Genomic DNA, 127,621 nt, shown 5'->3' with positions numbered 1-127,621 from the left:
AGTACAGTCATTGTCTGGGACACCCTCCTGGTACAGCAGGAGTGACAGTGACCCTGCTGTGCCAGTCCTGCCCACACAGCACCTGCAGCTACTGGGGTCACCATTCTGCCCAGCTCTTTCCTGGGAAGAAAACTTGATCCAGCCAAGGCAGTGCTGAAAGATGGTGACATGAGATTTCACCCATGTACTTCAGGCACTGCAGAATTCTGCCATGCTCCCAGAAATCACACTTGCTATCTCTGTAAAGCTCTGTTTAACCCTCAGAGACAACCCCAGACCCAAATTCTGAGTAATCTGTGCCATTCTTACAGACTTTTCATTGATTCCTTGCAGAAGCAAACTGGCATCCCTGCAGATTTCACCTCTAGAACTGATGCTTCTTTAAGAAGTTGCTGTCCCTGTCTCTGTACAATGCAGGAGGTGGCAGAGAGCTGAGGGCACCTGTCCACACTGGCCAGTGGCACAGCCTGGCTCCTCCTGGGCTGCACTGCCCTGTCCCAAGGCTCTGCAGGGGGGGTGATGCCAGCTGGCAGCTGGATCAAGGGTTTGAGTGGGACTTGCCTTCAGTGGTGAGATTTCTAGTCTGATTGGAGAACCCTACCAGTAAGCCAAGTTAGAACAACAGGAAGCTCATCCACCCTCCCTCCCCCACCTCCTTTTTTCTGTTCCTCTGCTGCAGAAACTGTCTGATGTTCAGATCAGAGGCTCTCCAGGGTTAAATGCGCCATTAGTCACTGGGAAAAAGGGAAAAAAAGACACTTTTAAAAGCAGATGGTAGATGATAGAGAACCTGCTTGAGAGTAACTATCTACAACAGCGTGTCTGCTTCATCAGATATTAGCATCAAAAGCTGTCTGATAATTTAGCAACAAACAGCAATATTGATTTTCTTCCAAAGTGCAGATGCAGAAAGACAAAGATGGAGAGGTGGCTTTTTCAGAGGATCCCCATTATGCCTGGCAAAGACAAGGCAGGAAAGGACCTGCAGCCCCCAGTGCCATCAGCAGGCAGGAGCAGCCTGCAGGTGAGAGCTTCTGGAGGGAACCAGGGACAGATCCACTGCAGCCCTGTCAGGAGCCTGTGCAGAATGGAGGGGCACCTCCCAGGGGTGAGGAACTGGGGCTCCCACCAGGGAAAATGGGAAATAGAGCAAAGTAGTGGAGCTGGGATGGAATGTGGAAGAGACATGGGAAGTAGCTTGCTCCCCTTGTTCTCAGAGGATATGTGAATTATTGCTGCAAAGTAATCTGAGCAGTAATAGTTACCAGTCCTTCTGTCTCTCCCTTGGATACAGCAGCCAACCTGACTTTCCAGGGTGCTGCCAAAATAGCCATTTTAACACCTTAGCATCTGGAAAAATTCCACTTTACTACTAAAATTTCTCCTTTATCCCTCGTCCCATTAATTTCTTTTTCACACATTGGTAGAAAAGCCTCCTTGTGGTCAGCAGTTGGCTCTTGGAACTATTTCTTGATGACAAGAATTGGGTTTATCCAGTTCTTTGGACAACAGCTCCTACTTCACTCCAACCAGTGGTCTCACATCAATTATGTACACTGCTCCTCATCTCTGTGTCTGAAATGTCAGTGAATCTGATAATTTTTGCTCACAGAGGTGGGGAACCAACAAGGATCTCTGGCACAGCCTGCAGTGATTGCATCTACCAAGGCATTAGCAAAACAGCAAGGAGACAGAAACGGGCACTGACACTTGCTGAAGTTCAGCCCCCTGCTCCAACAGCAGCAGCCAGAGAATTCCTAACAGAGAGCTTAGGCAGGCACCAGGGCACATCAGGACACTGCTCAGGAAGGGCTGCACAAGGCACTCTCCAACCATGGGAACATTTAGAAAGAGCAGGAAAGAATTAAACACAGTAAGAAATAAAGAATAACTCATAATTAAACTGATTTATTCCTGGCAGAAATGGACACAATTCCATTAACTTTCAGTTCCATCTAAATACACACCAGAAAGAAACTAAGCTGGATATCGACTCTGACCTAGTTGGAGTTCTTTATACTAACATTTCTGTATTGTTGAAATACTGTTTTAAGAGCCAATTTTGGGCTGTTGCCTCCATCTTTGCACCCTAGAGAAAGCCAGTGGGGTAAACTTCTATTAATGAATGTGAAAAATTGATGCCTGGTTTTAAGTGCACATTTATAAATATAACATCAATTCCAGTGGCTTACAGCAGCTCCTCTCCCAAAGAGCTCTGCCCTGTGGTGTCTCTGACCCAGCCTCCTGGAGCAGCCCAGCACCTTCCAAACCCGCTGGGAATATTCAGCTTTGTCACTGTAGCCTGTCTGCAGCATTTGCTTCCCCATATCCTGGTGCCGAGGTGATTTGCTCATTATCAGATTGCTGTTTATTAATCACAGCAGTAACAATGGGACAGAGGAGCTGGAATACAGCACAGCCAGTGCTTCATTTGTTCCAATTGATTTTCCTATCACATTTTATTACTACTATTTACTTTGTATGCCTCAGGAAGATTGAACTGCACTGTGCAGTAGGGGTAGGGATTTGAATTTCTCTTCTCTTTAGCTCTATTTCTGTGGTGATAGTCAGAACAGTGGGTTCTTCCAGCAACTAAGCCATGACCTTCTCTGCTATAAAACAGCATATGGAAATGCTGTGATAATGAGACTCCACCAGTGTGTGAAGTCCTGCAGGTGGAGTCCTAGGGAAATCCATGAGAGTCATGGATACTGAACACAAATTATCTCTCCAAGATGACACCTCACAAATGCTCAGCACTGGCCAGAAGCTGTGCTGGAGCTGAAGCAGCTGGAAGGTGCAGAACAGGCACCTGTGCTTAGGCTGGGATGAGCAGCTTGTACCAGAGGGAGCTTTTGTCCTGCAGTAAAATTAATGGAGCTGATGGTCATGATGGGTTTTTCCCATGCTCCTTCCTCTTTTCTCTGTCTTAGGTCACTGTTCACAAGCTGGATCTTGCAGAGTCCAGCCAGCACATCCAAGCCATGAGGGCTGAGCAGATGATTCCTGTCAGGAGGTGTGTGGTGCTTTATGGAAGCTGACGTGTGGGTCAGCAAGGACACCCAGGGTGGCACACGCTGTAAGATCACATTAATCCTCCCCTTGCCACTAACAGGGCTCACTGAGAACCAAAGGCAACTTTAAAACTGACTGAGAAACTATAAAAATCTGTGGCAAACCTCCTATTTTCAGCACAGCAGGGATTTCACTCTAGAGATTTATAAGTGTTTGAACTATATTTACTCTGAAATTGCCCCATTCAATGAGTACCACAGGAAACTCATGGTTGGCTGCAGCTGTGGGTGTCAGATGCAGTTGCGTGGGGAGGTGATGAGAATATATGTTTAACAAAGGCTTTGTTTTCTACACTAATTTTAGAATTAGCCTAGTTGAGGAGTGAGGAGGCAGCTCTCAGGTGGTAACACATGTCATTAATAAAGTTCAAAACACAAACCACAGACAGTCAGCTGAGCTAAAAGCTTCCATGGGCTCTTCACTGTTACTGGCAACGTGAGAGTCCTTCAGACAGGAATTTCTTTCTTATCACGAGTTTTATCTTGCTGCGAAGCTGTTTTGTAACTTAGATAGAGTGGGTGAGTGTGTGCATGTGCAAACACATGCCTGTGTCACCACCCAGCAGAATGAGTCTGTGCAGACATGTGCAACATCATCTTTGTGGGAACGTGCCACATGACATTGGGGAGAATTGCTCCTTTTGTTTTTTTCTTTATTTTTTCCCTTTCAGAACTGCTTCTTTTGTTCCACCAGCAGAAGCTTTGGGGTTTTAGAGCTGAGCTGTATGTCCTGGCCCCTCTCTGAAGTACATCCATGCACTCAGTGACTTAGACCTTCCTTGATGGCTCCCTGTCCTCCTGCTGTCAATGACCTTAAGCTGCACCAAATAATTATTTTCTCTCTGGTTTTGTTTTCAGCAGCAGGGGGGGTAATTGAATGATTGTAAAATAGTCCAGTGGGCCAATAGGGGTTAAGTGAAAATGAAAATAATGCCATTGATGGGAACATTTTTTGGTCACATTTAAGGTCACAGTGAGATAAAGGGTTAGGAAACATCAGCCTGAGAATTTAACATTACCAATGGCTTCTGCCAGCACATCCTGAGAGTGAGGGGAGGGGGTGAGGACAGAGGGAGGGGAATGTACAGACACTGGTGGTGGATTTAACCAGGACTGACTTCAGACACCTGCAGCAGACTCACTTGAGCAGTATTGATCAGAGTGGAAACATTAAACTCTTAATCTGGCACTGTTTCATTCGTGCTGCATTATTATTGTTATTAGAACCTGTGATTTACCGTGTCCAGCCTGGATCAAATTCAGCAGCTGTATTTCTCTAGATTATTTTGCACTCTTCCTTACTGAAGTGCAGTCTGGCAGCAGAAGTTTTACAGCTCTTTAAAGGAATAAGGTCTCCCTCCAGTGGTGGCAGGAAACAGCTTTGACTCCCTAAATCAATGAGGGCATGTGAGGCTGGGAAAATGAGTGTGCACCACAATACATTTCAATGGGAAAGAATTTTTTGAAGGATTTTTGAAGACCCTTCACTATTTGCCACCTCTTCTTATAACATTGCTCCCAGTAGAACCCCCATTGTCTTTGAAAATCCTCTCTTGTCTGGAAAATCTCCCTTTAATACTACTCCTTTTAACAAAATAGTTTACTATGTGAAAATAGCACTGAATTCCCACTCAATTTGCCTCTTTTACTGTTGTAGTAGTTAATAATTCCTATTGCTGACTGTCAAGTTGCACATGAAATACTGGGTTGGATCCCATCACCCCATGGCATGAGGTAATACAGTGCTTTAGACATTTTGCAGAAAAAAATCCCTTTGGATTAAGCTGTTTTCAGTTCAGAAGAGACATGTCCGAGCCCTGGTCACCTTGTAACAGAAAGCCATATGACACAAGTGCACTGGGGTGAAGAGATATTGATTTACCTTCTGGAAAATGAATGTAAAGTCAAAAGTCTGAGCATTTTTCAGCACCTCTCCATACTCTGCCTGATTGGTGTGACCCTGGCTGCAAGCCCCATGGCTCAGACCTTCCACTGCACATCCCACACCTTCCTTATCATCCTCCAATTGCAGATTCATATTCTGAGTTGCAAAACTTGTGTGATCTGTGTTGTAAGGCACAAATGCTCCCTTATTCATCCATTTTGTGTTCCTCACTCAAGTTCTCTGTTTTTCCTCTCTCTCTCCTCACATTTCCATATCTGAAGCAAACTTCATAAACCACTTTTCTTAACCTCCCTAGGCCTTACTGTAGCACCAGCAGGAAAGGTGCAATATTAAAAAAGGTATTAAAAAAGCAGAGTGATACCTCCAGAGTGATGGGAAGTACTGAGAAATTCTATTGAAACCAGTATTTAATGTTAATTATGTTTTCGCTTCCAGTGGTGAATAACTACTCAGTGCTGCAATTGGAAGACTTGCTCAGAAAGGGTTCCATGGGATTATTTGATTGGAATATGTCAGTGGTGCTTGTGGTTACCATTCTCCTGATTTCATGCCAACAGAATGGGCAGTGATGGCTTGAGAATCAGCTAAACAGTTCCCCTTCTTCTGAACATGGTAAATGATTTAGAGAAAACCCATCTGAGCATTTTCTTTCTGAACTCTTTCATCATCAGAACTGTTATATAGAATAGCTTTATTCAGTCTTTGCTGTATCCTTAAATATGAATTTATTTTTGAAGATAAAATTTTATCTTGTCTTTTCCAGGAGAATGCATTGTCCATCCATATATTTTGGGTTTCTGTTTGTACTTTTGCCCTGTCACCCCCTAATATTCAGTGTATGTTTTTTCCTTCTTCTAGCCAAGGGTATAAATTGAAATTCAATTTCATTAAAGTTGTAAGTAATCACTCCCTGGCTCTCATTAGTAATGATTCGGTGCAGGGGGATCCCGGCTGCTCCCACAACTGTAATTCAATTGGACTCATCAGCTCTTGTTCACAAATCGCTTGAGCTGCACTTTCTTCCCAAATTTATGGCATCAGCACTGTCCAGAGGTTGAATTACAGCTGCAGGTTTGATCAGGGACTGCATTATTCTGCATCTAATCCCTGCATTCTGACAGCAGTGGGGGGAGCACTGTTGTTTTACAGGAACTCTGCATTGTTCCTCTGCTTTATGTCAGGGGCTGAATTGCCTTTGGAATCAGGGAACTGTCAGCCCAAAGCTACAAGCAAACAACCAGCTCCAGATGACATGGTGTATAAATAACAAACATGGAGACACTCAAAAGCCAGCACTCCTTCTTCTGCACTCTCCTAAATTACCAGGATGGTGATTGACCACAGCCTGTGCTCCTGCATCAGCGGATGCAATCTGAATATATTGATGCTTTCTGAATATATCGTTGGAATGTGACTCCCAGCTTTTACCCAAAATGAGGAATGTTGATATTCACTGGTGGCACAAAGTCACTTGCACATTGATTAAATATTTCAGCCAGAAGCCATGTTCATGCATTCATTCCCATCCAAGCCTTTCCTCTTGAGCAGTGACCTGCAGCCCATGGCATTCCTGGCATGAAGGGCCCTGTGCCATTTTCCACACAGGTGAGTGGCACCCCTCAGCTGACAGCCAGGACTTGGCCTCCTGCAAGGCAGCATCCCCCCAAACCCCTGCTAGCCAGGTTTAATCCCAGAGGGATACAGAAGCCTTTACCCCTCCCTTTCTGTCCTTCAGCTGACAGAAAGGGACTGCAGCCTTAGTTTGGAGCTGATCCTCGTTAGGAGCACAGGAAATGCCCCAGGCACATCTAACCTTGGATCAGGCCAGGGGGAATGGTGCACTGCCTTTGGAAGCTTCTCCTGCTTTAGCATATCCATGTGCTCCAGCAGCCCAGAGCAGAGCCCCAGCCAGTGGGTATCAGCATCCACCACTCATTTAATTGACCTTTGCTGTTAAATCATTAATGGAAATCACTGAACATGAGGCAATAAGGTGGTTTCACCACTGTTCTGCTGCTTGTGGCTTCTGCTAATTTTCTGGTGTAGCTTTGCTTGCTCTAATAGCAGAATCTGTCATCTTCTAGTTTTGCACAAATCCTGGGAGGCAAATTAGAAGAGATGAGGAGCAAAATCCTGTTGACTTTAACGAGGTTGTGGTTTTTAGAAACTACATTAAGGAGAAAACGAAGGTTCTTTTATTTCTTTATGCAACCTTGCCTTTTTTATACACTTTGTGGTTGGAGAGATTCTAACATGAGACAGGCTATGGGAAATGTCTGCTTTCATATAACATCTCAGAGCAGCAGCATTTGGCTGCTGGACTGCAGCTTTCAGAGAGCTGTCGGCATCACCTGTTGTGTCAGTCCCCTGGGGCTGCAGATCCCCGGGCAGGATTCTCCCTCAGCCTCCCAGGTGGGTTCCAACATGTTTTCAGTGTATTTCAGTTCCTTCTTTTGAGCATTTTTTTATTCCTTTTCAAACTGAAATATATTTTTTTCCATTCCTAATTAACTCCCTGCCACCCTCCTTGTGGTAAAACCTGATTTATTTCTCCTTCTCTGCACTGAGAGGACAGGATACTTAATCTCCTCTGGGTGGACGCTGAAACACTGTCTGAATAAAATGCTGATCACTCATCTGGTTAGCTCCTGCCAGCTCTTCTCTGCATTTCTGCCACCTGGGTTTTGCATCATTTGCCATCGTTTCTTTAAGTGACAGAGCCTATTCCTTCTCCCTTTTTGGGAGAGCAATAATTCCTAAATTAGCTGGTTGTCACATTTAGGTGTGGTGTGAGTGTTTATCTTTCATATTAATTGTAAGATCATGAATATTCACAAGCTAAAAAGGATTGTTTGAATAAACATTTAGAAAGGGTATTAAACCAAAGTCTACAATTTACAGCATTTGCTGTTCTTTTGGGACAATTTTTGTGGATAGAGAGCAGCTTTTTATACCAATGTCCACTTGGTAGCTGCAGAGAAATAAAGGCGGCTTGGGATCCTTCATTCAGGGAGCAGTGAATAAATATGTCGTAGAAACAAACAAATATTAACATTTTGAAAGGCTTTGTGTTTGACACACATCTGCAAAGTAAAACATGAATTTCAGATAGATGTGCACGCACACATCCATGTTTGCAGGGGCAAACTCTTTCAGATGGCAAACACTCACTGTAAGTGCCAACATTTTTTGCACATCTTGGGAATATTTGTATAAAAACAGAAAGAGCAAAGATTGCCCATGTGCAACGTGAGCAGGGAATGCTGTGTGCTCAGTGAAAGGATCCAGCTGAGGGAGGTGAAGAATCAAAGCTTCCCTTCTCCCTGCTGAAGCTGAGAGGCCCATCCAGGGCCATGTCTAATGCCACCTTTCAGATGCACCATCCATCCCTTCTGCCTCACCTCAAACCAGCCCAGGCTGAGGAACATCCCCATGGATGCAGCCCAGGGCTGGGAGCCTGGCCAGCCACCCTGCCGGTGATCTCAGGCAAATACTGGGAACTCTGCTCCATTTATTCATCCTGAAGTGGAGGTGTTAAGAAATATGAGGCTGGTAAGTGGGTGACAGGCATCTGCAAGTGTCACCTCAGCAATTCAGGTTCACAGAGAGCTTTGGAGTAGGATTGCAAAAATTGCATCATTTGTAACCTTTTCAGCACCAGCTTTTTTAAACACAAACTGTAACCAACAGCTTTCCTTCGGACATGAAGAGAATAACTAAAGAGAACATCTGTTTTCCCTTTAGATGTGGAACTGCAATAGCAAGCCATGCATAAATTTTATTAAGTCTTGCTAATTTCTGACGAGTTTGGGGAGATACATGCTACCAGTGCAGATATTTGGCTCTGCATCACCAGATGAAAAGTCATTTTAAAAACAATGCAGAAAAAATGGACATAGCTTGGCAGCAAATATGTGAGGTTCTGCTCCCAGGGCTTTGGCTTTGTTTGTGCAATTTATAGATTTGTGCCCTTTTTTCCCCCTCTTAATGTCACTCATCTTGTTTTCTAATGACTTTTTATGACATAGATGACTAAACAAAATGCACCTACACTGACAAAGCTACTTGTTGCTGGAGCCTTTTGTACTCAAAATCAGAGTCCAAATGCTTTCAGGACTTAGGTCTGCTTTTAACTTGTTTCTGCAATGCCAAGTTTTTCTGGACCCCAAGAGCACTCGAGCCAGCACAAGCCTGTTCTGTCCCTTTTGCTGCAGGAATGTGTCCCCAGATTTTGAACTCAGAACTTCAGAAAGCCCCACTCAGGTCCCACAGCCCCAGGTTCTGTGCCCTCTGAGGAAGCATCTTGGAGCAGAACCTCAACTTCTGATCTTTCTTCACTCTCAGAACCAAGGTTTATCATCCTGAGGGGTAATCACAGTAACGTTACAGAAAGCCAGAAGGGTTTGGGTTGGAAGGGACCTAAAACACCATTTGGTTCCAACTCCCTGCCATGGCAGGAACACCTTTCCCTATCCCAGGTTGCTCCAAGCCCTGCCCAGCCTGGCCTGGAACACTTCCAGGGATGGGGCAGCCACAGCTTCTCTGGGAAACTGTGCCAGGGCCTCACAGGAAAGGATTTTTTCCAAATATCCAATCTTCACTAAGAACTTCAGGATGCTTGGCAGAACATGCCTGGAATTACACAGATCATGCCTCGTTGCATGAAATAAGTAGGAAAGTCACATGCTGGGTTCAAAATATGCTTGTCTTCTCTCAATAATTAATTGTTTGTGGATTAATATGAGGTTTTGTGTTTTGAAAGTAAACTAATCCACTCACTGGCTGGTGTTTAATGAAGGAGAACAGGCTGCTGTCAAGCAGTCTGAAAATAGTGAAAATTAACTCCATGAAGTGTCACGACTCACATATTTTATGTATATGAGTAATGTGTCTTCTGTGGGACAGAAGATGAAAATACCACATGGAAAAGAAAAATAGTGGCTACCAATTTAATAAGAGAAGCAGGAGTAATTGCTTTGACATAATTTGGAGTTTTGACTGCTTGGTGGCAGCTGGGCTGGGCCACTGCAAGAGAATCCACTGCAAGAGAACTCACAAACACTATGAACCAAAGGTTCTGCAGCCTCTGTATTCAGAGCTATCAAGGGGGAAAGAAAACACAATTAAAAATCAGAATACACAGAAATCATAGAGTTCCTCCCCAGGTTGGAAGGGATCTCAAGGATCATTCAGTCAAGCTTTTCTTGGCAAAAAGATTAGTCTGGACAAGATGTCCCAGTACTCTTTTAAGGTTCACCCAGCTGAACCATAAAAGTGTCCAATACTGTGGAATCCACCACTTCTCTGAGGAGATTATTCCAATGACAGATTGTTCTCACAGTGAAAAATTTTCCTCTCATGTCCAGTCAGAATCTCCCCATGAATAACTTGTACCCACTCCCCCTGTCCTTTCCATGTGACTCCTGGTAAAGAGGGAGACTCCATCTTCTTTGTAGCCACCCTTTAAATACTGGGATAGATAAGGTCTCCCTTCAACCTTTTCTCTAGGCTGAACAAACTGCATTCTCTCAGCCCTTCCAGTGGCATTAAAAGGGACAAGGCAAATACTGAGATACAAATTCCCTAATAAGTGGATTTTTTCTTGAGAGATGCCAAACTACTTCAGTTTTCTTTGGCTGCACAAGTGTTAAGACTGCAAGCACTTTAAAAAATTGGGATCTCTCAGAAAGAGAATAGAATAGGGATCATAAAGTCTTGCAGATAACAACCAGCCAAAGGTTCAATACCTACAGCAAAAAACTAATACTTTAGTACCAGAAGGTTCCTCTATACTTAATGATGTTGCTAGAAAATGGTTGATCTGTTTGAACTGCTCTTGCTCATTCCTGTGCAGGAGAATGTTATTCCCTTTGCCTCTCTGCACTTTTTCATTCTGCCATGGGGAGTGTGCAGAGAGAAGGCCATTGAAAAAGCCATATAAAACCTGGAGAATGCAATAAGCAGAACATGGCACTTTTAACACGACAAAACTACCAGCTTAGGTAAGGCTTGAAGTGCACATAAACTCCAGCACCTCCTCAGGCAAAAGAGAGTCACAGTCTCAACAGAGAAGCAGCAAAAGGAGTTTAGATCATAAATGCTCTTCAGAACTACAGGCTTTGCTGCCTGAATGCACAATGAGCAATTCAAGGGCCCAGATATCTTCAAATCACCCAGGCTAAGGCAGGAGTGCACCTGCCCTGTGGGAGCAACAGTTCAATACTCTGACTCAGTTTGCCCACCAGCACGGGGTGGGTGATTTATCACTTTGGGTGATTCCACCACTGCACACCTTTCCTTGCCATCCTGTTCAGATCTTCACTTTTGTGCCTAAACTCTGCAGTTTTGATTGCATTTACAGTAGCTCTGGCATTGCTGCAAGGTGCTGCTACTGCAGCAGGAGCAGATCCTCCTTGTGGATTATTTGGTTCTGTTTCACAGAGCAAAATGCTCTTCTGGTGTCTGGTGGCACTCAGGGGACAGCAGCCATGTCCCAGGTGTGGCAAACAGTCAGTTTTTAATGCAGGGTCCATCAGCTGCACCCTCAGCTCGAGTGGCAGCAGCTCCTTCCCCCTGGGCTCCTGCAGTCACTCCCATCTGCAGTCAGGTCTTCATGCACAAGCAGCCACTGCCTCCTCCAGCTGCCACACACTTTACCAGCTTTCATCTGCAGATGTTCTGCAGATAAACCCCAAAGTTTATTCCCCAGCCTTTCCCCCAAGAGCCCCCATGTTTCTGCTCATAATTCAGTTGCTTCATAGCCAAAGGGGGGAATGGAAATAATGCTTCCCTCATTGAATCTCCCTTTCTTTCTATCCTCCAGGTCTCTGTTCTCTTCCATCTTTTAGTCTTTTCCCTCTCTCCGTGGGAGATTAAAGAAGGAACAGAAGCAGCTGCAGAATCAGCAGAAAGAGAACAGGAGTGATAAGAAGAAACAGAGATGGGAAAGAGGAAAACAGAGTAGAAATATATATTTTTAAAAAAAGTAAAAAAAGGAAAACTGAGAAGGTAAAAAATAGAAAAATGAAGTAATTGATGTTGCTTTATTTTATTCTGTATCAATACAAATTGTTTAAATTTCAGCCTAAGCATAAAGGGAGACAAACTGGAAGCATGGAGCTGGACAGGTAATAAGGAAAATGGGAAAGGGAATTCTCTGAGGCTGAGAACAAACCTGACTCTCACCAGGGACACTCTCACCTCCTGCTTAGGCTCATGCCAAAGCCTCTGCAGGGCTGTCAATGGGGATTGTCACATGGCTGAGAGCCCTGGGCTGCTGCAGGAGCAAACAGAATTCAGCTTTGTGCTGCTCCAGGGATTCCATGGGGAACCGCCGGGCTGCGGGGGATGGAGGCAGGGCTGGACCTTCTCCTTTTGACAATTCGATGGGAGCTGTTGAAATCTGCTTTCATGGATGAATGCATGGAGAACTAAGGACGTCTGGCAACTGATTTATTTGATTAGTTTATTGTGTACTGCAATTTCCCTCTCCCAGATGAAGCAGGTCTGTCATTGGAGTGAGATTCACAGTTACTGAACTCTCTGCCAAAACCCCTCAGCACCTCAGATCTGAAGAGAACCTCAAGTAGGGCACAGACAAAGCCAGAGGGGCAGGAGAAACCGAGCTCATCAGAAAACGCCAATCTGGGCCCTGCACAGCTCCTGATTTCCAGGCAGCTTAACATCTGTGGATGCCAGCGGGAGCCCTGAGTGCTCAGCTGTTGCGAAAATCAGAGATCGGGGGTTCGGGTTGGCTTGTTTGTCTCCATCCCACCGCTGTGGCTGGGCTCTGGCGGGGCAATCATGACATCCAGTGGGCAACTCCTGAACTACAGCAGCTTTTTATGGGGAATGAGCCGCTCCTGAGGCTCAAACTGCAAAAGAAGGGTAAAATCAATGGAAGGGGAGCTGTTCAAGAAGCTTCTGTAGGGAACGGCTCAGGACTAAGAGGTTTGTGCTGGTCTCCTGAAATCTGCAGTGTCTAAATGTAGTTTGAAATGTCACTTCTTGCCCGGGAGAAAAACACTCGGACTTGGGGGAAGAGTTGACATCTGAGTGGGATTAATCCTCACCTCCATTAAATGTTTTCTGTAATTTTTTTACTTTAAATCTGTGACTCTGACCTTTTAAGATGTCTCAATGCCTATAAGGAGGCTGGAGAGGAACTTTTGACGGGGTGGTGACAGGACAAGGGGGAATGGCCTTAAGCTGAAGAGAGATTAATTTAATTTGGATATTAGGAAGAAATTGTTCCCTGTGACAGTGGGGAGGCCCTGGCACAGGTTTCCCAGAGAAGCTGTGGCTACTCCAGCCCTGGAAGTGTCCAAGGTCAGATTAGACAAGGCTTGGAGCAATCTGGGATAGTGGAAGGTGTCCCTGCCATGGCAGGGGGTGGAACAAGATGAGCTTTAAGGTCCTTTCCAACTCAAACCAGCCTGGGACTCAGCATCCTTAATATTGATGAAATCCCAGTCATTCTAGTAGTTTCCCTCATCTCTCTATTCTTGTGTCCCGTGTTTGGAATAGGCCTGGGGAGGATAAACAACTTAAACTGAATAGATGTTTATGCCATAAATACTTGTAAGCACAGACAGAAGTGATGCAGAAAGGACAAATAATCTCATAGAACTGAGAACATGTGCCTGTCTTTTATGATTTCATTCTGCAGCCAGAAGGTCTGAGATCCCAGCCACTGCTCGCTGATCCCACACCAGCTGCTTCCCAAAATGGTTTTTTCCCTCCAGTACCTAATCACGAGACCGAGGGGGATTTTCTTTCAAAGGTGTACTTTGATACTTTAATCCCCACCTCGGCAGCAGTGGGGCCTGGATCGGTGCAGTGTTTGTGAGGAGTTACCCCGATGGCAGCAGGGAATGGAGCACCCAGGGCAGGCCCAGGGCAGCAGGCTCAGCCTGGGCCAGATCCACCGGGATCAGCTCCTGGGGGCAGCCGGGGCTGGGGGGACAAATCCCTGTGCATTTAATCTGGCTGAGCAAGGATCTGCGGATACTGCAGTGCTATGGAGGTGTGTTCCCTGATGACGTCAGCGATGACACTTTTTTACGTCACTGCATGTTGTCTGGTGAGATCAAACCCCGCTGGGTTCTGACCCACACGTTACAAACAGCGCCTCGGTACCGCCGGCTCGGGACTCCAAGGGCCCGCCCAGGCCCCGCAGCAGCGGCTCCGCCTGACGTCATCCCGTACGCGGCGTGACGTCACTCCATATCCCGTGTTGTTGGCGTGACGTCACGCCACGGGCGGTGCGCCCACCACCCAGGCCTCGCCCTCGGCAGCGAGGCCACGCCCTCTCGCTGCTGATTGGTGCTCGCGTTCCTGTCCCCGCCTCCTCCCGGCACTGCCCGCCCTGAGTCGCGTCGCCCGTTTGGTCCCGCCCCGCATGCCGGTTCATCCAATTGGAGAACGGATGCGTTGAGCGACAGCGCTACCGCCCAATGAAGGCGGCGCGGGCTCCTCCCCGCGCGGGCGGCAGCGCTCAGGGCAAGGGGCCGGGGCCGCGTGTCCCCCGCCCGCCGCGGCACCGCCGCGACCCCGCGCCGAGGGCTCCGGGCGCCTCCCGCCGCCCCCGGCCCCGCGCAGCCCCCTCGGAGCGGCCGCGCCCCCTCCCCGGGCAGGGCCTGCGGGCCGCGCCCCGCCGTCCGCACCCCTCCCCCGGCCGAGCCGGAGCGAGGAATGGGCGGTCCCGGCCCGTAGCCCCCGGCTGCGGCTGCTCCTCCTCCCGGTCGCAGCGTCTCGGCGGCCTCCGCCCGATGCTGGCGGAGCTCGGGGTCTCGGCGGCGGCGTTGTGAGCGCTCCGGCCGGGCCGCCGCCGCCATGTCCGGCGTGGTGCGCACCCTGAGCCGCTGCCTGCTGCCGGCCGAGGCCGCGGGCCGCGCCGGGGAGCAGCCGCGGAGGGACGGCAAGGAGCGGAGCCGCGATGCCGAGCGGGAGGCGCGGCGGCGCAGCCGGGAGATCGACGCGATGCTGGCCCGGGAGCGGCGCGCCGTGCGCCGCCTCGTCAAGATCCTGCTGCTGGGCGCCGGCGAGAGCGGCAAGTCCACCTTCCTCAAGCAGATGCGGATCATCCACGGCCGCGAGTTCGACCAGAAGGCGCTGCTGGAGTTCCGGGCCACCATCTACGAGAACATCCTCAAGGTGAGGGGCGGCCGAGGGGAGGGGGCTGGAGGCCGTCACATCCCGCAGCGCCGTCGGGAAGGGATGTGAGGGCTCGGCCGGGCGGCGGCTGCGCCCCCCGCCTGCCCCGCCGCGGCTCCCGGTGCTCCGTGAGGGGCTCGGGGCAGGTGTTTGGGAGGGCGGGCACCTCTGGGCTGCGGGGGCCCGGGCAATGCGGGTTCCGGCGTTTCCCGGCTGAAAGCTTCCGTGAAAAAGGCTCCAAGGAAATTTCCCTGCAAAGGGGATTGAGAAAAGCTTTGTGGAAACGCAGAGGAAAGAGGATATAGGTGTGGCCTGCCTTCTGGAAAAAACATTATGAGAGCATCCTCGAAGTCGGAATTGGAGAAACTTCAAGGTTTGAAGAAATGAGGAGGGATTTCTCTGCTTTTGCGGAGTATCTATCCCTACTCTGTGCACCTGGAGGTGGGACAAGAAAGGACTCCTGGTACAGATGTTATGGCTGCCAGTGGTTGTTACTTACTTGGCGCATCTTTAGAAATGCGGAGCGTAGGCCCGCAGAGTTGGGCACTGTGGGGTGTTCCCAAACCTGGAGCTGAAATGGAAGTAACTCTGGTTTGGTGCCTTTGCAGGAAAGTTTTCTTTCAGTGTGTGTGCAGGTTTTATACTGCTGGCAGTGTTTTTCTCTGTTGACTGGAGACTGTAAAAGCTGCTGGTAGATCCTTTGGTGTACAGACCAATATTTCCCTAAGTAAGGAAAACCAACCTTGACAAATACTGCTCCTTTCAGGGATACAAGACTTGATGTCCTCTGCAGGTAGAAGTAATCACATTTTAGAAGATACATAAAAAGCTCACTCAGGAGTGTTTCTCTCTTCATCTTCATAATCTTTCCCTTAAAGAAATGCTGCTTTCCTGCCTATATTTTTCTGTAGGACCGTCACCATTCTTTTGTGGGCATGGATTTGTGAGGCTTTGTGAGATTTCATAGAAAGTTAAAGGAAAGGGAACTGTGCAAGTTAAAGATAACGAGTTACTTTTGAGTTTCCAGGTTCGTGTTTAAATAGAAGCTTTATGTGCACTTAATAAGTGCACGCATACAATGACTCTTGTTTTTAAGAATGCTGCTATTCCATAAAGGGCTTTCACTTCTGTTAATGAACAGGAAAATTGTTGTCTAATTTTCTTTTCCTCTTTTTTGTCCATTTTCAGGCTGGAGCCCATTAACTGCAAGAAAGTTGAAATTCAGAAGCTTCTCTCTGATTGTAGTTGTGTGAGCAAAGAGAGTGTTATGATTTTTTAAATCTGTATTTCTAGAAATAAGGAGTCTTATTCTAGGTCTTAATGCTTATTGTGGTCCTGTCAGTGATTTATTTTTTGCTGCTGCTAATTTCAAGTGGTAGGAGAAGCTTTTAGGGAAGCAGTTTGTGAAAATGGAAAAATCTGAGACTCGTTCCTCTTGAAGTTGTCTAAGCAGTAGCAGTTATGGTAAAATGATGTAATATTTTATGTATGCAGAAGGTGTAGAGCTTTCAGCAGTAGAACTTGGTGTGCTTTGGAAAGAAAAGTGTCTCCTCCTTGTAGTAGGGGAGGCAGAATCACACACTTGAAACACTCCTGGGTAGATTTGCAGAATTCAGAGTAGAATCCTGGTCCTCCAGATAGCAGTCAGGTGTTCTGATAGTTAACAGCGCTTCTTGGACTATGTCAGTTGAACCTTTTAAACTCTTCTAATCCTGAAAATAAAATTTGGAAGTAGCTTTAAAGTGGGTTAATGTGGTTCAGCAGATTGATTGCCCTTTTGGCCTTGCAGGTGGTGAATTGGGAGTGTTAAGGTTAGGTTGGAGTTCTCCTTTGGGTCCTTCTTGCTTCTCCAGATAACACAGGTGGCTCTTGTATACAATAATACAATTTATACTCCCCCATATGTTTTTGGGGAATGGCTTGGGAATAGTCACTCTGAAGGAGGAAGGAGGAAGAGCAAACATGAGCTAGAAGAGTTTTCTGGTGGGAAGGCAGTAGATGTTTTGTTTGCATTTTTGCTCATCTGAGAGAAACCTGATAACACCTTGATATTTTGCCATAATCATCAGGAAGAAATCAGGACAGAATAATGGCTTTCAAAACAGAGATTGTCTGTCAGTGCTTTTATTTTGGGATAATTGTGTAGTACTCTGTTGCATTAAACGTGGATAAACATCCAGTGTTTAAAGTAAGCTTATTTAGCTTCTTTGACAGTGTAAATTGTCAAGTGCACGCAATTGCTGCTCTTTCTGTACCAGTGTTTAGACTACAGGTCCTTTTCACTTTTTTCAGGAAGTTCAATGATCACTGGCAAAGACTTAATGAAGCCAAGATCCCCATGTGTTTAACTGGCAATAAAAGGTCTCAGATGAAATTTTAGTACTATATGTGGACAATGTGAAGTGGAAATGATCCTATCAAATAGCATTTAAATCTGTGTGACATTGTCAATACAGCTGCAGCAACCTTAGCCCTTTTTCCACACAGTGCTCAGCATGGTCAGACAATGGTCCCCCTAAGCTTCTGCAACACTGAGATCTGAGTTAGAAATGCAGTGTAAATCTCTGGGATTAAATGGTCAATTTTCATTTCCCAGCCATGACTAAACTCCTCTTAAGGAGGAGCATTCCTGCTCTTGTAACAGGGCTGGATATTTCTGAAATGCTTGTTGCAGTGGTGTTTAGGCAACTGTACAGCTTATGGAGAATGAAGAAACTGCTTCAGAGAACACAATGTGAAACCTCTCTGCAAATAACAGTGCTAAGTATGAATTGACATTAGTGTCAGCTTCCACTTTATTTTCAGTTTTCACCTTCTTGCCTTTCTGATATCTTCTTAATGCAGAGTTCTTTGCTTACCCTGTTCTCTCTGGTTCTCATCTCCCATTTTGGGGAAACCCTAGTCAGAAACAAAATGCTGAAGCAAAATAAACCTATGATACAGAATTTACTTTTCCATTTACTACAGGTGATGGTTCAGGCCTTGCTAGCTTTTTCTGGCATTTGTGGGATGGTATTCAAATACAGGAGTTTTGCTTTGGTTGAAGGTAAATAGTCATCGGTTAACTCAGGTTTTGCTTGTTAATCGAGGCTAAGTTTCAAAGTAACTTTTTGGAACTTTTTGATGATTGAAGTGAAAAGCAGTAGTGTTAATGTTCTGGTATGAGTACACAGGCTTCAGGACTTCAGCACACCCACCTGGAAAAGGAAAGTGCACAGGACAGGGCTGTCTGCCTGCCCAGGCCTGAATTTTAAGGTGACTCCTGGCTATGTTGGAAAACTGTCATGTACCTTAAGTTTTAAATCTAAGCAATGTTTGGTGGCATTACAGACTATTTTGATGCTTTTTGACTGTAGCTACAGGAATTTTCTGGTGCCTTCCATCCAAAACAGATGGGTTGGTGTTGCTACTTTATTTGCTTCCTTTGATAAAAGTTAAAGAGCTCAGACACTCAACGGGTCACAACTCTGATGTTCCTTGTCTAAATGTTTTTTTTGTTTCAAGTATGTGAATATCATGCTGCTTAAAAAAACCCGGTTTAGTTGCATAAGAAAATAATTACAGCAATCTACAAGCACCAGAGTGGTACTTGCACCAGCTTGTTTAGGAGATTTTGATCTGAAGAGAGAAAAAGTTCAGCTTTTAGAAGCCTGAAGTATAATCTGTTGAGCTCTTTTGGTAATGTTAGTTTTCCTGTTGAGAATGGAAATAGCAGCTCAAGGTTTCAGTAGATCCAGGAGTGTTTTCTTCTTGTTTGTGGCCTGAAGTGTAGTGATTGACTAAGGAATTAAAAGCCTGGAATTGCAGAGGGAAGGACTACACAGGAAATTACATGTGATCATTTGAGAGCTCTGAGTGGGGAAAAAACAAGGGAAGATTCTGAACATGTAAAATCTTTGAGGAACAATCCTTTGGGACTTTTGAGTGCAGCTGCAATACACGAGGGGATACCTGACAGCATTTCTCCTTGACAGCTCCATGACAGGAGTATGAGTGGCAGCTAAGTGAAATAAGTGGCTTGTGCTGAAGGCAGCTTTAAGAACTTCAGACTTCTGCAATTAATACTAAACCTGGGCTGTTGCTGGGACTCAGTGTACCTTGAATGTACCTAAATTGTGTTTATGGTGGCTCAAGTAAGGTTGTACCTCCTGTCACCAACAAACAAACCAAGAAAACTCTTTTGCAACTTTCAAGTTGCAGCCAGGTACAGATAGAAACTCTGGCACGTGGAAACAGATTATTCCTCAGTTTGTTTGGGAGCTGCACTTGCAAGTGCCCAAGTTACTCATTTATAATGTAAGCCTGTTTATTACAGTGGCCTACAAACTCAGGGGAAATACAGCAGGTTACTCTTTAAATTGCCTTGACTCCAGCTTCCCTGGGTTTGCATGCAAATGGGTTTGGAAGCCCATTAGGAGGTGATGATGGTCACACTCCAGCTGCTGCTGCAGAGCTGGGATCCAGCTGTTGGAGGAGTTGGTCTCAGGACTGTGTCAGTCTCCTTTCTGCTGGAACAGCTTCTTTTCATAGGAATGACAAGGAGAGCATAGGAGCTGTGGTAAAGTAGAATCTTTAAATTCAATATAGAAGTGCTAAAGTTCTGTACTAGAACAGTTTTAATTCTGATTATCTTTATTCTGAGCTTATTTTATTAAGAAAAATAATATTCACTAGTTTATATAGAAAAGACAAAAAACCCCGATGAATCTTGCTGATCTTGTTGTTCCAGGTTCATTTTATCAATGAATTTCTTACTAACTTCCAGTTGGTGTATTTCCTATGTCTTAAATATAAATTCCATCAACTCTGGTGCTCCCTTTGCATTTGGGGTGTCTCTTGGTTGGGTTGGGAGACAGCAATCTCTCTTTGTCATGGCAGATACTGGAAGAGGAGTAATGGTCAGTAGTAAATGATAAATATTCATAGCAGTTCCAAAATGGAGCTCACAATGCTCTGGTGATGTAGTCATTAGTATTGCAGAACATGACTTATCCCTGGAGACTGCAGGCACATACTTTGATGTCTTGCAGACAAAAGTTTAGTCACTGAAGTGACTAAATTTGGGAGCTTACTCCCAACTTATTCACTTGCTTAGTTTTATAATTAACTTGGAAACGGTATTGGCAACAAAAAATTAGCAAATTGTCCTGTATAAATGTTTACAGGAAAACTTTGGAGCAAGCTCTAGTTTATTTTGTCTGGAAAAATAAGTTCAATGCAAATTGCAACAAGGAAAAAGCTGCAAGGATTTGGAGGCTGCAGAGTTTCCAAATGAGTTTCCAGCCTTTGCCTGGGATTTTTCAGCCCAGTGAAGGTCAGGAGCTGGTCCAGCCTGGCACTGAATGTGCTGGGTACTGAACCCATGAGGGCAGCATGGCAGGGATACCCCTGGGATGTCTCCTGTACTGAAAGCATGAACTAACTGTGAGCTGGTATTGGTGGGATGCTCTCAGGGCAAGGAGGAAGCTACTGATACAAGTCTGAAAGCATTAACTGAGAACTTTTTGTGAGGTCCTGAACGTCATCTCTGAGGTCATCATCTCTTCCCTGTGCTGTTACAAGTAAAGTTTGCAGTGGGTATTTTCCTTCTGCTGCATTTATCGTCATTTCGCTGGGCTCACTCAAACACAAGGACTCTTTTCAGAGTTTCCAGACAAGCAGACATCACTGCTGCTCCCAATCCAGAGACTCAGTGGCTAATCCAAATGTTTTTTAATATTTGTGTTCCTGTGGACTAGGTAAATGACACTTCCCCTTTGTTACATTTTTCATTTGTATGCTGGCCTGGAAGGTCGGTCACCTCGGCTGTTTACCTTGCTCTCACCTGGGTGCTACTGGAATATGTGAGTGGTGAAGGACTGCAGAACTGGGGAGCCTTCTTGTTGTCTAACTGGGCCAACTGGTGCTGCTCCCACCCCTACCCTTGTGTGTGTCTCACCTCACAGCAAACTAATACAGCCAGTGGAAATCACTTTTTTGTGTGAGTAGCCAGGTTCTTGGTGATGTTTGCTCACTGGATTGTGGGCTCAGGCAAATGACAAACCTATCAAACAGAAAAGGGTGGAACTCCACTGCCAGGAAAGATGCTCCTTTTGATGGTACCTCATTTTTTGGCTGTTCTGTAATGTGAAACCTTTTCCTGAATGACATTGGGTTCTCTACTCCTGCTTGGCATAATGCTTCAAGGACAGAGATCAAAGAAAAACTCTGTTAATGCTTTTATGATAGTGTGCTGTAAAAATCTGATTGTCTTGCTGACACTCTGTTTGTAGTAGGTCACTTCTCTGCAGTGCTCAGACAGCAATTTACAAACAGTGCATATGATTATATTTGCTAACACTGACAACTTTATTTTTAAAAACTGTGCAGCTGGACCTGTGTTCCTCATCACCTTGTATTGTTCCTCTGGCTCCACAGAATATCTGTGGGCTGAGGTGGGAGCAATCCTGTTGGCAGCAGCTCTGATATAGATTGGTCTCTGTGAGATGAGATCCCCAGACTTCTGCCAGTTCCTTGTCAACAGCAGAGAGGAAAAACACTCGTAGGAAACAGGCTGGGCTCTGCCTGTGCCTGCAGTGTTCCTGCTGGTTTGCAGCCCTAGGAGAAGACAGCAGTGCCTGCTGGCTGTGACCTGGAGCCCCCAGGGAGGGCTCAGCACCTCTCTCAGGACAGTAAAGTCCATAACTGATATGTAGATGATGGAGATCTTGGGCATTGCTGTGAGGTTGAGCAGTGTATTAATGGTAAATAGTAAAAAGTAGCTGCTGTAGTATCTCATGTGTAACAGTTACTCTGTTGTCTGTGCTCTCTTACTCAGTAGTAATTCTCTAAAATTATTTGAGAAGATGCGCTGTAAGAAACTCTTCTATTTGTAACAAACTCTCTACTTGCAGGTTCTCTCTAGACCCTGAATCAGGATTTTGATCACTTGACTGCATGGAAGAATCTGGCCTTGCCTATGAGCAAGTGCTCCCCAACCTGTTGTGCCAATTTTATGTTTGGTGCTTTACTGAGGGGTGTTCACTTGGCCTCTGAGTTGGTCCATCTGGTGAAAGGTGTGAGGTTTTAGGGATAATGAATCCTTCAAGTACTGGAGCATATGAATAATTTAAAAAGTGAGTGTTGTGTTTTATGTAGCAGTGTAACTACAGATGTAAGATGTGCTTAAATCATGCTGCTCTTTAAATACTGCAAACATCTCTGGCTTCAAATTAGCTCATGATAACCTTTCTAATAATTCCCACAAATTCATTTAAATATTATTGAAAAATACAAGAAAACCTGGATTTTTTTTCAAAGCTAGAATGCTCTCAAAAATAAAGGAGAAAAACTTCATTTGAGCCAGTTCTAGTAATGAGCATTTGTGTAAATGCTCATAAAACCTTCCTGCTGGTGAGCAGCAAACGTGCTCCAGACAGCTGTGCTGTGTCAGGCTGAGGAGCTCAGCCTTTGTGTGTGACCTGGAAAAACAGCCCACAACCAAAATGGGGTACGAGCTCCAGGCAATGTGATCCTTTGGTTGCTCTCCCAGTTATTGGCAGCCTTTGGTTTAGGAAACTCCCTGAGCCAGGATTTGCATCTGGAATGTAATGGAATAGTCCTCTCTGGACTTTGCTTCCATCTATTCTTCTTCATGGCTCTTGGAGTCCATTTGTGCTTCTGGCCAACATCCTGTGCAAGTGCATTTGGCTGGCTGGGGGTGTCAGGTTTGGAGTTTGAGCTGTGTGATAACTCATATTTGTCTAGCAAGGGGAAGGAGAAAAATAGTCTTTGTCTATTCCCTTTCTGCAAGTGGTTTGTGATTTTTTTAGATTTCTTGTGTGTTATGCCTTAGCTGTCTTTTCAAATCTATGGATTGCTATAGTTAGCACTTCCTTCTGTATAAGATGTGCTGCTTCATGAGCTAGATCTCATCACACTCTTGTTACACCATTTTTTCTTCTACCCTGATTCCATTCAGGTCTTGTGCATGCCAGGGATTTATGCAGTGACTTGAATATATTAAAAATTATTAAGAAAGGAATGGAACAGAGAATTTCCTATTTTTTTCCTCCCTAGCTGGTGCTTCCATTATGCTGCTGGTTTTCTATCTTCTAATGCCTGACACTCTCCTTAGCTGTGACTTTTAATTCTTTCCATCTATGCTTATTCTGGGTGCTGCTTTAACTGCAGCACGAAAGCCTTAAATCACTTGAAGTGTTCAGAAGTTTGTTTCCCATCTAAACTTGTTGCTTCATTTTTTTCTGTAGCCCAAATTTGAAAACAGAATGGTAGTTGATGGTGTTCAGCCCTGTGAATGAAAGAGTGAATTGACATTTTCTATAGTCACAGAAAATCAGAAAAACTGTCAGGAAAGGGGTAGGAAAAGTCTTTCTTGTATTTCCAGTAAGTGGAAACCTTTCCATGGTGACTTGCTGTGCAGATTAATGAGGCAGGGATTATCAGATGCTCAGTGAGCTTGCAAAATACAGTGTTACCAGTAAGTCTGAGATGTGAGAAGAGGAATACACAGGATCTAAATTTAGTGATTGCTCTGTTTCTTCTCATCTTTCTGACATCTGTTTGTAGCATTTATGGAACTGTTTTGTGGAGATGGAGAAATGTTAAGTTTAGATTCACTTTACTGGGGATTTTGCTGAGTCACACATTTAACTGCTAAGAGTTGGGTGGAAAAAACATTGATTGTTTTGCTCATTATGTGAAGCTTTCATTCCTGATGTGTTTTAGAGACACATGTTGAAGCAGATGTGTTCTAAAAATTTGGAGAGATGCTGTGGGTGTGCATAGGACAGCATTCCTGCTAGTTTCTATCCTGTATTTTTATTTCCTTCATGCAGTGTGTGTCTGTTTGTCAGTGCTGATGTCCCACTACTGAATCACTTTGTCCCAGATCAGGCTCTGCATGTGACTTGGTGGCAACATCTGGAACAGTCAGAGCAATGCTGATGCCACGTGCTGCCCATGGGTGACCTTACACTTAATCCACTCCCACAGGCTCTGTGGGACCCAACTTTAGTTCCTTTTTTTCCTCAGGGAGGGTCAAACCTGCATTTCCAATGAGCAGCAGATAAGTGACTATTCCAGGACTGGAGCAGTCTGCACACTCTTGATTGAAACTGTTCTGTGGTTTTCTCTACACAAATAATGAAACTTTCTCTAACAACAAACAGCCTCTTGAGAACCTCTGTGTCTCCAGGAGGAGCAGGGGAAGTCAGAGCAGCAGTGTGGGGAAATGCACTTGGACTGAGGTCCCAGAGCTCTCTGATCCAGGCAGGAGTTGTGCAGGCCTGCTGGCACCCCTTTGAGATGCTGTGCAGTTGCTGTGAGCTGGAGAAGGGTTAAACCAGCCCCAGGAAGGTCAGAGCTGTGTGGGCTGGGAGCTCTGTGCAGGGGACAGGGCAGGGAGGGGACAGGGTGACCCACAGGGGATGGATGTAGCCCTTGGGGACGTGGTGATCACTGTCCCACGCTGTGCTGATTAACCATTTCATACACAACAGTTCTCACTGAGCACTGGCATCAGACAGCCAGGAATAACCCTGTCCTGCTGCTCTCAGTCACCACAATCCTCTGGAAGAATCTCCCAAGTCCTTAACTGGGCATGGTGGGGAGCTGACCCTGCCTTGCAGTTGCAGCCAAGTTGGGAGTGTGTGCAAGGGATGGTCTGCAAAAGTGTGTGAAGCTGTGAGATGTCCTGGAGGCATCTGCAATTCAGAGACAGAGCCTTATAAGTGAGTTTTTCATGCTTCTGTTTGCTATGCCCTCCAAATAACCATTGAAAGACTTTTGTTAATAAAGGGATCAACTCTGCAACTGGGAATGAGAGTTGGCTTTTAGTCTGTATGACAGTTACTAAATAGTTATGTCTGGAATTTAAAGCATCAGTTGGTAAATATGTTTGATTTTAGTCTTTTCATGGTATTGTGGAGATTCAGTCTCTACTTTATGAGAAGAAGTAACAATCAGTAGAGAATAATAAATATTTACATTTTTGGGAAGCTGCTCTTCAGGAGCACTGCTGGCTAGTGACAACCACGACACTTCACTTTTCCTTTCCTGTGACACTCCACTAAGTTGCTTCTCACTTCCCTCTCTAATCTTGGTTGCTGTTGGGAAGTTACTCTTGTTGTTGTTGTTGTTGTTGTGTGGTGCTGCTAAAGGACTGAAGAGCAGAAAAGTTCAAGTGTTAATAAAACATAGCATGCAGTCTTGATAGCTTAAAGTATGCAAAAAAAAGAGATCGGTGCAGTAATGTGGAGGCTCTTGTGAGTAGCTGTGGAAACAGAACTTCACTTTTGGAGATTTTTAAATTTTTTTTTTCATATCTCTAGAACCAAAGATCAAGAAAATAATCCAGTATAACCCAGAGATTTTACTTGTGAATTCAGTGGTCCTTGAGATGCTGAGTCACCATTAGCAGATCTGTCCATTACTGAAATGAGGCTCACTATTGAGAAATAGATATTGGCCATTGGAAGCTGTTTACTGCAGGTGAAGTTAGAGTCAAGACTGAAGTATCAAATTTCTTTAACCTCATGTGTTTGGCTTATTGCCATGAATATGAAATTAGGTTTCCGTAAAAACTGAAAAATGTGAAAAGAACCAGCTCAGTAATCTTGAATTGAATTTGAGAACTAGATTGCTTTGCTTGTAGATTTCTTTTCCAGTATTAGAGTAACAAAGCCTTCCTGTCACACACTTGCAAATGTGTGGCAAGTTCAAAAACTAAGCTGAGTCTCAGGGAAAACTGGATCTGCTTTCCTGAGCCTGGTACTTGGAATCTATGCAATGTCTTCAGTCCTGTGATGCTCTTCTGATCTCCCTAATGCTGGGATGTCCTTTTTGGTGTAAGAAACTCAAATGCAAGGGAAAAGATGGAAGAATATGGTTTCAGGCATGGTGTTACTTTTAAAACTACAGCTATAATGATCACACACCAGTTCCCAGACACTTTTCTTAATTCCCAGACACTTTTCATGCTCTCACTGATGTTTACTTTCATTATCTGTTGGTAGCACTGCTTGTTGCCATTAGCTGTTGCCACTAATACTTTTTCCACCTGGGGAAATATTTTGTGGCTAAATTGCTTACAGAAGCAGGCTCTATCTTACTTCTGTTGGAGATGTTGCAATAAACAATGGTTTTGCTTCTCTCTTTTTGAGTTCAGTCTCACCAGAACAGTGTCAAAAAAATAATCTTCAAGTACCTTCAAGTCCTTAATCTTTATTCACCGAGTCTTTTCTCTGAATGATTTTTTAGGGCTGCAGGGTTCTGGTTGATGCACGGGACAAGCTGGGGATCCCCTGGCAGTACACAGAGAATGAGAAGCATGGGATGTTCCTGATGGCCTTTGAGAACAAAGCTGGGATGCCCATCGAGCCTGCCACCTTCCAGCTCTACGTGCCTGCCCTGGCTGCTCTCTGGAGGGATTCAGGAATCAAGGAAGCCTTCAGCCGCCGCAGCGAGTACCAGCTGGTGAGTACACCCAGCTCCTGCCTGGGAGGAGACAAGTGCTGCACCATAAATCTCTCTTCAGCTCAAACACAGCTTGCTACGTGCAAGATGGAGCCACCCTGTTAGCTGTTTGTAGGAGTGCTGTAAATCTGAGCACTTCAGCAGCAGAAACAAGTGGTAATTGGAGCCAAACTTGAAAAACTACATGGCAGTAAGAGGGAGTGGAAAAGTGCACATGACTGGATAAACTGGAAGAGCAAGAGGAACCAAAAAAGGCAGGAATTGGTTGAACTAAAAATATTTTAGCAGCTCAGTAGGTCTGTTCATAGTAGGTCACTGATGAAGGCACACTTAATTTGTAACTTTCCAGTCCTGCCAGCTTGCACTATATTGATACTGGCAAACTTTTCCTGCATGCAGCTCTTTTGAAGTGAATGCTGCACCCATTCAGGCTGCTGCTCCCTGACTGTTTCTTTTCATCCTGATGTTTGCAAGTGAAACTTGGATAAGCAACTGAAAGATGACAGTGAGCATAAAAATGTGCTCTCTTCCCTGCTTTCTTGTTGTTAGCTCTTCATGCTCTTGTGCCAGAATAGCTGCACTTCTGGTATGGGATATGCTTCTGACAGCTGTTCATAATCCACTCCTTTTCCTTCATATGTACAAAATGGAGAGGATTTTTTTTTCCTACTCTTTTTCTTCCCTGTTCTGTGGAGCAAGGTACTGATTCAGACAGCCTGGTACCACAATTGTTATAATTGTTTAGTTAGAGGGATTAAAGGACAGAAACAGGGCTTTGTATGGTCTCCTTTAGACTCTTTTACAAAGGAAGTCAATACAGCTGAAGGAGAACTAGAGAAATTGGATTGTGAAATTCTGATTGTTCCCTCATGCTACTTCTCTGTGTGGTTCTCTGGTGTCTAGTGCTGTAGTTAAACTCGTGCTGCAGCCCTTAGCTACTCATCTGTCTCCACTAATAAGATGCCTGTTTGAGTCTTGGTGTTGCATATCTTTGAAATCTGTCTCTGAAGTATCATGAGACTGCCAAATAGGTAAAGAATAAATGAAATGAAGTAAAGCTGTCACAGGATGATGGGATAAACCTCACTTCCTTAGGCTAAAAATGAAACAATTTCCATGTTACAGCACTGGGGGTGGGGGGAAGGATGTGCAGGGGGAGAGAGGATGGATTAATTGTTCTATTATTCCTAGCATCTGTAGACACAGGCTTTGCTGTTCTAAGCACTGTAGAATAAAAAGATGGTTCGTGCCACAGGGAACTTGAATTTGCCATGAAACAACTGCTAAGAGAATCCAGTGTAGTAAGCAATAGTTGCATCAGCAGCCTGCTAAGATTGTTTGTTTTTTTCCCTGGGAAATTCTATGGTCAGGCATGTATTTTGTTTGTAGAGGGAGATTCAGATGGGGATCATGTGGGAGGTTCATTCCTGTGCTGGTTAGCAATAAAATAGTATCAAACTGGGGGGAAAAAAGTCCCATTTGTTGAATAAATTGTGTTCCAAAAGTAGCAGGCCTACCTCTGCATTCCCTGGCTTAGAGGATTAAACAGGAAATACCAAAAAAAAATAAAAAAGCCCCACAGAAACAAAGCAGAGAGGCATGCAAGGGATCATTTGAGAGGCTGTCATCTCCAACATCGTGCTGCAGTTCCAAGCTGCATCCTTTTGGATGCCCCTGGTGTCACCTGGGTGGTGTCACTGGGGCACCTGGAACTGCTGCAGGCACCAGGGATGATACCCTGTCAGTACTGCAGCCACCTGTGTCACACAAACTCTGTAACTCCATCCCAGTCCTGCACCTGTGGCACTGACAACATGAAAATCTGGGTGCTGTTATTTTATTGTGCAGGCTGCATCACCAGGGGATCAGAAAGTGCCTCACTTGTAACTAAAAAAAAGCACTTGGCTGCATAAAAGGTTTTAAAATGCTGCTTCTGGATTAAACAAATTAGTAACACCTCAATACTTTGAACAAGTTTCCATATCTTACTTCTAAGTTCAGCAGAAGTATAATTCCCTCAATATATGGGAATAAGCAGCTGTACAATTCCTTTAAAAATTTAAAACTACATAATGTTTTAAAGAAAAAGGTGGTTTTAGGTGATGCCTAATTTGTAATTGCATATGATATGTATAAACCCATACCTTCATTTAGTTTAAACCCTTGCTGAATATAGACTTGTGTAAATAAATAGAAGCCAGATATAGTGGACTCTGAGAAAATAAATCTTTTCTGAACTGATTTTAACTCAGGCTAAAGAAAACCTCTGCATCAGCACTCTCTTTCTTCCCTAGTATAAGCGAGCTATTAAATGGAATATGCTTGGTTTAAACTGAATTTATTATCTTTAAAATAGTTCTTAAATCATCACCAAAATTTTGCAGCTTTACATTACTGTGATCCTGCTGAATGTGCCTTGACACTGTTTGAAAAAACAACCCCACTCAGCACTGGCATTTTCTTCACCCTCCTCTTGCAGTCAACTGAACCAGCTTTTTTTATAAATCATTGTTGTTATTTTGGCTTCAAAGCTGTAGGATTATTGGTGTGCTGTGAATGCTCTGTTTCTCCAGGAAGCTGTGGGACTGTTAAAAAGCAAAATACAGCGGTTGGTTGGTTGGCTAGAGCTGAAAATTGCAGTGTGCAGGTGCCTTCCTATGGTCTGCAGTGCCCAGCTCGGTGACTGACTCAGCAGTAACAAACTTGTTGAAAGAAAACAGCTCTGACCATAACCCTGTGCAATCTAAAAGCTGCTTCTCTGGCACCACAACAGCTGCCTCTGGGCATTTGAGTGTTTTCTGCTTCATACTCAGTGCCTACAAGTGCTCGTTGTAAATCCCTGTCTGGGTCTTTGAGCCTTTCAGAAGTGAGTGGGTGGATTCTACAATAGCAGGCTGCTTTTTTTTTTTTTTTTTGCTTTTGTCTTCCCAGCCTTTCTTAAAGCAGACGAACCAATTTTGCTTTCTTTTTCCAAACATCAGCCTCTCTCTCTTCCCCTACCCCAGCCAGTCCCCACCAACCCAAGTTCCTCTGTTCCTTGTATGGGAGCCAAGTGGTTTGGGGACAAAAGCTCCATTGTGTGTTTGCTTCCATTGTCACGTCTGTCCTCGTTTTTTAACTACTGGAATAGGAATTCCTTTGTAATCAGAATGGGATTCTTCTCCCTTCTCCCCTGCCCTCATTATCCCCCCACCCATTTTCTGTCTGTGTTAGAAAGGAATATTTTGGTCATGGGGATGTTTGTTCCTTGGAGAGTGCCTGTGATAGTTTGGGCAAGGGGCTGCAAATCCCCCAGTCCCTGCAGGAGGAGACAAATCCCACAGGGAATGTTCCTGAGAGCAGGCAGTGGGGTTTCCTGCAGGATTCAGCCTAATGGCAGCTGCTTGGGTGTATTTGGGAGTTTGGGTGGTGTATCTGCAGGCTCTTTTTCACCCACTAGTGACATTTCCTTTTATGCTATAAACCATGGTGGCCAAGGCCAAGACAGGAATTGCTTTGGTCATGTGGTTTCTGTTTTGGTGTGTGGTTTGGGGTTTTTTTGGTTTTTTCCATCCTCTCAGGTCTTTACTGTGAGAATGTGAGAAGCCATTCACTTCTCTTTAATGTGCCCAGAACAAAAAGTCTGACACAAGGTTAGATACTCTTTTGGCTTCTTACAGCTTGACATGCTTGATGTCATTGTGGATATAGATGGGACAAATGGGACAAAAATTATATTTTTGTCACGAGCAGAACAGATGGATAGTGATGAGCAAATCTGCCAAGGCCATCATGTGTCTTTAGCAGTTCTTAGAGCAAAATTGACGTTGTTGTTATAAAAAATATGTTCATGATCCATCACCAGAATATCAATAAAGATTGTTATTGATGTATTAATGTTATTATTGATGTTCCCTGCAGTGTTAAAAGACTTTCTGGTGTTTTAATAGCTCTTTTTAAAAGAAAAAATAAATGTCAGCATTAATGGGAAGTTGTGGTTCCTGAGAGGGAAGTGAGGCTCTTGCAAATATAGACAAAAACCTTAGTGCTGTGTCCATGGCTATTTTTAGCTGTGTGCACAGGGAATTGTATGGAACACTTCCATTAATACTTCAAATACTGAGAGCCTCTGAAGCTTTGCTTGTGGGAAGACTCTGGAAAATGTTTTAAAAACCCTTTCTTTTCATTCACCATTCTCTGGGTGAGAGTGAGGGGGAATTGGGGGATATTTGCAATAGCACAGAGGGTCACCCCTCTGAGAATTAACTGTGGGGTTTGCTGTTTTTCTTTTGAGCAGCCCCTGGAATTGGATAAATTCTGCCTGCCAGGACAGGAGCAGAGGGAGCAGCCTGCTCCTTGGGGTGGGAGAGCTTTGTGCTGCCTTCTCCCCATGCAAGGAGCTGATGGCTTCAGAGCCTCACAGGCAGTCAGCTGTGTGCTCTGGCCAGCGTGCAGGGGAGGCACCAGTCATTCACACTGATTCTCAGTTCAGGGTAGACAAACTGTGGCTTCAGTGTCTTTATTTTTGTACAGAAATGCTCAGTGCAGCAGTGATGTAATCAGGAGCTGGGCTGTACATCAGCCCCTGAGGCACTGGGAGATTTTGTAGCAGCATTTGGCTGAAGCCAAGTGAATTGAGAGATGGGGCAGCAGAAAATTGACTTCATGTGAGAAGTAGGTGACTTTGAAATGACACATTCAATGAAATCTACAGCAGTGGGCTGTATTTTGTCAGAATTCTTCAGTGCACTTTAACAGAGATTTCCTGCATCCTGAAGCACAGTTTCCAACTGGTGATTTCTCTTTCAGATGCAATGGAAGAGCAGAGGCAGTCCCAGAAGCAGGTTTGGAGGCAATTTGCTCTCTCAGCACATAGGGCAGACCCTGAAATGCAGGGATGTTTGTGCCTGGCATTGCTGTAAATCACTTTGCACTTGAGGAAATTCCGAGTGTCAAATCAAGCCCAGCTTATACAATTGGCTGTAACACAAAAATGAGCTCTTCCCTTTGCAAACTACTGTTTGAATATGAGCTTACACAAGAGACTCTGAATGTTGCCCATTCTGCAAGGATGATTTTTTTTCCCCAGAGCTGTGAAATTCTCATATTTCATCAGTGAAATCCATTGAGGCTTGACCAGTGCTGGTGAGATGTACAAAGGCAATAACCACACTGTTCAAAGTGCCAGCCTGGGAAATCTTGTTACAATTTAATGCATGTAATTGGGACTAGGCAGCAACTCTGCCAAATTACTTTTGAGCCCTGCATGGGTATTTCCTAGCTTGCAGAACTCCTGTGAAACTAAATTATTTCTGGGAAGTTACGTGGTTTTTTTGTTTTCTTTTCTAGATCTGGATGGGACATACCACTCTAACCCACAAATTTTTTTACAAAACAAGGGATTGACAGTAAAGCTACAAAGCAGAAACTCATGTTTGCTGTTGCTGAGCCTTAATTTTTTGTATTTGCACACTGTTAGTGCTAGTGAAAGTCAAGTGCATCTGTATCTAACAATATTATATTCTTTCTTTCTTTTTGAAGCTGATTATGAAGCTGTGGATGGTGAATTGGCTTGTCTGAATCATAGTATGTGCAAGGAATGATAATGCTGTATTTTTTATATATAACACAATAATAGTTGATTATAATCTGGTTTTATGTTAGAGTTCTGTAAAAGTGGCCTTATCTGAAACAAGATGTCATATTAACCCAAAAGATCACTGCAGACTTTACCGAAAGATCACTGACTTGCTCTGGACTCAAATAGAAGGTAGAGTTATGAAGATATTTCTTATTTAAATATCTGAGCAAGATTTTGGGCCAGTGTCACAACAATTAAATGCCAGAGATCCAGATTTAAGTTCTAGTTCTGCTTCAAATCCCAAGACCTCCAAAGTTTCTGGTCAGGTTCTGGAGTCTGACTCATCTTTGTACAGCAGGGAAGTTAATTGCTTGTTTAAGTGTAATGCTGCAAAGCCTGGTGGCTGCTCTGCAGCAGGAAGGATTAGCAGCTGGAGTCCCTGGCTTCCATTCCTGTCTCTATGACCAAATTTAAATTTTTTTTCAGACCAAGATCTCAAGTAAGAACTCTCAAACAGAAGTGGTATTTTGTTAAAGGAGGTGAAAGTTAACAGGCTATAGTTTAGGGTTTTTTTAAAAATTGAGCGACAGCAAAGCAAAAAATGCAGAAGGAAACCTTCATGCAAAATTCTGTGAGTACTGGCTAAGGCTGTAGAGTTTGCCAATTTGCATCTGCAGAAGTTCAGTCCTCAGTCTTAAATTTGCAATATTCTAAAAATGAATGTTTAAATGAGATATGTTAATGGGCTTGCTGCCAGCAGAGAGCTCCTGGAGCAGTGCAGGCTTTGGCTGTGCCAGTTTGTCTTGACAGTCAGGGAGGGATTCAGGCAGAGCTGGAGATGTTGGCTGTCACCCACAGCAAGGAATGCTCCACTTGGTGCTCTCAGCTTTGCTTGAAGTGCCATTGAACAAGAGGTGAGAAGAACTTCCATTTAAAGTAGGCTGGATTCACAACCATTTAGAGAATCACTGCAAATCGTTTTGAATTCTTGAAAATCTGCTCTTGCAAAGTCTTTCCTCAGTGACAAGAGCTGCTCTCTGAGGCAAAAGCAACATAAGAAAGCTGTGATGGGTAAAAGAGTTATTAGCCATTCTTAAATACTTTCTGCTATTGGAGAGAAATAAGAACTAGAAAGATGATGAATTATGACTTTTTAAAAACCGTGCAAGTGGAAAGGTCTTGGAGAACAGCAGTTTGTGACTGTACCTACCTGAAACCTCAACCAAGCACTGAGTGCTAAATGAAAGAAGAAGAAAATAGAAGATTCTTGCCATAAATTTCTCCTGACCTTAGGTTATGACAAAGTGCAACAGCTGGGTGAAATGTGGCCTGCATGGAATTGGGAGGATAAGTTGGAAAGTAATGAGCAGATCATACATAATAAATAAGTGGATAACAAGAAATTGATATGCCTACCATATGGGAGCTGAGATGGATCTGAATAAAAAGAGCTGTGCTACTGGCTGTCCTGCTCTTCTGTGTAGTGAATTCCCAGCACTCAACAAATTTTTAATTTTTACATTATTTAAAGATCAAAAACTTTGGGCAAAATCACCTCCAAAGTCTGTAAGATGTGCAGTTAATGCACTTCATTAATGCTCTGCTCTCTGTGGGTACCAAAAGGCTGAAATTCAGACTGAGTGTGAACCGACCTTTAATTTACAGATTCTTGAAGGCAGATTAAAATGGTACTATGTAAGGCTTCCTGTAGCAGCTTTTTCTGCTGCTGGCTCTTGGAAGCCAATACATACTGACTGTTTTTGGTGATTAAGATAAGTAAGAGAAATAATTTCATATTTACAGCTGCCATGGCGAAAATTCATTGCAAACATTTGCCTCTTGCCTAATGATTGCCATCTTTTTGGTTGAAAGATTTCTTTTTTCTTATATATATTTTACAAAGTACAGACTTTTTTTTTTGTCTATACGTCTTAGTAATTGAGCCCCTTAGAGAACTGTCTGGGTGTCCCAAAAGGTTTTTTACTCATCCTTACCTTTCTGTGTGCATATGGAAGTGGTTATTGTTTGCTGCCTCACCTTCAACAACAGCACTGAAACCCTAAATCTAATATTAACACTGAATCTAATGTTCTTAAGCTGGAAAAGCCCTTTTGGCTCTCAGCTCTGGAGAATAAATGCCACCTTGGTTCTGGAAAGAAGCTTTGATTTTATTATGCATAAAATAATTAGAAAAAATACTCTGTATGTTTGTCTTTGCAGAATTGTTGTTCTAAGCCCTAATTAGTGCTACTCTAAATCTTGCAGGACTGTATTGAATATGAGGATTTGTTCAGAGCAAGTACAGCTGTAATTAATCTTTGCATTCCCATCAAGAAATGCTGGCACATGCTGTGAGAAACAAGGAAGGAAACTTTCAGTTCAGGCTGTCTGAGCCAGTACCCAAGTGCAGCTACAAACCACTGGAGTAATCTCTTTATCCCTTTCTAGTGTGCAGGAAAGGTCTGGGCAGAGACAAATCCAGCCCAGTGAGCTTTGATTATGCTGTTTAATTTCATACTCAGAAAGTTACTAATGCACCTCAATCATTCAGGAGACTTTAAAATTGGCAACTATTACCAGCTTAGAGATTCCCAGTGATGAAAATGTATTCCAGAAATCTGAGAGGTTGGGCATATTTAAAAGTGCACCCTTTGAATGACACAGAGAATCTAATGAAGAATTCCTTCTGAAATTTGATGGAAGCTGGAGGGAACTCATATTCAGTAATGAGCATCTGCATAGGTTAAAGTTATGGTAGCACAAGGAAAACTTTTATTTGAGTTGCTACAAAAATACTTCATTATGCAGAGACATATATGTTAATGTTTTTATGCCCAAAAAGAAAGAATCCTGTTTCTAGTGGAAAGGCTCCACTTGTCAGACTGGTTTCATCCATTCAGTCTCAAAGATACAATTGAAAAGGAGACATTTATATTTTTGTTCCCATGATATGTAAGTTCCAAGTTCTTGGTGTATGAAAGCTACATGCACTGCCTGAAGATCAGCAAGGACTGGCTTAGCTGTGTGAAGGAAAAGAGAGATCTCCTGCTACTTTGTGTGCTGCATTAGCAGTTTTCTGACCCTGTGGTTGGTTTCAGGAAATAGAGGGGCAAAACAGGCACTGCCCAAGAAGAGGTGCCTGGTTTTGTTAAGCCTGTCTCCCTGACATGGCTCTCTCTGCTCAGAGCAGCAGTGCTGACAGTGCACTTCAGAAAGTTCCAGTTTTACAAGTCAGCCTTTTGTACCTCATTTATATATTCTTTGTAGTGATTTAGCTTGCTTTTGGTACCCATTCAGCTTTTTATTGGTACCAAACCTTGCACTTTTCACCTAGAACTGGGACAGCGAGCAAGGCTGTTTTCAGTGCCTTTAAAAATGTTCTAAAAGGTTCCCTTGAGAAAAAACAGTAAGAGGTTCAGGCTTGGATTTTTCAAAGGGGCCACTGAATTTAATAGGATAATGGGTAATGAATGCTTTCAGGCTTTCCTGAATATCCTAGTTTATTGTAAGCTATGTAGGATCAAGAACAAGTAACATGAGCAGATGAACAAATAAGCAAATCATTAAAAACTAGGTCTGTTTTTATGAGAGAGTCTTATTGGCAAATCTTCTGTATTTTTATACTTAGCAGATATTTGAATTTGTTCTTTACTTATCACAATGATAGTGAATTATGTTTAATGAGCCCATGTTCTTGAAAAGGTGGGACCTGACAGAAAGCTGAGGAGGAAAATGCAGGTGGGATGGTGAGGCAGCATGCTCAGGTCCCATGTTGTACCCTTGCCACCTACCCAAACCCTGACCTTTCTGCAATGACTTCTCAAACAGATTGTAATGTCTTTAACCTGCTCTTCTTCTGTTTTTCCCCCTGCTCCTGCTGTCTCCCAGACAAGCCTGGTTTGCTTTAAAACATGGAGAGTTTCACTGAAAGCACACCACTCTTGACTCCAGCTTACCTTGGGCTGTAGCTCTGGGCAGTGATGCCAGTGAGCAATGGGAAATGGTAATTTGAGGGGTTCTGCTTTGCACTGAGCTCTTGGTTATCTGGGTGGGATTTTTGGAAGCTGCTCTTGGAGAAGAGACAGATGCAGCCTGGGGGTGACACACTGGGGAAGGAACAAGCCATGGGCATCACAAGTGGGCACAAATTGCCTTAACCTGGTGCTTGCCAAGGTGTGATGACAGAGTCTTTATCTCACTGATCCTTCTCCCAAGCAATGGTTCCTTTCCTGAGGAACTAAGATTACTGTACCTCAAAGAGTTGTTTTGTCAGTGTTTGTGTTCTGGGTTACTGGAGGATCTGAAGTGGTCACAGACTGTTCAAATCCAGGCTCTGTTTCACAGCAGCTCTTGAGTGTGGAGGAGGAAGAGGAGGTGAGCAGAGGAAGGGAAGAAACAATGTTTAACTCTTGACTTCTGGGTTTGTGTGCAGTGGTAGCTGTGCAGCAGGGGAGGGTTTCATAGATGACTTAAGATGCATCTGAATGTGCTGCTGTTCCAGGAAATATCTCAGTGCTCCAAAGTGCTACAAACCAAGCAGCTGATAAGCAAACACTGGTGGAGGGAGCAGAGCTGTTGAGTGCCTTCCCAAAGGAGAAGGGTGAGGTTAGCTCAGTGTTTCACTTCTCCTTTCTCAGCTGCACTGCTGGAAAAGCTTCTGTCACAAAGGCAGCCTGGTCCTCACCTTCTCTAGTTTGCAGCTACCCCTAAAGCAGCTCTGAGGAGCAAACCTGTTTCTCTCAATTATTGACTCAGGATTTGGGGGAGGGCAGGAAAAATTCTTGGAAACATCATGCAAGATTTTCTGTTTGAGAAAGTGGAAAACATGTTGCTCTGAGAAGTAATTTATTGACACCTTTCAAATGTCTCCTCTGTATACAACACAGATTCCTGCAGTCAGACTGAGGCAGACTTGTGCTTCACTTGGCTTTGCTCCTGAACAAACTGTTGCTGTTTGTCCTTAGAAGGTCTGCTCTCCACCCCACCCCCAAAGCTCTTAATTTGACTTGCTTTCCTTGATACTCCCTTAATTCCACTTTGGAAAACTCAGTAGAATCTCAAACTGAAAAAGCACTGCTTTATTGATGGAATTCTTTCCCATTTAATTCCACCTCTGGATTTAAGGCTTTGATCCATGTGGTTTCAGTCTGGTCAGAGTACAGCAGTGAATCAATCATGGTGTTGGACGTGGGCAGGAGACAAAAGAACACCTACTGTATTCTCCTTTTCTGTCCTTTCTTGCAGCCCAGCACATGCATTCCTGCTTGCAGGGAGTTCAGCTGCCCATCCACGTGGCTGGACTGCTGCCCTCTCTTCAGTTCAGTAGGATGTGACCAAGGCTTTAATTAGGATTTTTTTAATAGGCTAGTCTGCTCAACAGCTTGGAAAAGTTTGTTAAACTCACTTCATTTTCCACTTCATTTTCTTCTATGTGTTGCTGAGGCCTTAAGGATAGAAGCTGCCACCTATTTCTAATCACAGATTTCATCTTTAGATTTGTTTTCAGATCTGAAAGAGAACAAATTCTGAAGTTGAAAGTAGTCCAGGTTGCATGAAATCTTCATACTGAAGTATCAATAGGGTGGAGGTTTAAGTGCAGATTTGAAGAATTCCTCCTCTCATGCCAAAACAGATGTCACAAAGGGAGAGACTATTTAGAATAGCTGATATGTTTTGATGTGAATAGATAAAAAACCTTGCAAGGTAATGCAGGATGAGAATCCCCATTGATTGGAAAAGCACTGGGGGGCAGACAGGGTAACAACAGGCAGAAACTGCACCTCAGGGCTGGTCAATTCTGAGTCTCTTAGAATTCACAAATACCAAACTTTTATTGAAAAAGGACGTTTTTGTTTCTGGGGCAAATGATTTTTGAGAGTCAGCTGTGAAGCTGCCTTGGGGAGTCCCTCAGACCTGCAAGCCTTGTGCTGTCTGTGGCTGAGCCTGCCAAGCACTGAGGTAATGGGCATGGGGCACAACGTCAGAGTAATGTAAGCAAGGTGGAACTTAATTGCTGTCTGCACTCTATTCTCTACACACTTGATTTTCTAGAAATCAAACTGTTAAATAGCACACCTGAGTGCAGCTGAGACTTAGGTTGCATTTTAGCTGAGTTTTGCCTAAAACCTTTCTTTCAGATTCTGAGCAGCTTTCTGAGTTTTGCAAGGCCATCATTTTATTCTGCCCATCTAAAAACATCTCAGTTGTATACATACAGAAAATGAGAATCTTACTTAGAACAAAATTTTAAAGAAATATGAAGGATGAATGACACTTTGCAATCCTTATAGTCACCATTTAACAACAGACAAATATCAGTATGACAAGTCTGAGCTGATATTCCCCAGAAAGTGGAGCATTAGGGCACTGCAGCAAATCTTTGCTGTGTAAGTAGAGCAGGAAGCATCGTTCTGCAAGATACTCAAGGTTATGCCTCTTGTAAGTGCATCCAAGTTGCTGAGCTTTCCAGCTGGCCACCTGCCATGGAAAAGTCCAAGCTTAACATTCTCTCATGGCTGGTGTTAGCTGCTTTTTCAGCCCACAAGATCTAAGATATTTATTTCCCATCCCTTGATCTGATAAGATTTGAAAGGGAAACTCACTGGTAAACTTGTGATTTAGTCTTGATCAGATAGTCAGTACTGCTGACTAGATTAATTCAGGAGGTACTTTTTTTTTTTTTGTCACTGTCTGTTCTAGTTCTGCAGATGTCTCCTGTAAACAAAGCAAGTTTCTGGTTTGCATTCTGACCTGATGGGAGTAAGGAATAACTGGACTATGCATCATTCCAGGGGATGCAGAAACATCCAGCTGCTTCTAAATTCTGCCATAGTGGTTGAAGATGCCCATTTTTCATGGCAGCTGCCCACAGAGAATAAATGGGATAATTTACTGGTGATAGGCCAGAATCTTGGCTCCATTCCTCCTTGTGCAGTCAGGACTTTGTTCTAGCAGTGCAGGGGTGCTGGCTCAGTGCTGTTGGGGTGCTGATGTGGCTGTGCCTGGGATGAGGAGCTGAGCCTGGCGTGTGCTCACTCAGCTCCACGAGAACCTCCGGAGAGGAGATGAAAGAGCCCTGGCAGCACTTGCAGACAATGAATTCCCTTGGACAGTTGGCAGGGAAACAGGAAGGAATCCTTCCATGGGATGCTTAGGAGTAGGTCTGGCAGCCACCCGTGCCAGCCCTGAGCCGGGCTCGCTGCTGATCTTGGATGCAGTTGTTGGACTATTTTAGTTGTTTAAACATAGCTGTGATTCTTCCACATGAATTTGGTCTATATCCCCTTGCATCCACTCCTCAACTCTTGCTAGCTGCTGGTCAGTGAAGGGTAGGACATGCTGAATCCCTGTTAATCCTTAACCCCGATTACGGATTTTTCTAGATTTATTTTTTTGAAAGCTAATATTTAACATATTTATGTTACACTTTTTGTGTTGTTTGTGGCCAGTACTGTTTTCTCTGCTGTTTGCACCTGTTTTTTTTCCAGCCACTGCAAATCTGTGAAGCAGAAACAGCAGTGATTAAGACAGTAAGTATGAGTAAAATCAAAATTACAGGGTTTTTTTGTTAATGTTTCTTGAAGCTTTTAGTGTAGGATGGAGCCTGCCTTAGTCTATTAACAGAAAATTCCTTTCTTCCTGGAGGCACTGCTGCTGGTGTGCATATTTGAGACAAATGAACAGAATTGTTAAACTAGTCCAAAAGTAATTTATCTCATCTACATCCTGTTGATGTAGAAATACTTAGAATTTCAGGAAAAAATGTAACTCTAGTTTTCCCTTGCAGCACTTGGGAGAAAGAATTGCTGTATTAGATTGCTGGAAAAAGCTAACACATGTTAAGAGTTGCCCTCAGCAAAGAACCCTGCTCCTGTGTGAGTGTTTCTTTGCTGCAAGGCTGGAATTGCAGTCACAGGATTCCACAAATCTTAGTACTGATGTGGAAGCTCTGATTAACCTATGGTTTTTCTGGAGAATTAAATAAATATTTATCACCTATTATTTTCCATATGCTTAAAAGCACAGCTAGGCCATGTGTCATGGAGGATGAGTTGATATAAACCCACCCTGTCATGTACAAACACATTTTTCCATTGCCTGTTTGGACTGAGATGACAAATAATGAATTTTTTAAATATTTTCAGATCTTAACATCTGATACCTACAGTATGTGAACAGGCAGGAGAAAGGAGAGGTAATTTTTAGAAGTTTGGAACCATATGGTATTTTTTTGTAGTTGGCATGTTTGTAGGGTCCAGATAGCAGCAAGTTGGATAAGCACTGGAGTTGCTGGATGGGAGCCAGGAGCTCAGTCTGTTGTTAAAGAGGAAGTTAAATAACACTGGAGAGATTTGATAGCTGGAATTCTGTACAGCTTAAATAAGAAGTGGTTGGTCTCTGTACTGGAGCTGGTGATTTAATGAAACATTAATGTTTGTCTTGTGTCAATAAATTTCGATGTCCAGACAGGATGTAGAATATCTGTAGAGCAGAATTGCAGTGTCCAATGGGCATCAGCATTACAGGGCAATTTAGTTTACTTCAGCATCCTCTGGGGGAATTCTTAACAAGCACAGACTTGCTCACCTCCTTGGAAAATAATACTGAATTCATCAGCTGTCAGAGAGGAGAGAACACATTTCTGGCTGCAGTAAATCCATGCCCTGTTAGCAGTGGGGCTGAATAGAAGTGCAGATTTAGCAGGAATCTCTTGAAGGAGCCTGCAGCCTTGGGGAAGGGGAGTTGTTTATTTGTAGCTGTCCCTCAGGAGGGTTTCAGCCCTTGGGCAGAAGCAGGGTGCAGAGCCTGAGCCCTTCACTTCCCAAGGATTTGTGAGTTGTGGTGGCAGGGTGTCATCCTGCTGCTTGTGTCCAGTTTGATGGTGAGGTTTTGGTTCTAATTTAAGTTCCCAAAACCTTGGCTAATCTAACTCCTGAACATTTTAAAGTGCTGGGCTCCTGGTTATTTTATAACCTGGCTTCTCCCTTGGGCCTCTTGCTTTTCTAAAACATCTGAAGTGGTGACATTCAGACCCCTTACAGTCAAGAGGTGATGGACATCCCAGGAAACCTGGAAAAGGGGAGATCTCAGTGTTTGCAAACAAAGATTTTGCTTTTTGTCTCTGTGTCTCAAGCAGCCCTCATGGAATAGTTCCTTAGATAAAGGCCAGCTTTGGATGAAATTGTGTCATTGCTTTCAGTCCATCCCATTTATGTATCCAAGATCTCAGAGCTGGGAGATTCCCAAACATCTTCCTAGGGTCTCCTGGATTCCCTCTGTGTTTCTCAGCCCTGCTGCTGAATGTTTTCAGCTCCTGAGCAGAGGGTGGATGCCCAACACTGCTGTTTTTATCTGGATATTTTATCTGGATGTGGTGTCCTCTCACCTTGCAGACTCTGCTGCAGTTTGTGGCTGTTATTTGCAGTATCTGTTTCTCTGTAGTGTGGGAATTCTGTTAGATCTGTATTTTGTGTTCTGTTTGATCTGTGTTAGATGCTTCCTTGAAGTACAACATTTCCTTCCTCTGTGGTTTAATCCATCATCTGAAACAAGCTAAGACTGACAGGTCTACCTTAAGTTGTGCACTCTAAATTTAGCAGCCAGAGACAGAATGATCAGGAAGGGCTAAATTAATATTATGTCAAAAAGGCCTTGGGACAAGGAAAGGAAAAAAGCCAATTTGGAACAGAGGGTCCCCTTTCAAGTCTTGTAGTTCAGAGCAGAATATAGAGGAACTGCTTTTCAGCAGGAAAAGTTTGAAATGAGCCAGTATTTTGGGGAACTGGACAATGGGATGTGTCACTGTCCTTTATGGTCTGACCAAGGCTCACTCTAAATAACTGGGGGTTACAGTGGCAGGTTGATAAATTCTGGCCTTGCAGAACATGTCTGATTTTCTGGGGGTATTTTAAAGATTGCTGTGCATTATTTTCATGCAGCAAATACTGCTTGGGATCCCAGACCAAACTGAGGCTATCAATGGCAAAGGAAGTGATGCCAGATTAGTTATAATATTTCTGTGTGCAGATTTCCAATGTGCTCTGAATGTAGCCTGAAGGGACAGGGATGTTGAGTTCAATCATTATTTTCATGGTGACTTATTTGGAGCTCATGTTAAGATGGCATTCACATTGCCCAAAGTATGTAGATTAAAAATTCTTTTTTTTTCATGGCTTTCGCCCCTTGAGAATGCTGTGGTCAAAATAATCTAGCATATAAAAAGAGTTTTAGAGGACTATTTCAGGAAGCAGGAGTATATGTTTACATTTCAACTTTCCTCCCTTTCTCTTCCACCAGTCACTTTTTAAACAAATTGCACTATTTTCTCTGGCTTCACCAAACTTTATACAGTAGATAGGCCAGTTTCAAAGAATAACAATTTTTTTTTTAAATAATCCAATAGCAATACTGCACTGTGGGCTCATTTGAGGCCTTCTGTTTGTGTTTCTTGATTCCCCCAGTTCCCAGATGTGCAGTGACTCATCCCCCTGAACAATGGGAACAGCATCTCCAGCTCCTTCTCTTGGTCCCAGTGGCAGAACTGTTACTCAGAGGGAGGGGAGCTCCGAGTGACACAGTGAGTCACCCCAGCTTTGTGGTCACTCCTGTGTGGGGAGCAAGGAGTGGAGCACCAGTGGTCACTGCTGTACTCTGGGGCTCTAGAAAAGGATCATCTGAGCTACATGAAATTCATAACTCAGAGGTCAATGCTCCCTCCCCCGCAGCTGTCCCATAAAACACGGGCTGTGGGTGCAGGAGACACCACTGCAACATCTTGATTTATTATCAAGGAGGATGAAAATCCATAGAAATAGCCAACTGCCTTGTGACTTTGCAGTGTGAAATGTGCTAATCAAGCACTAGTTAAAAATAAAATAAAATAAATAAGAAATGTCAGTGTGTAAATGCTTCACTGACAGACTTTGCTCAGACTGTGACAGGACAGGGCTTCCTGTCTCAGTATTGTGCTGGTTGAAATGAATGTCTTTCATATTTTAAAAGGCTTATTTATGAATAATGTTAAAATATTTTTAAAGGAAATAGTGTACTATTAGGACAATGCAAGACACGAGTCTTTAAATCTGAAAGGCAGGAGCTCAACAACTTTCTATGAGCACCATTGATCTGAAGAAGTTTCTGGAGCTGCCACAGTTTTTCTTGCAACATCAGCCTGTAAAAGATCTGATCTGGATCTTTTTTGTTTGTTTTCTAAGTGAACACACCACGATGTGATTATATTCAGGGAGTTAGACTTTGTATAAATACACATAGAGGGTATAAATATACATATATTATAAATAACTTCAGCTTTCATTTCTACTTTGCAAGCATAGCTTGAAATAGATTGTGACGTTAAAATAAGCTTTCTTTTTCCCCAACAGAACCATTAAAATACTGAAATTGAAGTCATCAATCTGCATAAAGTTATTTTTAGTATCTGATGAATCAATTGCAAATATTTGCTGACACTTTTACAGGAAGTCATGGTCATGGACCTGAAATAACTGGCTGAGATCTGGAGGAGGAGAGCACTTGAACTGCTAATCCAGCTTTGAATGGAGCTGAATTGCTGGGTGGATATTGGGGAAACACTAAATATTTGCACTGAAAAAGCCAAACCCGCTTCTTTATGGCCAGTGTCATGAAGAGAAAAAATAATTCAACACAAAAGAGACAGCTGATATTTATTTTGATAATTACTTGCTTTGAATGGAAAATCTACTTTCATTTAGAAACTGTGTGTGTATTTTTATATACATACATTTATATACATAAGCTTTTGTTTGTGTGTGTGTATAATGCCCAAAGCATGAGACAGCTTTGCATAAATAATAATTTATTAGTGAATTCAAAAGTCCATTGAAGTGCAGCTTGATATAAAACTCTGTGAATTTGACTTCTAGATGTAATTAATATTACTGTCTGAATGACTAGGAAAAATGAATATAGAAAGGAATGTTCAGTTAGTATAATTGTTCTAATTAGAAACATTAATAGCAAACAGTTGTGAAACCTGGAGTTTCCATATTTTCCTCATTTAATACATTACATGTTACTCATCACATCAGTTAATGCCCCGTGCCTGTGTGTGCTGCTGCCTGGAGGAGCTGAATGTGCTTCCCAGAACATCCCAGTTTGCTGGAAATCTGATTAAGATGTAGGACAAGGTTATTCCAGAAGCCCTTGGAGCAGGAACTGAGTTCACACTTCCCTAGAACTTGATGAAGAATCATTAATCAGGGAATCATTAAAGCAGGAGGTTTTGAGTGTGCACACTGGGTTTGGGCTTATTACTCTGGCACGTTTTTGGTAGGTGTTTTTCCTCCCTTCATGTTTGTGTGCTTTAATGTTTTGAGGGTTTTTAAACTTCAAACCCTCTGGAGCTCATTGAGGCTTTGTTGTTTTGGCTGGAAACAGATATTTTGACTTAGGTCCTGGATGCCTTTGGATTCTGTGCTAGAAGAGAATATTCAGATTCCTTCAGATCTGTTAGATCATGCATATGGTGCTCACACCTGTTCCAGCCACCTGACTTACCCAGCTCTCCCAGTGCTCTGCCATTGCTGATGAAAATTTCCCTGAATAAATTACATGGCTTAATTGCAATGTTAATAAGAGCTGGGTAAGAATCTAGAGAAGTCTGTTTTCCTTACATCAGACATGAACGTGTATTTTTCCATTAATCAGTTGATTTTCTTAGCTCCCTATCAACATACAGAATGTCAGTGTGATGGATGGTGGGGTGGGAATTAGGGGAGGCAGAAGCTGTAAATCAGGAGATCCTGTCTGTGTCCCTGCATTTCACAGGCACGTGGCTGCTCCTGCTCCAGCCTGGGAGGGGGGACAGACAGACAGGGACAGACAGGAAGGGAGTCTTGCAGCAGCTGGGTAGAAAACTGGAAGAATGTCCATCAGAAATGGCCCCTTTGCAGTATTTTTGCACATCTGAAGGAGCTGTGTGGGATGGAGCACAACAGATAGAGAAGGGGGTTTTTGTGGCTTCAGTGGTCTTTTCTTTCTGGGCTGTCCCATCTCCTGAATATGACTAATGCTGTACAGGAAGCCCTTTTCTCTTATTCATGCAGTCTGTGATATCTCTTCTGATCCACAGAGTGCCAAAAAATGCAGGAAATTACTTTCACCTTATGAAAATTCATGATTGTAAGGAAGCTCTTAGAGCAATTGTTCTTTGGAAACTTCCCCTCTCCCCCACCCCACCCCCCAAAAAAAGAAGTGTTTTTTTTTTTTCTGCCAGCAATCCATTGTAAATCTTTTGTTGATACGTGGTAGTCTTTTGCAAATCCGTGTGTTCTCTCTCCTTTATGAAAAGAACACTTCCAGTTTTGAATGTTAGAAAACAATAAGCTGCAGCTCCTTTTGTGTGTGCCTTCTGCTGGGAGTGTGTACTTGTCCAACACTGAGTCCTCTGATCTCCAGTCTGGTTCCTCACAATGAACTGTTGTGTTCATCTGTTCAGAGTTGTACTGGGGGCAGGATTTCTGTTCTGTCTCAGGGCTATGGTGTAGAGGAGGATGTGGGGTTTAAGAGTTTATATTGCAGCTGGAGTACTTTGAGGAAGTTCCATTCTGAATTAGTGACTTGGTGAGGGCACCTACTGTCATTTGGTCGTGACTGACAGCCCTGCTCTGGGATAAGGAATGGATTTCCCTGCCTAAAATCACTAAAAGGCAGCAGGATTTTCCACTTTATCATTCACATGACATGGCTACAACTCCAAGGCATATCCTGAACAATAAAGAAGACTTACTGAATTACTTCTTCATGAAAGGAAGCATTTGCTGGAGGGTTTCACTCCAGAGTAGTCTGCATCTGTATGGAAACAATATTGTTATTTCTTTAAAAGTCTGTGCAGGGCTTCTTGTCCCCACTTAATGCAGAGGGGCCCTTAGTTTGATAAAACACCAAATCCTCTTACACAAGAGTAAATTTTCACACAAGAATGACTTCTCCCTGAACACATTTCTATTTTCTTCTTGATAAAATTGCTAAAAGACTTTTCACAAGATGAGCAAGTCAGTTATTAAAAGTCTTGAGCCCAGAAGGGGAGCTGTCTGTATAAGAGCAAGTCCTTGAAAATGCTCCTTTTTTACTTTGTTTGTGACAAGCAAGTCTAGCTTAAATCATCATAAATTGTGGGAGACTTACATCTTCCACTTTTCTAGGATATGCTTTTGTTCACTGTTATGAATTTTAAACAAACTAGACTGGTTTCTTATAAGTGTTTCATTTTTTACTCCCACTCAGTGTCAGTTAACTGCACTTATCTTACAAGGGGAAAAAAGCCAAATTCTTTAAGTCAAAGAACTGACTTTATAACACTACTCTTTTATTGTAGAGATTTACTGGATAGATCTGAGCATTTGTGCAAATCTCTTCTCAACTTAGAGTAATACCACCATTAGATCACCAATATATTTTTCTAACTGGAAAAATCAGTTAGACCTCAGTTCATGCTGGGCAGAAGGCCTTGGTTCTGTTGGATTTGCTGTCCTAGACACAAGCTCACTTCCCATATCTTTGCTTTTCCACAGGGGGAATCAGTGAAATACTTCCTGGATAACCTGGATCGGATCGGTCAGCTGGTAAGAAACTTCTCCTTCTGAAGCACAGAGCTCCAGGAGCCAAGGAGAGCCTGAGTGTGCTGTGATTAATGGGGTTTGCTTGGGGGTTTTGGTTTGTTTATGAAATAATTACGCATTAAATTCAGTGTTCTTTCTGTAGGAACAGTAAATTGCAGCTTTCTGAAACTGAAGCTTAGCATTTGTTTAATCTTTTTTGACAGACAACAAATGGAAGTTGTATTTGTGCACATGTTTTATCAGCCCTTCTGTGCAGTCTCTGGATCTCATTTGCTTTTCCTGATGTTCTGAGGGCTGCTGCTGCGTAAGGTAGCAGAATGAAACCTTAATAAAATAAAAACCATTCCTGGCACTTGTAGGATTCAAAATCTGTAATGGAAACAAACATCTGTCTGGACACTTGGAGGAGAAAGAAGAGAGATGATTTTCCTAAACAGTAGCAATGATAAGGCTCTGAAGAACAAATTTCTCTACAGCAGTAGATTGGGCCAGAGCCTGTGGTGGAATCTGTTGCTGTACTTGCTGGTCATAGTGTGAACCTGGAAGAAGAATTTCCAGTAAAGGTTTCAAGATGGTCCTTGTAAGAGTAATGAACTGTGGAAAAGCTACATTAAAAAAAAAAAAAAAAAAACTTTTAGTGATAAGTTGATCTGCTTTATTGAATGCTACCTAAGTGGCAGTAACACTGTAGCTAAGAATTTCATGATGAAAAAATACATTTCAATCTTAAACCAAGAGGCTTGATGGATGGAAGTGTGAAGTAGTGAATTAGTCCTTTATTTTTGTTCTCATATGTCTCAGGATCCTCTGTAGCTGTTTACCAGTCTTGAGCTAAATGGTCAAGAGGCCAGTGTTTTAAAGCTGAGTATTCATTCTTTATCTGATAATATTTAAATTTAAAAGCAGCTCTTGGTGATTTTACCCATTCATTCAGTATCAGGCATTAGCCAGAATTTTTGAAGGACTTTTTTGACACTTCTCTCCTTTCTTTTGCAGAACTATTTCCCCAGCAAACAAGATATTTTGCTGGCCAGAAAAGCCACCAAGGGGATAGTAGAGCATGATTTCATCATTAAAAAAATTCCTTTCAAGATGGTGGATGTAGGGGGACAGAGATCTCAGCGTCAAAAATGGTTCCAGTGCTTTGATGGAATAACTTCCATTTTGTTCATGGTCTCCTCCAGCGAATACGACCAGGTCCTCATGGAAGACAGGCGCACAAACAGACTCGTGGAGTCCATGAATATCTTTGAGACAATAGTCAACAACAAGCTTTTCTTTAACGTTTCCATTATCCTATTCCTCAACAAGATGGACCTTCTGGTGGAGAAGGTCAAGACTGTCAGCATTAAGAAGTATTTCTCGGACTTCAAGGGCGACCCTCACCGCCTGGAGGACGTGCAGCGTTACCTGGTGCAGTGCTTCGACAGGAAGCGGCGGAACCGCAGCAAGCCCCTGTTCCACCACTTCACCACGGCCATCGACACGGAGAACATCCGCTTCGTGTTCCACGCCGTCAAGGACACCATCCTGCAGGAGAACCTCAAGGACATCATGCTGCAGTGAAGGAGAGCAGCCCCTGCTCTGTTGGAATTTCGCTGGAGGGTTCCATCGGAGTTTTTGATCCTTTCTTTGTGGGCCGTGCGTGCGGCGCGGGGCCCGTGCGAATTCCTTGGCTCAGGAATGCTGTACACTAGCCAGTCCAAACAGAGGAGCTCTAGGCCGGAGGAGTCGTGTTGATGTTAGCTACTGAATCATTTGGACTAAAACACTACTGAAACCTGGCCCTGGTAGGTTCTGTACCGAGTTTGGAACGCTGAATGACACAACCACCGTCTGCCTTCTTGGAGAACAGAAATCTCTGACAAACCATGGATGGAAGACACGTTTTCAATGAATGCTCTTAATTTTTCAGACACTAATTGTACAAACTACCTTTTTTTTTGTAGTTTGGAGGTGCTGAATCGATCAAACTAATCTAACCATGATGAGATTGGCAGCTGTATTGGAGAATGTTAATGGAGGTTCCATTCTTAACCCTTAGGAGTATAACCAGGTCTTGTGTGTGTGTTCAGCTTTGCCAGGGGTCTGGAATCCACCTCCCAAGGTGGATGCACAGCTCTTGTCTGAAGGTTTTGCATGAGTCTCCTGTGGGAGAAGCCTAGAACTGTGTAAGGAAACTCATGTTGGAGTAAATGGGATGGGGACTTGAGGCCTCGCTGATTCGGAGAAGGGTTTATTTTGCACTATGCTTGGAGGGTGTTACATCATGGAAAACTGATTTCCTTGGTGCAGCAGCCTGTGCTGTAGCACCCAGCCATGTATCTGCACAGTGGCTGCTCAAGGGAGATGTGCTCCATGGCCAGCTAGCACTGCCCTCACACCCACAGTGGGGGCAGCATTTGTGAACGTTCAGTATCTCATGTGACAGGGCTTCATCTGAACTCAAAAGTTTAGAAGCTGATTAAACTCTTTAAGCAAAGGTTTTGGTAGCACAGCAGCTGCTTGATTAGTTCCAACAGCTGAGCTTGTAGGAAGAATGAACACCCTGGAGATCCCAGCTTTCCAGCTGCACTGATGGATTTGGACAGCAAGACCTTGCTGTAAAATTAGCCTTTAATCTGTGTCTTAATGGGATCTTCAGCCTGTAGTGATGCACATGGAACTCAGAGCACAGCTGGGTTTGGAGTCACCCCTTTGGGCAGTGGTTTGGGTGTAAAATGGCAAGAGGCTGTGAACAATTTGGGTGTGAACTCCAAATTTCCTTGTGCTCTCAATCTCTGCCAGGTGCCTTTTCTGTGTACGGACATTGAATCTTTTCTACTGCAGTGGGGTACATGGACAAACGAAGATATTGTAGGGCTATCCTTTAGGTAACTCAAACATAGTTTACTGTGCAATTTTTGTCATAGTTTTTATCCAAGGATAAAACCTGAAGGGCTGTTTGTACCCATAAAAAGTCAGCATAAAAAGTCCCTGGAGTTCTTTTCCCCTTTGAGCCTGTAGTGGCATGTCAAAACAAGCAAAGTTTTACTTCAGCTGGTAATCCCATGGGAAATGTGGTCAAAGAAAAGTCCTGTTCCGTTGTCCTTTCATGTTAATTTGGATAAAATCTGGAATCTTTCTTCCCCTCTGAAGCTTGCAGATGTTCATATCAGTATTTTTGTGTAGTTTCCTGATGTAGCAGCCTCCTGGCTTTCCTTGTGCAGGCTCCAGAGTGGAAAAGCTGTGGCTGTTTCAGTGCCTGAATCGACGTAAGAAGCAACTGAGAAGTTGCAGATGGGAAAACCTAACTTAAATTTCAGCAAACTTAAACAGGAATTAGCTTCCTTGTAACAAGTCTTATTTTGCCAGGACCAACTCTGTCTTTTAAATATTTATTAATTTTTAGCCTTGAAGGGGAAGAATGTTACGTGACTAATATTCAGATGGGGGAAAAAATCTTCAGATTATTACATTTGAAAAGGAAAATGTTTCACCACAGCGTGATGCAAAACAAGTTTACTCATCACATAAGGTTGGTTTCTCTGAGCCCATTTGTTTGGTTGAAGACTAAGGCTGCTTTCAAAGCTTTCAGATGTTTTCTGAGTTCTTGGTAGTGGTTTTCACTTCACACAAGACACTGGGAAAGAGGAAGCAGTTGTGGGCTCACCTGACTTCTAGGTTGACTTGACTTGACTTTAGTTCTTAGTTTGCTGTGAGCTTTATTCTTTCACTGAGTTTTCCAGATGAGTTAATATTATGCTTGTTTTCTCAAATTAGTTAAACATTCCCTTTCAACTGTATTTTTTCTCAAGAATTACCTCAGTTTGGTGTCTGAAGCTACTGTAGTTTTACCTGGGAGGCATAGCATGGAATTTCTGTTCTGTTTTTCCCTTGGCACTCATCCATGGTTTTGTATCTTTAGTCACCTTATGGATTTACCCTTCAACAGAGCTAATGATGCAACTTATATTTTAAATAACTTAAAATCTGCACCTGGAAAAGAAACAGCATGAGAGATCTCACTCTGAGCTCTCAAGCTGCTTTTTTTTGTGTGTGTGTGATATGGCAGTTTTGCACACTAAGTCAGTTTTAGGGAACCAATTTGCCCACCTTGGGCCCATTATTGCCTTTCTTGTTTTAATTGATGAAATGGGCCTGAGTGTGGGGCTGCAGGTAAAAATCCATGTTTTGTCTCTGTGGGCTCAGAGTTCTGTCAGGTTTGGATAATGATGGATCACACCAGGAACAAGGTCAGGCAACTCTCCTTGCAAAATTCAAGCACTTCCCAAGTTTGCAGAGGAGCTGGCCTGTGGGTAAAAAGGACTTGGGGGTCTTTTTGAACTGTCAGCTTTCTCTGCAAAATACTCATTTTGCCACAGCTGAGGGGGCTTGGGGGTTTTTCCAAGGAAAGTTGTAGCATAGTAAAGCCAGAAAATCATGTTGTGGTAAATCAGTGAATTACTAAAGCAGAGCTTGGGTAGATGAGGTTGTTCACACTTCTAGGGACAGGCCTGCTCGCTTGCTTAGTCCTTTCACCAGAAACAAATAGAAAACTTTATTTTAAGTGACATCGTGGAGAACTTTGCAGGTAAACACAGCTGGAGAGAACATCTTTTTTTGTTAGTTTTATAGGCTTATTGTTCATTTGGCTGGTCAGGAAATGGGTCACAGGCAGGATGATGATCAGATGGAGACCTTGAACAAGAACTTTTTTTTTTTAAAGAAAAAAGCAGCTTTTTACTGTCCCTCCTGACACTTGGGGTCAGTGACAGAATGTTGCAGAGGGGTTGTCTCTCCTGAGGACAAAGAGAGGAAACTCTTGCAGCCTGTGCTTGGGGCAGAGACTTACATAAACCTGGAGTTTAAACAGAAAAACGAAATGGGAGTCATTTTTCCAACACTACTTTGTGTTTGTTGTCCTCAAAACAAGTGTTGAGCTAACAGAGTGTGTCAGCACTCCTGCAGTGCTGGCAGGCTCTGAGCACTCCTTAGATGCATTGCAAGGTGACTTGGTGGAGCTAAAAAGGATGGGTGGTTTTCTGTAAGTGACATATTCAATAGGCACTTGTCACTTTGAAGGAAGGAAATAGTTGTTAATGCTGAAAATGACCTAATGGTGGTTCTGGAATTGAAATTACTGGCCACTCAGTTTTACAGCTCAAAGATGCTTTCAGTTTCATGCAGAGAATGGATCTTGTTTAATATGGCAGCCTAGATTATTTGACTTATTAACTTGATAATATATTTAATTGTTTTAATTGCTGCTGTGTAGAACCTAGAACTAGGCATGTTACAAGAAAGAAGCTCCTGGAGATGACCATTCCCAGACCTTTGAGGCAGGTAAAGCTGAGCTGCAGCCTGGCAGGCAGAGTAGAGAAAGTAATGGCAAATAAACCATAGGGAAGTGGAGTAGGAAGAGCTCATTTGTACATGGCACTGGAGACAAAAATAGAATTCCCCTAGGACAGCTGAAGTGGCATTTGGTGTGGAAAGTGGTGCATTTGGATGTGTCCCATCCTGTCCATGTGTTGCCCCCCATCCCCGTGGCCTCATTCCCTCTGGGAATTCCCATCCTGGTTACTGTGATCTGCAGAGAAATGTAGAATTAAAGCAGTTCAAGAACAGATGTGGTACCACTGAAGAACCCAGCAGCTCTCTTTAGTGACAGACAGCTGCCTTCCACAGAACAGCATTTTAGAACACAGGTCCTCTGCTGCCTTTATTTGGCTGTCTTTGTATTAACTATGTTTTAACTTATATTAACTTATGTTTTGGAGTCTTTTCTATGTGTGTACTTTATTTCTGGGGGAAAAATCCTTTTGTGCATGGACCTAGAGGATTTCTCTAAAAGGCCCCTCTGATTTTCAAGCAGTGAGTTTGGACACCTGACTTAGCTTGGCTTCTGTCATCAGATTTTCAGGAGTACCTGCTGCATTGATGGGTGATTTGATGTGTGCCAGCTTGAGAGACAAACATGATATGCAACAACACCTCCACACAGTGCAGTTTGTCATGTAAACCAAACACTGAGCTCATGATGAGAGCTGTAAGTTGGGCACTACCCTCTTCTCTGTGTTCTCTCTCTAGTATAAAACCACGGGGTGTAGTCAGGGGTTTAACTTAGCACTGCCAACTCTTTACCTCATACTCTGTAATTCTGTAACACAAAGTGCTGGGTGGGGTGTTTCAGTAGCAACTATAAAACATCTGTGCCTGCTTTTGTAAATGAGCTTTTAACAGTTTTTTTAGGGAGCATCCATTATGGATCAGGAAGACTGGCGTGGTCTGGGCCAGGCTTGGCCTGAGTTCATGCTGACTCCACACAGCTCTAGGTGAGGGCTGCCTGGCCTAGTGAGGAGTAATTGGTAATGCAGGACCTAGTGCTTTTTGATAATGCCTGTTTTGTAATTAGCTGGGGTGATCTCTGCTTTGTGCTGTGACGTGGGCACTTCTTTGTTTAACACTAATCTTTTTTTGCATAGATGGAAATGAGTGAAGCCAGGAGATTTGGAGCTGGAACTGCCTCTCTGCTAACCAGGTGATGCTGCCTCTTTGCTCACCTTGGTGCTTGGGCAGTCCAGCTCCATCCTTGACGTTTTTATCTTGACAATGGCATTTGGAAAGCGGTGTTAAAGTTTGTCTGTGTGTTGATATGCTCGTGTTTTACTGGGTGGGGAGTGTGGAGGTTCTAGATTGTCAGTGCTGGTGGTTCTGTGCCTGGCTTGAGGAGCTGTCCCAGCCCAGCTCTTGGCCTGGGACTGAAGGTTGGATCTTCTGTCTGGTGTGAGAATAGAGGGGGGGAAAAGAGCAGCACTAACTTCCAAGGTGGGCATTCTGGTAAAATAAAAAAGCCAAAGTATGTTGGAGGGGAGCAGGAGAGGGGAGCTAGTGTCTAAACAGAGGCCAAAAGCTGATGGTGCTTGAAGGCTGTATTGAAGTGAATGCCATCTGCACTGACCCAAAAGCTCTGAGTGACTCCAGAGAGCCCTTGGCTGTGAATTAAGAGCAGCAGGCTGGCAAGGCTGGCCCTGCCATTGTAAATCTCTCTCTTCATCTGTTCATCACTGGGTGCTAAAACTCAATTTTGATAAAATGCAATATGCAGATCTCTGGCCAGACAGTGCATCTTACTCCTTCCTGACAGCTGCTTAAACTTTCTTCAAGATACCAGAGCACAAGAAGGTAAGAGGCTGTTTCCATTCTTTGAACAACAACTACAACTGATGGAGAGCAACATTTCATTAATAAGTAGGACCCGAGAGAGCATATTTTGAGGGAGGTGGCAGGTCACGTCTCTGCTCTCACTTGCCACTGATCTCTTGTGCAGGTGGTTGGGCACAGAGGCTGAGGGGAGGTGGAAGGGAGCAGGGGCTGGGGGAGGAAGGATCTGCTGGGAGCTCACGAGGCTTGGGAAGGTGCTTGGTGGACTTAGGTTTGGAGAGGTGTGTTCAGAGTCCTGTCTGCATTGGAGCCTTTAACCCTCTGTGGGATAGGGGGAGTTCCTCCAGTTGTGTTGTCTGGAATGTGGAATTGGGCTTGAATTGATGATACAGATTAAAAGGTGTTTCTGGAGACTCCACTGAACAACAGTGCTGGTGTTTCTCGCTCTAGTGAGGAGTTGCCTTGTTTGTGGAATCAAAATGTACAAAACAAACTGACAAAACACCAGGTTATCTGTGGCACAACCACATAGCTTAGGAAGCCAAGTGATGTTATCTTTTATTCTGCAATGTACTTGCTCTCTGGTGCCTATGCATTAACACACATACTATGCAATATCAGTCTTTTTTTAAACCAGTTCACTACATTGGGCAAGAAAGGCCTGAGTTTAGCCTTAATTTTCTTAACAATTCACAGGAAAGTACTTTAAAAACAGTGACAAACTAAAAGAAGGTGGAAAATGCATTAAGTAAAAGCACAGTCCCAGACTGCTCACATAAGTGTCTTTCTAGCACCAAAACAGCATCCGTGATAGAAGCAGCTACTTGCTGTCATAGTTTCAACTTATGAAAACTGTGTACTAGATAAAATTATATTGTGATGTGTAAAAAGTGTATTTTATAGCTTTGGTGACTTAGTTTACTGTTTTGTATATATGAATTTTATAAATCTATTAAAACTTGACTTGTTATACTGTTCCTATGGGTTTTATCTTTCAACAGAGTTTGAGGTGACTTTTTTATTTATTACATTTTTTTTCTGTGAGAGAATTACCTTTTGAGCAAACAGCAGCATGGGCTGGATGGAAGTGCAACTGCTATTCCTGGTTGGAATTATTCTTCCTGAGTGTGTCCAGGAGCTCAGGCTGGTGGCTCATTAACCTGGGTGAAACTTGGAGCTCCTTCATCTGGGGCATTCTGGGCTGGGGCATTGGCACTGCTGGGAGGTGGGAGGGGAGGAACAGCTGGACTTTGCTGATGTGTTGTGGGCTCAGCAAGGGAAGAGAATTGGGCCTGTAGAGATGGGAGCACCTGTTGGAGATCCTCAGTGCTGTGTAGGGTGTGATAATAAATAGCCATGGGGCTGTGGCCCCTGTCTGGGAGCACAGCAGAACCTTGGGAGGGTCACCAGTGTCCCTGTCACACAGCACTGCCCTCCTGTGCTGCCAGAACTCTTGGGAATGCCATTAACCTTACCTCACATTCCCTCACTTCCAGAGGTCACATCTGGCAGATTTTTGTGGCCAGTTTGATTGTTTCTTGTGTAACCTGTTAGTGCCAAGTCATTTCCACTGCCAGTGCACAGCTTGAAACATTTCATGGAGCATTTTTGGTCCTTTTTATCAACAATTGCAGCACTTCAGCTGCATCAGGAGTGGCTGCCTCTGTTCCTGGAGCTGGGGGCACTTTCAGGTGAGGTTTATTGCCAGTGTTCAACATCTGTGCTGAGCAGCAATTGCAAATTCAGTTTGCTGTAGCAAAGGGTGCCCAGGTGTGGTCACTGTAACCTGAAAAGCTCTCAGCAGCAGCAGCACCTCCAGGGGATCTCTTTGGAGCTCTGTGGAGCAGAGTGGCCCTTTTGGAGCCCAGATGTTGCTGTGGGATGCCCTTTCCTGGCTCAGCTGTGCAGATGTTGCTCCATAAGAGCAGAGCTGCAGCAGTTGGTTCTGCAGGTGGGTTTGCTCAGTGCCAGTGAGTGCTTGTGCTCCAGGGAGAGCCCAAACTCCATAAATTGTCTTGGAATTACCTTCCCAGGAGCAGTACAACTCCCTGCTCACAACCGGAGTATCTCTTCTGCAATTTCAGAAGATAAAAGGGAAAACATGTCTGTTTCCCCAGGGAGAGGCTGCTCTAAAATGCAAAGTATAGCTTGTGGTTTTGCTCAACTGTACAAGGTGTAAGGTTTGGGATGGTTATAGTAATATTAAAGTATTCCTTAGAACTCTTTGAGGAGAGAAATTAAATAAATCCTTGTGGTCTCTAGCTCCAGCCTGGTATCTCATTATCCTTACAGACTGGGAGGAAGTTTACTCAGTTACTAATCCCAAATTTCTTGCCACTCTTCCCAGGACTGACTGGATCTTGGGAAGCTGTGTGGTGTTAAGGCAGGAAGGGTTAATTAGGACAAGTGCTCAGGGATTTTTACCAAAACTAGCTTTCCCTTAAAGCCTCAGTTTTGCACAGCAGAAGCAGATTTCAGTGAGAAGTTCCATTTTTAGGGGAGAGGTGGTCACAGCCACTGTTAAATCACAAAGTGATCATGCTGATGAAATGTCTGTGGGAGGTGCCGCTTTTTCCTCTCCCCCTCTTGCAAGCTGTTGGAGGCAATTGCACCCCGAACTACTAAAGGGCATTGAGTTTTTAATTGTGCTGGGTTTTCTTCCCTCTGGACAGTGGCTTTGTCTCCCCTCTCCCTTCAGCTCCAGCAAGGCCTTGTTTAGTGGAATGTTCTGCCTGTTTATTCTTGGGAGAAGATATTTGTCTTTATGGGCTCGTAAAGCTATTAAAAGCCTGGTTTTTACTATGTTCAGCATTAGACTTCAGAAATTGCTTCAAAACAAGTGTCCTTGAGCTTGGGGCAGAGGGGGTGAGGCTGGGCTGCCTTGGTGGGGCAGGGAGCTGCAGGTGGCCACAGGATGGTGTGGTGTGGGAGCTGCTCTGAGCCGCAGGAGCCCAACATGGATCTGTGCTGGGCATTAGGGGTTGTTACATGGGAACCAGCAGCAGCTGCAGGAGGAGGTGCTGGTTCTGCTGAGGCATCTCCTGAAGGTGGCTCAGGTGCAGGATTCATGGTCTGCCTGTCACCACGAGCCAGAGGAGCACCAGCAGTGCCTTCCAGAGCCCTGGGCCATGCCCATGGAGCCTGGGGCAGGCTGCTGGCACTGTGGCCTCTGGGACCTGCTGGCCCTGCCCATCTGAGTGCCCCTTTCCTTCCCCTGCCTCTCTTCTGCCAAAGGCTCTCCAGGCTGTGGCTGAGCTGCTGCACAGGGAGCACACAGGTCTGCCTGCCTCACACAGGAACTGCTCCTGGACCTTCTGTAACCAGCCCCAGTCCTGGCTGCTGCACTGCCAGTGATTTCTGCATGTTGGATTTATATATAGAGCACCCTGCTCCTTCTTGCTGATGGTTGATCCACTGCTTGACCTTTTAGAGTGACTCCTAATTATCTCATCTGGATTTCTGTTTCACAGCTTACTCAGCTGCTCATTAGCTGCAAGATATGTCCCCACACCTTTCCAAGTAGAAGGATTTCCTCAGGAACCTGCTGCTTAACATGCAGGAAATCTCATTTAGGGGCTTACCTTCAATTTGGCCTACTGCTTATTCCTGTGCCAGCTGTTTTCTGCCCCCCTGCAGCTCTGGTACATGCAGAGAGGAGTAGGAGCTGTGCCTTTGTGCTTTAGTTCTGATTATAACCTTCATTTTCAGTGTAACCTGGGCCAGTGATTTGTTCCTCCGTGACCCAGCTGCCTCCAGGCCTTTCATTGCTGTGGGCTGGGACAAAATGCTGCTCACAGACCCTGCAGGAAACCTTTGCTGCTGTGAAGAGGAGTAATGGCTTCACATGACCAAACCCTGCAGTGGAATATTGCAGAGACTTTCTCCTCCAGCTGCTGAAGAACTTCCAGGTGTTTTCAGCCACTTTCTGCCCCTTTCCTGTGGCCACTGCTGAGCTGCCCAGGTAAAGCTCTGAGTTTCCATCTCATTTATGTCTTACCTGCAGCACTTGTGGACAAGCTGAGCAGGTAAGTGCTGGTGCTGGCAGTGATGGTGTCAAAAATACCCATTTACAGTCACAAGAGCTCTCAGCAGGAATTCCTGCTCTCACAGCAGCACTCACATGTGCCAGGTGTCACAAGGAGTCCCCATCTGTGACTTCTGCCAGCCCTTCTGTGCCACCCCACTCCTCTGCTGTCTCTGGAATTTTATGATGGGAAGCTACCTCTGCTTCCTTGGGCAGGGTTGTCATCCTGAGCCTCTTTCTGGGAAGTTTCTAAAGTTCAGCCCAATAACTCAGCACAGAATCAAGGAGGAGCAAACAAGGCTGAACAGAGAGTAATCTCTTGCTTAAAATAGCAACTGTGTTCAGGCAACAACTGAGCGAGTTCGGGGGCAGAGCTGGGATTTGTAATTCAAGCAGGGTTTGTTTGGAAGGTTTCTGCTGCTGGAAAGAATGCCTTGGATGAGAAGCCTTGGATGAGGAGCCGTCACCTTTGTGGCTGCCAGGAGAGGGCGGCAGCCGCGGCTCTGCTGGAAAATGTTTCCAGGAATTGCCGTCATCAGCCCCGGAGCCAAACTCCCTTTCTCTCCCGGCGTGAATCATGCGGATGTGAAACGCTTGTGTTTCCGGAACCCAGCTGAATTTACTGCAAGACCATCTTTGCTACTCACCTGCGTGTGTAAATCTCCGGAGTTCTTGCAGTGTCTTCCAGCTGTCCTCTTGTTTCCTGCTGCAGAACCGCCCTGATGGGGTGGGGATCTCAAAGTGCTCCGGGAAGCCGAAGCTGCTCCTGCCTCCTCGGAGGGAAACATCTCCCCTTTGTCCCAGCTGCTGGTGTCTGATGCTACCTGCTGGTATTTTTAGCCAGGAGAGATTTGGAGCTCAGCCACGTTGCCATGAGCTGTGGGAGCGTTATCAGTGCTCGGGGCTGAGGGAGCAGGGATGGAGAGGGGTCAGCCTTCCCCATCGGCCTCTCCAGCTCTGGCTATAAAAGGAGGAGCAGAGAGGAGCATTGTGCCCTGGCCATGGGAAGGGAGGCTTTGCTCTCAGGGTGCCAGCACAGCACCCAGTCCTGCTCAGTGGGAAGAGGGAAGCGCCAGGGTGGTCACTTCCCAAGGCAGAAAGAGGAGCACAGGTGTGGTTCCCCTTTTTACATTAATAATCAATGAGTCTGTAAATGTTTCCTAAGGTTTCCTCTCCTGTGCCAATCCACAGAGGATGTGGGCAGTTCCAGCTCATGCTCCAAGCCTGGCTTTGTTTGAACTGAGGCATCTCAGGAGATCTTTTGAGGGTCTGCCAAGAGACAATTGTCAGGCTAACGCTGCTCTTTGGGGCAGAGCTGCCAGGGATCTTTCTGCTTTGCTCTGTGCCCATCTCCTCCATTTCCCCCGGCTCATAATGAGAGTCCATCAGCCTGGATTGTGCTCCTGTGCTCAGCACAACCTCCTGCTGGTGGGACAGCAAGCAGAGCACTCTGAGTGTTTGAGGGGGAAATCTCATCTGTGCCTGGAACTGACTGCTAAGCAGAGAAGAGCTGTGGGGGAGCTGCCCTGGATTAATCTGTTTGTATCTGTTTGTTCAGATGGCCCAAGCTCCTGTGTGAGCATGTTCAGCCTTTAGTGGGGACCTGGCTGAGCTCTTCCTGGCCAACTTCAGACCAAGAAAACAAAAGCACCTACATGGGACTTGAGGTGGGTGTGGACTGGTGGTGTCATTTAGACCAACACAGGAAAAACCCTTGGAGAAGAACTAATCACATCAAAACTGTGTTAGCAATCTCAGAAATCAAAACATCTTTTATTCCTGGGGGGAGTTGCTGTTTCTCTGAGACAGCAACAGCCTGGGGTGAGGAAGGCTGGAAGCAGTGAGGTGAGCAAAGCTGGCCCAAGGCAGCCCCAGCCTAGTTGTCCTCCCAGCGCCAGCGGTGAGGGGACGATTCCCCTTTGGAAAGTTTTCTGGAACTCAGCTTCCTCCTCAAGGAGGAAAATTTGTCTCCAAGAACTTTGCGTAGCCCAGTGCTGTCCCTAGCAAAGGGCAGGTCCTTCCTGATAGCAGGCAGCTGGCCTGTGAACATTTCCCACTTAGCCAGGGCATCCACACTCCTGTCCACTTGAGCCAGCTCCTCCTCAGAGACGTTCCTCTCCAGGGCGGCGATGCACATCTCCAGCCACAGCTCGTAATCCTTGATGGTGTCCGTGGCCTTGGTGTGCCCGGGGGGCCGGGGCTGGCCCTGCCCCTCCTGCAGGGAGCTGGGCTGCTCGTCCTGCTCCAGCTCTGGCCCCAGGGACAGGCCCTGGCTGCAGGTGTCGGGGGTCAGCGGCTCGGACAGGGAGGTCACGGCCTCGGAGTCGTTCTCGCAGCACATCCCGGAGTCGGAGCTGAACGGGAGCATGTCCTCGGAGGCTGAGAGCTCTGCTGACTCCTGCCTTGGCCACGTGGACAGCACGGTCTGTGTCCAGGCATACAGCTTCTGCGTGAGAGGAGAAAGGTTTCATTGTGGAGGATGAGAGATGCTCTTATACCTTTGCTGTGTTTGCCAGGTAAACCTGTTTATCTTGGGTGGCTCAGCTGCTGCTGCCACGATCCTCTCTGCCAGACAATGGGGTCAGACAACTCCTGGTGACCCTACAAGGCAGGAGCTTTCTCTTGTCCCATTTACTTGGACTGTGGCAGAGCTGCCTCCAGTCAGATGTGGACTTTATCTGCCCTGTTATTGAAGGTGGTAAGGAGAAAACTGCACCAGATCACTCCCTGCTCTGTGAATGTGGTCTCTAGGAAAGGCAAACCAATGCCTCTCCAGAGGAAAGTGTGTCATTATAGAAACTCCTCAGATAGTGGTGAAGAATTGGGTTTCATCAGGTTGTTACTGCCTGTGGTAATGTGTGTTTTATTCCCAAGAATAGCTCTTCCCCTCCTGAGCTGAGATGAACAAGTGGGAAGGCTGATTCTAGGAAAGAATTAATGAAAGGAAAATGTCTGAGACAATTTCCTTTTTAAATATTAAATGCCACAATGAGGCTTATAACAGGCTGCTCCTGGCACATTCGTTCCTTATGCTTTAAGGAATGAACCACAGTACTCCAGTCATCCCTGGCTAATAGGTGGTCTTATCTGCCTTGCTGCCAGTGTTGAGCTTTTTTATGTGTGTTTTTCAGTTTCTCACACTCCTGTGGCCTATTTCTTCTCCTTTACTCTCTGTAGCTCCCAGTGATCCATCTGCAGAGCCCCCAGTGGCTCAGCAGTGTCAGGATTAGCCTGGGCTGTCCCCACGGTGTGCCAGGCACGGAGCTGGATCCGTCCCTGCTCAGCTCAGGGGGAGCTGCAGTGTTTGAGGAGCAGGCAGGAGATTTCCCAGCCCTGTGCAGCTCCCTTCCCTCACAGCCCCCCATTGCTTCCCCCTCCTCTCCTCCTCTATTGCTGTCTCTTCAGGCAAGTGACAGAAAGGATAAAGAGCTCAAATTGAGTGGGTGGGAGAAATCAGCCCTGCTTCTCATTTCAGTCTGAGCATGGAGCCTCGGGGAAGAATTCTGTACAGGAATAAAATGGACTCTTTCAGCTTAGCTAATCCACCCTGCCCCCTCCCTCTGGGGCAAGAAAAGTTGTAAAGGGACAACTTTTCTCCTGCCTGGTCCCACCTCCAGTGGGCCTTCCTTCCCTCCCTCTGGGCTTATCCAACAAAGGCAGTGCCAGAAGCTGCAGAGGGAGCTGGGCTAGTGAAGGGGACAGCAAAGCTACTGGAAAGCTGCAAGCAGCCCACGATTTTGTAATGGCTCTACATTCCCAAGAATAGTGAATCTGGGAAGGAATCCCAATTGCTACTTAGCCCAATTCCCAGGAATAAAAAAGGCTGTGGAGATGTGGATTTTCCAACAGTACATTTGGGCTGTCCAAGGCAAAAAAAAAAAGGGGATAATCTACTCAGGATTACTGCCTGAATTCCCAGAATCTCTTCAATCTATCTCATCCTTTGGGTGGCTTTTTTCATTTGAACTTTGGGTGGGTTTGAAGGGCTGCAGCCTCTTATGTTCTCCTGTTTGACCAGGAAGGGATGAGCTCTGTGTGGGTTTTGTTTACCTGCAGGCAAGAGCAGCTGAAGTGGATGTCCACCCCGAGGATGTCACTGAGACCTGCTGTCTGTGTGTGTGTGGCCACTGCAAACTCATCCAGCCACCATGTGAGGACAGCCTGGGATGCTGCACAAGCAGCAGGTGGAAATGTGGAAATGTTGATTGTGGTGGGGAAACACCAGGATAATTAACCGGCTTTCAGTTTTCAAGATGACTCATGCTGGAATAATCAGCTGGGATAAAAAATGGAGTGTGGTTCTGAGTACAACTCAGATAAATAAGTTGAGGAGATCTTTCTGCTGCATAAGGACTGGTTTCCTGCCCCAAACTGTGTCTCAGTTGCAGATCTGAGCAGTGTTACCTGCTGCTGCTGAGGCACAGCTTGGTTCTGGCATTTCCTGTGGTTTTTAGGAGTGTCTGAAGCTGTTTTGTGCCAGGTGGGGATCTGTGATTGTTTCCAAGAGGAAATGTGACTTCAGAGTTGCGCTTAACGTGCTTGGCAAGTTAACTTTGCTCTCTGTTATTGTCTCCAAATGCTTTCTGCCCTCTTCTGTCCTGTTCCTTAACTATTTAATTGATCTCTGGCATTTATGTCTCCTCTCAACACTATGGCAAAGCCTCTTACAGAGATTATCACAGCTGTCCTACACCAGTTTATGCTGTATCTAGTTGAGCTTTGCCTTCCCAAGGAAGCAGATGTGACATTTGGCAAGTGCATCATTCCTTAAGGTTTGTGTTCAGAGGATGCTGAGCCAATTACAGTATTTGCTGCAGGTGTAAGGGCAAAAATGTTTCTAGAAAAGATGAATGCAGGTGGCCTTTCTCTTCATGAAAGCACTGGCTGGATGCTGACAGGCTGGGTGTTTAAATAAAGCAGAATTTATTTGCTTTATTTAAGCAGAATCTTCTGGTGGTCTGGGCAATTTAGACACTTCTCAGACAGAAGTAGGGACCAAAGAGCCACAGAGTCAGAGAAGGGTCTGGCAGCACCACAGATAAGTAGGAAAACCACAAAAAAATGTGTGTTTCCCCACAGTCTTTGCCATGCTTCTGTGTATCTGATTCCATGCTGAATGAAACCAGAGGCATCTCCTTCCTCATTCTGCTCATATCTTGTTACAAATACAACCCACAGACTTTAAAATAGGCAGTGAGGAAAATCCTGCCTCTGAGCATGATGTGTGTCAGACAGGAATCACAGCCAGGGAGAAGATGGGTGCTGAGTGAGAATGGGGATATTATTTCTATTCCACCAACCATTTGGCTACTGAATCCTGCTTTTTGGACAGCAGAGGTAGAAAACCCTTTCAAGAGCTAAGGGTGTGTTAGCATTGTTCCTGGTCCGTCTAAACGTGGTGTTAGCAGTGATGTGGGTGAGAAAAGATGAGTTTGGGACCCTCCACATACTGGAGGGTCCCATAATTTGGGATCCTTTCTCATAAATTTAAACAGAGGAATTGCAGCAAAGTGCACACATGATGTTCCCTCCCTGTTCCCAGCAGCCCCAGAGAGGCAAAACTCCAGGGTGGCACAGGAAAGGGCGCAGCTGTGGGAATCCCTGCACTCACTTGCTGCTCCTGCTTGCAATCTCCCTGCCCTTCCCACCTCGTTTTTGGGAGTAGGAAAGTGTGGTTGGGCTGTGGCAGTGTCCCTTGGGAAGAGCCAAAATCCCTGGAACCGTGCAGAGTGCTTTGTTGGTCAGAGCCTGTGTAGAACACCCCCATGTCCAGGTGTGAGGTGCCTCAGCACTACGTACTGAGATCTCCTGAGATCTCCTGCCTTCAGCAGGCTGCCGCAGCACCCTCAGTGCTGGGGTTTGGGCTGAGCCAGCCTGGCCCTGCCCTGTCCCTGCTCCAGGAGGCTCCGGGCTTGGGGCTCACCCGGTAGCGCTCGATGAGTTTGAAGCCCACGACGTGCTGCAGCTTCCTCAGGCAGATGGGGCAGGGCTCCAGCGGCCGCAGCAGCGCCTCCTCCAGGCTCAGGGCTCCCTGCATGATGCACTGCAGCCAGCGACACGTCCCCAGCCCCATCAGGTGGCAGATCTCATGGCAGGTCACCTGGCAGGGAAGCACAGCAGTGCATGGTCATACCTGTTTCTGCTGCCTCCTCCTCTTCCTCCTCTGCTGTTCCACCTTCCCAGCTCCACTGCAGTCTGAGCAAGCTCCTGCTCAGCAATGGCACCTCCCCAGCCCAGGCTTGTCCAAGGTGACAGGAGAACCTGCTGCCTCTTCCCAGCTCCATGTTTGTGTTGTGGAGAAGGAGGGGTGGGTGTGGGTGAGGCAGATGTGGGGGGTCCTGTAGGCAGAATGTTTGGTGCTGCTGCTGCTCTTCCTCAAGGACAATGTGGTGGTTTTTGTTGTTTTAGGGGTTTTTTAAAGAGGAAAACCAGTCCCACTGAGGCCTGAAAAGAGCAGCACAGGCTGTGTGAGAAATGTGCAAGAAGCTGTTGGCAATAACAGATCTGAGTCCTTCCAGAACAGACTCCATTAACATTTGTGCCAAAGCAGAAAACTGAGCTGGAGTCAGCTGGCCAAGCATGACTGCCTTGGGAATTGGCAACTGTGGAAAGGCTGAGGATGGAGGACTCCTCTCCTCCTCCAATTGCCACCTAATATCATTTAAAATTATTACAGGAAGAGGTCTCAAACTAGAAAATCCTGAGCAAATACCAGGGGAGCAAAGGGAAGTGGCTTTGCAGGTGCTGGTGTGACTGCTCTGTGTGGGCCAGCTCTGGGAGGAGCACTGGAGGCAGAGCTGGAATATGGCAGATGTTGGGATGAGGGAGGACAGCACTCATGAAGAGATGTGTTGGAGTTGGTGGGGTTTTAAGGGTTCTGCATTTAAATGGATGACTTGGCTGAGATATTATTCTCTGTTCTTCTCCTCCATCCATGTAACAGGGATGGCACAGGGACCCCTCCCCTGCAGCCATCCCTTAGTTACACACAGCTCCACCAGATATTCTGATTATCCTCCAAATGCTGTATCAGCCCTGCTATGCTTGACAAGAAAAATACTCAGGATTACCCAAGCATGAGCCTGGGAGCTGGGCAGGGCTGTTTCAGTCCTGCTCCATGACACAGTCTGGTTTAGTGGAAGGTGTCCCTGCCCATGTCAGGGGTTTGGGACAAGATGGTCTTTAAGGTCCCTTCCAACCCAAACCATTCTGTGATTCTGAGGCAAATCCTGTAGCCTCCCCATAACTGATGTTGTCACTTGCTCCAGTGGTGAGGGGAGTAGGAGCTGTCCATGCAGTGCACTAGAATGGAAGATCTTTATGTCTGAATTCAGTGTGGGCTTAGCTGTGACTGCCTGTGCTTCTGGGAGCAGTCTCATGGCTTTTTCACTGGGCTGAGGTGTTTTATGCCCTGGCCTGCAATATTTAACCCTACCCAGGAAAAAACGGGGTGCAGAGGTTGCTGGTCCTACCTTACAGCACTGCACCATCTCCTGGGCACTGAACTGCAGGCTCCTCTCTCTGCCCTCCTTGCTGACTTCACACAGCTCTTCCTTCTGCGTGGGTGGGTTCAGGCTGCTACAACCAGCCTGGGGGAAATCCCCAGAAAACCTGGCAAAGCTGCAGACTCCTACTTCTGTGAAGAGAGAGGAGTAAAGTCAGGCATCTGCTCTTTTACAGCTGTCTCTCACCTTAGGCAGCATGAAAATACAGCTGTGGGAGCACAGTCCAGCTGGGCACACAGGGTGTGATGAGACCCACTCCCCAAAAGGTTGGTATCACCTCAGTTACCTCTGCTTGGACCAGGAGCTCTGATCCCCCTAATTTCACCCTGGGAAAGCCTAATTCCTCTTACAAGGGAACAGCATGTTAAGATTTGTCTATTCCAGTCTCACAGGGAAGGGACAGTGCTGCCTTATTCTCACACTGTGCTGGATCACCATGGGACACCAGCCCACCTTGTCCTGGCAGGAATTTGCTGAATGTGAAGCTCCAGGTCTCACATGGGTAAAGATCCAGCAGGGTAAGTCCAAGGACACACAGGGCATCCATGGGCTTGTTGTTCTTCAGGAAATTCAGGATCCCATCTGGACAAAAACAAGAGAGATGTTCATTTAAATGAGGAATCCCTGGAAGGCACAGAGCCAGAATTTCTGCTGCTGATGGAGAGGAGGATGCAATCCAAGCCTACAAGCAGGCAGAGCTGCTGGATTCATCATCTCAGGTGGAGAACCATGGCTGTGTAGCCCATCTCTCAAATCAGAGAGGACTTGAATTTGGAAGTGGTGCTGGGCACAGAGTCAAAACAAAGCAGAGATGCTGATGAATTCAGTACCAACCCATGGAAATGAGCACCTGGGAGCAGAATTTCCCTACAGGCAGTTCAGGACTGAGCTGGAACAGCCCCAGGGCTGCAGTGCTGGGTCTGTGCTGAGCATGTGCTGCCCATGGTACTTGCAAACACCTCATTCCAGGTGGATGTTTGTGCAGTGTGAGTTTGGCAGCTGGCAAATCCAGTCCCCTGGGGAACTTGTGACACTTGAACCCAAATTTCCTATCATGAAAGGCCTATGAGTTCTCCCCCTGCACCACCCAGGCCAATAATTTACTTTGGCTCTGGACAGGGGATGGGAGAACTCAGACTGCACCAAATCAACAGAGCCTTCCCGCAGAGCTGATCCGATCCAGAGCTGGACCTAAACATAATAGCACTGAAAAACACAAACAGCAGAGGAAAATATGATGAAAGTCACTTTTTTTTTTTTTATTCCTGTTTCCAGCCTCAAAGCTCTGGCCTTTCCACGGGAACAGGATTTCTGCCTTTTCACTCCCTTCCTCATCCCCTCCCAGCACAGGCAATGAAGGCAGTGTCAGGCATTTCCTAGGGCAGAGCTCGTGCCCGTGTGCCAGGCTGGTGTCTCTGTGGGCTCCCTGCTGCCTGGTCCTGGCTCACCTGCGTGGAGCTGCACCCTGTCCGAGTCCCGGCTGTGGCGGAAGCAGCAGTGGATGGAGGAGACTGGGATGGAGGGAAGGCACTTCACACGCAGGCCCAGGAAGAAAGACTCCACACAGCTCTGCAGGGAATCCAGCAGCGAGAGCCCAGCGGGGCCTTCGATTAAATCTGAGGGGAGAAGCTCTCTGTCAGTGCCTCACAGCCAGGGTGAGCTTTAGGCTCTGATGGGGTTTTGTGGCACTGGCCACAGCACCTGGGCAGGCTGGTTCATTCTGGAGCTCATTGCTCACTCTGGGATGTGGTGGACACCTCTGGATGGTTATGGATATAGAGGAGGAGAGGGAGCTCTTTTTGAGAGGTTGCACAAGGCATTAGTATGCTCTCATTAGCAGAGCAGATATGCTGGAAGGTTTTCTCCTGTTTAAGATGTGCAGAATGATTAACGTGGGAATGGGTGGCTGTGTTTAATGAACCATCAGAGCCAGACCTCCAGAAATGCTGGTTTTTTCAGCATTGTTTCATACTTTGATGTACATATATGCATAAATTCATAGCGAGCCTCACCCAGGGGCACACATACCATTTATATGGCAGGTCTACCACCACAACTTGTGACTCTGGACTGGGGGCGTGTCAGAGCCCTGCCTGCTACACTTGTCTTTGCTCTGGCCATTGCATTTGCAGGTGACTCCTTAGAGGAGGGTGTTAGCAGCACTCAACACCACCCACCGCCCTCCTGTGTCTCTCCAGGCAGCCCAGTGAAGATCCCCCCATTACCTATAGGCTGCAGGTAAATGTGCTTTCGACAGAAGTTCTGCTTCCTCCTCAGCATGGCGTGGTAGAAGGTCTCGAAGTCCTCGGGGGCATCGGGGTGGCTGAGCAGCCAGTCGAAGGCCGTGCGGATGAGCAGCGTGCAGAACAGCGTGCGCTGGGGGTTGTAGGCCTCGGACAGGAACAGCTTCTCGGCCCTGGAGAAGGCCTTGGCGTAGAGCTCCTGCAGCGCGGGGTCCGTGGAGATGAGCGCGTCCTTCAGAGCGCGGGGCCCGAAGCTGAACTCCTGCGCGTGTTTGCACTGCAGCATCGCGGGTTTGCACGGCGGCGGCGGCACGGCCTGAGGGAGGGGACATGGCCGTCAGCACCCGGCCTTGCCAGGGATGGGAAAACTCATCATGCCTGGGGGACACAGCCATCAGTGCCTGGCCTTGTCAGGGACAGGGAAGCGCCTCACATTTGGGGGACACAGCCATCAGCACCAGGCCTCGCCACAGATGGGACACGACCATCAGCGCCTGGCCTCAGCAGGGATAGGAAAACTCTTCACGCTTGGGGGACACGGCCGTCAGCGCACGGCCTCGCCAGGGACAGGGAAGCGCCTCAGACTTGGGGGACATGGCCTCAGCGCCCAGCCTCACTAGGGATGGGAAAACTCCTCATGCCTGGGGGACATGGCCATCAGCACCCCGCCTTGCCAGAGACAGGAAAGCTCCTCACGCTTGGCCCTTGCAGCAATGAGCACCAATACCCCGGCTGCAGGGTGTGGTGGGATTCTATAAACACTGCACACTGTGCTCCAGGCCCTGTGCTCCATGTGGGAGAGGCTGTTATGGGTTCTCCACATCCCAATGGGTGTCACTGGTTCAGGGACCCTGTGCCAGGACATGGTGCTCAAAAATGCACAGCCCCAAAAAGGTGCTGGGTGTCTGCAGTAAACCAGATGGCTTGACTGGTTTGGGGGTTTTTTGGTGCTCTGTCCTGAAGCCCCAATAAGGTGGGAAATACCTCTGAATGTTGTGCAACTGGTTGCACTGGACCTTGTAGGCTGTGGTGCTCCTGTTTGCTTGGGATAAACCACACTCCTTGGAACAGGTCCATGTCAGGAACAAAGAGGCTGATGTTGGTCTTTATCTGTTGATCAGAAGCCTAAACTTCTGCTTTATCTGACACCAGTGAAAGCAGCTGTTCTCTGGTGACAATTTCCTCTAACACCTTTTAATCCTAGCTATTATCCCAGGGCTCCCAGTGCTGTTGTCAGGCTGCAGGATTTGGGAACGTTTGCCCAGCCAAGGTGGGACTTGCTGTGCGAGGCTGGTGGTGCCTCTCTAGCAGGACACGCTCGGGCCCATTGCCATCATGTCCTTTCATGAACAGCTTCATGTCACACTGTGTTAGCATCAGCAACGCTGGGGATGATGTCAAGTGGTAAATAAAGAGCAAAACAAAGCCTGCAGCACAAAGAAACTAATTTGGAGCTTCCTGGAAATATCCTCTCCAGGGTCCTGTCTAAGGCCAGTATTCTCCAAAGCTGCAGAATTCCTATTCCTACTTCTATTCCTAATTCCTATTCCTAGCACCTATTTCCCACTGCAGTTTATGCACTTGGGGAGGTGCCAGTGAACACCTTGGGGAGAAGGAATCAGAAGAGAAAACAAAGCACAGCCCCTGTGACTAATCCATGTCTGAGTTTTTCCTTTTTGTAAGGAGACCATGCCAAGCAGAACTGGAGCATTTTGGAGCAGTGCTTTGGGCTTTTTGCCTACCACAGGTAAGTGCTCCACCTGTTCACAGCAGAATGGGAAATTTGGGGGATACATGCATAAAAGCTCAGGGTTTCCAGGAATAAGTGTTGCCTTCTTCTAGGCAAGTTCATAATAACTCAAAAGGAGCCAGAAAAGATTTCTGGGTGGATACCAAATGCATCAGCTGCTGACCATCACTGCTCTAGCAGTAGCATTCAATCACAGGGAAAAAATAGAGAGATTAAATATTTTGAGGAGGAACTGTTTAAGTCTATAATTTAAGTAGGTCTTTAGCCTAGTTCTGCTAGGTAAGTGACATTCAGTGGCCCCTGAGGACAGCAATATGATTAAGAAAATTCAATATTTTACAAAAGTAGTACCAACATGAGCCAAAGCCTCTCCTCAGTTATGCAGAGGTGGTTTGCACTGTGAGAGAAAAGTGGCAGCCCATTAAAATTAACAGTGCATTCCTTCTCATCTAACCCTTGGGAAGAGCTGTGTGTGTATTGGTAGTCCTTAAAAGGGCTCATTTTAGTGTGATCTTTTCTGTCTCTAAGGGTGTGTAGCTTGGAGAGGGAGTGGAAAAGCAGTTTTCTTTCATTTTTGCAAGCTTTGTATTTCACTTGCATTAAAGGCTGACAGCAGGTGGCATGGGGGGACCTGAAGTGCTACAAGGTTCCTAATCCAATGAAAGTTTAGAAAAAAAATCTGTGATACTTTCTGAGCTCTTCTTACTGCCCAATATTGTCCAATTTGTTCCAGCAGGTTTTTACAGGGAGCAGCAAGAGTTTGTGTGAGGTTTCCCTGCACTTGGTGACCCAAATCTCTACACTTCTGACTTCCTTCCAAATTTGGGAGCACAAAGTGAGAGTCTGACCCCAGCAGGTCATCAGAAGTTTTGCCTTGGAGGAGGGTGAAGATTGGCATTTTCCTAATGGACAAGATTTCACTTGTTCTGCACAACTTTAAATCCAAGCATCATTTCCTGGTGATTGCAGAACTTTCACTGGGAGCTCTTAGTAATTTTCAGCTCCCTGAGGATGTGATGCTGCTGCCTGCTTAATGCAAGTCAAGGAAGAGACTTTGCACTTGGTCCAGGTTGAGACTGATCATGTTAAAGGATTTAAATTTCAAAGTTTCTGGAAGCATGAGCTGCTTTCATTAATGTTTTGGGCAACAACTGGAGTGTTGGTCTGGGGAGGGGGAGCTGGTCAGAGAATGAATGAATTTTTCTCAGCTAAATGGGAAGCAGCAAAGAGTGGATGTATGTGACAGCAAATACAATGAGTGCACAGTCTTGCAGTCAGTGTTCCCCTCAGGGTCCCTCGTGGAGTATAGTTTGAGCCCAAAGCTATGGGATATACATTGTTCCCCTAGACTTCCTAAAAGGGGACATTCACCCAGCTCCAGACATTCCCAGCTGTGTGCATGGGTGTTTTGTGATGCTCCTCATGCCCAAGGGTGCCCATGACGACGCTTCAGTGGTTCAAAAGCTCAGGCACAGGGAGGCATTTGCAGGAATTCAGTCTGGAATTGCATGTGCCTCCTTCTCCTGGAGAGTCTGGCCGTGCTTCCAACAGAACAGCACAACCCATTACACTCCCCAAATCCAAGACAATTACTTCTCTTTAGTAAGCTTTTCTAAAATTCTTCATTGGAGAAAATTAATGCTTCAGAAAAATTTTATGGACCAACTTTAGTGGTTGAAAAAAGAAGCTCTTTTACCACGTTAGCCATAGTAGATGTTATTTGTCTTAGTCTAATATATGGATATGGTGTTTAATTTAACTGGAGCAGAGCTACAGGGCTTTATAATTTTTAGTTCTTGTGCTGAGGGTGCCTGCTGTAACTCCCTGAGGCTCAGGAGGGAATGGCACTTGGGCTTGGATGGTTTCTTTCCCAACTCAGTTTTTAAGATGACAAGGTGGGGATGAAGAAGTGGAAGCACCAATGCATCCTCCTGCCCTTCAGGTATTTCAGAAGATGTTCTGCCTTTAAAGAAGCTGATTTGGCCCCTTGTTAAATGACAAGCGGTGGGACCTGACCAGCAAGTCCTGGGGAGGGAAAGTAACTCCTTTTGTTTAAAGGCCAGTAATTTGTAGTTGTACTTAGGAAAATGCTTTAAGCAAAATAATAATCTAGAGATCTGCTGCAAGTGGAGACACTCCCCACATCTACTCCTGTGCTGGTTTTTACTTTACTATGAGGAAAACATTCTGTTCTCAGTACACATTTTGTTGCTCCATCTCACAGCCATTTGCTAACATTGTAATTTTTCCTAAACCAGGAGTATCTGTGTTGGACCACATGAGATCCATGAAGGTTGGACCTGATGATCTTGGAGGTCTCTCCAACCTCAGTGATTCTGTGAGATGAAGGAAAACCAATGTCCCTGTGTACAGGATGGAACATGTGGAGGATCCAAGGCAGGGAAGGAGCCTTGCTGGGAATCTCATCCAGCCCCTGGAGATTTTCCTCTTTTTCTCTGTTATTTGCATATTTCATAGCATCCATCATCACCTCCACACAGTGCAGAGGAGACACAGAGAACCCAAAGGTTTTGGCACTTGGCTCCTTATCTTTTCCTGGCACCACCTTTCCCAAGGATTATATTGTAGGGTCCCAGTTGTGGCCTTTCTGCTTGTGGTGCTCCACAAGGCAGAAGATCCAACACACTCCCTGAGGCTTTCAGCACCACTCTGAGGTTTCAGACCAGATTGGGCACATTACACAAATCTCTTTACTATGGAATCTTCATGGTGAGTGTTTTCACAAGAAACACCCCAAAATCCTGGCTCAGCACGTGACACCTGAGCAGTCTGTACACTCCCTTTCCCACAGTAACCTGTTAATGTGCTTCATGTGCAATTCAGGTTACTCATAAATAATTCTCTCTGCAAATCAGACACATATAAATTATTCTCTGTAATTGAAAATTACCTATGAATTATTCTGTTTGTAATTCATAGATATGTCATTTATTCTCTAATATATTGACATTGCTTTCTTGGGTAGATATGCCTGGGGATGACAGTAACAGGATGATTTTCAAAGGCCAGGGCAATATCATACAGTGTGAGCTCATTTGGGATATTCTGACAAGACAGGGATGGTCTTGTGTGAAGAAATTCCATGTACAGGTCCAGAAAGGGCACTCAGTGCATTATGAATTTATTTGGTATCATATAGAATTTGACCCTAACATTTGCAAAGATTGTATAATTTTTAAGGTCTTTCTAAAGTTATTTATTTTATAAGCTAACTTGTAATTTTTAGTTCTGACTCTCCCATAGGCACTGCAGATGCACAGAAGGAGATTCCCTCTGTTCCCTTCCCCTCTCAGCTCTTGTGAAGTATTTGGAGGCAAACTGACTTTACCTGGCTCTTTGTGTGTCAGAGGGACATTAGCAGGGTCTCTTAACACTGATTAATTACCTTTGGTAGGTGTTGTACTGTAAACAAGCAGTGATAGTGCAGAAAATTCATTGCCAGTCAACAAAAATGGAAAGCCCAGAGCAAACATAACGAGTGATAACTAATTATCAACACATGCTCCAGTTACCTAATAGCTCTTTCCTGAGATTTGCACTTGGTGTCTGCTACTGCTGCTCCAGTATCAGCCTCTCCTTTTCAGTGCTTCCCAGCATTGCACCCATGACAGCCTAAAAGCAATTTTCTCAATTTATTTCTTTACATGTATAGAAAGAGATTTTTTTTTTGACTGAGAGGCTCTGCTCCAAATAAAATTCTCACTGGTCCAACTCCTTCCTCAAGGAGCTCAACACAGAGCCAGGCTTTGCCTGCTGAGTAGGCTCAGCTCCTGGGGTCACACCAAATCTCTTTGGCCAGGCTCAGACCTGGTTTTGAGATACTCAGCAGTTTTCAGAACCAATCCCCTCTGCTCACAGAGAAAATCCACTCTGGACCTGCTCAGCCCTCTGCTTTCACCGCCGTGGCAATCTCTGTCCAGTGGCATTAAGTGGCCACAGAGCACTGAGTCAGATCTGTGAGTGTTCCAGCCCAGAAACTCAGATAAAGCATTCTGGCCTCACGTAGTGCCAGATCCCAATAATATTTGTGTGTAATGTCTCTAGAATATGTCTGTGGCTCAGAAACAGATGGTCTTGGGAAGAGTCATTCCTGGTGCTGTGGAAAGCTTCAGGGATTCACACGTGCATTTACCAGGAGGAGAAGCTGCCTGTCCTATTGGAGCTGTGATTGATGTGTTTCTGCTGCAAGACTCAGCCCTGGAAGTTTGTCCTCCCAGGAATCTGCCTCATTAATTAACTTGGACTGCTGGACAACTTAGATGGACAGCTCCACAATATGCAAAAAAGGTTTGCAAGGTGAAAGACAAGATTTGTAAAGGTCATTAAATACCTAAGATGGAGGCAGATGCTTCCTTTTGTCCTTATTTAAATATTCTTATTTAAGTGTTCTTAAGTATTTAAGAACACATACACGTCCACTTTGCCTTTGATTTTGTTTTATGTTAAAGCCTGCTCTCTCAGTCTGCTGTGCTTCATTTTAATACGTCCTGAGGACATACATTATCCCTCGGTTCAGCCTTCTCTTCTACAGGTTTTATTTATTCTATGCTCGTACAAAGCACTACCCTATTTTTCAGTGCCTGCCATTTGAGGCTTTCTAAGTGTCACACAAACATTCATGAACTTCTCTGTGCTAGCCTGCAGAAAGTAAGCTGGCAGTACGTGCCTTTCCCCCTCCTCCCCCTCATCACCCATTTATTCACCATTTTCAGAGTTTTCTCTGTTCATTTTAGTCTGGTTCAGTGCCTGTGCTGCTTCTCCCATGCACACATGTGATGAAGGGCTGGCTGTGTTCTCCTTCCCTGCCTCTGACATGAAATAATCCTCCACAATCCATGTCTGCGTGCTGTGCACTCTCTGACCAGACATCCAAAACCACGGAGCAGCATCTATCAGAGCTGTACAACAAACGCAGCACTGCAGAGATAGCCGAGCTCTAATCACTCAGCTCCAGGCACTTTGCTCTTCATCATACTTGTCTAGACAGACTAAATGGTCTCTGCGAGACAGCCCCGGTGTCAGCCAGGGAAGCGGCTGCGTTTTCCATACGGATGAACTCCCAAACAGGTACGGCCAAGGGTGGGTATTCCCCGGAGCACGGGCGGAGTGAAAGCGCCTCATCCCGCGGTGAAAAGGTAAAAAGGCTCGGGGCTGCGGTGCATCCTCCTCCCAGCACAGCCAGAGCTTTTCAAGCGGTGCCGCCAGGTCGGGGATGTTTGTGGGCATTTCACAGCCCAGGGGAAGGAGGGGGCTCCGAGGTGTTACTACAGCCAGCAAGGCTGGGGGGACACGGACAGAGCCCAAAGCCACGGTAGGGGCCGGCTGTAGCTGATCAGCAGCCAGCGCTGATCAGGGTTACTGCGTGCGAGGCATGTTCTGGAAGGGCTGCAGGAGCAGGAGCTGCTCCTGGGACACCTGAACACCCCCGGCCCCGCTGAGGTGGAAAAGGGGCTGTGGATGCTGGTTCCCTGTGCGGGAATCACACGGGTGGGTGTGCAGGGAAGGAACGAGTCCCCCAGCACTCTGGGACGATGCACCAAGCACGAACACCGAGCTCAGCCCGGCACCGCAAACCCCTGGAGGGTGCACCGAGAGTGCCCGGCAGGACCCCTGGAGTCCTGGGGATGATGCCCGCAGCGCAGTCCCTGATCCCCGGCGGGAGATGCCCCGAGCGCGGTCACCAGCCCCGGGAGGGGGATGCCCTAAAGCGTGACCCGCCGCCACCGGGGGAGGATGCCCCGAGCACGGCCACCATGGCCCGCGGAGCGATGCTGCCGCCGGGAAGCGCTGCCCGTCCCCCGGGAGATGCCCCGAGCGTGGCCGCCCTCACCCGCGGAGCGGTGCCCGTCACCCCGGGGCGGTGCCCATCACCCACCTGGGGTCCCGCCGCACTCCGGGGCCGCCCGGACCCCCCTTCCCGCCTGACCGTGCCCTCCCGCGATGAGGCGACCCCGCGACACCCCTGATGTGCCCGGGAGGACAGGACAGGACAGGACAGCACTCACCGCCCGCCGGGCCGGGACTGCGGAGGCCGGGAGGAGCGGCAGGGCCGGGGCACCCGGCTCGGGGCTGGCGAGGCGGAGCGGAGCCCGGCAGCGGCGGCGGCGGCAGGAGGAGCAGCAGCAGGAGGAGGAGGAGGAGGAAGAAGAAAAGGGGGAGCAAAGGGGGGCTCGGCCCCGCCGCCGGGAGCCCGCGGGATTCGCCGAGCGGCCGCGCAGAGCCGCCTCCTGCCGCGCCAGGGGCAACCGCCGGGGGGCGCCCGAGGGGAGCGGCCGGGCCAGGGGACACCGCGACAGGGACGGGACACGGGGACAGGGACAGGACACGGGGTGGGAGAGGGATACGGGGATAGAGACGGGACAGGGGGACAGGGACAGGACACGGGGACAGGGATAGGACAGGGAGATAGGGACAGGGACGGGGGTGCGAGAGGGATACGGGAATAGGGACAGGACAGGGGGCGGGAGAGATGCGGGGATAGGGACGGGACAGGGACAGGATACCGGGTGCGGGAAGGACACGGGGTGCGGGTGGTGACACGGGGTGCGGGGTCAGGACACGGGGTGCGGGGCCCGGTGGCGGTGGCTGTGGCGGCGGGTCCCGCTCGGCTGCCGGAGCCCGGAGCGGGCAGGGAGCGCGGGCAGCCCCGGTTTGGGGAAGCGCACTCCCCAGAGAGCCCGGGCTGAGCCGCGCGGCGCTGCCGGGGGGTGGGAACCCTTTAATCTGTGCTCCAACGAGAGCCGGGCTGTCTGGGGACTGGTTGTGCCGGTGGCTGGTGCCATCCCCGCCCTGGAGCCGTGTTTGCATTCGCCTTGATGCCTCGCTCGCAGCATCGCTCCCACACTACCCGGATGCATTTGTGTGTCCCACGATGTCCTTTAATTCGGGAATATTATCTGTTCTTGGAAAGGTTAATTACATTAAAGGAGTGGATCTCTGTTCCCATTTCTTCATGGCTTCATTTATTCTGCCTTCCATGTTTTGATCCTCTTCAGCGCTTTGATCCCTCACTTCTGCCATCCCTGGATGGGAGGAAGAAGGAATACCCTGGCTGGGACCCAAGCGTGTCCCTAAGTGACATAAACTCAAATTAAGAAAAAAAATATATTTTACAGCCTCAGGGGCTGTAGCAGTGCTGGCAGCCCAAATGCCATCTGCACACCCAGCACAACCATGGGGCTTGCAAGGGCCACCAGAATGTCCTGGACCCGTCGTGGCCGAGGACTGCATGCCATGCTGCAGGATTAGCAAGCAGCAGGATGAGACCATCCCTGCTGCAGCCTGCGTGCCTGGGACCTGCATTGCTCTGAAGGCACTGGCAGCATCACTGGTGAAAAATTGCCCTAATTTGCTGCTCTCATAATCAGGCCAAGGCGAAGCAGCAGCTTCTCCTGGCAGCAGACACTGCTCGTGAATCTTCCTTGTGGGAAACCTTCCTGAGATTCAGTGTGTGGGAAGGGCAGGGGGGAATTCTGAGGCCTTGCAACAGCATCTTCTTCCACTTCAGCTGCTACCCAAGGCACAGGAGATGCCCTCTGAGCTGTTTTAATTGGTTGCTGCTTGTAATGAGACTTTATTTGTATTAATTACTTAAATTATGTATTTATGAGTTGCTCTGAGTACACCATCAACATGTTTAGAGCCATAACAAGCCTCAAAGAGTCAGCTCCTACATGAGGAAGCTGTGAACTGGAAAACCAGATGCACTGATACTGTGCTCCCAAAATGCACAATTATTTTTTTGTTGATCCTCTTGTAAACTTAAAAATTAGTAGTTGGCTTAGCTGCCAGCCCACTGACTGACCAGCACAGGTAAACAGGGCTGGTGTTGTGGTTAAATGTTCTCATAATGATGCATTTATCCTGGACAGGCACAGGGGGAGGTGGGCTGTCCTTGTGAGGGAGAGGGAGGCAGGGACGGTGATGAGGAAACAGCCACACCTCACTCTCTGACTTTCTAGGAGACAAGTGGTTTCATCAAGAGAGGATCTGTAGAAAAGGAAGGGAAAAGGAAGCAGGAGGTCATCAAAACTCAGATGAGAAGACAACCAGGAGGAGCAAAGAGCAGTGAATCAGAGGGATGGGGATTTGGAGCTGTGCAGGGAGAGGAAGGGCTCCAGGACAGCTGCACTCACTCAGCATTGGCTCAGCTGTCGCTAGAGCTGGTCACAGCTCAAACGTGGTGCTCACCACAAGTGGCCTTTATCTGCAGTGATCAGCAGCAGTCACCATTCTGCTCTGAAATCAGCTGTTTGTGCAAAGCTGTGTTTCCTGGAGCAGCCACGACCACGGGAGGATGTAAAATACAGGGGTGCATGCCTTGGGCAGGTGAGTGCAGGAAACTTCATGGGGCAGCACATCCTCAGGGAGAAGCAGAATGAAAAAAATCCCAGAAGTGCTGCCTGAGACTGGAATTTAGGCAACTGTAGCTATTTAGCCAAAGAAAGTTGTGTAGATACACAAATAGCTCCATGGGCAGAAAAGGCAGGTACCCACAAGCTGTGTAAGCCAGAGAGAGGAGACAGCCCAAACCCACAGCTGCAGGCTGAAGGCAGACTAATTGAAATGAGAAAATAGGCATTAATTTTTTAAAGAATGAAGTTGATTAGCTGCTGGAACAAATTACTGAGGAAAGTGAAAATCTTCCCATGTGATAGTGTTCTCTATTCCAGATAAGATGCCTCTCCCCAAGTGGGCTTCAGCCAAGCACATGTTTCTGTGCTCAGCAGAGCAAGGATGGGATGAAATGAGGTGGTCTCTGCTCTGAGGAGGTGAAGAGGTGACTTTGTGGCCCCACCTTGATTTCAGGAAATGAAGGCTGTGCTCTTGTGATGGGTTTCTGAATCCCTCCTGGATGGCGCTCCTAATTTCAGTTTGTGCTGCTACCACAAAGCATAAATGCACACAAGCAAGCTTTCTGAAAGTTTGGACCTCAGCAGCAGCCCAGAGAGAGCAGAGTGGGTTCAGCTTGTGGTTCAGCTTTATCTCTTTGCTGGTCAGTCACAAAACCCAGACCTACACTTGGGCAGCACCATAGAACTACCAGCAGCTACTTTGATGTTGGTTCTAAAGCAGTTGCAGCCACATCTGTCACACTTTTGGACACAAGGAGGAGGATTAGGGAATGCCCCCACAAAAAAAAAGTAAGAATCTAATTTCACATTGCTGCTTCTATGGAAATGAGTAAAGTACAAAATTTGCTGGGAGGAGCAGGCTCAAAATCAAAGGGTGAGATCTCCTACATGTTAATGGTGATGGAAAGGAGGAGAAACGGGACTGACTGGTTTGCACAGGAGATTGAGAGTTCCCAGCCTGGGAGGACGTGGCACAGACCTGTCTGGGGTCAGGATCACTCCCTTTGCAAGTCCTGGTGGTTGAGGGTCTGATGCAGGAGATGAGGAGTTATTAAAGCAGGGTTTCACCTTGAGCTGCAGAATCTGAGGGACCTCATCTGACAAGACTGCAGGAGGTTTTTGCTTCCTCACTGACATCAGTTGATTTGGCTCCCTGCCACACATCAGAGGGTGTGGAAGGGGGATGAAGTGCTCCTTGTCTCCCCCACTGATACCATGAAAATGCAGTGCATTGTGCTGGTGCTGTGGGAAGGCCCCTCCTTTGCCCAGCTGCTGCCCTGCATTGGGCAGTGCCATCCCATGTGCCAGGACATGCCCATGATGCTGCCTCGTGCCCATCCATCACCCTTCCCCAAAAAGCCCTGCAGACGAACCTCCTGTGGGAGTGGGTGAGCAGCACTGAGTGTGGCACTCCAGGATCTCCATGATCCCCCTGAGAAACCCGAGGGACCAGCAGCAGTGAGGGAGGAGGTGGCAGGAGAGAAGCACTTTCTGGTAGGGGATGGGCTGGGGGCATCACTGTCCCTAAGGCAGGGCCACACCAGCAGAATTGTCCCTCTCTGCTGTGTCCTGGCACAGCCCAGGCTCTGCTGGCAGCTCGGGGAGGAGTTTTAATGAAAACAAATGTTTGGCTGGTGTTACTGTAGGGCCACAAGGAGCACGCAGAGAGAGCCCAGCCCCTCTTTGATTAGTGAGAGCAATCTGCTGCCACAGCTGATGCTGGAGGAGAAGATAAGAGAGAGAGAGAGAAAACAGCTCTGGAGTGAAGATGAAAACACTGGGCAGAAGATCTGTGGGTGGATGAAAGGGAGCCATTTATTTGCAAATAAGTTGCTAGATCAGGCTCCATGTGCATCTGGGCAGCTTCTAATACTATGGTCTTATTCAGAGCTGAGAGTTTTGACTGGAGCTGGAGACTCTTGAGACACCAGCCCACACATGTGGCTGGTCCAAGTCTGTCTTGTGCCAATCTGAGGAAAATTTAAGGGTCTCCTTTACTTTTTACCATTGATTTTGTGTCTCTGCAGGAAGTCAGTGTGGCTGCTCATGATTCATTCCCATGAGGAAGCATGATTTCAGGTTCCCAGATGGCTGCAGAGGCAGAAGAGGGGGCAGATATGTATTTTTACAGCCAGGAGAATGCAACTTCAGTGTACAAATTTGGCTTGGCTTAGAAGATGTGGGGAATATACAAAATGATTATTTATTTATCTATTTTCATGATTATCTTCCTCTTGGCTCCTGATTAGGCTTTAGGAACACTGAGGAAGGGGGAGGCTGCTGCCTGAGCAATCCATCCCAGGATTTAAACTCAGCCTGGTATCTGGTGTGTGCTCCCTGGGACTCAGCAGAGTGCACTGATTGAGTCCAGCAGAAATAGATTTTGCTTCCTGGTTCCAGAGGAGGTGTTAAGTAGGACATAGATAAATTTGGGAATATTAGTAAGGGAGGAAGGGCAGCTATTTCTTTTGAAATAAATCTTTGATAATAGATGTTTGGGCAGAGAGCTGGGAAGAGCTGCCCTTTGTAGAGAGCTGGAGAATGAGACTTTTGCAGATAGGAAACTTTTTGATTCCAATAAATTATTGGGCAGAAATGGATGCTTGGGAGCATTTCAAGTTTCTATAGATGCAGCCCTGTCTGGCACTGAGTCCTGCAGCGTTTCAGCTCAGGGAGTGCCTGGCTGATGTCAACAGTTCAGGGCTGGGTCGTGTCCTGCAGGGGCATCTCAGTCTGCAGGAATTTGGGGACAGCTGTGTCACAGTGCATGTGAGAGGGTTTTGGTGGCACCCCAGCTTTAAGGTTTATCAGTGTTTTCCCTGAGATGCAGAGACATCAAGCTGCACATGGTCAGTGATGTGAAACAGGCTCTCCCCACAGAAGGAGGGGGGTCTGTGCCTCAGAGGCAGAGCCCTGCAACGCTCTGCCTGCGTAATTAAAACACTGCAGTGAGATGAGACACGAGATGGAGAGCAGAGATAGTTGGAGGCACTGAGAAACAGAAGTGTTTTCAAGTATTTTGCTGCAGAGTGACTGGAGAATTTGCCTGGTTTTCCCTTTGTGCTGTCCTGAGCCAGGTGACTCGTGCTGGGCACCCAGGGGGACACATCACTGACACAGAAACAGGAGTGGGCACTGAACCGAGTTCAGGCATGAGGCACAGGGGAAGCACAGGGGCTGCAGAGCCTCAGAGCTCATCTCTGTGCCTCACTGGGCTGATGCATGGCTGTGATTTTTGGCTGGGGAGCTGACCACAGCCCAGTTTGCCCTGGGCTGGGTGAGGATCCTCTTGTGCCCGGTGACGCTACAAAGGTGGCTGAAGGCCAGGTGCTGTCACTGGAAACCAGCTGTGAATTAATGCTCAGGGTGTGATTAACGTGCTTTCTAAATGCATTCATGTCCTGTCGCACTGGCTGCAGCTCTTGTGTCACATTTGGTGTTCTCAGAACATTTATTAGCCTTACAGATCCCTTGATTATTGCTTTCTCTTTTATAATTAAGCCATGAAACCCAGCATGGTGCAGCTTATGCAGTATTAATTTATGGCTGGTGTATTCTGCCTGTGCCCTAGGATAAGGCTAAATGCTGGCAGCTGGATTGCTCTCTACACAGTCACTATTCTGAAAAATTTTTAATATGATTATAAAAATCACATTCTGCTTGCATATGTGCAGCTTGGGGTTGTGCACTGCCACGAGCAGTGAGGTGTGGTCTGACTTCCTCCAGAGCAGAATTTGTGCCCCTGGCAGGGCTGGGAGAAGGGGCTTCCTCCTGCCCCAGGTGATGCTCTCCAGGTGGATGCTATTAGCTCTGCTCCAGTGCAAATGCAGCCCCACTGCTCTCCACTCCCTGCCCACCCTTCCTAGGACATGCCTGTGAAAATGTGAGCCTTGTAAATGAGTTCTGTTTCACTCCTTTTTGTCCTCCTCTTCTTCGTGTGACCGTCAAGTAGAATTCAGGATTTCCTGCAAGGCTGCAGCTCCACGGCCCCTTTCTGTCAGCAGCAGCTGCCATGGATGTCTGAATAGTTTTCCTCCTGGCTGGTTGCTCCTGCCCCCAGAACAACAGTTTAACAGTTTGTGTGGCCATGTGGTGAGCTGAAAAGGGAACAAAAATAGCATTAAACACGTCTGGTTTATTTAATTTTTTTTATTTCCCCTCTCCTGGGAACTAGTTGTAGGAGTGACTGTGCTGGAGGAATTGGAGCTCAGAGCTACTGGGAGGGAAATCACTGGAATGACACAGACCCAGTGCCCCAGCCAGTGCTGGCCCCGAGGCAGCAGTTTGAATGCAGAATTCATGAGGTCTTTGCTGGGCCACTCACTGCTTCCTCTGGGTAAATCCAAGCAGCTTTGCAGCCACCTCCTCTGAGGCATGAGCTGCAGCACAGGGTGGGCAGTGATGGGTTCCAGCAGCTCTGCCCATGTGGCTCTGGTGTCCTATCAAATATCAGACATGGGGACATCTGCTCTCTAGGTGCTGGCACTTTATGTCAATGTCCCTCATGTGCTCTTCATGGGCCAAAGACTCCACTGTGGAATGGCAGCTCCACTCCACTGTGTTAGTGACACACATACCCACGCTGCTCAGGTTATTGATTATTGTTCAAGCCATTTCTGGAGACACCTGACTGCTGATTATCTCAAAGGTTCTGTTTCAGAACCTGGTGCCAAGCCCTGCGTGCAGGATGCAAAGCTGTAGTGCAGAAACTCTTTGAGCTCAGACGTTTCCATGGAGATGAATCTTTGATCTCGCTGAAATAAATAAAGGGCGGGGAAGATGCTCACAAACTAGGAAGGAAGGCAAGGCTGATCCCTACAGGGCAGAAGTTCTCAAGAGGAATTAGGGTGACAGGAGGCTTCTCTTTTCATCCCTCCCAATGTCATGTCTGTGGCAGCAGGGAGGTTGAGCTGTGTGCCCGCCAGCACACATGGGGAACGTGCCCTTCATGCAGCCAGGCAGACACTCTGCACCTTGGAGCTGCCTGATTTTAAGCTGCTGGAGAGGCAGACCTTTGTCTGCGCTGCAATATTCACCCTGTGCTGCAGGACTGGGAGAACAGACCCAGGGTTTAACACCAGTGCAAGGCACGCTCCTTTTCTTGACTGTGGTGAAGCAATGAGAATAGCCAGGAAAAGTGCTCTGTGTATGGATAAAATATGGGGGGGGGGGGGGGAAGAAATCACATTTTATTCTGGTGTAATGTGCAAAATAGAAGTGTTTCCTATGCTGACATGGAGATGGTGACCAAGGGCAGCAGTCAAGTTGGCTTTATCCACTTGGCTGAGCTTTGACCGTGCTGGCTGAAGAGCTCGTGTGTTCTTGGAGCTGCGGGCAGATCTGTTACTGCTGGCACTGGGAATTGAGGCTTCTGTGGATGGAGCAGCAGAGAACTCATCAGGGAAGGGTATAATCAGCAGAGCAGTCTCAGAGCTGCTGCTCAGGGTAGGAGCACACGGTGGCAGGGCACATGGTGTCAGTGTCAGTGCCCTGGCCAGGCTGGGTGCCCCTGCTGCTGCTGCTGCATTCCTGCTGTGCTGGGCACCGTGTGTGCCCTGCCCTGCTCACTCCAGATCTGCTCACAGGACACTGCCAGATCCCTCCCTTTGTCTCAGGCGCCAGCACGGCCCCAAACAGGTTTTATTGCAGCGTGTTGGGGTGAGCAAACTGCTGTGTGCAGCTGGTTTTCCTCCTTTTTTTCCCTAAATCATCTTCCTCGGATGCACTGAGCTGCCAGTTGTGCTAATTGGGGTCTCTCTACTCCAAGGGTTATCACCCAGCTCTTAAGCACCTCACTCCCACCCCTGCTTTCCCTTTCCCTTTGTGCCTTGCTGGACCTCAGGCTCCTGAACGACTCAACCATCATTTCATGTAATTTTAAATTTACAGTTTAGATACTTTATTTACGAGGATAAATGTTGTTTACAGCTCTGAAATCTAGTCATCTTTTCCAAACATTGCAGAAAGCTTCAGTGTTGAACAAAGCCCACAGGTTCCCTTTAGAAGCTGACAAGTGGGGGGTTTGTTGATTTTGTTGTTGTTTCATGTGGCCCTCACTGAAAATATTGTCACTGCTCTCTGTTTTCAGAAATGGGCCATTCCACTGAAAAAAACATGTTTGTCTTATGCACTACCTCACTGGGAAGAAAATATGTTGAAAGAGCATGCAATATTAAAGGTATTTTGAATCAAATTCACTTCCACTGGTTTCAGTGGAAGGTTTAGCCTTGTTTTCACAGGGCTCTTTGTCAGAACCTAAAGCACAAAATACTCTGTTGGGTCAAAGTTAAGGTTACTGGACAGTTATGAAAACAGCATTTTTATCCTCAATTACATGGACAGGGCAGGATTGCTGTGCAGCCACAGCTGTTTGTCTCAGGGCTGTGATGGATGCTGTCACTTAGCAACCACTGCCATTTGTGTTTTAACTGCAGCTTTTTTGTTGTTGGCACGTAATGAGAGTTGTAATCAGGAGATCAGTCCCATGGAGGGTGTTTGTTATCAAGAGTGATGCGTTTTAGGACTCACCTGTGCCCCAGCCTATAAGGGCTAAATCAGATTTCATGTGTGATGGCTAATGCAGCTTTATAAGGGTTTGTTTGGGAGCTGCCTTGGCTGGGCCAAGTCGTGTTTCAAGATGTGCAGGCTGCATTCACCATCTGCCAGCCCTGGCTCTGCAGCTCCTGCGTGCTGGTCACAGCCCAGCCTGGTCTGGGGCCAAAGCTCAAATCTGAGTGCAGAAAGGAGGGACCAGCCTGGGCAAGCCTGGCTGTCCGTGAGCACAGAGAGCTCAGGAATATGGGCTCAATGGAGACTGGAAATGTGAGGAGGGAAAGATAATGAGGTGGGAAAACTGAAGTTCTCTGGAGTGTAATTCTCACCTATCCTGCACTGACAATGAGGAAAAAGCATCAGACCTATGACAGTTCAAGCTCTAACACGCTACAGGAACTGGTTAAGGTCTTGGTTTAACACCTGATCTGGTCTGATCTAACTAAGAAATGTCTCTCAAAGAGGTGGGTGCACCCTCTGTCCCAGACATTGGGTTCCTGCCTGGCATGGAGGTTAACAGCCAGGCAAGTGGGGAGTAACTTGGTTTGTATGGGCTTGTTTTGGAGGCAGAGGTGTGAAGGGAGCCCTGTTATATGTTCATTATAATGTAAATAAACACCTTCAGCTGGTGTGCTCTGGGCAGAGAGTGAGCATTGGTACCACAGATAGAAATACTGCTCTCTTTAATTTAATTTTGCTTTAATTGAAGTTGTGTATCTGTACCTGTAGCTCTGCAGGGACCCTTGGTGAGGGCTGCTCATCCCCCTTCCCTTGGAGGGATTCAGGAGAGCCCCAGGATGTGTTTCCTCACAGCTGCACATCCTCAGCTCTGCTCTGCCTTGTCCAGAACACAGAGCTCCCCCAAACCCCATTTCTGCGTGTGCTGCTCCGAGGTTAAAGGCAGGAGCTGCTCTGCCCCTGGAGCAGCAGGGCTGACACAGCCCAAGCTCTGGCCCTGCTCAAGGGCTGCTTTATTTCTCAGCAGAAGACAAAACCCACAGCTCTGAGGGGAAATGACACAGACCACAGAGCTGCTGCTGCTGCTGGTATCTATTTCCATTGTAAATTGCTGAGATCTTCTGCAGTGAAGCTTTTTGAGGAGTTCCTCTCTAATGCACGCTGGTTTTTGGAAGCCTTGATGAAAACGTATTGAAAGGTAGAGCAGATTTTATCAGAGGATAGAAGGAATTGCATAGATGTGCACAAATGAATCTGTAATCACAGATCACTTATATCTAAGCTGAAGCAACAGCCCTAGACATTTATGGCCCATTTTTGACTAAGTTGTGCAATTAGTGTAATTAGGCAAAGAATATTCTTTGTATTGTAAATGTCTAGTGTATTAAACCAGAAAATTAACAGCCATTTCTTTGGCAGCTTTCAATAAGCCATTGCTAGTGCAGGGCTGAGCCAAAGATGCTTATTCTCTGTGGTGTCTGAGTCTGAGCAGTTAAAGGATAAATCCTCTCTTCAGAGCTTTGTTGAAACGTGTTGAAAGCAACTCTAGGAATTTCCTACCTGTGTACAGATCAGAGAACACAACTTGGCATTGCCCCTGTGCAGATAAAGAGCTGAAATGAGTTTTGAAATTTTCTTCTTTCACAGCACCAGCCACCAGAGACACAATCTTTTAAAACTGTGATATTTTTTGTCAATGCCACCTGCATTTCTCCTGCCAGCTATTTTGTTTTAAAACAAAGGACAGTCCTGAGCCCTCTGTCCTCTTGCACTGAGGCTCATGTGTGGCCACAGCCTCTGGCACAATCAGCTCTGTGCGTGTTGGGAAAACTCCCAGTGGTGCCTGAACCAAACACAGCTACAGCTCTGATGGGATGAATGCTGGAGTTTCCAGAGAAATCCATCCCAAAATGTCTATTAGAACAGGCCAGGCAGCCCCTGCTCTGCTGTGCTGTGTGACAGAGTGAGCTGGTGGTGGTTTCTGGCAGCCAGAGTTGCTCAGGGCTGTTCTCCTTGGGAGCCAACCTTCCCCCAGGTGCAGCATGACCACAGCTCCTTGGCAGGACTTGGCACAGAGTGTAATTCTTAACCCAGCAGGAAGCTCTGGGGCTGGGATAAGGATCTTGTGGAGGTGCAAAAACACCCTGGTAGGTAAGAAATGGGTTTAAAATAAGCTGTGGGTGTAAGCAAGTGGGGTAGGGCTGGTATGAGTCCTCAAGTGTGTGAAGATGGGCATCCTAGAGAGGAATCTCAGCACGAGGGATGATCAGTAGCTGCTGGTGTGTGTTCATTAATTTTGTAGCTCAAAAATCCCACCCCAATGTTTTCTGTAGAAAGAATTGTGGAGTTTTTAGCTTGTTTTCATCTCCTTTAATCTCTCTAGCCCTGGCATTTGTTCCACACTCTGCCCAGATGTCCCTGACCCTTCCTGTTCCTCCCAGCTCTCAGGGGCAGCATGGCAGTGCCAGCACCTCAGTGTCAGGGGCACTCCACTGTCACTGGAAAACAAAAGGTAAAGCAGCGAGAAAACGCAGAAAAAACAAAAGGTAAAGCAGGGAACTGAGACAGACAGAAATACAGAGCCAGGACTGTCACAGAGCTGCTGGAGGTGGAGTCCTGTTTTTAATGAAAGAGGAATCAAGTCCTAAATGCCCCTTCTAAAGGTAAGGAGCCCCCCCCAGCTGGTTGTACATTTGGATTTTAGTGTCCAAGTGTATAAACACAATTTTGGACTGCAATTAGGCAAATGCTACAAACATCATGTCACCCTCACCCCAGCTTATTAAAAAGAAAAAGGAGTTCCATGAAAAATTAATAGGTCTGGGAGTTGAGAGACCTTGGTAATAAGCAGTGAGTTTTCCTTCTGTAACAACTCACTTTTCCAGTTTGCTGCTATCTGAGTAACTCCTTGGAGTCTCCCGAACTGCAGAGTCCTGAAATGACAAGAATTGCTGAGCAGGAGGGAGGGCTCACCCAGCAAGCTGCTGCCTCCTCTCCTGGAGCACAGCTGACCTACTGTCAACACAGAGTGCTGCTTTTGGAACTGCAGTGCCTTCACTAGACAGGGCTGCTGCAACTCCACAAACACTCCACACCTCTAAAAGCACATCCCTGCTCTCTCATCAACCCCTTCCACTTCTGAGATGAATGCAGTGACAGGAAAAGTCCTGAATTTGAGTATCTTCTGTCTTTTGCCAGGTGTAGACCCAGGTCAGGTGGGATTGTGTGTCAGAAGCAGAGCTATTCTCTCCTAAAAACAGCTGCTGGTACAAAACCCAGGGGCTCTGTCACACATAAAGTGTGCACAGGGCAAGAGGCAAGTGTGCTGCTACCTTCCAAAGGCACAGGGCAAACCTTCAGCCTCAGCAGCAAGAGATCCAAACCGCACCTCAGTCCATTGTCCTCCTGCAGGGAGATTTGTGCAGTCCTTTCACTGCTTCAGATGCTGCAGCCCCAAAATCAGTGTCATGTTCTGCCTCTCCACAGCTGCAGGAGGATAAAGGATGCTCAGTAACACCTGCTGGAAAAGAACCCACCATGGTTTGATCTGCTGCTAAAGGTACTGTTTGCTTTGGAGTTTTTCTAGGTTGCAGAGGGTTCTTAGCACATGGCAAGATACTGGGGCAAGCTGCCAACTGCAGTCTTCCCCAAGCTTTAGAAAACTGGCATTTTTTTCTCAGAAAATGATGTTGCCATTCACACTATGTCTGCTGGTTTCTAGTTGTTACCAAAGCTAATCACAGATCAAATTTATCTTGAAAAATCTTTAGGTGTAAGTTTCTCGCAAAAGTTGGAAACTGAGTACTTTAGGAATGAAAAATAGGAGCATTTGAAAAAAGAATCAGCAAAATGGACTTGCTTCTGGCTTCAATTAAAACCAGTCAGCTTGTTGGTGTCACTGCTGAGATCAAACAAGTCTGTGATCTACAGGAGAAAATTTGTAATGCCAAGGATGATCAGCTTCTGACTCTTTAAATGCCACTTTCTGCTCTAGACCTCAAAATGCACAAGGGAAGCTGAGAGCTCTGTTTATAGAATAAATACTGAAAGGTCAAAACAAGTGTCCCTTAAACCAGTCTCCATCAGTTGTAGCTACTCTGGCTCTAAAAAGAGCCTGCAACAGTTTGTTTTCAGTCACTCTTTTGGTTTTTTTAAATGCTTCCTTATGTAGGCATGGTCTGGTGCTTTCTTAAAAGACAATAACTTAAAAAAAAAGAACAAATGTCATTCTTAATGTTTTTACTTTGAAAAAGAAACAACAGTTTATTGGAAATGACACTTAACAAAAAAATATTCATCAGTATTAAAGCAAAGATTTTCTATCCCATTTAACAGATAACAAAACCATCCTTCTCCTCCAGAAGAAAACTACTTGAGCACTGCTCCCTCAGAGCAAAGGCTGTGTTCAATAACAGTCAACTTCATTATCCTCTATGGTCCCCACAGCAGCAAGGATGTCCTGTAGGAGGGACTGAGGGCTTTCCTCCACATGGTCACTACTTTTATTTAGCTCATCATGCAGCTCCAGCAAGTCTATTGCACCCAAAGCTAACATCATGCTCTCTGGATCTTGGAAATCCACCCCAACATCACCATCCACGGGGAAGTTCTGAGCCAGAGAACCCTGTCTTAGTGTCCTCTGTAGCCAGGCAATGCCACGTCCTGCAGGTGAATCTTCAATCTCCTGTGGATTCTCCAAAGTACTCATGGGGTAGAAATGGCCTCTCAGGCCAACCAGCACATCACAGGCTCTCTGCCCCACGGGTTTGTCACAGTCACACAAAGAGCCAAACAAAAACCCAAACAGCTTTGCTCGACAGAACACCTGCAGCAGCTCCTTCTGAGGGGTGGAACTGGAGACTGCAGAGGTGACAGGAGCATAGGGACACTGGGAGAGCTGGCAAATGGTCTGGCTACAAAAAACTTCAACCAGCTCCAAACCACCGAGTCTGACTTCCCAGTCTAAGTCATGCTCCACAGTCTGGATGACTCTAGAGACAAAGTGCTCTGTATCTTCCAGCTGACCTGTGCAGCCTTCTCTCAGCCACTTGGTGAAGATGCTGATCACAGCCCTCCTAGGAAAGCCCTCTGAGTCTGTTGACAAGATTTCCTGAAGCTTTGCTACGATGCTCTGGATGCAAAAAGACAAAAGAGAAAGCACAGTGAGAGGAGGAGCACACAAAGAAACAAAAACAGCAGAGGTGAAAAATCTTCACATTACTGGCTGTGCAACCTGCCTGCATCAGCAGATAACTTGGGAAGAAAATTATAAGCAGTACAGCAGTAAACTGATGGGAATTGCTCATGCAGAAAAGGTTATCCTACCTCTCTGTTACACTGACTGCCTGTGACAGGTGAGGCTGGAGCAAAGCAAGCAATGGGGGCCAGGTGTCCCACGGCAGTCACGGCGCTCGCTCGCACGTAGCTCTCTGGGTCCTCCAGCAGGTTTTCTGTCAGCCTCAGCACCTCAGAGGACAGGAGACACTGCCTGAACTCCTTCTGGTCTGTAAACAAGACAGCAATCCAAAGAAGTGGGATTTTATTCCCTCTGAGCACGAAGCTGTTTCCAATGCAAACGGCCCTTTGCCTTGCACAAGGATGGCTGCTCCCTGCAGGGACAGCTGCCAGGGACAGGAGCTGCTGCAGGACCAGGCAGATGTTCTGTGTAAGGCTCCCCCTCTCCCAGCAGCTTTTAGTCAAGCCCTGACAGACATTGGAACTTGGAAAATTGCACTTAGAGTTGTTTTAACAGCAAGAAAAAACTTTCTGCAGGCAAGCGGGGACATGGTTCCAGCCTCATCAAATTTATGCCTTTGCTTAAAGGAAGACAAAAAAGTCTCCCTTTCCTGTTGTCAGGCATATGGCAGAGAAAACAAAGTAACTGCAGCACTGAGAGGGGCTGCAGGGTAAAGTGCTAATGCAGCTGAGCATGTTGGATACTTCCTTTGTGACCTGGGGACAACAGCAGTTGATAACATTCCCCTTGCTTCCAACATTGCAGAGCTGCTGTAGGAAAATCAGCTTTGCCTCAGTGCTACCCGCTGCAAGGCCTGGCTATCAGTAAAGCAGAAAATCAGTAATTAATCCCAAGCATATAAAGCAGGTCTAGGCTTTTAGCCTCCTAAAGGCCAGCCCCTAGCCTGTTAAAAGAAACCAGACTCCAGTGCAGAGCAAACTGAAAACCAGAAAGTATTATCTGCCATTAAGCACTGTCACCTGCCTTGACAGACAAATCTCAACACCTCAGTTTAACTCAAAACTGCCATTAAGGCAGGTACAGCAACCTGAGCTCAAGAGAAAAAAGCAGGGTAAGTATATTAATATTTTTGTCAGATTTTGATCATGATCTAAGAGTAGAACTCTTGACTTCTTTCTTTTCTCAGCCCTCCAGTTACAGGTCAGAAGATGCTTCACCAGCCTGACTTTCACACCATTGTAGGAAATACTCCTCAAATCTGAACTGGTAAAGCTTTGCACCTACCTCTCAAGCACTTAACCATGGAAGTGAGGAACTCCAGGGAAGAATCTCTGACTTCCCAGCAAGGACTGCACAAACGTTTCTGCAGCACCACCAGCACATCTGTAAAAGGCAAGTGGCAAATCTGAATGAATGTGAAAGGTAACAAACCTTACTGAAACACTCACTGTACATGCTCTACATCATTTCATCTCATACAATCCCTTTTGCTGCTGCTGGGTGCTTCTTCCAGAGCTCTGCAAAGCTGAACTTCGCAGCTAAACTTAAATTCAACATAATTGTGAACAAGTGAGTCCAGTGCTTTGAGCAGGAAAGGTAGGCAGGAGCAGATTTCATGTGTGCCACTAGCTGCTGTTTGTCCCAGCTGGAACAGCTTCATTACCTTCCAAAATCTTCTCAGTTTGTGGCCCCTGGCTGTTGGAGGAGGACAGCTCCTGCAGGTGCACCAACCACTTGGATGTAGCTTGAAAGGTTTTCTTTAGAACCTGAAGCAATGTAAAGCAGATTGACTTTACTACAGGAGGATGCAGTGCTGTCTTTATGCCTTTAAAGGTAAAATTAATTTTAGCCTCAAACTTACAGAGAAATTATCAGAATAAAAAGTGCATATGCCTCCTTACTAAGAAGCCAGCCACAAAAAAAATGGTGCTTAAATACAATTTCTAACAAACACCTAGAAAATCCCTGTGTTCAGCTTAGTGTTATGAAGTTCTATACCTCCAGCTTTGGGTTTGCAGTTGCCACCAGAGTCATTAAAACTAAACCAAGAAAAAAACAAATCCCCTTGATCAAAAGCATTCAATACTTCATGACCATGTCAAGCTGAGTATGTCAGTGCTACTCTTAGACATGATGGCTCCTGTCTTCTCAAGAACCCTCAATGAACTGGTCATTTACTTGCTCATTACAATTTTAGATATTTTCTGCAAGCCACCCAGGACAAGACAAGTGTCCTACATATTCTAATACAAAGTGTGCTAAGAAACACCTGCAGTCAGACCCTTTATGGGAATTACACCCCACTGGGGCACACTGATAGACCTGGATCTCTCCCTAGTTCTGTACTCACAGTAGGGCTGGTGTTTGGACTCTGCAGATATGCCAGGAGGACATCAAACAGATTTCCTATGAGAGTGTCACACTCTGAAACAGAGAAAACAAACCCAAAGGGCCAATACTGAGAGATGGAGCAGCCAAATCCCTGCTGAAATACACAAAGACACAGAATTGTAAAATTGTTTCGGATAAGGAAGCAAAGATGAACTCACCTTTTTTCTCTGAGAGTGCTGCAATGACATCAAGGGCTGACTTTTGCACTCTGAAGCAGTTGATCAGATTCCGGCTGATTGTGCTTCCCAGAGGAGAAGCTGGGCTCAGGAAGCCATTGCAGAATTGTAATATTGTCATGAGAGAGTGCAGCAAGGACACACAGGGCAAATCCACTCTTAAATGTTTCTAATGGGTGAGAAAGAAAAGAGAAGAAAAGAGTTTCCAGCAACAGTCTCAATATAGAGCAGTTTTAGGTCAGAAGGCAGCAAAAATTGAACTTCTAGTGGGTTCTTAAGATACCACAATGTCAATAACTACAAATAAATGATCTTCCTCTCTTCCAAGAACTGCTGCAGAGATGGAAAGAGATTCTTCTGACTGCTTGGGAAAGCAGCTCAATTTGTGTTTCCCAGGATGAATAATTGCAATACAAGTAAGGCATGGTAACAAAGCTCACCAAGACAAATTTAAAACTTAAGTTCAGTCCCTCTTTAAGAGTCTCAGTATCTTTGTTCTCTTGTTTAGAGCCTACTGCGCTAAATTTCCTTAAAATATGGAAACCCTCACTGCCAACTCCTCTCCACATTCTGCTATGCTCTACTGAAAAAGTTTGCAACCATCTTAACACTGAATTTCAAGGACCACTTTGACTCCTAGGTTCTTTTTTTCCCTTTCTGAATGTTACCAGAGACAGCAGCTTCTCCAGGTGGGTGAGGGTCTGACACAGGAGACCAGCACAGGATGTCTTGGAGGACAGAAGACTTTCAACAGTGGCAGGATCACTGACAGATTCATCCAGCAAACCTAGAGGACAAAAAAAGGGAAGAGCTCAGGTTGTCAATGAATAGAAAAGTCTGTGATTTTTAAAGCTAACTAAGATATTCAGCTGATGTAGTGTAAACATGTATTCAAATGCAACTGGCAGTAGGATTAACACAAACACTGCTACTGTCCTTGACTTCTCCTACTCTTTTTCCTCCAGTTTTGGCTGCACCAGACATTTAAAATACTGGCAAGCAGAATGGCCTCTAATTTTTCTGTCACAACTGTACCTGCACATTCCAGAGGCTGGGAGGCTGCTCTCAAAATACAGTCCATTGGCTGAAGCAGAACAGTCAGTGCCTGAATCCTGACATCTTGTGGGCTTCAAGGAGGAAACAGCAGTTACCAACACAAGTAAACTTCAATCCCTTCCCAAATACTTGTCCCCAAATGCTGAGCAGGATAACGACTTTCAAGCAGGCTTTTAAACAAGCCAGCAATGACAGAGCAACAAAAGCAGTATCACAGTCTGAGCCTGCTTCCAATGCTAAATGAAAGCAGAGGAGAAAGGGCTCTGGAATTTAGAAGCAGCTTTATCAAGCTATAGAGAAGCTTGATAAAGCTATTGCTTTATCAATGCAAATAGAGAGTGGGATCCTGTGTAAGGAGGCTGGGAGAGAGGCATATCTTGTCAACAAAAGTGTCCTTCTAGTTTAGAACAAAAGTGTTATTTAGCCTGTAAATTAGTATCTGTATGTGCTGTACTCATCTGATGGTTTTCTGCTGCTTTTTCACTACCTAAAGGGGAATTATGTTGCAGAAACACCTGCACAGTGCAGAAATTTCATTGCCTTAAGTCCTACCATTTGCAGAGCTTCAGAAGTCCCACTGCCAGAAGACCTGCTTGTACTGGGGTTAAGTGTTCCAGAGCAGAAGTTACTAATGCCCAAAAGCTGCCTTCAGTGCCACAAAATGCAGGGGATCTGAGAAGAGAGAAGTGTAAGTGCAACCCATCCCAGGGTGGCAAACAGATCTGTCTCAGCACGGGCTCCAAGGTGCCATGAGATCTTTACCGTGCCACGTTCAGCAGAAGACTGGCCAGCAGGGGCTGGGCTTGAACAGCCTCCTCCAGCAGAAAGGATTCTATTTGCTTTGCTATGTCCAACCAAAGGATCTCAGTCCATGCAGCATAGCAACTGCCAAAACAGCTGCCAAACAAACTGCTCAGCAGCTTCAGGGACTGCTCAATGTGAGGGGCAGAGCTGGACTGAAGGGACTCTTTGATGTGCTCTACAATCATCTGGGCACAGCCTGGCCAGTCACAGTCCTTGGCACTGAGAGCTTTGGATGTTTCAGACTCCACGGAGAAGGTGAGCAAGTGCACCAGGAGCTGGCTGGCAGCTGAAGCCACAAACAGGCTGGGATCCCCTTGCAGAGTGAAGATCACATCCATGCCTCCTGTGGGAAAACAAAACAAGTCACTGGAGCAGCAAACAACCAGTTATGACTCTAATTCAGGTACCACACAGCTTTAAATGGTGGTGATGGGGTTTTCTCATACTTTATTTTGTAGTCTCTACTCAAAGTCAATCAGTCCTTAAGAACAAGCAAACAGAAGAAAATGAAATTGTTTCAGATCCTGAGGGGTTTAATAACTCAGGATCAGACTTCAATATAGCATCAGTAACATTAGGAGAGTTGACAGCACACTCAAGGTGTATTTATGGACAGAGCCTGTACCACCTCTGGACATAACCAGTAGGAAAAACATGAACAGCAGTATCAGCACCACTTTTCCACCACAGGGACAGCAGCATGTGCTGCACTTTAATACCAATCCAGTCTTTTAGACCCCTCTGTACATGGTATCTAAAGTTGGTGCTAACAGCATAATTTACATACCTCCACAACAACAGGATTGCAAGTGAAATGAGCCTCTGCTTAGTTTTTCTGCACTCAAGTCATGCTGAAATGTACCCTTTAGTAGGAGTTACAAATAAGAATACAGATAGGTCTTAATTTTATAAGGGCAATTTTATAAGATTCTTTCCCCTTTAAAAAGAGCACCACCTTCAGTGTTTGGAGGAAAAAGCCAAATGCATAACTAACTTAACAAAAGTTAACTTACTGCTTAGCTAACTTAGCCAACACCTTTCAACGACTCAGTTTTTTGGACAAATGGCTCACTTTAACCTTAAATAAACCAAGACACCCATCCTGCCCAGCACGGGGCACAGCAGGGAGGGGAGCTGGCAGCCCCAGCAGCACTCACCCGTGGAGCAGAGGCAGTGCAGGGCAGGCAGGTGGTGCAGCATGCTGTGCACACCCTTCAGCCAGGCACTGCGCACCGACGCGTCCTCCCACGCCGCGCCGCCCCGCGGCCCCTCCGGGCCAAAGAGCCTCCCCAGCAGCTTCTCCTGCTGAGGCAGGGCAGAAAACAGAGTGAACAGGGAGAAAAGGGGCTGCTCTGTGCCAGTCAAGAGTATCAGCGCTGTGGTGAAACCTGCTCTTGCTACAAGTATCATAAGCGTTCAGAATTTCACGCTTAAAGGTAACATATGGACAAACCAGGGTGTTCAAAACCAAAACTGCTTTGTTTGCAGGTGCTAAGGGAAAACTTAGGTACATCAGTTCCATCAGAGTGCTTTATACACCTGTACACATCTCTTCCCTGAATGAAGCTTTTTCGGTTTTGTACTAAAATGTATCCTGGTGCAGAAAGCACTGCTTTAAAAAGCTCCCTTGTTTTTGTAGGGAATCAAAAACTTCCTGTCAACCTACCAGGAAGGGAAAATGACATCTGTTAGTGCAGTTTGAATCTTCAGGATCTGTCCTGGGATACAGTGACTGCTGTGAAGTGTTCACAGAATGATTAGGTTGGCAGAGATCTTCATAGAGTCCAACCCAGAGTTGGGTTACCCCATACACTCTTTTCAACTGCAATGGGAAGCACTACCCATCAGCATTCACAGTCCTGCTGTGGTGAGACAGAAGTGAGAAACAGCTGTACACGAGAATTGAACAGGAATGGTGATGGTAGGTCTTTGCTGTTGAATCACTTCTGCTGAGTTGTTCCATGTAAGTCATAAATTTACTAAGCAGAACGTGCATGTTTTTAGGGACTGTGCCTAGAGAAGGAGCAGACAGACACACAGCAGCAGGTACCCGGGTCACTGGTACCCAGCTCACCTGCAGGTGCTGGAAGCGGCTTTCGGACGAGGCGAGGATCCCGGCCAGCTGCAGGGTGAAGGACAGGATGCCAGGGCTGGGATCGGGCAGGGCCAGCACGGAGCTGAGGAGCTCTGTCAGACACGGGTTGTCCTGCACCAGCTCCACAGTGGGGTCTGCCCAGGACAGCAGAAAACATCAGCTCACTGCCAGGACTGAGCTCTGCAGAGCTTCCAGAGTCCCACTGCCAGGACTGTCCTGTCTCACTAAAGCAGTTCCCTGAGCTGAGCGGTTCAAAAGCAAAACTGCTTTGTTTGCAGGTGCTAAGGGACAACTTGTGTGTATCAGTTCCATCAGAGTGCTTTATACACCTGTACACATCTCTTCCCTGAATGAAGCCTTCTGGGTTTTTCTATTAAAATACAATATTTGTATTAAGCCCTGCCAGCTGCTAGGACTGATGAGTTCGGGTGCACCCATGGCATTTTCGGTGTCACAGCACCTCAGACAGCAGCGCAGGCATTCCAACCCCACCTGGACCCCTGTTCCCGTGCCACCTGCTCCAGGTGACCCTGCCTTGGCACGGGGCTGCACTGCATGACCTTCGGAGCTCTCTTCCAACCCGAACTACTCTGCGATCCCGTGACGGATCTCCGCTCCCCTCGGACCGGCCCCCGGCGCTCACCGAACCACGTCAGGCTGCGGAACCAGTCCAGCAGTTTCTCCAGGCAGGTGTCGTCGAGGCCGGGCTGCCGCGGGTCGGCTAGGGCGGCGCAGACCCCGGGCAGCAGCACGGCGCACTCTCGGGTCATGGCGAAGCGGCGGCGGGCCCGGGCCACGAAGCGGGACTGGGGGTCGCACATGGCCGGGACCGAACCGAACCGAGCCGGGACAGCACGGCCGCACCGCGAGTGTCGCAAAGGGGGCGTGGCCAGCGGCGCGGGGGCGTGGCCAGTGGCCGGTCAGGGGGCGTGACCCGGGCGCGCTCCAGGGTCAGGCGGTGGCTGCGGGACGGTACCGGCGGTGCGCGGGATGGAGTTGCGCCCTGCCTCGAGTTATCCCGGCGCTCTCGGGCAAAAACTCCTGGCCCGCAAGTGGAGCGGAGCCCCCGCAGAGGCCGCTCCGCCGCCCGTCGCGGTTTCGCTCCCTGCGGGGCCGCTTGGTGTCACCCGCGCTCCGCGGCCGGGCCGAGCCCTCCCCCGACCCTGCCTGCAGGCGCGCCCCAGCTCTGCGCATGCGTCTCCACCCCGGGCCGCTGAGGGTTGCCATGGTTACCACGACCCGGAAGTGCCGCCGGGGGGCGATGGCTGCCCCCAGCCCCGAGCCGGCAGCCACGGCCCGAAGGGGGCCCCGCGGCCCCGCCGCCCCGTGAGGCCTTCCCTCTGCTCTCCCAGCATGGCCCGGGGCGCCGGCGAGGCGGCCGCGGAGGGGGAGCTGGTAAGGAGTGAGCGGCGGGGAGGAGGAGAAGGCCCCGGGTCTGTCTAGGCCTGCTTCGGCCCGGGCTCGGCTCAGGGAACGCTCCCGCGAGGCCGGGGCAGAACCCTGGAGCACCCCCGGGCTCGCCGGGCTGGCTCGGAGGGGAGTGGGATGGATTCTGCCTTCCCCAGCCCGCGGGAATCTGGGCTCTGCCTGTGTGTCCCCGAGTGCAGCACGGCGCAGGGGTGACAAAGTCTCAAGCTGTGCTGCGGAAGGTTTAGGCTGGACGTTAGGGAGAATTCCTTCACAGAAAGAGTGATGAGATATCGGAATGGGCTGCCCGGGGAGGTGATGGGTTTGCCGGTCCTGGAGGTGTTTAAAGGAACGCTGGTCTGGCTGGCGAGGTGGTGTTGGGTCATAGGGTGGACTCGATGATCTTGGAGGGCTTTTCCAACGTAGATAATTCTGTGATTCTGTGCTGGTGTTTGTCTCCCACCCCCTCAGCAGCCAGCTGGGGGTTCTGAGCCCCTCTGGGAGCCCCCAGGCTCTGTTGCTGCCTGCTGCAGGAGCAAAGGGGCTCTGAAAGTTACCAAGCAACAGTGCTGGGGCTGTTACTGCATGTTTGTATCCTGGCCAAGTTTTGTTGTTACCATTTATCAAAGCTGGGCACTCTCCACATTGTCTGATTCCGAACATGATAGCTGCAGTGAGGGAGAGATATTTCAGAATGAGACACCTTAAAATAACAAAATTAATCAGTGTGCTGCAAGGAGCATTGCCTCAGGAAATGAAAAACTGTATGGGCTGGTGTGTGAGGACACATCCCTCACTGCTCTCAACCAGCATGGCAGGCTCCTTAACCTGCTCTGTTGTCAATCCTTGCTCCTCTTCTGCCAGCCAGGGTTTCCAAAAATACTTCATCCCCTCCCCTGCCTCCTACAAGCACAGATCAGCATCTGTCCAAAGGTTGGTGCTGAGTGCCTCAGAGGCAGCAACAAATGGAAAAGGTCTTTCTGTGAGGGCAGCATCCAGATAATTTGGAAGCTAAGTGGAAATTTTCCTTCAGCTATGGATATGCTTGCATTTGAGAGGGAGGGAAATTTGTCATCTTCCTTGCATTTGAGGTCTCTTCCCTTGGCCTGAGCACTTCTCCATTTCAATACAGGAGCTGAACAATCCCATAGCACAGCAGGGGTAGCACAGGTGAGGGAGGAAGGGAAGAGCTGGGTGAGTTGCAGCTTAAATGGTGGAGAAATTCATGCAGAGCCATGAAGGTTCAGCTGGGGCAGTGCTGTGCACTGCAGTGCCAGGTCTCTGTGACTCAGGTGCCCTCAAAGTGTCCCTGCTGGTGGCACAGGGGTTGAACCTGGGTGATCTTTAAGGTCCCTTCAAACCCAAAGAATTCTGTGATGGTTCATTGCTGAAGTGACTTTTACAATATCCCAAAACTATTTGTATGGAGCAAATGATGCTGGCTTTTGCAGCAAGAGCCCCACCATCTTTCAGTGACTTTAGTGTTTTTGAAAAACGGCTTATTTTTGTCTTAAACAATTGACATTTTAGCAGTGCAATGGCAGAGAAACAGAGCCTTTGGTCACTTGTATTGCTCTCCAGCTTTGTTAACTGTACAAGTTTTCTGGGTGTGTATTACAAGCAGTTGTTCAGTAGCAAATGTCCTGTCTGTGTTGCAGGGAGATGACAGCCTGTCTGTGGTAACCTGCCAGTCAGAAACAACCCTGGTGAGTTTGGATTGATGCCCCAAAACCCCTCTGGAGCTCCTGCTCATCTGTGTGCTGCCTCCTGCTCACCAAGCACCCCTCAGAGAGGAGAGTGAACAGTGGCACTGCAATGAGCTTGAGTCACAAATCTCTCATTTCAGATGTAATTCTGCCTTCCAGATCCTCAGCACTGGGGCTGCAAATGATGTTTGGCTTTATTTTGCTGCTCTATCAAGTTGTGGGCTTAAGTAATCCTTTTAGAGAGTTTTAATGGAATTGAATAACTCCTTTAGCTAAAGGGTTCTACAGATCAGCCTCTACTTGGATCATTTTGAATTTTCTGCTACTCATATTTAATATTGATGGGAGAGGTCTCATGTTCTGAGCAAGAATTGACAGTTAATCTGTATAATCAGACTTCAGTTGGCACCACCTTAATTCTGACCACCATTGCTGTGCCCAAATCTGCATCTGCTTAATGCTACTATTTTTCTTTTCTATAGAAAAGGTTTTGTCTTATTAGAACAAAATATCTTCCTACAAATGGGAGATTGAATTTGAGATTATATTATGATATCTTAAGAGTGGAGTATTTGCAATACAGAAAAAAAAAATCCATTTCTCTTTCAGAAGTTAAAGAAGAAGATTTTTCACAAACCTCCAAAGTCACCAAGTAAGTGTTCCAAAACTTCTTATTCTGCAATTGCAAAGCTGGATATGTTTGTGGGATACAGGAACTGGGAGTTTTATCTGAAATAAGATCTTGTTATTCAGAATTATTCACTGCTGTGTGCACCTATTTGAGATCTGTGCTGTAACCTGTGAAGTCCAGCTTGTATAGACTAAAATATTGACATTTATGGGTTAGTTGTAATTCTTGATTCTCCAGCATAATTTACTTTTTTCTCATGTCATGCCTTCTGATGGCAACCATTCTGAATTTGTTTTTCTCCTTGTCTTTTGTGGAGAAATGCTGATACTTGTTGTGCAGATAGACTCTGGAATTACTGGAGCTCTCTACCATCCAGTCATAGGTCTCTGGGTGTGGATTTAGTGGTTCTCTGTTTCATTTGTTGTGATGGGCTGTTTTGATGTTTTTCACTGTACAATGTTGCTATTATTATTAGAACTGCAGTTCTAGTATTGGGTTTGTCTTTTTTTTTCTGGGGTTTATGTTTTTTTGCTATACTTTTTCATTTACCTTGCTTCATTGGCTTCTAGTGAATGTTACCCTAAAGTGTTGTTAATAACAACATTTAGATATTCAGGTATCTTAAGGATGCCTATCCAAACTGTACACACAAATATTTCCACGTGTTGAGTCACACTACTGTCACTCTGCTTTTTCTAAGCCTCTTCATTTTTTAGAATTGTATTTTTTTATTTATAGTGGATTTTTTTGGGTTTTGTGGCTTTTTTTATATGACTGTTCCATTGCTCTGTATAAGCCATTATGGAATATGCTGTTAAATTCTATTTTTACAAGTAATAGGATTGACTCTGGAAACTTTGAAGAACAAGACAACAAGAATTTTAGTAACCTTGAGCTTTTGAAGGCAGCACTGAGATATTTTCTTTTGCTGCAGAGTCTCCCTACAGCTCCAGCACACAACTGTATCCTAGAAAAGCTGCAGTTTGGAGATCTCTGCAGGGAACAGGCAGTGCTTGTTTTGAGAATGCAACTGTTGCAAACCCAAGGCAGATGTGGCTGGGAATTCTGAAACAAGGTATTAGTATAGAAATGTTATTTGCGTTTATGGATAAAATTCATTGTTGTTGGACAGCTTAACATATAAACTATTAAAAAACAGACATGTTTTTGATTAAAGGTTACATAGGAGTTAATTTCACTGTTATTTATTTGGGTGCTTGGAATTATCTGATCTTGAGCATTGGCATTTACAGAGGGAATAATTAACAGCATCTGGAGCTTTCCATGTTGCATTTGTTCAGAATAATTCCACAAATTTAATTCACAATTATCCCTGATTTTTGCATTTTTGTTCCATTTCTCTTGGCAGGAATGAGCCATGCTCTGAAATCAGATGCTGACACAGGGCATGTGAGAGCAAATGCTTCCAGTAGCACTCCAGAGTATTTGAAGGAAGCTCTAGGAATGAAAAAGCCAAAACATGCTCGTTCTTCCAGTAATGGTAAGCCCTATAATGGTGTGATAGATAAAAGTGAATTTTTTTCTCCCTCTAAAAACACACATTGCTCAAGAAAAGCAAGAGCCATTTTAGTTTACTCAAATCCATGTGTGAAAATATGATCCATGAGATACTTTTTGAGATTCCTAAATTGGTGAAGGCAGGGATTTCCAGTTTTTTTGAGCAATGAATCACTATTAGCTTTCAAAACTTTTGCAAATTGCCATACATTTGCAGCTGAAAACGTTGCAAATATAATATGGTTCAATGGGACAGCTGTAGACAATTTATTGTGACTTCAAAACATAGTTTAGGAACCATTGATAGAAACCATCTGCTTGCCTGAAATTCTGTGTAATTGACTCCTTTTACTTCTTCTCTAGAAAGTGTTTTATCATGTGGTTGTGACATTAAAATCAAATGAGTTTTATGAGAAGAGCAAACTTTCAAAGTTTTATTCTGCTTTTCTTAAAGGAGAACTGTAAAATCCCACTTCCATTTAAAATGACACCTATACATTTACTGGTGATACACAGTTTCTGGCAGCTTTACAGGATGATATATTTGTGCATGTTAAGCATAAATAGAAAAATGCATTCTAGACATCTTTTAGAAACCTTTTGTAATAATGGATTTATTGGGATGAGAAGACTGCAGTCATCTGTGAAGTTTGTATCTTTCTTGAGATGGATATTTTAATATAGCAGCAGAGAAGTAATTAGGAAAAAATTGGCTGCAAAATCTGGCAGAAGTTTCATACAGTAACACTTCCATTCCACCTCTGTTTCTAAAATTAATTTCCTTGTTGATTTTTCTTCTTCGAGGAAAGGAGAAAAACCTAGTTTCCACTTTGGTGCTGTTCTAGATATTTCTCTTTATCTGCAAGGTTTCTGGTTGGTTAAAAATACCTCTTTTGGATCTGCTTATTTTACATACCCCTGTCTGTAGGCTACATTCCTGGAACTCCTGACTACAAAGAGAAGGAAGACATGTATGATGAAATTTTAGAACTGAAAAAGGTACAGTTTCTCTGATACTACAGAAAAACTCATGATTGCTCCATCCTGTACCTGTCCTGGCCTTAATGATCCAGAACCCTTTTGTTTCTACAACTTGGGATATGCACCACATTTTTTTGCGTTTGTAATGTAGGGTTAAACTAAATCTTGTGTCTGTCTAAGACAAATTCACTGTGGTGATAGGGTTAGAGTGGGTTTTCTGTAGAGGTTGGTGAACTGTATGAAGGGTGAGGACTGGGCTTGTTGAACTCTCGGGTTACCTATGGACAAATACTTGGCTGTGGTTGATTGTTTGTGTAAGGTTGCCTTTCTGTAAGACCTTTTCCTTTTATCTCCTCCCTAAGCTGTCCTGGTGTCTGCCCTGGTCCAATGTGATGGTTTTGTGTTTTGACTGCTTTGTCCTCTTCTTCCATGTCATCTTTACCATCATAATTGGATTGGTTTTGACATCAAAATGTGATTCCATGTGAAAGCTGCATTTTCCTATTTCTGAAATGATTCTTCTCCCCTCTTTTAGACAATACAAGCTCAGAAGAATGAGGGAGACAGAATGAAGACCAAGCTCCGTCGCCTGGAAGAGGAGAACAATAGAAAGGACAAACAGATTGAGCAACTGCTGGATCCTTCCAGGGTGGGGATTTCTTGTGGGGATAAAAGTGGGGCGAAAGAGTGGGAGTTTGTAGTGTGCTGCCTCCTAGCAGTGATGAGCTGGAATATGGGAGGTGATGTAAAGGGATTTCTGGTCTGTGCATCTCAGATCAGCAGTTCCAAGGAAAATGATGCAATTTACTACAGATAAGTTAATTTAGCACAAATACCTTTAATTTCTAAAGGTAAAATAAAAGTGCTGTCTCATTAGGAGCCAGCCCACTTTCTGAATATTTTGCCTGAGAGTAGAAGGGAGTTAACCTCTTGCAGTCCTGAGACCTGACCAGGAGGCAGAGGAACAGCCTTGTCAGGCCCTGACAAGAAGCATTTGTGGGTATGGTCAGACTTGAATCTTCCTGAATTTCTTGTGACTGTCACTGTGTGCAGACCTACATCTTGGGAGAAATGTGCTAATAGAAACTGTGGGCATGTGGAGTTCATAATCTCAGTTGGACTGTGGAGTTGAGCAGGTTGGAAAATTCTGGGGAAAGAGCCAGCAGTAGAATAAAGTAGCAAAGTTGGTCACTTGCTTTTTCTCTTGCAGGGCTCTGAGCTGGCACGACCTTGGTCAGAAAAGAAGACTGATAATGGATGGGTAAGAGTGTCTTCATCACTTCCTGCTTTCATTTGTCCTTTTTCCTCTAGCTAAAAAATAAAATTAGGTCAGAAAGAATAATCAGTTAGGGAATCACATAACCTGTATCTCTGTTAGCAGGTAAGGAGTCAGTAACAAAGATCTAGAATTAACATGATTTTGGGGAGCTTTCTTTGTCATTGTCTTGGGTGTGTTTAGGCAGTATTTGATGTTGGCAAGGTAGTGGGCAATGTTGTTTTTATTTTATGGCTGTATATCCATATTTTTAAACTCATTATGAAATCATGCATCTGATTTCATCAGCGTTCTCTTTTTCACAGGGTAGCAGATGTGTATGATTTACTAAGGACTGAAATATATAGAAATAAGTATATCTGACTGGGTACAATGTATAAAGACAGGGCAGACAGGAATAGACCTGTGAAGAGACAGATTATTCAAGGACTCACGAGCTCTTTGTTCTTTCTGTAGGTGGTTACTGGATTAAAGCAGAAGATTGTCAAGCTTGAAGAGCAGTGCAAGGAGAAAGAAAACACTATTAGGTATGACTTCGAGGGGGCAGGGGGTAGAGGCTTGTATTGGATGAGCTAATAGAGAAAATTGGAAATCCATGTTATTTTTCATTTGTGTTCTATTCCTTAAGACATTTTAATAAACTCCCAAGAACATATTGGCAATTATAAACCAAAAAAATTATGAACCACCAGCTTGCAGTGTCTTTGCTGATCTGACTGGGTTCTTTTTTTTGTATTATTCTATTTTCAGTGAGTCCCAGGCAGACATGAAGACCAGTAGTTTGGAAGAAGTGAGGTTAGCCATGGAAACCTACTATGAAGAGGTATGGCAGGTCCTTCAGGGTGCATGCAGGACAGAAAGCTGGGCAGTTGTTGAGTCAAAGTGCAAATGCAATGTTTAAGATAGGTTTCTTGTACCTTAACAGCACCTGTCATTGGTAGCAGGTTTTCATAGTTATTCTCACAGCTCCAGCTGTATGTACTGGAAAAATGTTTTATTCAATAAGTTGAGTGTGTTAATGAAAAAGGGCAAATAAAGAATCCAGTGTACATCCATAAGTTTAATGTTGAGATGGAAGCAAATTTAGCAGTAGCCTGATCTTCAGTGATGGCATCATTAGCTCTGCCACTACCCAGAGAGTCTTGTTCTGATTTTCACCTAATGAACAGATGTGTTGCTGTGGAAGCTGACATTGCTGATGCTCCTTAATGGAATCTGTTTTTCCCAGGTTCATCGCCTGCAGCTCCTCCTGGCCAAGTCTGAGACTATGAGGAAAAAGTATGTTTAATTCTTCTGATAAAAATGTTTGTGTGTTTGACACATCACTGGAGTCCTACTTTAACTGATGGAAAACTACTACATGGGAACATTTTTTGTCATTTAGATTGCTGGATTTGCTTTTTTAGTGCTGCTTTAGTTGGCTTCACAGCCTTGAAATATGTCTTAGTCACATTTTTTTGCTTGTAGATAGATCATTTTATGGATCTGGAAAAATACCAGAGCTATTTAAAAAGTACAGGGTAGCACTGAAAATTTATCTCTGTTACATCTTCCCTCATAATCACACCCATTCTGGCATTGCTGGTAATTGAAACAAACTCCCTGGATGTTTGGCATTTCACACTTGAGTCAGTTCTGCATCTTGCTCTAGAGTGTGTGCTGCAAAGAAAATGTTCTTGGAGTAAGCATTATTTTCCTTTGGTACAGAGACACAGATTAGTAAAATGTGTCAGAGAGCTTTATACTAGTGTGCAAGTGTGGGCATGAGGGTGAACAGTTTATAGAGGCAATAAAAGTCAAAGCACAAAGGCAGAAGACAAAAGTCCACTAAGAGAACAAATAAAAAGCATCACTGCAAGTGAGTGTTATTTGAGCTGAAAAAAGAGTAAGAATGTCTTTTAGGACAGTAAAATTTGTTACCACACCACTTCAAAATATACTTGACCTCTTAGTGTGAGGTGCAGACAACTGTCTTAACACTGAGTGTAATTATTTAGATTGATAGAAACATGTGAGAATTCTTTTGGTTCATTATTTGTACTGCTTGTGTTCCATAATTCACTGTCACTTGTGGATTGAAAACTGCAGTTTGTTTTGTCACTTTTTTAAAAAAAATATTCTTTTGGCTCAGGCCTGCAGTGACCAGCCTCTCAAGGCTCTAAGCCATCATACCTCATTTATTTACAGGTGAAAATGAGTCACAGGTCTTTTCCTTGTCCTCATTTATTCATAGCTTCAAAAAGTGGTGGTCAGGGCAGTCTCTCTCCATTACAGGACTGCCAGTCTCTGCTGGAGAGGCTGAGCACTGAAATAATAAATCATGTTGAAGGTCAGGACTCTGGCATGTTGAAAGAGTTGTTTGAGAGTATTTCTTTCATGATGCTTGTCTCCATTAGTTCTGGCTGATGTGAATGGCATTTGGCTTCTCTTTTTCAGTGTTAATGCTGAAGTCTGGTTATTTGTATGTGAAGCTGTAGTATCCAGTTGTAGCTAGAAACTGACTTTCTCAGCTCTCAAAATGGACTGAAATATGTTTTCTTTATTTAGGTTTAGATGAGCCTAAAATATAATGTCACTGAGTGGTCTGGTTATGGTTTCTATCATTCCTGTCACTACCCCATTTTGATAGTGTGATGTGTTTTGGTTTTTACTCTTTGTTTTCTCTCCTGTCTGAGACAGCTGTGTGAATAGTCATCCATGGACAGCCTTATTTTGGTATTTATTTATTTCCATTTAATTTCTAAAAAGGAGATCAGCTAAAAATTCAACCTTTTTTGATATGCTAACTCTAGGCTGTCTCCCCTTTTACCTTGTAATTATTCCAGTGGATGGGATGTAAGATTCCTTCACAAACTGTACTGTGGTTGTCACTGACAGGGGCATCTGTGCAAAACCAAGTCCATCAGTTACTTCAGGCCTTTATTTCCAGGAGAAAGTTTTTGGGAATTTTCTCATAGCCATAAAGCAAATATATTTCATCTCACTAAAAGTATGTTTTGTGAATAAACATTACAACTTTGCACATCTAGAAACTCAGATTTCTTCCCCCCTTTATTAGAAAAAAAAATTAAAATCCCTGTAGTATATTTAAAGTTGTTTTAACACACTTTCCCATTTCTGATGCTTTTCATTTCCATATTAGCTGTGTTCTTCAAATCTGTTTCAGATCTCTCTGGGGTTTATAGACACAAGGATAATTTCTTTTACAGTAGAGCACCATTTCCAGTTATCTGAAAATACACTTGGGTGTTGGATTTGTTTGAGAGTTATTCCATCTGTGTCTATCCCTCCCTCTCTCAATGTTTGTTAGTGAACAAAAGCCATTCAGAGCCTGCAGGTTGGCCCTCTGTGCTGGACAGTTTTTTGGAGGAGTCTCACAGTTTACTGAATATTTTTTAAATCAGAGGTTCACAGAGTGCTGGTAAAACATTGTAAGGTTGGTTAACAAAACAAACAGAAAATAAGATGAATAACATTCATAGAATTGCCTTTGTTTGTGCATAAAGGAATAGAGTGGGGGAGGAAGTAAAAGTAAGAAATGAATTTTCAATGTTTCAAATTTTTTAATGCAAATTAAAACAATTGTGGAAGTGTTGAGCAGGATGATCTTTGCGTGCTTTTTCAAAGAAGAATAGATAACTCTTCAAGTAAAGAAAACATTGAGAAATGTTTTTATGGGGAAACTGAGGCTGTCGGCTCAGCCATCTGACTGGAATAGTGAAGCTGCTCCACTCTTTTTAATGCAGCTGCTCTGTTCTCTGCTTTTAAGTTAACTTTCTGGTTTTGATCCCTTTTCCAAGTGCAGAGGGCAGAGACACCCAGAAACGGCTGAAGGCCCTGAATGCTGCAGTGCTGAGGCTCTCCAGGAACATCAGGGAAATGCAGGCTGAGAACCGCAGGCTGAAGGAGGACCTGAATCACGTGCTGAGCACTTCCCCTCCTCTCAGCAGAACAAAAAGTGTGTGCTGGAAAATCTCTGAGGGATGAGGAAAGGGGTTTGGGTACAGCTGAAAGAGGTGGGGCAGCAGGACCCTACAAAGGGAGAAATAAGGGAGTTACTACAAGGTGAACATTCAGGAGCGGCAAAATTGGAATGAGAACCTTCCTTGAGGAGTCTCTGATTTCTCCAGTCAGATCTGTGTCTCCTCTGTTATTGTCCCTGAGAATTTAAATTGGAATTGATGGAGGAAACCTTTTTAATAGATGAAAACTGGTGAACATGAGTGGCTTATATTGATTTCTGAGCTAATTGGTTTAGAAGTCAAATATTTTAGGCCCATTCTCATTTTTTCATTGGTAGATATTTAAACTTGGCATTCAGACATCTTTTGATATGGCCAGAAGTTTCAAAAAGCAAGAACAATGTTGCCCCATGGATGTGGTGACATGTTTAAAGTTTTGTTATTGTATTTAGATTATAGTGAGTGGGGCAGACAGAGGCTGGTGAAGAAGATTTTGGATCTAGAAAAAGTAAGTGATCATAGTTAAGTGGCTTTTTTACCTGTCTGGGAGCAGAAAATGCAGAACTACTGCCTTGTCCTTCAGTGTGTGTCAGCCTTGTGCATTCTGCCTCACACACATAACCTGCTTGCTGCCTGTAGCATGAGCCCTCCCTCCCTGTTTTCTTCTCTCACACTTGTTAGATGTAGATGCACATTTTAGAATTAACCTCCATTTGATCTTTTCTCACGGCCTAAATAAAGTAATTTCACGCTAAATTTAATTTTCTTTTTTTGTGTGTGTGTTTTCCATGTGAATTTACCCTGCTTTAGAAAGTGTGTGCCATGGAGAGCAGCAGGGTGTCCTTAGGTGACAGTGAGGCATCACCAGTGCTTCCTGAGTCATCCTCTCATTCTGTGGACCTGGACCATCCAGCATCCCAACATTTAGGTGAGGAATGCTGTCGCCTCCAGAGGCAGGTGAAGAAACTGCAGGATGACAGGCAGGCACTGCAGAATCTCCTGCTCAGTAAAGAGTAAGTGTGACTTGTCTGGGGTGTTCTTCTGTAGGTGTGAAGTGTTTCATCATTTCTGTTCCTGTTATGAAATGATGTAATAAGGAATTCACATTTTCAACTAGAATATTGATTTTCAGAATCCCTTCTGTTTTTATTTAAAGAATTGCTTCTAGTTCTACTTGCTTCATAATATTACATTGAAGAAGAAAAGCCAGAGGATGGAAAATGAGAATTTCTGATTGTTTCTAGCACATTTTTCAAGGCTTATTTTTCTGGCAGCCACACTGAAAACCCTTGTAAGGGTTATATGTTTATGCTGCACTTCTTGTTTGTATTGTGCTGTAAAAATTTGTGGGTTTGTTTTTTTTTTTCAACATGTTTTGTCCTGGTCTCCCACTTTCTCCATTTAAACCTGCCTTCTGCCCTGGGATGCTCTGTGGCTTCTGTTCTCCTCATAAGTGATGATTTGCAGTTTGTATTGCCTGGGCTGTTTGGTGTGTCAGGGCCTTGGGGCAGGTTACTCTGAGCACTGTGAGCAGGGACATGGCCACAGGGAGGTGTGTTGGGGACACTCCTGTGTCACCTCTGAACAAAGATGCACAGTGAGAGCACGTGGGGAGGCCTTTGCTCCTCAGCAATGGGTGCTTGCACTTAGTTTTGTTTAAAAGGAAAAATTAAACATTCAGCTACTTTACAAATTTGAGGAAACCAAATTGATTTAAAAGTTTAAAGAAAAAAAATAACTACTTGGTGGAAGTATGAATGTGTCAGGTATCACTGAGATTTCCTTCTACCTCTGTAGATTAGATATCAAGCAGCTACTGCAGGCTAAGGCTGAAGTGGAGCTGGAGCTGCAGAAGTGGCAGAGTAAGATGGAAGAAAAGACTACAGAAGAGCAGACTTTAAGGTAAAGCATTTTGTATTAATAGATCCTTTTGGAACCCAAAATAAATCTCCTAAAGTGTAATTCTCTTTTGAAGTGGCTCAAATTCTGTAGGAGTTCATCTGAGCTGCAAGAAGCTGGGGATTCTTTTAAGCAGAAGTGTTTGGAGGGATGGAGTAAGTTACTGGGGGAAGACTTCTATAGAGTGCTCTTAGAGGAAGTGGAAATCTAAGTAGTATAGTAAAAATAAGATTTAAATTATAATAAAAATTCATAAGATAGATGGAAAAAAACTTTTATGTTGGGCTCAGACATTTTTTCTGCATGAAAATGTTGTACTCTCTTTACCTTGACTTTACCTTGTGTTTCTAGACCAGTGTCATTCCAGTTACTCCTTGTATGCTGTGAGTGAGAACCCTGTGCAAGGGAGGCACAAAAAAGTGATTTCAATATTGTTTTGTGAGAAAGGACCTTGCCTGACAAATACAAAACTGTAGCAGATCTAAATACATTATTAATAGTATCAAGGCTACCACAGTAACCTTAATTTTAACATAAGGCTGTGCTATCACAGATTGAGAATTGATGTTATGTGTCTGTTACTATGAGAACAGGTATCATCCTGAGCAGTTTCCCTCCTTGGCCTTAAAAAACAAACCCAAAGTGTTATGAAATAGGTTCAGTATTTTCAAAGCAGGGTCAACAGAAAATTTCTATAAGTTATAAATGTCTTTGCTTTTCCAACTATAGTGAGGAAATCCAGAACCTGACACAGAAAGTAGGAAAACTGGAGTTAAAACTGGAGGAGGAGAAAAGACAAATTGGAGAAGATACAGTGGAAAAGCTTAATAAGGTACAGCCACATTTTTGGTTGTGTTTTTCTTTTTTCTTTATATCTGATATAGATTTCAAATGGAGCTGGTAGTCTAAAGAGCTGCTGCTTGTGTTTTTTCAGAGGTGCATTAAATCTTGTCTTGGAGATAATGATGGTTAACTGTCAGTATTTGTTGGAAATAAGTTATTTCAATAATTAACACTGCAGTTTGGGGAGTTTTTTGAAGCTGTTCTGTTAGTGATCCTCTGCATTGTTGTTGTTTTTTTCTTGCTCAGTGTAATATTGCAAAATCTTAAACTTTTAGTGTTTGGGGTTTTTCCCAGAACTTAAAAAAATAAAAATATTATGGTTACTTTTATCTTCTTACAGCATCTGAGGCCATTTCCTAATTTCAGTCTGATTTTGTAGAGAGAGGGGGATTTTGTGTGGCTCTTGAATCAGTTTGGGGTTTTGTAAAATATGTCTGAGCTTGATATCTCTGCAATCTTCTGTCTCTCTTCCCAGTGAGGTAATTGGCCAGCAGAGATGGATGAGCACTGACAGAGCTGCTTTCAGAGGCACTGTGGCCACGTTAATCTCATTTCACTAAATATTACTTGGAAATTATTACTGGGGTTTTTGATTTGCACTTAAAAATAAATAGACCCTGAAATACACATAGTAAAAAATACTAATAAAAATGTCCAGTGGCTTCAGAGGGTTCTGGTTTCTGATATACTGTGCCATTCTGTAGATTCTTTTCTGTGTGTTACAGGCTCATGGATGCTAGAGGATGTTTTGAATACCAAACAACTGGAGTCTTTAAAAACAGCCAACAAACAGCTCCTTTTTCCCTCTGCAGACTATATATATTCTTGGCCAGTAACCATCCATTTATTGAAATGTTCCCATTATTTGTAATTATCACTAAGTTCCTACCAATTTCTCATTTTAATAGTAGGTTGTCATTTTTAATATGACATGATCCATTTGCTAAACTTAAGCCTGGAGCTCGGCGGTTTTAGGTTATAAATAAATTCTTTTCACAGAATCAAGAGGTTTTTTCAGAGTCTATAAAATCTCTTGTTCCTCTAGTTAAAATTTTACACCAACAAATTAAATTAGCCTCTTCAACTTGCAGTTAACTTTTGTTTGGCATGTGAGATATGACAAGTAGGGTGGGATAATTTGGGATCAGAAGGATCAAGTGGTGAGAGGTGGAATATGCAACCACACCTCAGGAGAAATTATTGGAACAAGATCTTGTTTTATTCTTGGTTTCTTCCTTTTTCCTCTAATTAATTTCATTAAGATAGAAGAGTAGATTTATGCCAACTTACACAAGCTTGGTGTCATGCAATGGCCAAATCTCAGGAAGCTTAAAGAGATGGTTATGGGGCCACAGTTGCCAGGATGAGGCACAAGAGACCTCCCTGGTTAATTAATATTTGTCTTTCCTGGAGAAGAACTGCAGAGTCAGATAACCTGATTTTTGTTCTCAGTCTGTTGCTAACACACAAATCATTTCTGGGCAACAAAGCAGCGAGTTAGCAATGCACAGAAAAATAGGAGTGTGTGCAAATGGAAACTTCTCCATTGCCATGCCCTGCTGAGGGCTGAGAGGGGACAGGGATGTGTTTCACTCTCAGAGTCATCTCCAGGATGAGTTTGAACACAAGCAGGGTTCAGAATTAAGAGTTTCCTCTTGAACTTCCCTGTGCCCTGCAGGCAGGATGAGCTCTGGTGCTGATTTTCCTGAGTCATTTGTAATCTGTTCCCTCACAGCTCTGGCTTTACTGTGCTAACTTAGAGATTCTCCTTTGCAGGCTCCTCCAGTCTGCACAGTGACAGGCAAAGAAAGTCACAGGAAAGAACAAGCAGCCAGAATTATCCAGAGATACTGGAAGATGTACAAATCCAAGGTGAGATTCTCCTATCAGGGAACAGCTATGCCCCCTCTGAATCTTATCTTGTTTTAGCATCTCTCCACACATCTTGAAACATTATGTTGTTTGAGTTTGGCAGAGGTTTGGACAAGTGTTTTCTGTGTCTTTTAATTATTGAGAAAATTTGGCAAATCTTTATTAGCTAAAACCTGTATATATTTATGGCATTAACATGGGCATTTTTCATTTCAGAAAGAAGAAGTTGCTCTGCATGAGGTGAGTGTGTTTATGACACCCAAAAACCAGTACAACAGATTTGATTTGTATCAAAGGGGAAGCAGCCAAGACAATATTTGTTCTTCAGCCTGGCTATAATCTTCTGACATCCTGATTTTGTTTCATGTATTTTGTCAGTGGTCTCAAATTTTTGGTCTCTAATTTTCCATAGTTGGCACCTTTTGCAAGGTGAAAGCTTCTGAAAATTCTGAACCAAATCTGATACCAACAGACAATAAAGTTTTTCTAAATGTGATAACTCTAATCCTGATTTAACTTTCATTATGATGAATCTTCAGAAAGATTTGAAATAGGATTTGAAGCTTTTGCTAAGGAAAAATATCTGTGAGAATTGTGAAGATAATGAAAAGTTTGTCACACAAAGTCACTTCTTGATGAATGTTTTGTAGAAACGTTTTAATTAAACTGGTTTTTTTCAAATAGCACAGTGTAGCATTTTACCTTTGTTTCTTCCAGAACATTAAAAATCCCACTTTCATAAATTAGAATTCATTCTAACCATGTGACAAAACATGCTGTTCTAAAGGCTTTTTGTTGATTATAACCCAATAAAATCTCTGAGGGGAGTGGAAGGCCTTGCCTTCAGTGCAATCACCACGAGGTCTGCCAGCCTTGGTTTGGTTTCTGATTGCAGCAGAGCATCTCAGAGCCCTCTGTGTACCCAGAATCTGACATGGAATGGGAGCACGGTGCTGTGGTGGTGAAATTCAGGCTGGTGCTGGCAGCTCCAACTTCTCTGCATTTGATAGGATCAGTCCTGAGCACTTCCCAGGTGGAATTTAAAGCCCAGAGCTGCCCCTGGGGGTGCAGTGTGTGGGGTTATCTCTCAGAGGAGCTAATGGGCACTTCTCTCCATGGCAGGCAGTTGTTCTGCTCCAAGCAGCCTTCAGGGGACATTTATCTCGGCAGAAAGTGCTGCTGGATGCTGGGGATGCTGGGGTGCCTGATGCAGAGTCTCACACCGAGGTAATTGTGGGGACGCGTGGGGATCCCAGCATCACTCTATGTTTATCTTGCCCTGTAAAGGACTTCACTTCCAGGCTTAATTTGTTGAATCACCTGGTGATTGTTTTAATGGGCTGGTTGGCAGCACCACTGTGATTCTAGAAAGACACTGAGCTCAATCCCTGGCTTCCCTTCTTGCTTTCTGTAGTTCACAACTTTTTCTTAAGAAGTAAAGCTGTAACTTCTCAGCCTTGTCGCCTGTAACACTGTAACTCTTTTTTTTTCCCTGGTTCTTCCATCAGGTAGAACCCCCTTTAACTCTTCAATTTGGACTCTGTTGAAAGCTTTACCTGCTCTCAAGGGTTCACTACTCAATCAATGGAGTCATAGATAAACTTTTTTCACCAAAGTTCAGCAATAAGAATCTGGAAAACATCTTGTATTGGATTGAAAAGTAAAGGAGTTCTGGTGAGGCATGCTTAGCCCAAGACTTGGTGTCCTCTCTCATGTCCAGTTTGCTCCAGATTATTCAGTTTTGAATATGAAAAAAATTCCTTACCAATTAAACATTCAGCTTCTGTAAATCATTTTCCAGGTTATACAAATATCCTTTGGACCTTTAGCAGGCTATAGTTAATTTGTAATTCTCCATCCAGGTTGTCCATCTGATTGTACTTTCCATGCTCTTTGATTCTGGTAAACTGGCCCAGTGTAGGAGACTGAATACTTGGCTTGATACAAGCAGAAAATAAATCCATTATGAAGGTTGTCTTACCTCCTTAATCTTCAAAAGGTTTCCTTCCTGGAAAATAAATGAACTTTCCTTGCAGGTGTCTGCTCTTTCATTAATTGAATGCTGATGCTTCAAAGCTTACATGATGATCAGATTTGCATTTCCTGCTGATTTAGTCTTACAGAACCTTAAAAACTGCAGACCAAAAGATGGAGATGTTTGTTCTACTGCCAGTTTCACTATCAAGAAGATTGTGAAAGGTTCTGTAGAGCTTCTGTGCAATCTGTAAAAGGTCAGTTTTCTTTAATCTGATTGCTTTGCAGAACTCCTGCCTGTCTTCCATGTCAGACTCCTCAAGCTTTTCTTCTGATTGCAAGGAGAGAGATGAGATTGTGACATTCATCCAGTCCATTTTCAGGGCTCATTTGGCACATACAGAATCCCTTCAGGAGAGGTAAGCCAGCAGTAGATATTTCTGCAACATGCAATAGCAAAATCATTTTCATTACAGGAAAGGAGTATTTTTTAATAGATTTTTAGTGTGAGTTCCTTGGCAGAGAGGGAGAACAAGGCCACTGTTATAAGAAAAGACAAGGGAGAGCTAATTCCTGAGAAGATTCAAAAGATGTGCAACTAAAGGGAGCTTTGTGGCAGCAGGAGTGTTCCCATGCCCTGCTGCATGTTCTCTTCCATAGCAGTGAGTGAAAGTAAAGTGAAATAATTCCTCTGTAGAACAGAAAGTTTACTGTTGTTATCACACAGATTGCTGATCCATTTGCTTAATGTGTGAATCTGAAGCCCTGGCATGTGCAGGTGAAGGGTTATGTGGAGGAAGAGGAGGGAGAAGATAGAATGCCATCAAGTCACTTAGCTCAGGCAGGGTGCTGGGATTTGATTACTACTTAGGTTTATGGTGACTCTGCCTTGAAAAATACTTCTTTCTCTCCAGGGTTTACTGCTCTGAAAGTTTTTAATGTCAGCTGCCATGGTTACAAGGAGAGTTACATGGCTGTCACCTCTATTCAGTGTCTGGGTTCACTTCTGCAGGTGATAGAGCAACAACACAAGAAACTTTTCAGCACAGCCTGTGCAGAGAGACTGCAAACACTGTTCTGTGCCTCATGCTCTGAGTGTGTCTCTTTGCAGGCCCTCAGTGCCCAGTGCCCCCAGTGAGAAAGCAGATCCTGCAGCTCCCAGCTCAGAGGAGAGACCAGACTCAGCAGCACTCGAGGAATCTTCAGTCCCCACATCTCCTCTTCCTGGTAATCTCCCTCCCCTGTGTTCAAAAGTCTGGGTGTTTTGAGTGGGTGCCTGCACAGTTTTATAGAGAACATCTGCATGTGCACACACATGTGCAGCCTTGTGCTCCCTGGGGGTGGCTTCATTTGGTGGCATGTTGCTTCTACTGGCACGTGCAGTTCCCTGCATAAAAAACAAAAACCTCTGACAGTGTCAGCACCACCTTCTGCACAGAGCTTTGTCTGGTTGTCCCAGCTGTGGCTTGGAAGGTCTCTGATGTAAGTGGTAATTATTGAGGGAACATTGTGTTCCCCTGCATTGCCTCTCTGCTTCCTTTTCAGCCCTGTAGCTGCAGTATGGTACTTCCCATCACATTTTGGGCCCTCAGCCATAGACAAGCTGAGTGCATTTCCACCACCCTGACTTAGTTTCTGCAGAAGACAGACAGACATCTGCTAAAAAGAGCCATCCTAGGCAGCCATGTGCATTTGGTCATGGTGTTTTCAGCACTCTTCAGTTGCTGCAGTAAGGGGAAAAATGAAGTCCTGGATAACCTTGCCAGCATGTACTACTGTAATACAAACTGAGAAAATCTGTCTCTTTTATGGCTCTTGTGCCTTTTGGTTTTCTTCTTGGATTCCTTCTTGCTGTTTGTGAGAAGAAGATGGAGTTTAAGCCAAAGAGCTTTTAGGAGGATGTTAGGAGTACTGAGTAAGAAAGACAAAGCAATGCTGCAGATCAGACAGCCTCAGACATGCAGCTTCAAGGGAGTTAAATTGAAAAGGGCTGGTTCTGTCCAGAGTGGGACATTTGAGGCTTTTATGGACCAGCTGGGGAGAAAAGGAGCAACTTTGAGTGTGACCTGAGAAACACTGGCTCAGTTTTTTTGTCAATGAAAAGCTCTCAGTCCCTGCAGGCTTGCTCAGAGACAGAGAATTCTGTAAGCAGTGAGCCTGTTTCTCTCAGATAGGAGGTGGGGAATAAGCCAGATTTGCAGGGCTTGTGAAAACAGAGGTAACACTTCAGTGGAAGAAAATGTGTTTAAGAAAGTTTACTGTGTTCCATATTCAGAGGCACATTCTGCTTTGTGAAGGAAGTACTACTTGCTTCTGAAGATGTTTGAGTTTTGAGTGACTTTAATTATGTCTGGTGATAGTATCCAGGAAAAAAAATAGTGCTGCAGCACCTTGATTTGCCTGAGCTCTAGTGCAGTGTTCATTATTGGCATGCTCACTCTAAAGCCAGGGTAAATCAGTTGTGAAATTCTGCTCAAAGAGAGAGAATCCCTTAAGTGTTTAGTCCTTCTAGGACCCACAGAGGAGTGTAAGATGAGCAAGCCCAGTGAGCACAGTCATATGAGTGAATACCAGCAGGGCACAGTCATTGTCTAGCTATGAAGTCTCCTAAACTAAGTTTTATTGCAGATTATGATGACAAGCTGATGAGTGAAGAAGTTCTGGGATAATTTACACTGGAAGAGAGACAGAGGAAACCATACTCTGAAACTCTCTTGCAGTCCTTTCCTGTGAATATCAAAAAGGAGTGATTTGGAGCAGAGCAGGTTTTGTTTGCTGCTGATTTTATCAATGTGGGAGATGTTTTCAAGCTCTGGGATGAGGACAGAATGTATCCAGGTGGTTTGTGGGGAGGCACACTGGGGATGTGCTTCTGTAACTGCACAGCTGCCCAAAAGTCTGCCTGGCACTGAGCTCTCTGAAGTGTTAGATCCTGGTGCATAGAAGTGTTTAACCAAAATCTCCCAAAAAATGAATAAGGAAAAGCCTCCTAAAGGAAGGAAAGCATGCTGGTGTAAATGCAACCCCTCAAGGATCTTTTTGGTTTTTTACCATGTGGATTTATATAGCTTAAGTTAAAGTTAACTAAAAGTCCACCCCTGCCATTCTGAGCTCATGACTGATAGAAAAATCCACTGGCAAAACTGGGGTTTGATGGTAAATTGGGATTTCAGTGGTCATCCTGCAGCCTGGGAAGGATGTGAGACAAGGAGCTTGTTGGGCAGCTGAGTGATTTAAAAGCAATCAAATTCTTACAGCTTTAAATCATGCAGCTAAAGAAAGAACAAGTTGTTTCTTCATTTGTCCCAAGTCCAGACTTGCATTTCATGACCTCTAGGTCTTAAAATGATCTTAAGCTTTCAGTCAATATCTGTATTGCAGTAAATCATTTCAATTCACTACCCCTTTGGCATTATTTGAAGAACAATGGGGAGGATGAAAATGTGTTTTAAAACACTTTCTACATGTACTAGAATGAATGTGTATAATCCTGGTGTAGCATTGCAGACTTATAATTCATTGTTTGCATCAGGTTAGATATCTCTGTATTTTCTAGGAATAGAGAACATTTTTTTTTTAAGTATTATTCAGTGCTGCTTTGCTTGTCTTCAGGACCTGGAGGTTTTATAAAGCCATTCTTGATGTTTCCCATGAAATTAAAGAGAAATTAACGATTCAGCCTGTGAAACTTGGTGTTGTGTTTTGTTTTGTTCTGTCAGGGGAGTGACAGAAAGGAAGAATATGTTCTGTACATGCACAGCAATCTTGATTAAGGGCAATGTTTCTCTTTGCATACTGCTGGCCACTCTGGCTGCAACTGTTAACTTCATTTCAGGCTTTTTTGGAATCCTAATGAATTTACATACAACCCTTAACTCATATCAGTTCTTAGCCTTCACAAGCAACAAGATAAAGTTGAAATCAAACTGAAAATGAGGACAAGAAAATCTCATATGTCAGTAGCAGGATATAATAAAGGGTGATTTGGAGAAAATTAAGCTATTTCATGTATAATATGTTTATTCTTGGAGTTGCTTCTTCTGGTTATCATGCCTGGTTTTGGCAGTTCCCTTTGTTCCTCCATATCACCAGTGCTACTATCTCATAAATCTCCCTAAAAAACTCTGACATTATTTGTTGTCTGATGCAGAGAAGATTTTCACTTACCTAGAAAATCTTGTGTTTCCTTGTTTTTTAGGCTGAGGTCAATGTAATATAATGGCCTCCCTTCATCCCTCTTGCCATTCACAGGCTCTGTCACTCTTTTCCTTTTCCTGGGCCAGTTGTGGTCCCTTTTCTTTATTCCATGTTCCACTTTCTGTGTTTGCCTGCTCTTCCATACCAAGATATTTTTTTTCCTGTGTCAGGAATCTCTTATTTCACTACAAGCCCTGTGGCAGGTCTCTTGTCCCTGGGTAATATTCTCTGTGTGCCCTCCAGTTCAGGTCAAAACCTCAGACTGTGGCTTCTTGCCAGTTTCCTCCTTCTACCACAGGTTGTCTTGATTTGTTTTCTTCTCTGGGAGAGTCTTTTCAGAGAATTTATGTTTGAAACTGAAAAAGAAGTGGAGCTGAGGGAAGAATATTGTGCTAGAAGGTATTAATAGCTGAGGGGAGGATATTGTGCTGGAAGGTATTAATAGCAGTCATCATTTAGCTCCTGCATCTCTTGCACAGGGGTTATAAGCTGCTGGTTCTGCTCTTCCTGTATCAGGGACTTTGTTCATATTCATTTCATGCCTCTGATTCTCCAGTGTTTACTGGAATCATCAGGAATATCTGTTCACAACCTGAACACTTCTTTAAACATTGGAATGGTTGAGATGCATAGAAACACATACAGGAAAAGAGCAAAGGAACAAAATTTTTTTAAAAGGGGAAAACCCAATGGTGTGGTCACTGTTTTTATTGTCATTACAGTAGAACAGCATGTGAACAATATTTTGGGTGTTCTGCATGTGTAAGGGTTAAAGACAGTGACTTTTTTTTCCATCTATTTCCCTTTATTCTGTCTATTTTTGAGTCAAGTTCTCATTGTGATCTCTCTATGTAGTTTAAGCTTGGGTCAATTTTTCCTTTTCTTGCCATTTAATGAATATTTGGTTTTGACCTGCAATGGCTTCAGTATCAAATGGCTTTATTTGGTGTGTGTAACCCCTTGCAAAGATTTCAGTGCAATAAGAGAGCTCGTGCATGGTCAGTGTGTCAGCTCAACCCTTGCGGTGCACTGTGGCTCGTTAAAGAGGAGCACAAAAAGATCACAGCCATCCATAACTGGATGACTCCAGGTAAACTTGGGAACTTGCTGGCTCAGAGAATGGCACATTTGCCCCCAGGGTTTGTTTTGGTCGGTGCTGTGTGTTGATGAGCTTGTTTGCTGGAATCCTTTCAGGCAGGTCCTGCTCTCCCCCGTGTGTGGCCCTGGAGGAGGCTCACTCCGATGACTCCGATGATGTCGTTGTCCCTCCCTTCCTGCAGGTGAAGAAAAGCCACACCCACCTCTAAGGTTTGCTAACAGCTCTGGTGGTCTGGAATTGTTTGGTTCACCAACAAAACTATTTGTGCCAAGATCAAGCATATCAAAGGTGGAAAAAGGGGGAATATCAGCCCCTTTGTAATGACAGTTCGCATGATTTCAGCCACAAATTAGTAATTCTTTGACATGTTTTCTCTTTATGGCTAAAAGCCACTGACTGACTGTTAACCTTACCCTCCTGGTACACAGAGAGTTTGGATTTATAAACTCAACTAAAACACTTCATTGTTTTTAATGAGGATTATAAATTCAGTTGCCACATTTAACTGAAAGCAATAAAGCCTTAAGATACTTAATGCCAAACAAAGTTTTGTTTCAGGTCAATAAAATAATTTGTTCAATCAGAAAGTGGTACATGACATAACTCCAGTTTTTAGCCCGTGTATGAAAGGGGTACAACTGGTATTTGTTATCTGTGCTTTACTATTTAAAATTTTTACTGTATCATATTTTACTATCTTTCTTTTTATTTTTATATTGAACATTTACAATCTGTGCAAACCTGTTAAAGGCTTTTAGAAAGCCATTTCTTTGCCATATGACTATTCAAGTATTCAAGGCCCACTGTATCAGCTGGGTTTTCTTATTTATTGACCTTTTCCTGTGTATGTATGATGACATGTGTGGTACTACTTTGTGTTGAAATGTCTGATGGCATAATTAGCTTTTGGGATTTGTCAGGGCAGGTGTGTATTAGCAGCAGTGTGCTGTGAAGGGATATCCTTGTGAGTGTTTTTTCTGTTTAAAAAGTCACAAATTATGTGTGGGGTCAGCTCTTAATGTGTAAAAATATTTGACATAGGAGATAGAACTGTCTGGAATGCTCACCTGACTCCATTGCTCATATCTAATTGGGGCAGTTTGGTTTGGGAGCAGAAGTGGTAGCTTGGATTATAACAGAAATCAGTACTGCATCCAGAAAAAGCACTCACAGTGTAATTATCCATGGAAAGACCAAAGAAAACAGCCTGATGGGCTGTTGAGGATTTCATCAGAGAGGGTCTTTCCAGATCTCTGCAGACTGTACTTTTGGACTGGATAGTTCCTACTGTTGCACCAACATCCTTCAAAGACATTGAAATGTGTGTGGGTTTTTTTTAAAGTGAGCTAGATAAGTCATGATACTTATTGGAAGGGGAAATTAATTTTACAAGCACGTGGTGAAGGTTTGCTGGAAACACTAATGGTTTCTTTGTCATCAAAGAGTAATAAAGTCTCCTGTAAACAGAAAGCACACTCTTAAATATAAGATTTTTATCAGCTTTTCTAAATTAAAAATCAGTCACCACTGTTTCTCAGAATACCAATAAGTCAGGGCTGTCTCAGTTCTGTGATTTCAATGAAGACTATCTGAGGCTTATCATAGTTTGTGCCAGTACTTAGAGCCAAAGAGGAAACTGGATGGCTGCAGCACAATGCAGCTGATTTCATTTAATCCCCTCGGTGGAAATGCTGCCTGTGCTATTTCCAAAGGCAGTTTTGGGAGCTCTCCATACCCAAAGCAGTCTGAAGAATGTCATTTGCACTCCCACTGGGTAAATTTTTCCTACTGGTGCTTTGGTCACATGACTGTCATCTGCAGGAAGGATAAAAAAATATACATAAAAGAAAAGGGATAGAATCCTGCTAGAAGCTGGGATATGTTTCTTTTTCTGGAAGTCACATTAAGAAGAAGGGTCATTTTGCTAAATGGAAGCAGTGCTGTACTGAGTTGTTGTGTATAATATTTCAGGTCTGTAACTGTGACTCTGTCATGGATCTCTCCAGAGCGTAACCATAGATGAGGCCTGACACAGTAAAGGGAGAGTGTGTGATGTGTCAGGACCAAGGCTGATACCAAATACCTGCCTGGCTGTCATCCTGTAGGGGGGTTCTCGGGCAGCAAATGCAATAAAGAAAACATTCTTTTACTTTACTGTGCTGTAATGAGCAGTATGACAGTATTAGGAAGTTGATACAGAGCAGAAGGGTTTGTGTTTGAGCACGTGGCCAGCAGCAGCACTGCCCATAGACAAGTTCTGGGGTTAATGGGGGATGGAGCTTGGAATGACCCAGACACAGGCAGAAAGCAGGGTGAAAAGGAACAAGTGTTCTCTGGGCTGAATCAAAATGTGTCTAAAACTTTCTAAATTTGAGGGTGCTGTCTAAATTTGAGGGTGCTGTCTCCCAGCTATAAAAGATCTGGTACTAACATTGAGATGGCCTTCAAACCCATACCTTCCTTTGGAAGGTGATTATGTGTTCACTCCACATCAGGAGCTTGTGGTCCAGGAGGAAGGGAATCCTGCACAGTGTCAGCCTTAGGTTTTGTTCTGTTTTACCCTGGGATGCAATGTGTTGGAGGGAGTAGTGATTGACACTAGGTTTGGTTCTGTGGTTATCTATCTGAATGCCAGCACCCATAAACTGGGAGGAATTGTGGCACAAAGAAGGAAGAAAAAGTTATTTTTTGAACAAATGGCATTTTTCCTCAATAGGGAGCTGAGGACAGTAAAAATGAGTGAGGCTCAAATGTGCCAAGATAGGCCCAGTACAAACACACTGTTTCTGCAAAACACCTCTGTGGAAAGCCCTGGAAACCTTGTGGGGGTGTCAAGGCCTTGAATGAAAATTAAACTCCCCTGTATCCAGTGTAATCTAAAAGCACATTTTCCATTCTGTCAATATAGAATAATGTTTCTGCCTTAAATCCATCTGCAGTTTGCAGCAGTGTTAGTTAGAGATTGTATGTGAGTGCAGAGATCTGACTTTAATGGGATGTTATCTCTCTTGATCTCTTTTTGCCCTTAAGTGCCTTTGCCTGTAAATCTTTACTGAGGCATCAAGACCTGAAAACTGTATTGTTTCCTGCATAACTCTAAAAATAATCCCTGCACAGGCAACTTCTAATGTAGTCAAAATGGAAAAGGATTAATCTTGGCATATGAGAGCACCATTAATTTTTATGATCTTTTTAATATTTAGAACTGTGCAAGTATTTTATATAATTTATTTTGGGATCTTTGAAAAGCTAAAACAATTGCAATGAATTTTCTTTGAACTGTTATATTTTGAAATAAAGTTTATAACTGAATGTTGATGTGTTTCTTCTGCTACTGCTGTATTTTCATTGCCCCTCTGGCCTCTGCTGCACTCTCCTGTTTTCTCTTTGCACCTGAGCTGACCTTTTATCCCTGATTTCCTGAGTGGACAGTAACAAGATAACTGAAACATGTACGGTGTGAAATTTCTTTTCTTTTAGTGCAGGTTCAAGGTTTTTCCATCAGGAATGAGCAGTGTTCCTGACCAAAACCTGGTGGAACTGAAAGAGCTGATGGGTTTTTGCTTTAAAAAACTTGATCTGGCAGCAGCTGAGGGGGAGCAGGAGACTACAGAGTTCAACATTTACTGACAGTGTATCCTCTCACCTGAGTTATTGTTGCTGTGTGTGAAGCTCTGGAAGGAGCTGGGACATGTGCATTCTTTTCCAGGTCCACTGAAAAAGCCTTTAAGGACTCCCTAAAGAAGCCTTCTGCTGGTTTATGGCAGTGGAAGACCCTGTTGTGAAAACCTGGGGATCCTGCAGTCATCCTCCTGCCAAGCAGAGTCCTTGGTGTAGGACTACAGCAGCTATGAGAGTACAAGATGAGACAGTCTTTGTTGGATGATTTTATTAATTAAATTTCACAATTTTTATTCTTTCCTCTCAGCTCTACTGGCATATTCTCTGGATTTCTTATGAGAAATTTCAGTTTTAAATCTTAAACATCAGAGGTAATCCACGAGGCATGAATGGAAAAATTTGGTATTATTTCTTGGAGCAGACTGGTCTTGAATTCAGTTGAAAGCAATTAAACATTCACACTTAGTTATATTAAGCCATAATTTGTCTGCAGCTGAAGTTGGAATGCCCTTGACTCTTGCAAGCTTTGCAGCATCTCTCTGTGGTAGGTTTGTCAGCTAATGAATTGCTTTCCTCATACAAACTTTTTAAGGGGAGAAAAAAAGTTTCATTCAATGGGCAAAGAGCAAAATTTCCATGTTATACTCCAAGTTTGTAGGGAAGGATTTCCAGGCATGGTTGGTGGTCACATGTTGCATGAGTTCCTCTGTTTTCTGGAGTGCTGCTGTGCTGGTGGAGGCAGCCCTGACATCCCTTCCCAGTGCCTGGCCTGGTTTTGGTGTGTGTTTGGCACTTTGGTTACATGTGGTGCTCAAGGAAGAGCCCTGAGCAGTGAGGGTTGCTGTGTTCTCAGGAATTCACTCTGCTCTGATTCACTGATGAAGTTGCACCCTGCTCCCCTTGCCCCTCCCTGCCTGGCCCCCCCAATTTCCCTTTTCAAACCTGAGCATCTGGACTCCCCCTGCTCTCCAGGACAGTGTTTGTGGTGTTCCCCTCACAGAGCTGTGTCTGAACCAGTGTTCCAGCCCAAGGTGTGGCTCAAGCTGTCCCAGCTCCGCTCTCTTGGAGAGGGTTTTGCCTCACAAACATTACACTGGGTACCACATGAGCTCCTCTAGGGCTTCTATTGCTGGCAGTGTGAACGGAGGTGTCATAAAATCTTGCTGCTCAAAATGATGTGGGAAGAAGCAGGGGGGACAGGAGGGACATCCTGTCCATTGCCATCATCCAACACCTGGATGCCATTCCTGTCCCCTCCTCAGCCCATCAGCTCTGCAGAGCAGAGCCTGAGCTCAGCAATGTAACAGCTTGGAAGTCTCTGCTGGGCTCTGACTTTTGGGATGGAATACTGTAAAATCTGTCACTTGGTTACAGTGCTGCTGTAAAAAAAGCCTGGAATGGCCTCTAGGTATATGCATGGAAAATTAGAAGAGCTTTTAATAAATGGGATTGACCATGAGTGCCTGTAGTACAAGTTACAACGTTCTGAACAAACATTGCTTTGCATTGCCATTATTGAGCAATAATCCTTATTTGGAACTTATACAAATTGTGGCAGAACCTTCTATTTATCTAACCTGGAAATTTTTCCTGAACAGGCTCTCTATAATCTACTCAGAGAACTGGCAGTTTTCTTCCCTCTCTTGGTAGATATTTAATAGCCACATATTGCATTTCCATGCTAGTAAACCTTCATTATTATACAAAATGTACCAGAATGTTATGAAGAAATACCTTAAATAATTAAATAGAAACGAAGAGTGACAAAACAAATGAACAAAGTGCAATTTGAGCTGTGTTATTCTTTCCTTTTTATGTTCACTTATTTGCTAATTTGCTGAACTTACTGGACTGCAATGGGTCTTGCTGTGATTAGAGAGAGTTTGCCAAGTTCCTTTGTAATTGTTTCTTTGCAATTAACTAAATAATAGAATGTTCTCTGTGTGGCTCTCTGGGGAAAAGAGCGGGCAGGTGCTTTTGCAATAGGATTTCCACATCTTCCACCCATTTCCCTAGAACTCAGTTTAAAAAGACCAGTAAAACATGAGAAAGAGAGAGAATATTGCCTCAGGACTGGAAATGAAAGAATTAACCTATTATTATTTCTTTGAGTTGGCTGAAAGCTTTTTTTTGCTGGCCGTGGTAGTGGCTATTCTTTGTGTAAACCTGAAAGTCCCTGGCAGGACGTCAGAGGAAAGGCTTGAAAACCCAAATATATGTTCCTGCCTGCAGATGCCTCCACTCAGGGGAAGTCCTTCAAGCTGGGAGGAGAAGTCAGCTGGGAAGATCCCTGGCTTTGCTGGGAGAGCAAGGCTGGAGACAGAGCTGTCATGGAGGGGGCAGCGATGGCTGGGGGCCCTGGCTTTGTTATTTCCTTTGACTTTGAGCAGAAAATTAGAGAGGAAGCCCTGGGAGGAGAGGCAGGGTAGTTTTAATGGAGGCAGAGCTGAGCTCAGCGGGAAGGAGGCACGGCTGGCTGCAAGGGCAGAGTTTATGGAGCAGCAGAGCCAGAGGTGTGGCCCGGCAGTGGCAGCTGAGTGCCAGGCACGGTTCTCTCCCTGACCTCCCCATGACCATCTGTAATTTAGTCCCTGTCTCAAGAGGGTAACTCATCCATCTGCTGGCACTTGGAGTGCAAACGTGCCTTTTTTTTTTTTTTTTTTTTTAATCTGTATTGTTAGCTAAAACCTTTTGTGGCACACATTAGGTTTGACAGAAAGGGGAAGACTCCTTGCTCCACATTATATTAAAAGCTGAATTATTTAATTTCATAGTGAATCAGAAAAGCCAGGGCTAGGAGATTGCTGGTTTAAAAGGTGCTCTCATTGCCAGTGCCACTTCGGCAGCAGGGATGTCTGCAATCAGAAGCTTGTGAAGAGTGAAAAATGCTGCATTTCTTGGAAGGCTTCTGTAGAAGCCTGGTGGTCTCAAGAGGATGGAGGACAGCCCTGGCTGCCTTATTTTGGAGGTTTAAACTAGTCTTTTTATCTTTGCTGTTTTTAATGAGGAACACTTCTCATCTGCCTATTTTGTCCATTGATTCTTTAGCAAAGCCACTGTCAGAGCAAGTTAGCAAACACTAATACTGCTCTTTGGGTCACTTTTCAGCAGGATTACCAGTGAACAAGCTGACATTTGCAGTTTGCTTTGCTTGACTGTAGAACTGCTTTTCATGCAAGGGTGATTTACTGTTAGATTTTATTCCTGGGATGTCATGACAGTGTCTCGTTTGTTCATTTGGCTTTGGCAAAAGAGAGTGTACTTATTTGTGTGGGAAGGAAAAAAAGGGCTGATGTAATCTAAACATGAGAGCCTTGATAACTGTCTGGTCATGTACTCAAGAGTTACCTGGATAGGATTGAATGAGAGATGCTAGACATCCAAGAATTGTAGATATTTCTTTGTGATGTGGCACAACAGGCTGGAAAGTCTGGCTAGTGCTGGATCCTGTGGTTTGTCTCTTACTCCTTGTTTGCTGAATCCATCCTGCTCTTCATTTTCCCATATCATTATAAATAATTGTGGGGGAGAAATGAAAACTGTTGATGCCTCTGTTTCTCTGTAATCCCCAGTCCTCATTCTGCTCTAATTTAATCCAGTTGTCTCAGCAGCAGGAGGCTGAGGGGAGGCATGCACACAGCCCTGCTCCCTTTCCCACTCACCCCCAGCCCCACAGAGTGCCTCAAACACCCACCCCCATGGAACAGCATCCAGCTTTTCCTGTCATTGATTCCAAAACTTTCTGTGCAGTTTGATTTACATCAGCCCTGTCAAACAGAATCTCAGTGTGGTATCCTGGCTGCAGCTTCTCTCCCCTGTCCATCACATGCTGACAGAGGTGCTGGGACCTGCAGCCTGGTGGGGTTTTGAGTCCATCCAGAGGCCCGTGGCTGTGGTTACATCTGCAGGACAGATTCCAGCCTTGAGTGTTTTAGTGCCAAATTGCATAAACTCTGTGTCAGAAGGGGCTTAGGCAGAGATCTCTTGCTCCCAGCGAGGTCTCTCTGCTCCTTGCCTTTGGGTTGTTAGAACTGGAGGTGAAATATATTGGACCATTGGCCCTTGAAAGAATTCCTTCTTCCATCCATCCTTGCTGGCACTGTGGAAAAAATTAAAATAATAAGGAAAAAAAAAATGGCTGATGTTCAGCTGTCTTTCTGCAGAAAAATAAACCCTTTTCTTGGAGAAAGCTGAAGGGAGTTGAGGTCTTCTATCTTGTACCCTTGTATATCTTGTACTTGTGCACACAGCACGTGGCTCTAAACCCTCTGACATGTGTCTTAATGCTATTTGTGAGTGATAAGATTTCTTTTTAGCTGTGTTGATAATACTCATATGAAAATCCCATCCTAGTCAAAAGCTATTGAAGTTGTCAGAACATCAGCAGAATGTTCTTTGTGTTTATTTGCTTTAAGGGGTTAACACGTGGCCCTGTGCCCAGCACCCCATAGTCACAGAGACATTGTGTTGGGAAAAACCTTCAAGATCACCAAGTCCAACCATCAACCCACCACCATGACCATGTTTGCTACTAAACCATGTCCTCAAGTGCCATATCTGCACATTTTTTGAGGTATTCTGAGAGATTCCAAG

General features: G+C 45.1%; 4 protein-coding genes across 5 annotated transcripts; 2 read left to right on the top strand and 2 right to left on the bottom strand.

Annotated features, from left to right (window-relative positions):
• Positions 1 to 14,788: 14,788 nt before the first annotated feature.
• Positions 14,789 to 54,886, top strand: GNA12 (G protein subunit alpha 12). Its single transcript, XM_058815667.1, has 4 exons — positions 14,789 to 15,135; positions 26,395 to 26,610; positions 46,723 to 46,773; positions 47,767 to 54,886. Exons 1-4 carry the CDS (start codon positions 14,815 to 14,817, stop codon positions 48,334 to 48,336), a joined length of 1,158 nt encoding a protein of 385 aa, XP_058671650.1. The 5' UTR covers positions 14,789 to 14,814; the 3' UTR covers positions 48,337 to 54,886.
• A 4,930-nt stretch (positions 54,887 to 59,816) lies between these two features.
• On the bottom strand, positions 59,817 to 67,974 carry AMZ1 (archaelysin family metallopeptidase 1). 2 transcript variants are annotated; one of them, XM_058816251.1, is made up of 6 exons: positions 67,671 to 67,974; positions 66,894 to 67,061; positions 65,899 to 66,027; positions 65,413 to 65,576; positions 63,864 to 64,040; positions 59,817 to 60,386 (listed from the first exon to the last, which is right to left on the bottom strand). In XM_058816251.1, the coding sequence occupies exons 1-6, from the start codon at positions 67,972 to 67,974 to the stop codon at positions 59,817 to 59,819; spliced, it is 1,512 nt and encodes a 503-aa protein (XP_058672234.1). The 2 variants fall into 2 exon arrangements, with proteins under 2 accessions (XP_058672234.1, XP_058672235.1); XM_058816252.1 differs by having other exon boundaries at positions 63,864 to 63,971.
• Positions 67,975 to 88,616: 20,642 nt separating this feature from the next.
• BRAT1 (BRCA1 associated ATM activator 1) lies at positions 88,617 to 96,863 on the bottom strand. Its single transcript, XM_058816178.1, has 13 exons — positions 96,686 to 96,863; positions 96,022 to 96,176; positions 95,105 to 95,252; positions 93,906 to 94,290; positions 93,696 to 93,815; positions 93,123 to 93,214; positions 92,756 to 92,874; positions 92,070 to 92,256; positions 91,871 to 91,944; positions 91,184 to 91,286; positions 90,805 to 90,903; positions 89,649 to 89,827; positions 88,617 to 89,454 (listed from the first exon to the last, which is right to left on the bottom strand). Exons 1-13 carry the CDS (start codon positions 96,861 to 96,863, stop codon positions 88,729 to 88,731), a joined length of 2,565 nt encoding a protein of 854 aa, XP_058672161.1. The 3' UTR covers positions 88,617 to 88,728.
• Positions 96,864 to 97,276: 413 nt separating this feature from the next.
• IQCE (IQ motif containing E) lies at positions 97,277 to 123,404 on the top strand. Its single transcript, XM_058815855.1, has 22 exons — positions 97,277 to 97,437; positions 99,108 to 99,155; positions 99,765 to 99,807; positions 100,721 to 100,861; positions 101,156 to 101,287; positions 102,233 to 102,303; positions 102,821 to 102,934; positions 103,496 to 103,546; positions 104,018 to 104,088; positions 104,312 to 104,384; positions 104,790 to 104,839; positions 107,362 to 107,519; positions 107,976 to 108,031; positions 108,334 to 108,536; positions 109,321 to 109,425; positions 110,152 to 110,254; positions 112,042 to 112,137; positions 112,354 to 112,377; positions 113,260 to 113,364; positions 114,400 to 114,530; positions 115,223 to 115,338; positions 119,503 to 123,404. Exons 1-22 carry the CDS (start codon positions 97,396 to 97,398, stop codon positions 119,613 to 119,615), a joined length of 2,046 nt encoding a protein of 681 aa, XP_058671838.1. The 5' UTR covers positions 97,277 to 97,395; the 3' UTR covers positions 119,616 to 123,404.
• Positions 123,405 to 127,621: the final 4,217 nt, after the last annotated feature.

This window comes from Ammospiza caudacuta, chromosome 17 (assembly GCF_027887145.1).
Source record: "Ammospiza caudacuta isolate bAmmCau1 chromosome 17, bAmmCau1.pri, whole genome shotgun sequence".
NCBI lineage: Eukaryota > Metazoa > Chordata > Aves > Passeriformes > Passerellidae > Ammospiza > Ammospiza caudacuta.
Note: the sequence above shows the minus strand (reverse complement) of the source record. Positions and strands in the feature narration are given on the sequence as shown.

What these genes read in the sequence shown, in the direction of transcription:
- GNA12 (XM_058815667.1), top strand. Translation starts at nt 14,815, where the DNA reads ATGTCCGGCGTGGTGCGCACCCTGAGCCGCTGCCTGCTGCCGGCCGAG. An exon ending in TCTACGAGAACATCCTCAAG is followed by an intron (nt 15,136 to 26,394) that starts GTGAGGGGCGGC and finishes ATGATTTTTTAG; the next exon opens with GGCTGCAGGGTTCTGGTTGA. An exon ending in GCCGCAGCGAGTACCAGCTG is followed by an intron (nt 26,611 to 46,722) that starts GTGAGTACACCC and finishes GCTTTTCCACAG; the next exon opens with GGGGAATCAGTGAAATACTT.
- AMZ1 (XM_058816251.1), bottom strand. Translation starts at nt 67,974, where the DNA reads ATGCTGCAGTGCAAACACGCGCAGGAGTTCAGCTTCGGGCCCCGCGCT. An exon ending in CATTTACCTGCAGCCTATAG is followed by an intron (nt 67,062 to 67,670) that starts GTAATGGGGGGA and finishes TTCTCCCCTCAG; the next exon opens with ATTTAATCGAAGGCCCCGCT. An exon ending in CAAATTCCTGCCAGGACAAG is followed by an intron (nt 65,577 to 65,898) that starts GTGGGCTGGTGT and finishes CTCTCTTCACAG; the next exon opens with AAGTAGGAGTCTGCAGCTTT.
- BRAT1 (XM_058816178.1), bottom strand. Translation starts at nt 96,863, where the DNA reads ATGTGCGACCCCCAGTCCCGCTTCGTGGCCCGGGCCCGCCGCCGCTTC. An exon ending in GCACTGCCTCTGCTCCACGG is followed by an intron (nt 94,291 to 95,104) that starts GTGAGTGCTGCT and finishes GTTTTCCCACAG; the next exon opens with GAGGCATGGATGTGATCTTC. An exon ending in CATGGTTAAGTGCTTGAGAG is followed by an intron (nt 89,828 to 90,804) that starts GTAGGTGCAAAG and finishes TCTTGTTTACAG; the next exon opens with ACCAGAAGGAGTTCAGGCAG.
- IQCE (XM_058815855.1), top strand. Translation starts at nt 97,396, where the DNA reads ATGGCCCGGGGCGCCGGCGAGGCGGCCGCGGAGGGGGAGCTG. An exon ending in AAGAAGTTGCTCTGCATGAG is followed by an intron (nt 112,378 to 113,259) that starts GTGAGTGTGTTT and finishes TCTCCATGGCAG; the next exon opens with GCAGTTGTTCTGCTCCAAGC. An exon ending in ACAGAATCCCTTCAGGAGAG is followed by an intron (nt 114,531 to 115,222) that starts GTAAGCCAGCAG and finishes GTCTCTTTGCAG; the next exon opens with GCCCTCAGTGCCCAGTGCCC.